This window comes from Rhipicephalus sanguineus, chromosome 11, assembly GCF_013339695.2.
Source record: "Rhipicephalus sanguineus isolate Rsan-2018 chromosome 11, BIME_Rsan_1.4, whole genome shotgun sequence".
NCBI classification, from domain to species: Eukaryota; Metazoa; Arthropoda; class Arachnida; order Ixodida; family Ixodidae; genus Rhipicephalus; species Rhipicephalus sanguineus.
In genome coordinates this window covers 57,445,950-57,590,128 of record NC_051186.1, presented here as the reverse complement: position 1 = coordinate 57,590,128, position 144,179 = coordinate 57,445,950, and the positions used below count along the sequence as shown (strand labels likewise).

General features: G+C 48.3%; 1 protein-coding gene and 2 non-coding genes across 3 annotated transcripts; all 3 read left to right on the top strand.

The window, feature by feature from the left end:
• Positions 1-3,898: 3,898 nt before the first annotated feature.
• On the top strand, positions 3,899-3,971 carry Trnar-acg (transfer RNA arginine (anticodon ACG)). The gene has a single exon. It is a non-coding gene; the product is annotated as a tRNA-Arg (tRNA).
• Positions 3,972-12,638: 8,667 nt separating this feature from the next.
• Positions 12,639-12,711, top strand: Trnar-acg (transfer RNA arginine (anticodon ACG)). The gene has a single exon. It is a non-coding gene; the product is annotated as a tRNA-Arg (tRNA).
• Positions 12,712-33,601: 20,890 nt separating this feature from the next.
• LOC119373720 (open rectifier potassium channel protein 1) lies at positions 33,602-141,353 on the top strand. Its single transcript, XM_037643781.2, has 7 exons — positions 33,602-36,264; positions 81,599-81,749; positions 96,176-96,352; positions 103,733-104,065; positions 132,549-132,778; positions 133,805-134,245; positions 134,932-141,353. The coding sequence occupies exons 1-7, from the start codon at positions 36,250-36,252 to the stop codon at positions 135,133-135,135; spliced, it is 1,551 nt and encodes a 516-aa protein (XP_037499709.1). The 5' UTR covers positions 33,602-36,249; the 3' UTR covers positions 135,136-141,353.
• Positions 141,354-144,179: the final 2,826 nt, after the last annotated feature.

Here is a 144,179-nt window from a genome sequence, read left to right as displayed (position 1 = left end):
CCGTTGCGTCGCACGCTGCTTAGTTAACTTTTCGTGTTTCTCTTCGTTATTCTCCCAGTTTTCTGCCTCGTATGATAGTACTAGCATTGAGTATACAATGTCCGTTCTAGCGCACCTTGACAGTAGACAAATGTCTGTTGAAACAATTCTTGCATGTCGTCAACAGAAGACATCGCAGCTGAAGCCGACGAAGGCACTGCTGAGGTTTTTAAGAGAGACGAACTTGGGCAAGCGGCTGTGACAGAAATGTCGCGTACCACGCAAGAGTGACCGACTGACTGTGTGTGTGCTGTGTTATGTATACTGTCTTTCTCTCCATCTTTAAATCTCCCCCACCCTGTTCCCACCTGTAGGGTAGCAAACCGGTTTCCCTAAGCTGGTTAACCTCCCTGCCTTTCCTTCTCTACTATTTCTTCTCTTGAATGTTAGTACCTGCACTTAAAACACTTCTCCCTGAAATTATTTAAAACCCCGCCCTTCATTGGCGTATGGGGGAAGGGGCTGGTAGGGGGGAGGGGTGCAGGACTCCTAAATTTTAAGATTTTGCATGTGTATGTATACACACACATATACGTATATACGCATACACGAATATAAAGAGTGATTAAACCCACCGCCTACCCGCAACCCATCCCCCACCTCCGAAAAAAATTTGTAACTACACCCGTGCACCCCCCCCCCCCATTTTTTCTAGCGACCACCTTGAGTAAATTGCCGAATATTTCTGTTAGTATAGATTTTATTTGTTAGCACAACTCAATGAGAGATTCACTAATTACTTGCGTAACTGCCTAAGGTCGCGTGTCAAATTGTACATTGCACACAGATGTATCCTGCCCAAGTGCAACTCGCTACGTCTTTCGTAGAGTATACGTGAGATGAACGTGACTCTATAAAGCCTATGTATATCGTAACCCGCTATAGACAAGCGGTGAATAGATGGCTATACCACGCAGCAAAACATTAACACTTTTTGACTACTCTCATATGTGGACAGCGCAATCACAAAACTGCTATTGCAGGTTTTGTGTCCTAACCAATGGGAGATCAACCTGGGCCAACTAGTCACTTGTTCATGGAATGCACTTCGACTGCGGAACAATATCTTCAGCCGTATCCTGCTCCTACACATACATACACCCTTCATCGGCTACTGCCCTGACCTTAATTGCACTGTGCCAACATAATCACCAGCTGCGTGCACTGGCATATATTCAACATTTATCCTTCTCTCATCACCAGACCAGTGACGATGCGATGCAGACGTTGCTGTGTACGGAAGGCGTGGTGGGTTCGGATCCTGGATGACGGGTGATGTCATAACGTTGTCGGAACGTGACCCACCGCCGATGGAGTCGGTGTGAGCTCCCGCGTATATAGGCTGTCCTGCAATGTGGCGAAGGATAGCTCAGGGACAGAGCCCGAGGGGTGTTCGCTAGAATGCCAGCCATTCGAGCCGAAAAATGGACGATGGTTGTTTCGACTACACTCGATCGGTGTAGTCTCAACTCGGATCGGACACAACCGGGGTCGTTGCTCCCCTGCACGGTGCACCTGCAGGGGTCCAACCTCCACACCACTCCTGCTCTCAGGGGGAATTTTAGGGGCGAAACTCCTTAAGGCGGCACCCGTTCGTCCCTCGTAGTCGTAGTCGTAGTGCGTAACCAGTCTTACGCTTTGACCTCCAAGGTGGTGCCGGTGGGAGATTTTTCCTGTGCGTTGTTGAATAATAAAAAATTCGCAGCGGTAGCTAAAAGCCGACTTCTGTCTCTTATTCTTATTAGCAGCCATTCTTTACCTCCAAGGTAGTGCCTGGTGAGATTTCTCCTGTGCGTGATTAAACAATAAAAATTTTGTTCAAAACGCCGTTGATTGATGAAATAAACCAACGAAAGACGCCAGATGTTTTGTAAAAGCAAAACGGAAGAACGCCAGATGTTTCTAAAGCAAAACGAAAAGACGCCAGCTGCTTAACGAAAGACGCCAGATGCTTTCTAAAGCAATGGTTTTCTAAACAATGAAAATTCACAGCGTACATGTAAAATTAAAGTGAGCTGCAAGTCTTCATAACTCATCGAACCTTTAGTATAAACGCGCCCGATCTCACGTCGGTGATGATGTACTGGGCAGAATTCACGGAAGATTCACGGTTTACCGATGATCCTCCGCAGCTTCGCCCACTCATCATCATTCACTCCGTGGATATGCTGTGATTTTTTTATGTTCACAATAAAAGAAGTTGGCGTACGGACACGGCAGTTGGTTGGAACATCTGCGCAATTTTTTCTTGCTTGGAACGGCGAGGGTTGTTGGCGGAGCCTATATTTATTGCTTAGGTTGTAACAAACTGTACAGACGCGTGCCATTGGCGTAGCCAGACGGGGTGTCTGTGTGTTTAGACCTACAGCCCCTCCAAAACATTTACTTTATGTATGTATGTATGTATGTATGTATGTATGTATGTATGTATGTATGTATGTATGTATGTATGTATGTATGTATGTATGTATGTATGTATGTATGTATGTATGTATGTATGTATGTATGTATGTATGTATGTATTATGTATGTATGTACAGTCGCGCTCAATATGACTTGCAACATCGGAGCGCATGACATCACAAAATCCAAGATCCCCCACAGCTTCCAATAGCGCTTATTTTCACAACTACATGCAGTGCTCTCACTCGGCGATGATCCAGAAAGAAAATATAATTTAGTTGTGGGAATAAAAACAAGTGGAAGCCATGGGCACTCTTCGAATTCATGAGGCCACGCGCTCGTGTGTTGCAAGTCATATTTAGCGCGACTGTACATACACGTACATAATACAAGCACGCGCATGAATGTAAAGGAAATTGAAATTTCAAGGCGAAAGCTTTGTTTACTCGATCACATGAGAAATCCGGCGTGATCACGAAACTGTACAGAAAATATCACGTGACCACCCAAGCGCGAGCTGCGCGTTCGCTTCGTCTATATGGCGTGACGCCGACCTGATCTGCTCTCCTGTGTCCGCGTATCTGCACGCCAACTCATTTTATGATGGATCCGCACCAACTAGCTATACTATCTGTCATTTTATGTTCACACTCACCGTTTTGTCTAGGGCTCATATTTACTTTTCAATAGTACATCGTGTTCTTCGTCATTTTAACTGCAATATATTCATGGGCGTCTTCCATACGGTTTAAAGGGGTAGCGACACGGGCATTTTCAGTTTTTTTTTTGCGTTAAATGAAAGGCCCAGCCCTCGAGAGCCTAGAAAATGTACTGCTAAGCGTGAGTGCACCCTGAATAAGTAATCACGGTATGTTTTTTTTAAAGGTAGTTCTGGTTCCTACTGTACCATGACGTCACAACATGGTATCAGCCCAAGGAGGTTTGTATGAGCCCAAGATATTGTGAAGTTTCCATGGCCGCTCCGTACCGTGGCTACGTTGGTGACGCACAAGCGGCCATATTGGAAGTTTTGGTACCTGATGCGTTCCCAACTAGCCAGACGGCTGCGTGAAGTCACTAAAGTTAGTACTGTAGCCCGACGTCAACCTAGTGTCGATGTCAGTAGGTGTGCCTTAGGAAAATTGACTCTAATATCAAAATAAAATATCTTATCGGCATTTTCTGAGCTTCACACTTTCTCAGAGTCGTTTCTGTACTATGGAGATTTGTGTGGCAGATTAAACTCACCTTCGAAAAATGGTGTCAGTGCCCCTTGAATTGAACTAATTGATTGAACTAGCTGCGACGGTCGTTAAGACTGGGGCGAACAGCTGCGCTGCAAGCTTCTTTAAGGAAGAAATGAAAACAAGAAAAAAAATGTCCTTTCATTATCCACTCTACATTGATAGGGACGCGCCTGCTTCAAGGGGGTCTGGCGTGCATCCAAGAAAGAACCGGGCCTGTGGCGCAACGGATAACGCGTCTGACTACGGATCAGAAGATTCCAGGTTCGAATCCTGGCAGGCTCGACCGAAATTTTTGTCCCCGAAACCTTTTTATTCTTTTTAGTTTTACGCACGGTGTAAGAAAAATAATTTAGGTGTGGACACTCTCCGCCCGCCGCGAAGGAGAGCGCGTCCAGATAATGTTCGCCTTTAATGCATGCGCCGGCCGCAGTTTCGTGGGGGGCGCTGCGACATGGGGGCTTAAGAAACCTATTGCGACGAGGCGAACGCGCGTTTTTCTTCTTTTTTTTTTCACTTCATTGCATTTTTTCACGGCGAGTTTTCATACGGCCACGGTGTAAACGGCGCACCCGACGCACATAGCGTCCCTAACAGCGTTGCGTACGTAAAAGCGCGGCGTCTTGCTTAGAGCACGTGAGCAGTCTTACTGCTCGCTGACTTCTCACGTGCGCAACGCCGTTACGGACGCTACGCACGCAGCTCGTCTTCTATAGTACATGCGCCGGCCGCGGTTGCGTGGGAGGCGCTGCGACATGGGGGCCGAAAGGGGCCGAGAGGAGGAAAGAGGCGAACATTATGTGGACGCGCCGTCGGGCGGAGTGTCCACACCTAAATTATTTTTCTTACACCGTGGTTTTACGGAAGCATTCTGGCGGCGCCGCCTTGTATCTGTATCTGTAGTATATCTGTCTTGTATCTCTGCAGGCTGTCGGTGGGGTGTGTATTGTACCTGTGGTGTCGTTGACGTGCCGTAGCTGACGTACTGTCGCTGACGTGGTGTCACTGTCGGTACACCACGTTGACGTGACGTTAGCGACAAACGCCGTTTAAAACTGAAATGCCTACTATGACGTACGGCGCCTTTGACAAAGTATCTGTACGGCAGAGTAAACTCACCTTCGAAAAATGGTACATGCACCCCTAAAGCGGCGTGAGGCCGATTTTCCGACGGAATTCATCGACCGCATGTTTCCTGGCATCTATGCATATGGACCATCATCATCAGCCTGAATGACTTCGCCCACGGCAGGGCAAAGACCTCTCCCATGTTCACCCAATCAACCCGGTCATGTGCTTGATGCAGCCACGTTATATCCGTAGACTTTTATATCTCATCTGCCCACCTAACTTTCTGTCTCCCCCTCACGCGTTTGCCACCTCTTGGAATCTACTCAGTTACCCCTAATGACCTGCGGTTATCTTGCTTACGCGCTGCATGCCCTGCCCATTTCTTCTTCTTGATTTCGACTAAGACGTCCTTAACACCCATTTGTTCCCTGACCCACTCTGCTCGCTTCTTGTCCCTTAAGGTTACACCTATCATTTTCCTTTCCATGGCTCGCTGTATTGTCCTCAGTTTAAGTTGAACCCACTTTGTAAGCCTCCAGGTTTCTGCTCCGTAGGTAAGTACCGGCAAGATGCAACTGTATATACTTTCCTCTTGAGGGATAGCGGTAAACTACCATTCATGATATGAGAATATTTGCCAAATGTGTTCGACCCCATCCTTATTCTTCTACTTATTTCAATCTCATGGTTCGGCTCCGCGGTTACTATACCTGTCCCACGTAGACGTATTCCTCTCCTCGCTACCTATCGCAAAGCCCTGTTCCCGCTGCCGACGAACAGGTTGAGTCGGCTGCGCTTGCACCCAGTTGCGCCAGAGCTTATCTTCAGAGCCGCAAACTTGAGCTTGGGTTCCCTATAGGGCCCTGAAAACCTCCTGTGAGCACGCGGTGAATAGTATTGAGGAGATCGTGTCTCCCTGGCTTACACCCTTCTTTATTGGGATTCTGTCGCTTTCTTTATGGAGGACTATGGTGGCTGTGGAGCCGCTGTATATTTCGTCCAGTATACTTATATATGGTTCGTTGACGCCCTGATTCCGCAGTGCCTGTATTACTGCCAATATCTCGATAGAATCAAATGCCTTCTCGTAATCTATGATGGCTATACATCGGGGTTGGTTACATTCCCCGCAGTTCTTTATCGCCTGATTGATAGTGTGAAGGTGTTATGTGTGAATGTGAATGTGTGAATGTTGACAGATTGTGTTAGAAAATTGGCCACCCTGTATACGAAATTTCTCTTAACGGCGAGGGTACCAGAATCTTGGAAGAATGCTATTATCACCTTAATTCATAAGAGAGGGGACGTCAAGGACTTGAAAAATTACAGTCCGATCAGCTTACTGTCCGTTGTCTACAAGCTGTTTAGAAAAACAGTAGCTAATAGAATTAAGACAACATTCAATTAAGACAATATTCAATCAACCAAAGGACCAAGCAGGATTTTGTACAGGCTATTCGACAATATATGGACCGAGTGAGGTTAAAACTGCGCGAAAAAAAGCGAGGACAGGCGGAAGTCTTAACCTCACTCGTATATGGACGCGTTCGAAGCGCTTTTTATTTTTGTCGTCGCCGTCGCCGTCATGTTCCGTATAAGAGTCAACTGGGAAGGAAAAACCATCAGGGAAGGAAGGAGATCCGTCGATGTTGCAGGAGCTACCGTGCTGGTAGGAGCTGGAACGGTTGTGAACTCCGGGCTGAGGCCTAGCATACATCGGCTGAATCGGTGTATACCTGGAGTCGCGACCATGCAGCCGACTGCGAATAGAAGGAAGAAAAAGAAGAAGATGGTTTTCGCCTTCAAGTCGTCTGAGGCCAATGCATAAGGGAACGCGTGACTTTTGTTACGCTTTCGAAGATTTCGATGTCCGCGCTCTCTAGCGAGGGCACGACGCGGCGAATAAACAACGATGGCAAAGTCACGACCGCCGAGCGGGGTAGTGATTCTTAATAATAATTAAACAGGAAGGGAAGAAAAATGACAGCCCCGCAACTGTCTATCTCGGGGATGACACCTCAGCAGTAGCTCTCAGGGGGAAGGGGTGAGGAGGGGTTAAAAGAATAACAGGAAAGAGTAGGGAGGAATCCGGTCAGCGGAGTTTAGGGACGGGGCAACGATCGGCTAGAGGCACGAGGACATCACGGAAAAGCAAACCTTAATCGGTGAGAAGTGCTCGGCTTGGCGGACGAAGCAACCGTCACGGCACGACGATCGGCGAGAGGCGGAGAAGACTCGGCATCGCGGACGACGCAACCGTTGCTCATGAAATCCACGGAGCGAATCCCGCCGAGCGTGGCTTCTTCGGTTGTGTTACAAAGCTGAGAGGAGAGAGGAGGACCCCAAGGGGTTCGCGATTAGTGTTTTTTACCCCCCCCCCCCTCCTCCCAGGCACCCTCTCTGTTTCTGTTTTCTTCAGAGCTTTCTTCCTCGATGGCAAATAAACAGTCTTCGAACTCGTGACCGCAGCTCCCGTTCCACTCTTGTCTGCTTTCGCACGTTGCTTACTACCACGCTTCTGTGCGCGCGCTCTTGTTATCATTCATTCGCGATTCATTTTCATACACACACGCACGCACACACACTGAGTACGGAAAGAAGAAAAATGGAAAAAGAGGTAGGACAGCGGGACCAGTCGTGTATAGAATACTAATTATACATTTTAATTCTAATAGGTTAGTAATCAAATTAGATTACTTTTTACTTGTGTATAGTTGTGTTACATGTGTGTGATTAACCTCAGGCTTTGAAGCTTATTCATATATTGCAATGCGCTAGACAAGCAGTAACAAGGACGACTTTACCACGCAGTAGAAATGACACCATTTGACGACTGCCTTATGCGGAGTTATAACGAGGGTGCAATCGCAAAACTCCTAATGTGCGTTTTGTTCCCTGACCAATTGGAGGCCAACCTAGGCCATCGAGTCATCCGTTCGTCGAGTGTACCTCGACAGCGGAACTACGCCTTCAGCCGTGTCCCATAAAAGTATACCCGTTCGACTGGCTACTACCCTGACCTTATTTGCATTCTGCGCCAACATAGTTACCCGCTGTATGCACAAGTATATATGTCACTTTTATCTATCTACTATCACCAGACCAGTGACGATGCCGTCAGGACTGCCCTTCGTGGCACGGACCTATTCGTTGTTGAGTATGGAAGGCGTTGTGGGTTCCAATACTGGAAGATGGTTGCGTCGTACCGTGTTCCGAACGTGACCCACCGCCGATGGAGTCGGTGTGAGCGCCCACGCTGTCCTGCGAAGTGGCGGTTGATGGTCCGGGGCCAGAGGAGCGATCCCGTGCCTGCTCGAGGGCTGCTCGCTCGAATGCCAGCCACTCGAGCCGGTAAAGTGTCCGCCAGTTGTGTCGACTGCAGCAACGATCGATGTAGTCTGAACCCTGGTGGGACACAACCGGGGTCGTTGCACCCCTGCAGAAAGCGTCGCGTCAGCACTTGCTTCCCCGCGATGAGCTCTGTGACGGGACCTGCAGGGGGCCAGCCTCCACACCACTCCTGCTTTTAAGCGGGAATTCTTATGCTCACGCGCGCAGTTTTTGTCTCGGGTTCAGAATTGGTTTTCAACAATGCATTGTTTTTTGTGCTCTTTTGACTTCAAGGACTATATTGTGACGGAATTCATTAATGAATTCCGTCACAATATCGGCTGCACCCTGTCATAGCGGAAAAACGGTTAATTAACCGTTTTTCTCAACCCTGCTAGTATGTCGGCTAGGTGTTGCATAATGTGACCTTGTGTTGGATGATGTTTATTGCCGGCAAATATCGGATAGTATTCGCTTTCTGCTGTTATAACAGCGACATCGTCTTCATTCAATTTCGGTCGAAATTTCAACTTCGGTCAGGTGGTCGAAATTTCCGGAGTCCTCCACTACGGAGTCCTTCGTAATCACACCATTGTTTTGGGGCGTAAAACCACAACAATTATCAATCAATCAATCAATCAATCAATCAATCAATCAATCAATCAATCAATCAATCAATCAATCAATCAATCAATCAATCAATCAATCAATCAATCAATTACTTTCAGAGCATTTCCTGCGCAGACAGAGACTAAATGCTATAACACCTTTACGGCGCCCCGCCACCGTTCAATTTATATAGCACTCGTAATAACGTACACAATAGGGTGCACATTATATGAAATTGTGGTTTACGCTCAATGCGCGGATACCGTGATTTGCGCTGTATAGGCCCATGGCGTCAGCGAGCTTCGGTGTTCGTCACACGCTCTTCATTTGAAGAGACCATCTGGACGTAGGGACTGGCTAACTCTATCGCAACGGTGTTTCGAATACTCACTGTCATCATCATCATCGTCAGCCTATTTATTACCCGCTGCAGGACGAAGCCATCTTCTAATCAATAATCTCCGATTTGTCCTGTCCTGCGCTATAGTCGGAAACAACTATAGAAGTGCGCGGCGTTTCCTCCTCAAAGGCGGATGCACACAATCCTGCACCAATTGGCGCGAACTCCAGACTGACGTCACGAGCCGGACGGATGGTGACCCCGCCTTCGGGGAATATTGCCGAGTGCCCGAGCGGGACTATTTCTTTAGTCGCTGAGGCGATCGGCTGCCGCGCTTCGGTCGTGTGGGTGGGGTCTCTCCGGCCTTATTAATTTTGTATCCGACTATAGCTGATTTCATCTTATGCCTCCAAACTGTTTTATTTCGTTGCCCCACCTAACCCTTTAACGTCATCGGCTGCGTTTCGGGTCTCTTGGTATCCATCGCATGTGTCGCTCTAACTGACCATCGGTCATCAGTCCTTCGCATTACGTGGCTTACTTAGGTCCACTTTCCTTTTCTTAACGCTAAATAAGATATTGGCTGCCTCCGTTTCTTCTCTGGTCCAGTCTGCAGTGGTCCTGTTTTCTTCGTGTTACGCCCGTCATTTTCCGTTGCGTCGTACGCTGCTTAGTTCTTAACTTCTTGCGTTTCTCTTCGTTATTCTCCCAGTTTTCTGCCCCGTATGTTAATAACTAGCAATTTGAATGTTAGTACCTGAACATTAAATACTTTTCCCTCACCTCATTTAAAGCCCCGCCCTTCATTGGCGTATGGGGGAAGGGGCTGGTAGGGGGGAGGGGTGCAGGCCCCCGAAATTTTAAAATTTTGCATGTTTATGTATACACACACATATACGTATATACACACGCACGAATATAAAGAGTGATTAAACCCACCGCCTACCCGCAACCCATCCCCCACCTCCGAAAAAAATTTGTAACTACACCACTGTACCCCCCCCCCCTTTTTTTTTCCTAGCGACCACCTTGAGTAAATTGCCGAATATTTCTGTTAGTACAGATTTTATTCGTTAGCACAACTAAATAAGCGGTTCACTAATTGCTTGCGTAACTGCCTAAGGTCGCGTGTCAAATTGTACTACATTGCACACAGATGTATCCTGCCCAAGTGCAGCTCGCTACGTCTTTCGTAGAGTATACGTGAGATGAACGTGACTCTGTAAAGCCTATGTATATGGTAACCCGCTATAGACAAGCGGTGAATAGATGGCTATACCACGCAGCAAAACATTGACTCCTTTGGACTATTATATGCGGAGTAACAACGACAGCGCAATTACGAAAATGCTATTGCACGTCTTGTGTCCTAACCAATGGGAGATCAACATGGGCCAACTAGTCCCTTGTTCATGGAATGCACTTCGACTGCGGAATAATATCTTCAGCCGTAGCCTGCTCCTACAAATACATACACCCTTCATCGGCTACTGCCCTGACCCTAATTGCACTGTGCCAACATAACCACCAGCTGCATGCACTGGCATATATTCAACATTTATCCTTCTCTCATCACCAGACCAGTGACGATGCGATGCAGACGTTGCTGTGTACGGAAGGCGTGGTGGGTTCGGATCCTGGATGACGGGTGACGTCATACCGTTGTCGGAACGTGACCCACCGCCGATGGAGTCGGTGTGAGCTCCCGCGTATAGGCTGTCCTGCAATGTGGCGAAGGATAGCTCAGGGACAGAGCCCGAGGGGTGTTCGCTAGAATGCCAGCCATTCGAGCCGAAAAAAGGACGATGGTTGTTTCGACTACACTCGAATGGTGTAGTCTCAACTAGGATCGGACACAACCGGGGTCGTTGCTCCTCTGCACGGTGCACCTGCAGGGGTCCAACCTCCACACCACTCCTGCACTCAGGGGGAATTTTTATGTTCACAATAAAAGAAGTTGGCGTACGGACACGGCAGTTGGTTGGAACATCTGCGAAATTTTTTCTTGCTTGGAACGGCGAGGGTTGTTGGCGGAGCCTATATTTATTGCTTAGGTTGTAACAAACTGTACAGACGCGTGCCATTGGCGTAGCCAGACGGGGTGCCTGTGTGTTCAGACCTACAGCCCCTCCAAAATATTTAATGTATGTATGTATGTATGTATGTATGTATGTATGTATGTATGTATGTATGTATGTATGTATGTATGTATGTATGTATGTATGTATGTATGTATGTATGTATGTATGTATGTATGTATGTATGTACAGTCGCGCTCAATATGACTTGCAACATCGGAGCGCATGACATCACAAAATCCAAGATCCCCCACAGCTTCCAATAGCGCTTATTTTCACAACTAAATGCAGTGCTCTCACTCGGCGATGATCCAGAAAGAAAATATAATTTAGTTGTGGGAATAAAAACAAGTGGAAGCCATGGGCACTCTTTGAACTCATGAGGCCACGCGTTCGTGTGTTGCAAGTCATATTTAGCGCGACTGTACATACACGTACATAATACAAGCACGCGCATGAATGTAAAGGAAATCGAAATTTCAAGGCGAAAGCTTTGTTTACTCGATCACATGAGAAATCCGGTGTGATCACGAAACTGTGCAGAAAATATCACGTGACCTCCCAAGCGCGAGCTGCGCGTTCGCTTCGTCTATATGGCGTGACGCCGACCTGATCTGCTCTCTTGTGTCCGCGTATCTGCACGCCAACTCATTTTATGATGGATCCGCACCAACTAGCTATACTATCTGTCATTTTATGTTCACACTCACCGTTTTGTCTAGGGCTCATATTTACTTTTCAATAGTACATCGTGTTCTTCGTCATTTTGACTGCAATATATTCATGGGCGTCTTCCATACGGTTTAAAGGGGTAGCGACACGGGCATTTTCAGTTTTTTTTTTTTTTGCGTTAAATGAAAGGCCCAGCCCTCGAGAGCCTAGAAAATGTACTGCTAAGCGTGAGTGCACCCTGAATAAGTAATCACGGTATGTTTTTTTTTTTTTTTTAAAGGTAGTTCTGGTTCCTACTGTACCCTGACGTCACAACATGGTATCAGCCCAAGGAGGTTTGTATGAGCCCAAGATATTGTGAAGTTTCCACGGCCGCTCCGCACCGTGGCTACGTTGGTGACGCACAAGCGGCCATATTGGAAGTTTTGGTACCTGACGCGATCCCAACTAGCCATACGGCTGCGTGAAGTCACTAAAGTTAGTACTGTAGCCCGACGTCAACCTAGTGTCGATGTATGTAGGTGAGCCATGGAAAAATTGGCTCTAATATCAAAATAAAATATCTTATCGGCATTTTCTGAGCTTCACCCTTGCTCAGAGTCGTTTCTGTACTATGGAGACTTGTATGGCAGAGTAAACTCACCTTCGAAAAATGGTGTCAGTGCCCCTTGAATTGCACTGATTGATTAAACTAGCTGCGATGGTCGTTAAGTATGGTATGAATAACTGCGCCGCAAGCTTCTTCAAGGAAGAAATTCAAACAAGAAAAAGAAATCTTCTTTCATTATCCACTCCACATCGATAGGGACGCACCGGCTTCAAGGGCGTTTGGCGTGCATCCAAAAACCAACCGGGCCTGTGGCGCAACGGATAACGCGTCTGACTACGGATCAGAAGATTCCAGGTTCGAATCCTGGCAGGCTCGACCGAAGTTTTTGTTCCAAAAACATTTATTTATTTATTTATTTATTTATTTATTTATTTATTTATTTATTTATTTATTTATTTATTTCAGTTTTACGGAAGCATGCTGGCGCCGAAACCTTGTATCTGTATCTGTCGTGTATCTGTCATGTAATAATAATAATATCTGGGGTTTAACGTCCCAAAACCACAATATGATTATGAGAGACGCCGTAGTCGAGGGCTCCGGAAATTTAGACAATCAAATGCCTTCTCGTAATCTATGACGGCTCTATATATAGGGGTTGGTTACATTCCCCGCAGTTCTCTATCACCTGATTGATAGTGTGAAGGTGTTTTGTGTGAATGTGAATGTGTGAATGTTGACAGGTTGTGTTAGAAAATTGGCCACCCTGTATACGAAATTTCTCTTAACGGCGAGCGTACCAGAATCTTGGAAGAATGCTATTCCCACCTTAATTCATAAGAGAGGGGACGTCAAGGACTTGAAAAATTACGGTCCGATCAGCTTACTGTCCGTTGTCTACAAGCTGTTTAGAAAGACAGTATAACTAATAGAATTAAGACAACATTAGTATTCAATCAACCAAAGGACCAAGCAGGATTTCGTACAGGCTATTCGACAATATATGGACCGATTGAGGTTAAAACTGCGCGAAAAAAAGCGAGGACAGGCGGAAGTCTTAACCTCACTCGTATATGGACGCGTTCGAAGCGCTTTTTATTTTTGTCGTCGCCGTCGCCGTCATGTTCCGTATAAGAGTCAACTGGGAAGGAAAAACCATCAGGGAAGGAAGGAGATCCGTCGATGTTGCAGGAGCTACCGTGCTGGTAGGAGCTGGAACGGTTGTGAACTCCGGGCTGAGGCCTAGCATACATCGGCTGAATCGGTGTACACCTGCACTCTAAGCCAAAAATGGAAAAAACGAGAGTAACTGCCGGTTTTAGTCCTAAAGACCAACTGTTACTCCTCAAAAAGACCAACTGGAACAAGATGGCTGACATGCTCAAGTTGGGGGAGTAAGCGTTTAGGGTTAGGTTGGAAGGGAGCAACAGAAAGACGAACGGCAACAGTTTCTCTCGGCGCGCAACCGCTGCTCTCCTGCAGGACGCACCCTGTATCGGTCGATGCATGGGCCCGATTTTCTTGCGGGCTGGCATAAGGAAACTAGTTTTTGTAAACTGAACAGAGAGATACGCACGCTAATAGGGACATTTGGCTTGTACGTAAACTTTTTAATGTTACCGTGTTACCGCAACACATGTTTTAGAAAGGTTTTACCTCCCCGTACGTAAACGGATACCTTTACGTTTGAATAAACCATGAAACGTTGATGATAACGGCATTTAAATTATATTTAATTTATATAAGATTGTATAACCGCTGCAGAAATATCTCGAGGGGTTTTTAGCGAAGAATACCGGGTTATGCGACGATGGTGTCGCCATCTTGTGACGCTTCGTGCAACCATAGCCGTGGACACGTTTGTTTTCGCCTAGTGTTTTAGAGGAAAAAAATGATTGAAAAGGTAACTCATTCGTAATAATGCCGCGGCAAGGCATTTATACCAGAAGTGGAACGCACGACGTTTCTGAAATAACAATTTTTTGCTTGCCTGCTTCATCTTGTTCCCGCTAGATGGCGTCACCTGTCCAGCCTGTCGGGGTATTTATGTCAAGGCTTCTCACGTTTTTACCGTTTTTACCGCTTCGGTATTCTAATTCTAGGTCACTCTGGTGACTCTAGCCGCTGAAACAAAGTGATCGCAATTACCACTCGCACTTCGGCTTATTTTTACTCGGCGGCTGGAGCCTCGGCAAAGCGGGTATCGCGAGTAGCCGCGAACGAATGTGGATTTTCAAGATATGTCCGTAAACGTAAAGCCAATCCGGAGAGTAGTTCACGTTCCGTAAAGGCCCGCGTATGCGCAGATTCGTTCCGGCAACTCGTAACACGGTAACGTAAAGCTAAAAGCCCCTAATACAAGCTAAAAGCGCCTAATAAAAGGCATGGTTGCACTAGAACGCCAGCACCTGAAGCTGTTGTCGTCGCAAGTCAAATGGCGTGTTTGCGTATAACATTTGGCATAAATATGTAGCCTGAGAGTGGGGCAATAAAATGCGAAGCTTCGCGAGACTCCGTGTATACTTCTCGACAAACGAGCGGTTGAGAGAAGTACACAGTTGATAGACTTTACATTTGCGGTTTCATGCTGACAACGAGACTGACAGCGAGCTAACGCCGCTGCTTCCCCTACCCCCTCATCTCTACCTTGTCACTGGGTGATTTTGGCGGGAGGACAGTTATCGCAATCGGGTCCGGTAGTTTGAATTTGTGTTTAATCTCAGAGCAAACGGACGTTATCAGCTCGGGCGGTGTTGTCTTTTCAAAGAAGAGGCGACTATTCCGCAAAAATTAATATTATTAATATTGATATTAATAATAACAATGATAATAAAGAAGAAGAAAACACACCTCCGGGCAAAAAAGAAAAAAACTGGCCTTTTAGCTAGCGCAAAGGGAGCACGGCAAAGCCTGTGTTTTCGCGAGAGACTCATTGCCTTGACGTTTTCAGATGTATACATTGTTACCTTCTATTCTCTTTCGAACATCACCACTGGTTCTGCACGCCTATACTCATTTCACTAACATGTCAGAACGCGCAACGATCCGTCGGTACCTACATAACCCCGTTTCCTTTCAAAGGGCGCCGTAGCGTTTGGTGGCGCAGTGGTTAGCGTGCGCGCATGGTGATTAAGTGGTCGCGAGTTCGAATCCTGTGTGTTTGTTGCAAATTTTCTGAAATTTCTTTCTGAACGAGATGTCTGTGTATCATTTGTACATCCAAACAAATATGTGTATAAACCTCAATGTGCTCTAGAAGTCAATCAAAAATGAATTTTTTTTTTTCGGCCCAAGAAGAAACTAAGGAGTAACGGGAAGGAGCATCCGTTGCTCCCTTGAGGAGCATCAGAAAGGAGTAACAGTTGGTCCTCAAGAAGAGCAACGGTTCGTCCCCTTGCCGTTGCTCCTTTTAGGAGAGTAATGGGAGTGGCAAAGCACTTGCTCCCTCAAAGGAGGAACCCCTATACCCCCGTTGCTCTCTTTTGGCTTAGAATGTGGAGTCGCGACCATGCAGCCGACTGCGAATAGAAGGAAGAAAAAGAAGAAGATGGTTTTCGCCTTCAAGTCGTCTGAGGCCAATGCATAAGGGAACGCGTGACTTTTATTACGCTTTCGAAGATCTCGATGTCCGCGCTCTCTAGCGAGGGCACGACGCGGCGAATAAACAGCGATGGCAAAGTCACGACCGCCGAGCGGGGTAGTGATTCTTAATAATAATTAAACAGGAAGGGAAGAAAAATGAGAGCCCCGCAACTGTCTATCTCGGGGATGACACCTCAGCAGTAGCTCTCAGGGGGAAGGGGTGAGGAGGGGTTAAAGGAATAACAGGAAGGAGTAGGGAGGAATCCGGTCAGCGGAGTTTAGGGACGGGGCAACGATCGGCTAGAGGCACGAGGACATCACGGAAAAGCAAACCTTAATCGGTGAGAAGTGATCGGCTTGGCGGACGAAGCAACCGTCACGGCACGACGATCGGCGAGAGGCGGAGAAGACTCGGCATCGCGGACGACGCAACCGTTGCTCATGAAATCCACGGAGCGAATCCCGCCGAGCGTGGCTTCTTCGGTTGTGTTACAAAGCTGACAGGAGAGAGGAGGACCCCAAGGGGTTCGCGATTAGTGTTTTTTAACCCCCCCCCTCCTCCCAGGCACCCTCTCTGTTTCTGTTATCTTCAGCGCTTTCTTCCTCGATGGCAAATAAACAGTCTTCGAACTCGTGACCGCAGCTCCCGTTCCACTCTTGTCTGCTTTCGCACGTTGCTTACTACCACGCTTCTGTGCGCGCGCTCTTACGTTATCATTCATTCGCGATTCATTTTCATACACACACGCACGCACGCACACTGAGTACGGAAAGAAGAAAAATGGGAAAAGAGGTAGGACAGCGGGACCAGTCGTGTATAGAATACTAATTATGCATTTTAATTCTAATAGGTTAGTAATCAAATTAGATTACTTTTTACTTGTGTAGTTGTGTTACATGTGTGTGATTAACCTCAGGCTTTGAAGCTTATTCATATATTGCAATGCGCTAGACAAGCAGTAACAAGGACGACTTTACCACGCAGTAGAAATGACACCATTTGACGACTGCCATATGCGGAGTTATAACGAGGGTGCAATCGCAAAAACTCCTAATGTGCGTTTTGTTCCCTGACCAATTGGAGGCCAACCTGGGCCATCAAGTCATCCGTTCGTCGAGTGTACCTCGACAGCGGAACTACGCCTTCAGCCGTGTCCCATAAAAGTATACCCGTTCGACTGGCTACTACCCTGACCTTATTTGCATTCTGCGCCAACATAGTTACCCGCTGTATGCACAAGTATATATGTCACTTTTATCTATCTACTATCACCAGACCAGTGACGATGCCGTCAGGACTGCCCTTCGTGGCACGGACCTATTCGTTGTTGAGTATGGAAGGCGTTGTGGGTTCCAATACTGGAAGATGGTTGCGTCGTACCGTGTTCCGAACGTGACCCACCGCCGATGGAGTCGGTGTGAGCGCCCACGCTGTCCTGCGAAGTGGCGGTTGATGGTCCGGGGCCAGAGGAGCGATCCCGTGCCTGCTCGAGGGCTGCTCGCTCGAATGCCAGCCACTCGAGCCGGTAAAGTGTCCGCCAGTTGTGTCGACTGCAGCAACGATCGATGCAGTCCGAACCCTGGTGGGACACAACCGGGGTCGTTGCACCCCTGCAGAAAGCGTCGCGTCAGCACTTGCTTCCCCGCGATGAGCTCTGTGACGGGACCTGCAGGGGGCCAGCCTCCACACCACTCCTGCTTTTAAGCGGGAATTCTTATGCTCACGCGCGCAGTTTTTGTCTCGGGTTCAGAATTGGTTTTCAACAATGCCTTTTCTGCCCTTAATTTTAATGACAATATTATCACGCGCGTTTTCCATCCACCTTAAGAGGGTGTAACCGATTTTCCAACCGAATTCACCTGCAGTATCCTTCTTCGCACACATCTACAACCCTCCAATGCTGGCTAGGTGTTGCAGATTGTCTGCTTGTGTTCGCTGGACGATGTCTGATGCCGGCCAATGTCGGCAGTAGACATTAGCCAACATTAGACAGTTCTGAGGGGGTGACGGCACCCCCAGAATTTTCTCCTGCTCCCCCTTTGCCCCCCCCCCCCCCCACCCTTCAAAAGGAAACAGACAAAATACCCCTCCCCCCACTCCGCCGCCGTCAGCCATTAAAAAAAAAATCCTGGCGGCGCCCCAGCGCACAGATACGGAAAGTGATAGCGGTGCACGTGATTCACTAGCGTTCGTATTATCATCGTTACTTGTATTGAACTTGGCAACATTTCTGGTACGGCGCGACTCGAATGTGCTCCGGAAATACGGCGAGAAGTCAGAGTGCCGGAATAGAACGCTCGCTGCGGATTCACGCGAACTTGAATTGAGCACCGTGACCTGTGAATAACGCTCTAAAAGTGCTCTCGCAAGGTCACGACGCGGCGAATAAATAGCAAATGACAACGAGACGGCCGCCGAGCTTGACTTTACTTCTTCTTCGGTCGTGGTTCAAAGAGCAGAGAAGGCAGAGGAGCAGCAGAAGAGATTCGCGCTTCGAGTTTGTTTTGGTCTCTGCAGCGTTACCCCTCCCCCTCCCCCCCCCGAATTTCTTTTAAGTCTATGTTCTTTTTTTCTTCGGGTCTTTTTTTCTTGATCGCAAATAAACACGCCTCCGACTCCGCGCGTTCGCTAGTTCTTGCTTACGTATTTTGTTTAGCGCCACGCGTCTGCGCGAGTGCTCTTACGTCATCGTGGTGCCGAACTTAGAGAGGGCTATTCATTTAGAAAGTCTGGCCGGCGGATTCGAACGCGTTTTCCAGGCCAGTTGAAAACTGGCTGGAACGCACGCACGCACGCACGCACGCACACACACACACACCTCTCTCCTCTCTTGTCCATACACACATACTCTCTCCCCTGTTTCTCTCTCTCACACACAAACAACACACATATGTTATGTGAGTTCTTGTGAGTTCTTTGTGCTATGTAAATACTTGTAATGTGTGTACTTTGTGCTATGTGAGTACTGATTGCCGTGGAATTTGTTCCCTTTCGTTGTTTTGCATATTATACTAGTTTCGTTGCTTCGCAGAATATTACCTCATGTATTTCTTTTTTTCTTTCTTCTTTATCTTTTTTTTTTCTCTTCCTAATGTGCAACCCTATTCAATACTTCGGGCTTGTGCTGTGTTGCTGCGGTGTGTATTTATGTCCCACTTTTGTCTAAGGCTTTCGTAGAAGGCCGGCAGTATGTAACAAAATAAAATAAATATACTTCAAGATAGTGAGTTGTTGGGACAGTTGGTTCAGCATCTTGCGTATGGGAGAGCAGATGAGGTTGAGAAGGAAGCGTCTTTCCTGTCCTGTGAATTTTCTTGTGAACCGCTTTTGCGCTCCCTTCACGGTAGACGCACACACGTTCTCTCTCTCTCTCTCTCTAACGCACACTCCGAAAAGAAGAAAAGTAGGAAAGGGTAAGCAAGCGGGGCCCATAGTGTCGATTCCGGAATCCCGCTTAAAAAGGGCAGCCGACGAGAGACGCACGCGAGGAGTGTGTTGCTTTTAAATAGTTATACACCCGAATGGTACGCGACCTCGTTTTTATTCTGAGGAGCCGGCTTGCGAAGTGACGCACACTTTAGTGAAATCACAAACACTTCTCCACGCTCAAAAAGAGTTGTATTGACGAGGAGCTCGCCACCACAGAGCGTGCCTACATCCGTCAGGCCAGAACAAACCCCCTCCCTCGAAAGATAAGCGCGCGAGCACGCGGCGCCGTCTGCACACGGTGAAGTTATTTGCGAGTGCTCGACCCAGCACGGGGAGTAAATTATTTGTAGACAAATGAAACGTAGCGGAGATAGTGCGTTCACCCGCCGCGGTTCTCCCTGCTCGAAGTCACGCACTCCGGTGGAACCAGCGGACGGACGGTACCTTTTCTCGCAAACATTATGTGTCGGGCGTCAGTTTACGCCTCTTCAGCTGTGCGTCTCTGCAATGCGCGATGAGGCCCTCAGGGTCGACAACCTGCGGCCCCCAACAACAAAGGGTCGCGCAGGGTTCCCCATCAGTGGGGGGCGAAGGTTCATCGCAGCGTCCCCCCACCTTGTACGTCAATGTACGAGGCAGATTTTGCGCCCCACCCCTCTTAGGTGAGTAGGGGGGGGGGGTCAATGTATGGGGCATATTTTGCGCCCCCCTCTTAGGTTACTAGCCACCCCCCCCCCCCCTGTGCGCACGCCTTTGCCCAGCAGGACGTCAAACACCCCAACCCCTTATCTGAACGCAGACATGGAAACTTTGACCGAAAATTGGTCTTTCACTTGTAACCTATCTTTGATTCCAACCTCGCGACATGCGGGCTGAAAATAAACATGATTTCAGTCCAGTTTTGTACATCACTGTCAATTCGCAAAATTTTATCTCCTTGCCTGCGAAGCCCCCCTACCCCCATCAATTTGCCATCCGGCCCTCTGCCGTGTCGGCTTCATGCAACTTGGCACTCCACCTCTGCAGGTTGCCGACCTCTGCCATAGATGACAGATGCCTCATCAAACACGAAAAGGAACTGTCGGCATCGGCGGCGGCGTCGACACGACTGATGCAATAAATCGTCGTATGACGTCGTCATGACTTCGCAGATCGCCAAAGTTAGTGAAGTCATCACGAAGTCACTATGACGTCACATAACGTGACGTCGCATGATGACGTCGTCACATAACATCACCGCTTCGTCAAAGGTGGGGCCGATCACCGAGGAAGTGCATAAAGCTTGAAATGCCTCCGATCTTGGAGGCAGTGCAACAGCGTGTTAGGTGCACAAAGGATCAATACATCGACTGTGAAGAACAAGAAGATGGCTTTCGCCTTCGAGTCGTCTTAGGCGAATGCGTAAGGGATCTTGGGAACTTTTCGCAGGAACACCGTGTGGAGAAAATTAATCCGGATTCCTTCACTACGCGCGGCGTGCTTCCACATGCAGTGAAAGAGCGCAGTGGCGGAACTTCCGGTGCCCGTCCAATGCGGGAGCGTCGCGTGACCTCGACAGAGGAGTCGCGTATGATGTCACATCACCGCCGTTCGCAGTAAAATTTGAATGACCTGGAAACGCTCTGCCCGGCGTTGCAACAGTATCGCTATTCTGCCAGTGACATTCAGCGTCATCCAGTATCATTCAGCGTTATTGGTTGGCCCGCATGGGTCGCTGGGTGTGAGGCAGTAACTTACGCTGTGCCACATCGCGGTCCTCACTATTCTGCCAGGCTCACTGCTGCCAGAGCCACCGTCGACAGCGCGACGTGCCTCTCCACCAGTGACGTCGTGAGTGACGTTTCTGGTCTGGTAACATGACTTTGGCGACCGGGAGTACCGCTATTGTGCTGGACGTAGCCAGAATTTTTTTTTCGCGAAGGTAGGGGGGGGGGGAACTACCGGAAGGCACACGGACACACATATGGAAGCGCTTTAGCAATTCCTCCGTCTGTGTGTCCGTGTGCCTTCCTGTAGTCCATTCTCACAAGCGATACCCTTTTTTTTTTTTTTTTCAGAGTGCATTTTCCAACTCGCCCAATAAACATCACTCTTAAGAGTATGCAAAGTTGAAAATTTCCGGCAGGGGGGGGGGGTTGAAACACCGTCCCCTTCCCTGTCTAGGCCAATTAATGCTCTTTAGGATAAACACGCTACGGCTTGTCTTATAATCTTTTCACAGTTTTGAACCCAAAACACCGTAATTTAGTTTTTTTAACGTGACATAAAGTCTACACCTTGAGAATTTGTTAAGCAAATCCAAGTATAGTCTGAGGAAGGAGTCTTCGTTTATTTCTCCCTTCAGAGTGCGGGCCGTTGCGTCAAACCCAGGTGTATTAGCCCCGCGACCGTCGCACGCTCTCGTCCATGTATACCGCTATACTAGTCCAAGTATGCGCTGACACGAAGCTTGCAGTTCCCTCAGCCTGCAGCGCCACTTTTTTTTTACTTTTCTTTTTGAAGTCAAACAATTTCTCCTCCTGAGTCAGCGTCTCTTGCTCCGCACACTTTCACTACGGCTGACATTTCACATTTAAGTGGACGCAATGTATACACGAAGCTGAATGTGCGAGTCTGAACGTCGGCGCACCCGTTTCACATGTTCTCGAGCGGGGGAGTTGAAGGAACGTTGGTATAAGTACGTCATCCTGCTTAGTAAACTTGGCTCGAGTGCCGACGGAAAAAAAAATCAAGGCTGTACGACAAAGAGCAATTGCAAACTCACCGTAGAAGACAACGGCGCCGTATATGGAATGCGCCATATATAACTGAATCCAGCGCGCGTAAACAATGTGCGAACAATATTTCTCTTTCTTATCTAGAGACTGACGTCACAGGTGGGAAAAGATAAACAAACTCACAGGGACCCTTATGCGTTCGCCTAAGACGACTCGAAAGCCAGAGCCATCTCCTGCTTTTTTCTTAGTCGATGTATTGATCCTCCCCCGCCCCCCTCTGAAAGCGTCCTGCATCTAAGGTGACTTTGCAGTGCCTCCAGGACCGGAGGCACTGCAAGCTTTCCGCACTTCACCTGGTTTTTGCACTGCCTCCGTGATCGGCCCACCTTTGACCAAGTGACGATGTCATGTGATGACGTCATCATGATGCCGTGGTGACGTCACAAGTTTTGCTATCTGCGACGTCACGTTGCCTTTACATGGTGACGTCATCACGTGATGACATTTTGCATCGCTCGTGTTGACGCCGAGGGTCAATTTTCGTGTTTCATGAGGCATCTAAGGCTTTCGCCTTAATCATGTGCACTCATCATCTCAGAGTGCCTTCTTTCGACTCCAAGGAAGCAAGCACTATTGAATATGGCCCCAACATTGGGGCCATATTTTTTATTGGGGCAATATTTTTTATAAACGCGCGAGCGGCCCGAGAGTCGGGCAACAATGGCGCACTCGCGAGCCGTGACGTAACAAACTGCTTGCTTTGCGAGCGTCCGCATTCAGGCCAACGATTTTGTTTCGGAGTCAGCTGCGCGTGCAATCGAGCTATTTCAACTTTCTTCAGCTTGTCATGTAAATTCAACAATTTGCGGTGGCTGAAACTTTCGTAGAAGACGACGGCCCCGCTCCGTGCTACACATGACGTCACGCACGCCATGGCAAAATGGCGGTCGCCGGTGGTGGGCGGAGTTTCTGACCGGTGACTTCTAGAGCTTGTCTTGTACGGAAGTATTCTTGTAAGATGCATTTTTCGTATATGTACAGGCACAACAGACCCTCTACTTCTATTTTTCGCTGAAAACCGCAATTTGTCGGCTGAACGTGGCATGGCCCCTTTAAGACGAACGGCTCACCACAACAGGAAAACGCGACATCACGAGACGAGCCGCCAAGGCTTAGCTATAAAACCCAAGGTCGCTTTGCTTCGTTGCATTTTTCGCAGACTCAGCCGGATGTAACCGTTACGCAATGAAAACGAATTACTCGGAACCACTAGCTTTCTAGATTACGCCCGCATACTTATGTGGCCTTAGCGACAGCTCATGGTACCGAAAAAGAAAAAAGAAGAAAGAACAACACAAGTCGATACGTGTGTGTTATGACACCGTGGGTGTAGTTAAACTCTTCGCTTCGCTGATATATCCGCGAAATGCTTCAAGGTCGGGATAATTGGCTTGGATGTCTATATATACCCTTGATTCCTTACTGATTAATTGGTTATTAGTGGTTGTTAAGGCAATGGGTTGTTAAGGCAGTGGGGCAAGGCAATGGGTTTTTTTTTTTCAAGTCCTTTAAGTACAATCAACAGCTAATAACAGGCGATACAGTCACCCTCTGCAGATTCCACACGTGGTGATGGCGCGTGTGGACCACTTACGACGCAATTTGTGAACGTATGTTCTCAAGCAAAAGTTTCAAGATCACGACAGCAGCATTACTTTTTTCTAATGTGGATTGACAACGTGCAATCACTTTGATACATGATTAAATGGTTGTTAAATAAGCGGAAGTCACTCGGATTTTCGCATGTGAGCTGAACTTATCTTTGACACTGTTGTTTGCACTATACTCAGCATTTAACTGTTTTCTATGGATTGCGTTCGTCTCTTTCTGTATGCGACACCATTGTATCTGTTCTTCATATCTTGTGTCTCTCCTGCATGGACCGAAAAGGTTTGCAGTATATTGAAAATAAATAAATAAATAAATAAACAAATAAATAACAGATTAAGCACATAACTTCATGGCCGACAGTCGAACACCGATCTCAGAGGCACTTAATAATTTCCTGGAGTCGCCATCTACGATAGCGTTGACTGCGCTGTCATTTTCAACCAAACTTTCACCTAATGATATCGATTGTATAGCTTCATGATAATCGAGGCTCACTTTAATTATTGTTCAGCCGTTGGCAAGTATATGATACGCCTTCCATTAAACTGAATACAACTACCGATTGGTTGAAGAAGCAAAAACCGCAGTGGTGTTCTGGTTCTCGACTGATGACCCGCAGGCCGCGGGATCGAGTCCCGGCAGCGGTGGCCGTATTTCGATGGAGGCGAAATGCCAGAGGTACGCGTGTTTAGATTTATGTGCGCGTTAAAGAACCCCAGGTCCTCGAAATTTCCAGTGCCCTCCACTATAATGATAATAATAATTGTTGGGGTTTAACGTCCCAGAGCCACTATTTGATTATGAGAGACGCCGTAGTGGAGGGTTCCGGAAATTTCGACCACCTCGGGTTCTTTAACGAGCACCTAAATCTAAGTACACGGGCCTCAAGCATTTCCGCCTCCATCGAAAATACGGCCGCTGCGGTCGGGATTCGATCCCGCGGCCTGCGGGTCATCAGTCGAGAACCATAACCACTAGACCACCCTGGCGGGTGTGCCCTCCACTATGGCGTCTCTCATAATCATATCGTGGTTTTGGAACGTAAAATCCCAACAATTATCATTATTAATAGGCCTCCCATTAACCTTCATACGAGTACCGACTGGTTCAAAAAGCCAAAAAAGAAGGAAAAAAAAAACGAACGTGCTAAAGAAATTAACGAAGAACTTAACAAGAAGGAAGTTTAAGAAGAACTTCACACCGAAGAATTTAACAAAAGAAAAAAAAAAAGAAAACGACTGCGCACACATTGGAAAATAAGATACAAGAAACGCTGACGCGTTAGCATTCGCAAACCATAGTGCAACGTATTAGCTTTTAGTAAGATTTGAAATGCACGGTAGCCATAGAAGCGCAAGATAAAGAAGGGAAAGCGAACGTTCACTGTGACAAAAAAGAATTTCAAAAAAAGACGTTTGTAATAACTTGCTGTACAAACGGACAGCTGCGGTATTGCGTTCCATTCTGATGACGTCAGCGGCGTATCCGTGAAGCCGTCTAGGTCTCGCGTTTTGTAACACGAAGCGCCATGTTTTAGCGCTGCACGCATTCCTGTGCGGAATGTCGACTCAGGCAGCGATCAAGTAGGCTTTGAATAAAAAAATAAAGTAAAACGTCTCACCGTAAGAGCAGCTGCAGCTTCGATACGAAATCGTTATTGTACGTACTCTGTTGTTTTTATGTTTTTTTTTCTAACTTAGTTTTCTAATTAGTATTACATGACGACGCACAGTTGCTGTTTATGTTAGCTTTCCTTGTATATTCTCAGTGTTAGTGTGAATCTATTTCTTTCTCAAATTTTTGTGACATTACATATAGATTACAGTATAGATTAATAAAGTTATTTCGATAAGTGCACTGCAGTATAGTTTTATGCACCCATAAACGTTGGTTATCAATATTTCTCAATGTCTCTTGTCGATGTGTAGTTTTTCTGTGTAGTTAACTCAGGCCTGTAGCCAGGGGCTGTGGGGGGGGGGTTAGCCCCCCTCCCCGGAAATTTCGGTGAAGTAGGTGTTTTTACCAAAAATAAATAATAAAAATAGGTGTTTTTCTCGAAAAGTCAAGGTTTTCAGCAAGTACCCCCCTCCCCTCCCCCCCCCCCCCCCCGAAAAATATTCCTGGCTACAGGCCTGAGTCAACTATATGTACACGTTTCTCCTGTTCTTTCTGTATATCTGCGGAAACTTTGTAATTTGCGTCCAGTGAACATGTACAGAGGGTCCCGGTACAATCTCCTGATCTTGGGCCCATCTTTCGCGTATCCTTTTCGTTGCGATCGTGCTTCGAAAAATAAATGAGTGTTTGGTTTGATTTGATTCGATGGAGGTTAAGCAAAACGAGCACATAAATACTCATCATGTCCTTCGTGTATTTGTTTGTCAACGAGTAGCACTTCCCATCTTACGCTCTGTTTTGACTTCCGGTTTCCACTTCACTTCCGGTTACAGCCTTGCTAAGGAAGTCTTCCGAAACGAGTTCGGTCAGAAATGACCGGCGGGATCATGGACATCATATATATATATATATATATATATATATATATATATATATATATATATATATATATATATATATATATATATATATATATATATATATATATATATATATATATATATATATATATATATATATATATCAGGTGTCTCAAACACGCGACCCACGGACCTCTCGCGAGCGGCCGGCGGCATCACAAGCAAGAAATTTGTTTTGTGGTGTTTCCACGTGGAACTCGCGTTATTTTATCGCCTATTGCGATGAATAACGCTTTCCTCGGGTAAGCTGCAGAGGTGGAACTGGTCTCAACCATTGCTTTCCTGAGGCACCCCGTGCCGTCATCGTGTGTTGAAACATAACCACGAAACAAAATCTATATTTCAGAATAAACGTCCAAGTTTTTGTCATTCTGGAGATTTCTGTCGATATGTTTATCGAATCCACATGTCAAACCTCCTTCAGAAATGACACATATATTAGATATGGGAAAGGCGTTCTTTCAAATGGCAACATTAGGTGACATTTTGTTCAACCTCCTCCCCGTTACAACCTTCTTCACCCTCACTTGCACTGTCCCGGGCCTTGCGAGACTAATGTTCGAGACTGCGGCCTGCCAGCTTATGTGAGTTTGAGATCTCTGATATATATCGTCACGGAAGGTGGCTGGTAATTGCCGAGGAATACACGACGCGGCGTGTTTGTGTACTCTAAAGAACGAAGCTGGGAAACTTCCGGTCACCGTCTCATGCGGGATAGTCACGTGACCTGACCGGCAACGTCGCGCATGACGTCATAGCACCGCCGTAATTTTTGAATGAATGGCGAAGGCTCTGTCTGGCGTTTTCATAACTATCACTATTTTACCGGTGTCACTGATTAACCCGTGTCGCTTAGAGGTCAGTGACCTATGTCGTGCCGCTTCGTAATTCTCACTGTATTGATTAAAGCTTGTGTGCTGGGGCTAGTTGGAATAACATAACAGTGCGTTTCGTCTGTGCGGTTTCGTCCCTCGAACTGTTCCTACTTTTCAACGCTACCTTTGAAGTGTATATAAAAATCTCACACTATTTTGCCAGCATCGCTGCTGCCGGAACCAGTGTCAACAGCAGCCGTGCAGCAAACGTCATGCTGACGCATCTCACGATGAAGATTTGTTGCATCAGTCGTGTTGACGCCGCCGACGCCGACGGCAACTTTTTCGAGCTTGATGAGGCATCTAAGGATTTGGCCTTTATAAATGACTGGCCCGCGAATTAGCTTGGCCGTACGTATACCAGCTAACTGAATGCGTTGCGTATGCAGCAGTTTTTTTTTCTTCCCCCCACCCCCGCATAAATATCATTCGCAGCGATAAGATATGAGCAGGTGTATCGCTACGCCTGCGGAGCGCCATATATCGCGTGGTTTCGTCACATTTTCATAAATGACATTTCGCACGAAATGCACGACGACTCACATGGAGTACACGCGACGCGAACGAACTGTCGCAGAAATCAAGCGGTTTTCCAAACTATGCTCAGCCAATGAAGTGTGACGAACCGATAGCGATGAGTGTATCTCCGAGCTGTACAAAGGCTAACGAATTCCGCTTTGATTCGCGTTGACGCGCATGTGACGACGCCGTTCGACAGGCGCGCTTAGTTCTTCGCAAGACATACCTGACCATCACGTGATCAGTTGATGCGACGAATTGTTCTTGTACTGATCACTTTTATAAGCCTCTTTTATCCTTGATCCATGAAGTTGTTTTGTCAGTGCACTGGCTTTTTGGTGAGTGACTTTTGTTGGCGATTTTTTAAAGTTCCGTTGCATTTTTCATCACTTTTTTCCTGTTCTCCTTTGTCAAGATTACAAGATAATTGGCACGTTTCGTAGCCGAACTTCCCGCATGCGTTTTATGTCAAGTAACAAAAAAAAAAAACAACACTGCAGGAGACTTCGCGTGCGTCGTTGGAAAATATATCGCAGCGGTCTTGCTTTCAAAAGTTGTAAAAGTGATTGAAGCCGTTAAAGTCGCTGCGAAATTCCCAATTCACGTGCAGATTATAGGAAAGGGGAGATAACAGTGAGGAACAGTCGAAAATCTCGTGATAGCTAGGTGGTGCCCTGACCCGCCACGGTAGCTTAGTGGTTGAAGAGTTGCTTGCGCTAGATGGTGAGTTGCGCGGGTTCGACTTCTATGAGGGCGAAATTCAAGAGCACCCGTGTGCTTATATTTCGGTACACGTAAAGGCCCCACAACTACGGAAGGCCTCATAATCATGTTGTGGTTTTGGCAAGAAAAACCCCGGAATCATATTTTTAACGGTGGTGTCTTGATAGCAACCTCAAATATTACTCGAAGATAAGGTTGGAAAAAAAAAGAAGAAAAAGGTCGAGCGCCGAGGCAATCAATCAATCAATCAATCAATCAATCAATCAATCAATCAATCAATCAATCAATCAATCAATCAATCAATCAATCAATCAATCAATCAATCGCGCGAGTGACTTTTGTTTTCTTTGAAAATGATGAGGACTAAAGGCTTGAACAGCTTGATGCATGCTTATAACGTTTACCACTTATAAGTTGGGTTATAAATGCTTTAACCGCTTATAACTTGGCGATACAGCAAGATGACGGCGCTAAAACTGCACAAACCGAAAAGCATTGCGTGACACCGAGTATAATGTATACAAATATGGCAACGAGTTCGCTGGTGAAACGTAGGACTGACGTGAACACGAAGTGGCAAGAGCATGAACGGCAGAGTTCAATATTTCGTTGATGCGTCGGATCCGTTTGCTTACGTTTTATAGGCATGACTAGGCTTGTTTGCGTCGGTGCGTACGGATGAGTCACCGTCAAGACTGACGTGTCGGAGACGGCTTTGTTCGCAGTCAGCCGAGCTCACCACCCGATCATATATTCAACACACGGGAGCAGTGACGCAGTATACATCGCTGGCGTCTATATATATATATACACTGGTCCCTGTGTCACCTAAGTTATACTATACAAAAGTTTATTTCAAATATCGCATGCACCAAGAAACGATAAGAAAAAACGTAAGTGCTGCGCGAGGGAGCTTTCAGATGAAATTTAGGACAATAAACCGGGTGAAGAGAGGTTGAAAAGGGCATTGGAGTAGCCAGAGGGGTGGGGGTTTGGGGTGCTCAAGACCCCACTCCCTCCCAAGGTTTTACATTCTGTGTGTATGTGTATATATATTTACGCAACATGTAAGCAGACGGACGAACATACATATAAATAAGGGTCAAGGTGTGCCGATCCCGGAGGTAGTACAATGCGAGGTGAGGTGCAGAAAGGTTGCGAAGCTTCCGATCTCGGAGCCAGTGCAAAACCACATTAGGTGCAGGAAGCTTTCGAGACGGGGGGGCAAGGGTCGACTGAGAAGGAAAACATGATGGCTCACATTTAATCACAAGTTTAGCAACACAGTCAACGAGAGTGCCACTCTCAGGCGCACTTAAGTCTTGCATTAGGGTCGTTTTACTTTTTTATCATTTTTATTATTTTCTTTAATTTACTACTCTCGATTTCTGTACGTGCTCGTGAAAATTAACAAAATTTCATTTTACAATACACGGCGCACGAAATGGTATGAGAGACAACCGGACACACCCCTTCGTGTATTGACCAATTGTATGCCCTTTTTTTCGTTCGTTCATCGGCTCCTATCGTTGGATACCGGTGACAACCATCAGTGCATCGAGAAGACACGAGCTCCGTCTAAACAGAGTCAACGGACACGTCCTCGTAAACCTTTAGGATCCGAAACAGTGGCCCGGCAACGATTTATACACCCCCTGTGTATATATACACACACCTATATAACCACATATATATACGCCTATATATACACCCATATATACACCGGTGCGTGCTTTACGCCAAACGCGGTACGGGGGTTGTTAGCGGCAGTTCTATATGTGCGTCTGCACAAAGCGTGGGACTGCGAGGCGCCATTATTGTGACGGGTTCGCCAGTGTAAACGGGAAACGGGCCAGTCGGCGTGGGCTTACGTTTGGAAGGAGATAGAAAGAGAGAGAGAGAGAAATTAAGGAAAGGCGGGGATGTAAACCAAAATTGAAACGTCTGGTACTTAGGGGCTTACGACTTGGGTTCAACTTAAATTGAGAAGGACGCAGCGAATTGAAACTCATGATTACTGAATTGGACAAGGAAAGCAGAACGGTAGGCCTGAAAATTCGTATGCAGAAAACTAAGGTAATGTGCCACAGTCTCGAAAGAGAACAGCGCTTTGCGGTAGGTAGCGAGGCGCTGGAAGTGGTAAATTAATACGTCTACATGGGACAGGTTGTGACCGCGGAGCCGAACCATCAGACCAGGGCCGTAACTAAAGGGGGGGGAGGGGGTTCTGACACCCCCCGAAATTTTTTCAAGCTTTAACTTTTGACACTAAAATATTTGCAAGCCTTCACAGCGACCATCAGTTGATAAAGTTAGCCGTTCTCCGAACACCCTCCGAAAAAAATTCCTCGGTACGGCCCTGCATCAGACTGAAGTGACTAGAAGAATAAGAATGGGGTGGAGCATATTTGGCAGGCATTCTCAAATCATGAATGATAGTTTACCGCTATCACTCAAGAGGAAGGTGTATAACAGCCACATCTTACCGACACGTATGCCTACGGAGCAGAAACCTGGAGACTTAAAAAGAGGGTGCAACTTAAACTGAGGACGACTCAGCGAGCAATGGAAGGGAAAATGATAGGTGTTACCCTAAGGGACAAAAACAGAGCTGAGTGGGTCAGGGACCTAACGGGTGTTAAGGACATCTTAGTCGAAATCAAGAAGAAGAAACGGGCATGGGCAGGGCATATGTAGCGCGTATGCAAGATAACCGCAGGTCATTAAGAGTAACTGACTGGATTCCAAGAGAAGGCAAGCACACGAGGGGGAGACAGAAATTTAGGTGGTCAGATGAGATTTAAGGAGTTTGTGGGGATTGTGACGTCTTTCTAGCACAGAGGCCAATGACATCGAAGCGAAGCACCCGCAGTGATGAACATGAAGCGTTGACGTCATCCGTGACGTCAACGCTTCGTGGCAAACTAATACGTAGTAAGCATTGACGCCATTGCGGCAGCCATCTTAGGTTATTAGCACGTAGAGAAGCTTCGTTAGCGACGTAACGATCGATGGCTCCTCCCTCTTGTATGATACAAGTGCGTCAATTTATTATGCGCTCTATAAGAAACGTTAACGCCCTTAGGGGGATTAATTTGTCCTCAAACTATACTCGTCATTTATATGCCCCCCCCCCCTCTCTTTTTTAATACTTTTAACGTCATGGAACCCTGCTGACAGGTCACGTGTTGTCGGCATGACATAGCATGCTTTACAGTAAAATAACGGACTTACAATACTCCACTACTTCGAGGTATAGAGAGAATTGACTTTGAACGCGATAGCGTTGAAGAGATATTTTCGCAGAAATTCCGGCGTCGGCGTCATTGATTGTGAGTGAAAAATCATCTTGTCCGTGAGCGAAACATCGAAAAAGATGCAAATAAAATAAATAATAAAAATCTTCAGTTCGAGAGAGAACCGAACACACACATCCTGCCTGGCAAGCAGGTGTTATACCACAGACCCACGCCATTGCTTGAAAATGCTTCGGAGAAAAACACTCTATGCATGTCATGTAGTGGGAAGAGCTTCCTTAACGCACGTAATATATTGCGTGGCAGAAGCGTAGTATGGCGCGAGGCGTCAAAACATGTGAACTGCGCAACGAGTGGGTGTTTTAAAGGCCCACCCATTGGAATGCGCTCAGACGTATTTAACCATCGTCATCAGCAAAAGCATCAACAAAGTGAGCTGCGGTAGGTTCGTGTGTTGCGCCTTAAGGGCGCGTAATGGGCCTTTCGCTGATTCGCAAAGCGAGGAATCATGGCGTAGTGGGCACTTCGTAACTGTGCTCGCAGTAGGCATTGTAGGATAGTTTGAAACGGCCAATGTTACGCGCACAGACGTTCGCTTCCCCTCGGCACGGGTGAGGCATCCACTGAGAACCGAAGCCAATCAGCAATCGAGAAGGCGATGCGAATTGGGGCCGATTACGCTATCGCCTTCTACTCTTCAAGACGAAGCTCAAGCGTACTCCAAGTTATTTTGTGTCGGACAAGATACGCCGCCCCAATGGCGTAATCTCCGCAAAGAAACTAATACGTTTCTAGTCACGACAGTTCCCCTTGTAAAGGAGCGGACGCGTTAACGTTAACTGCACAATTTATGGACGAAGCAACAAAACTGCAACGGGGCAAAAGACTTTAGCGACGGACTTTCGAACTGCCGAGGTTCCAAGCTCCGGGAAAAACCACATACTTGAAGCCAGAACAAAGCGTGAACAGAGGAGGGTGCATGCGAACGCGGCTTTCCAAAACGTGAGTATAGAAAGCTCCTGCGAGCATGTGCATATGGGCGCCGCTACCTTGCACTGTTAGACGAGGGTTTTATTTATTTTTTATATATATCATGACGTGACTTGATAAGGTCAGGAAACGTTCAGTGAACCAACCCAACCGGTTTCATGTGTATATTGTCTAACTTAGCACTGATCATTTAGTTGTTAAAGGTACAAAACGGCAAGGTTAAATCGCTCAATATGGGTCCACCGACACCCATCCGTAAAATAGTATACACTTGAGGCGTGTGCGCATGGCGAAAACCGTGAGGCCAAAGCGATGGATGGCCGGATGGATGGATGAAAAACTTTATTTTGGTCTCCTAGGGCGCGCATATGCGCGCAGCGGACCGCTCCCCGATGGCGGCGAAGATCCCAGTACGTCCATCACATATCAAACGGGAAAATATTATTTTGTGCTTTTACGTGCCAAATTCAGGATTTGATCAAGATGCACGCTGTAGTGGTTGGTTCTGGATTAATGTTAAACACCTGGGGCTACTTACCGTGAACGTAAATGTATACGTACACCCTTGCAAATCTTTAACATCTCGCGATCGTTGACCCCTGGACATAGCAGCGCCTAATATAGGCGAGAAGTTACGAGACTACCTACATGATGTGCAAGAGCAGATCATCTGCTACGCTGTTTGCTTAGAAACGCATACACAATAGCAGCCGTATCAGTGCGATCACGTGTTCAGAAAGCCGATGTGACGCCGACCGTCGTATCACTGATCTCGTTGCTTCGCACCGATATTAGAAACTACCGTTTCGTGAAACCGACGCTCGTGCGATGTTATAAAAAAATTACAAGGATGTGTGCACATGCGCTCGCTTCGCGTGCAGCGAGCATACCGCCCGAACAAAGCGATGGCGGCCAAAATCGTCGTGCGCCTATCGTGCGCGCCGAGGAAAGAAGCAGCGATCGTCACACCTCGATTAAATCGACAGCCCGTACAAGCGCGTGGCGTCGCTGAAGAAGCGAACGGCGCCGCGGCGTCAGCGCGAGCACGCACACAAGTGGCGAGGTGCTCACTTGGCGGCTCAAGCTGCTACCGCGAGTGCGGAGCAACTGCCCTCGCACGCCCCCCTGGAAAAAGAACAAGACTCTCTCTCCCCTCAAGCACTTTCTCCCATCGCCGTCACCTCCTCTACGTCGGGGCAGCGCACCTTTTCTTCTGGGCTCGCACAGCTGGGCTGGCAGCGACTCAGAACTGCCGCCGCACACGCCGGGAGCAGTCAGCGGGTACAGCGCAAAGGGGAGCGGCCGCCGCCGGTGAGGGAGTGAGAGAGAGAGGATCAGCTAAAAATAATGACCGCGTGGGACCGGGTCCGGACCCCCGGTTCGCACCCTCCTCGCGCCACCCGAGGACCAGAGAGGCCCGAACCGACGACGGAGACGGCATCACCAGCAGCGGCCGCAGCGCCGCACGGGCGCCGGTACCCATGCGACCACCGATGACGCTCGGCCCTGAGGAACCGCTGTCCAGGACCTTCCGGAATGCCTCGTCGCCGGAGGTCCCCGGCTGTGGCACGTGAAGTGAGGTGCGCCCGTGGATGATCTGTCGCGTGTCCATGTTGTCCGCGATACAGTTAATGAGACTTGAAGCTTGAAGACGTTGTCGACACCGGTGCTGCCAGAACAGCCTTAGACGTCCCAATTGGATTACTCGCTCGTCGCGCCGATCTTGTAACGCATGCGCGTTGTGATACCTCACAGCTTGTGTTTATTCGAGACACTTTCTCTTGCCCCATTCCTCAGGATATTCGGTGCCCATTTCGATGAAGGCCTTCTGCAAGCGTCACGGTGAAAAATTGTGAAACTGTCGATATCTTTCATCTAAGTGCCATAGGTCGATTATCCTCTCCCGCCCAGCAGATCCTTTGCTTTTTGCGGCGCTCGCGGCAATCGCGTTTGGATTCACCAATAGACGACTTGAAGCTGTTTTCGGCTGTCGTTGTACTGGATGCAGGCTTCGCGCCGACGCTTCTCGTCATCGGGCGTTAAGTTTCGTTTTCAGTGCCTGCTACTTCCAGGCAATCAGTACGGAGTGATGTACTACAGTGCTGATGCAAGATTCCTGGACTGATTTCTCAGAAAACCTGTCTCATCTGTCGGCATTCGCGTCGAAAGATTCTCGCCCACGTAAGCCGAAGAACGGCAGGAAGAGCCGAATACACTTGTGCGATACAAATATGTGTAACAAAACAAAGAAACGCGTTCTGGAATTAAGCATGAAGAAGTTAGAACAGGTGTAGTGTTTGCAAAGTACGACGGACGCCATCGCCGCGGCGGTTCGCCTTCAGCTCCCGGCGACACCGTACTCGCGCAGGACTTGGATCTTCCGCACGGCTTGATGTGATGATCGATTAAGCTACCCGCAAACATTTCGTGCTTTCAGTTATAGTGTGCTGGTTCCGGGATTTGCGATTCTCGCGTGTCGAGTCGTTTAAAGCCTCCGGCGTCCAACGCGAAAGAGGTTCCAAGTTCGTTCTTGAGGTCCGGCAGTTGCAATAGATCGTCCAGGAGCGGCTATCTTGTGACGTCTTCAAAACAAGGGGGGCGTGTGTCCCATTTCCGTCGATGTGGCTTTCAAAGCGGCGCTAGATGAACTATACCTGCACGCTCTTCGTTAAGAACAAGTAGGTCGACGACCCTTCGTCGGAAGTAGACGGGATTCACCGCAGCGAAGCCAACGTCAGCAGACTACTGGCATCGCACGACCTACAATGAGTTCTGGGTACGGACCAGTGACCAGAGTCGCCCAGACTTCGATGACGCCTCGGCGCTCCTGCAACAAGCTCCGGTGCGCAGCCTGCAAAGAGAGCAGCTGTTGCTCGGAGCAAATGTGAGCTGCAGCTGCAGCAGCGTGCAGCTTATAGCTGATCGAGCTATTGCTTGGAGACCGCGTTTCGTGGCCCTGAGTGGGCGAACACAGCTGTGTGATCGCTGTGTAAGGGAGTTTTTAGAACGTCGCCGAGTGCAGACAGAAACAGATTTGTACATACGAGTAGGAAGTCCGACTCCTGCACGAAACAACGCTAGGGCGCACGGACTTTCGTCTTCAACGTGAGAAGCAGCGCCTGACGTCAGAGAGGGGTGTGTGTGTGTGTGTGTGCGTGTCTGTGGTTCGCGCTCGCTCCTGAGAGTGTGTGGTTTCGCGGCGGCGTGTCTTTTATCTTTGTGCTCACGGTTTAGTGACGTGTCTGCTGACGGCGACGGCGAATCCTGGTGACGCGAAGAGTGAAATATTCGTCGGACGCGAGGAAGAAAGAATACGGTAAGAAAAGAAGGCGCGACAGACAGACTTGAGAAGCGGACGAGTCGGACCCAGCCTGCCAGTTGCGTGGGCAATTTGTGTACGGAAGCCAAGTTGTCGGTGGTGTCTATCAAGCAGCACCTTGTATGTGTATACCGAACCCCTGAAGGCCGGGAAGGATTACGCTATGTGGCCGTAGTTTCGTCTGCGGCGTCGGCGACCTAGCCGGATTCCAGTGCGCTTCGCCCTCGTATCAACTACCTGCATCAACTACCTGGCCGTTTCGCCGAATCTGCGTCCCCCTACCGGAAGCAATCATGATTCCCAGAACGGTAAGCCACATATCGTTTTTCGCCAAAACTTCAAGGATTTCATTACCCGCCGCGGTGGTTTACTGGCTATGGTGCTTGCTGACCCGGAGGTCGCGGGATCGAATTCCGGCCGCCGCGGTCGCATTTCAGTGGAGGCAAAATGCTAGCTACAGGCGCGTACGCTTAGATTTAGGTGCACGTTAAAAGAACCCCGGGTTGTCGAAATTTCCGGAGCCCACCACTAACGGCGTCTCTCATAATAGTATCGTGGTTTTGGGACGTCAAATGCTAACAATTACTATTATAATCAAGGATTTCATTTCACGCACCGTTCCTGGGGCTTGCGCAGGAAAACGAGTAAAAGAAAACTAAACTTGGAACCCGATATAGCATTCCAGGAACAGACGACTGAAGATTTGTAATCGTATACGATTAGCTGAATGATGCGTGAGCGGTTGGTTAAGGCTGAGGCGGTTGAGTGCTTCTACGTACCGTCCTGTTTGCCTATCGTAAATCAAATTCATTGCAGCTGTGGAAGGGGGGAGATGCGCCGCGTGGATCTCGGGATGAGAGAGGGGCGCCAGCGTCAGCGTGTTTTGTGCCACAGGCATAAATACAAATGCAACGTTGAAATAGCAACCATGAAATGCGCTATTGCGCATCCAGGTCTGTCTCCCGCGTTTGTAACAGCGACTCAATTAATTTTGCAGAACTCCAGTTTGGAACAAGTCTGTATGCTTACGAGCACACCGGGAAGTAATTAGAGGCCGCATTTTGATTAACAAATCGGCACATAATTATGCGGTGTTCGGGCATTCTGGTCGATGTGACATTATCAAGATGAACTTTCAGGTTTATAAGAAACACTATTCGGAGCGCTGTTCTAAAACAGCCACTAATTAATTTCTTTAATACCAATCTATCTATTGTCTACACTCTTACCTTACGTTAGAAACGTTCGCTGGATCTCGACACAAGTGTTGAGAGGAAACAATGGACTGTTGGATAGCAACGCGGGGATTGGCTGTTCAGCCGGAGTTTTTACATCTGCGTGTCCCTCGCACGCAGCGTTCATCATAAGCTCCTGTGTGAACGAAGAAAACAACCCAGATTATAATACAAAGTACGAAGAAAAAGCATTTACAACATAAACACTGCAGGCTATAATGCCGATATTTCATCCGGTAATTGCCATTCGGATGAACCTGGCGTGTATAGTGGAAAGAACAATGACGTGGGATTCGAAAAACCTTTCACTCTTTCTTTCTGATCTCTGCCCCAAATGGAAACGGATGCGGGCGAATACCGCGCTAATGAAATGCATCGTTAGCACTGTCCCTTCTCGCACCCTTTGATACGACGCGCGTCATTCGGTGATGCGAGAACCTCGTCGCCCGCACGTGAATGACGTTTATGCAAATGAAAGCTTTCGGAGCAGCATCGCTCTATCGCGAGTTTCATCTCACAGTCGAGTGAGCACGTGCACAGTGTGCTGTTCTCGTAAGGCGCAGCTCTTTACGACTCTACTACGTGCTCTAATACTGATGTGCTCCTTACTATAAGAAGAACAATGTTATAGGCACTACGGATTGCGCCGGCACCGGGAGTGGTTATATGCACGACGACACTGCATGGCAGGGGCGTAGCCAGAAATTTTTTTCGGGGGAGGGGAAGGGGGTTCAACCATACTTTATGTATGTTCGTGCGTGCGTTTGTATGTGCGCGTGTATATATACGCAAGCAACACTGCAAAATTTGCAGGAACGGACTTGAACGAGCTGTCAACTAACGTTTCCGTTTGAAGGGAAGCCTTTCCTATATCTCACATATAGGTCATTTCTGAAGGCTGTCTGGAGTCAGGATTCGATAAACTTCGATACCGATCTGCAGAATGATTGAAATGTGGGCGCCGATCCTAAAACGTAGAGCTTTTGTTCCACAGTTATGCTTCAACACACCGTGATCACACGACTTGTCTCACGAAAAAGAATGCTTGAGACCAGTCATGTTTGTCTAGCTCATGGGCATACTTATTAAGGAAAAAAAAGTGGGACGAAGACAGTCATATGTGCGGGCCGGACCGCTAGCGAACGGTCCTCGGGCCGCGTGTTTGAGACCCCCGGTATATATATCCTTGTGACGTCGACGTGATCCTCGCGGCGCTGTTATTTCCCTGACGGTCCACGGCTCTTCTCTGTCACCGAGTCGTCGTCCTTATGAATGAACGAATGTTTCATTACCTTATACGTCTCACGCGAACGTGACGTTGATCGAAAAGCCTGCGTGAGAGAAATGAAGCAAAAGTACCACGTGACCGCGCAAGCTGCGCGTTCGCTTCATCTTTGCGGCGTTCGCGTGGCTAAAGAGAATATGAAAAGCGGCGTTCGCGTGGTACAAAATGCACGGTAAAATAGCTACACCAGATGGCTTTCACGCTCGATTACGCGAATGTACAAAGGATCCCTGTGTACAGACTGGTAAAGAATTGATTCCAGATAAAGAAACTACAAAAAGGTATACCGTTATAACGCTACACTCTGAGAACTGTGACTCTTCTTTTATACATGTGAGAATCACACCATGTGCACTCTCTTTAGAGAGGCACGCTGACTCTCTTTAGAGAGTTAAAATGACTCTCTTTAGGAGAGTCAACCATCCAAAAAGAGAGTCAGTGTGACTCTCTAAAGAGAGTGCTACATATGTGACTCTCACATGCATAAAAGAAGAGTCAAAGGACACCCTTTTTTTTTCTTAGAGTGTGCTTTTTTGTAGTTTCTTTATGTGAAATGCATTATTTACCTGTCTGTACGCAGGGTTCTTTATACATTCGCATAATCGAGCGTGAAAGCCACCTGGTGTGCAGTAGATTGGGGGCGTGAGGAAACGAGTTCGAGAATATGCGTTACGCAGGGGCGGCATGCCATGACGTAATCGTCGTTAGCCTCGTATTCGTTATTTTGCTACTGCTGCAACTGTGTATGTGAACGTATAGGGGCTGTATAGCTCGAATTCTACACGCAGCTGTTGTATGGGCGAGTGTACGATTGCGTGAATGACACAACCGCCGCGGTAGCACGGTGAACGGCTACGTCACGTGGCGCAGCTGATCGAGAGGTCGCGGGTTCGCACCGGATGCACTACGATGACAGCGGAATGCAAAAGCGCTTGCAAAAGCGATGATGCAAAAGCGCTTGTGTACGGTGATTTGTGCGCACGTCGTCAAATTTAAACCCGGAACTGACAACTATACGGCGTCCCACATAACAAACTGTGCTGTTTGGGGATGCTTATCGAAACTTTTATAACAATTATAATAATATTGTTACCATAGGTAAAATAGCGCAAAGGAAACACGGACGAGTAGACACAGGACTAGCGCTTTAGTCCTGTGTATACGTTGTCGTATTCACATTGCGCTGTCTTACCTATGAATACGCACCAATTGGCTCGCGTTCAGACGCTATTAAATATTCTTACGTAGCAGAAGCACTCGTTGAAGGCGCTTCGTTCGTGATTACATCAGAATGGCTGATTGGGCGAGTGTGTGATTCGTGATACTTGAAATACGAGCGCGTAACTTAAACAGGCACTTATGAATACATAGACAAGCGCATTCTGCGCTTGTCCCTGTCTTCCTAAGTCCCTGTGTAGTTACGCGCTGTTAGTTCAAGCATCATGATTACCAAGACGATGATACCGACGAGAGAGACTCGAGCCAGCTGTTCGTCTTGCTCAGTGCTGCATGCATACGCAGTTTGAAAAACACATGTGTGTAGTCCTTCCTGTGTCTGTCTTTCCCCGTAACAATATTACGGTATTATCAAACACAGGCATTTATACGCATTCTTGTGTATGCAGAGGCGACGCCAGAGAGCCCCCCCCCCCCTCATCAAAATTTCGCCTGCCCCCCTTTTAACCCCCAAACATAGTCAAAACACAACGCATAAGTTTCCCGCCTCACACGCCCACGGTGGTCTAGTGGTTACGGTGCTCGACTGATGACCCGAAGGTCGCGGTATAGAATCCCGGCGGCCGCCGCATTTCGATGGAGCCGAAATACTAGAGGCCCATGTGCTTAGGTTTAGGTATACGTTAAAAAAAACACCAGATTGTTGAAATTTCGGCACCCGTCCGCTACGGCGTCCCTCATATTCATATCGTGGTTTTGGGACGTAAAACCCCAACAGTTATTATTATACATCAGGTACGACGCTGTGGAAGCTGCTCAAGAAGTTCGTTCAGCGAAATGTATTAGTCCGCGTATCTCGCACGTGGATTTCGTCGTTGCAAACGTGGCCTCCGCGATCGGCTCCGGCTGCGCTTTATCGGAACTAATCGCGGAGGCCACGATACGAAAAGCAGAGAGATGCTAAGCGATCCAGAAGGACCTATTGACAAGCGTGTGAAAAACGGGGCTTGCGTATTTCCAAGGCAAAAAGCATCTTCATTTATTACTCAGTCTAAAAACGAAAAAAAAAAATCTTATTACGGGTGCTACAGCCAAATGAATCTAACAGACCATTAGGCCAGGAAATGCATCGAAAACGTTGTTGCCTTTAACTGTATTGTAGTAATTCTGACGTAAATTGAAATGAATTGAAATCGACCAAAAACCCGGCGGAAGAAAAATCCCACCACCGACGAAAAGGGTAATTTTTCGTCCCCTTCAATTAATTTCAATTTACGTCACAATTACAATTAAGGACAACAATTAACATCCTCTGTGCTTTCCCTGGCCTAATTGTCCGTTCGATTCATTTGGCTCTGTCTAACATATAAACTAGCCCCTCGGAAAAGAAAAAAGAAATCCCCTTCTTTCAATAATTGCGGGTGGTAAAATAATTGCACTGTTTCTTGGTGAGAACGCATATATACTGCAAGAAGTCCCGCTATCTCTCATAGCGTTGCACTTGATGCATGAAACATATTATAAATATCGCCTGTACCGCGGAGCCCTCGATTCGCGGTTACCATGGTTACGACAACGTGTAAGCACAGGTGCGCGCAGTGGGGGATCCGACGGCGCGCAGGAATTCTGTGCTTAGTTTGACGTGCTTCACCGCGCTTTCTTTGTATGTACACTGCGTGCACAGAAGACTGCAGGGAGTATGGAATGGAATTGTTGAAATAGCATCGCCGCCGGGAAATTTCCCCGCCGCCAGAGTACGATTTACAATAACGCAAGCGTTGTACGCGGGTGAATCGGTTGCCGACTGTCGACTAAATGCAGCGGATCAGAGCTCTGCATAATGGCCTCGCTGCAACAATTTTTCGAAGATGCTTGTGTTGACTGGCCCGTGAAGCTGGTGATGTTTCAAAAAACCCACCGACGCGGAAAGAAACACGTCACGTGCACACACAAAAACCCTCCACACCCACAGGTGTCGCGCACGAAAGAAATAATCGATAAAACAAAAAGACTATAGTCTTCTGCCGGCCGTTACTGCACCGTTTCAGCGCAGCCTAAGAAACACTAGCATTTTCAGCGCAGCCTAACAAACACTAGGGTCTTTAGAATTAAGTATCTGTGTATTTTCTAGTAAAGGAATACACAACGTAATACTTACGTACTGATGTTGCGCCTCATATATGCGTGATATTTGCTTTTTGATCGACAATGTTCACAAGTATGAAAGACGCTAGCAGTTCAAGATGGCTAGGCGTTCAGCAAGTGCTTAAACGTTGGCCGGGTGGTTGGATCGTGTGGCAGACAGACAGAAAGACCGACAGACCAAAATTTCTTCGTTGAAGTATCCAAAGAAAGACTATCGTCTTTAAAAATATTTTCCTTCCGGGGCTGGGGTTTGAACCCAGTTCCCCTGGTCAGAAGGCGAGTGCCTTGACCATCAGGCTACGCGCCCGTGATTTCCCAATGTGAACTGAACCGAAGCAGACGAATGCGTTCCACCCACGATGCAAAGGACAATCGGGAAGCAGTGCAGTTGCCATGGGCGCTTCAATGAAATATTTCGGGTTGGTGGAGTAAGAGCGATCTGCTGGAGAACGCGTGAGGTGCATATCAGGAATCACACATTTCAGTAAAATTCCGACTTCGAGAAAATTGTTTCTAACCCGCGTTCCCGTGATCGTGCAGTGGTCCTTTCATTGGGCCGTTGCTGACGAAAGCTGGAAAGAACACGAAAGACGCCATGCCGATTCAGGCCGAAAACAGCGTTCTGGGGATGGGCGCTACCTTCTTTGTCTCTTCTTTGCTCGTCCTCGTTGTATGCGCTGTGAAACCTTTGGATTGCGCTACCTAGAAAGAAAGAGAAAGAAAGAAAGAAAGAAAGAAAGAAAGAAAGAAAGAAAGAAAGAAAGAAAGAAAGAAAGAAAGAAAGAAAGAAAGAAAGAAAGAAAGAAAGAAAGAAAGAAAGAAAAGCCCTCATTTACACAGTAGGGGAAGGGCTTCTTAATGTTTTTGTTTGTTTAGCACTGAGGCGTGCTGTTTTAATGTTCTGCGTGTGCCTCTTAATCATTAATTATACCCGCATAAGTTCAGGCGCACATGTGTAAACTCGTGCATGGTGTTGCTGAGAAGTGTACCTGTGCATGTTTTAACAATGCCGGTAACCAGCTCACCCAGGTTTCAGAAGTAACATAACGATGTGCCCTTATCTTTAAAGAAATTTTTTCGTTGACGGCTCATCACATTTTCCGAGGTATTTATTCCGTGTAAACAGCGACTGACGATTAGCTGCGTTTTACAATGATTTAAGGAATGGAAAAACAACGCAACTGCGAAGTGAACTATATGCGCTCACGAACGCCAGAATGAGGGCAAACGGCGAAAGAAGGAAAGAGACCGAAAGAAAGAAAACACGTCCTGATATCCTTGATTCTGCCGTCATCCGTAACCTACGACGTCATCTTGAAAAAAAAAAGGGGGACACGCAAACAACGACAACCTGCTGTATAAGAAAAACAAACAAACAAGTTGTGCGGTGCGTGAAATGCTGAAAATAGAGATGCACACGTATAGCAAACAAAACAGCTCGTTTACTGACGTTGCCGCCGGTGGACCAGCCTTCATCAGAGTCTGATGAAGGCCGGTCCACCGGCCCAAGTGCCAGTAAACCAATTGTTTTGATTGTTAATTGTATGCATGTTTATATGTTGAAATATTTCTTTGTGTTCAGCGCTGTCGTGTATATTATGTTCGTAAAGTAAAATTCAGTGAGAAATATCTTCAGTGAAATGAGAAACGATACCGTGGGGTGAAACAATAACCCTTCGTTATTTCTAGTAATAAATCAAATAAGTACCTTTTCTTTACTGCAGATAAGTTAGATAGATAGATAGATAGATAGATAGATAGATAGATAGATAGATAGATAGATAGATAGATAGATAGATAGATAGATAGATAGATAGATAGATAGATAGATAGATAGATAGATAGATAGATTAGATAGATAGATAGATAGATAGATAGATAGATAGATAGATAGATAGATAGATAGATAGATAGATAGATAGATAGATAGATAGATAGATAGATAGATAGATAGATAGATAGATAGATAGATAGATAGATAGATAGATAGATAGATAGATAGATAGATAGACAAGACAGATAAATAGATAGACAGATAAATAGATAGATAGATAAATAGATAGATAGATAGATAGATATATAGATAGATAGATAGACAAGACAGATAAATAGATAGATAGATAAATAGATAGATAGATAGATAGATAGATAGATAGATAGATAGATAGATAGATAGATAGATAGATAGATAGATAGATAGATAGATAGATAGATAGATAGATAGATGGATAGATGGATAGATGGATAGATGAGATAGATAGATAGATAGATAGATAGATAGTATGCACGTCATCTACTCATGCAAGCTTCATTCTGTGCTGTTTACGTGAACTGCACCAGGCAGCACAAAGTAGTATGCCACCACCGGTACACTACTATGTCCTCTTCTTTTTGTTGTTCTTTCTGCAGTAACAAGAATGCAAAACATCCTGTTTAGTGCAGCTGTTGTAAACTACATCCACTCACTATTACGTGACGTCTACGCCACCATTCATGGTTATGGCGGCGGGCGTACGAACATCCCGTCCAATGAAGGTCGCATATACGCGCTATGCAGCGCACGAGGTATATAGAGAGGGCGTTCTACGATAAGTCGCCAAATTCATTCAAAAGTCTACTCACTCAGACTTATCCGTAGGTTTGACTCTGAGTGAGCTCAGCTGAGTAGAGTACTGGTGAGTTCAAGTCCGAATGAGGGCGGATGAGTAGACTTTCGGTGAGTCTGAGCGCGGGTGAGGCCGTGCTGACGGCTGCGCTGAGTATGAGTCCGAACGAGGACCGGCCGTGTAAAGATCCGGTGAGTGAGCGAATTCACTTTATTTTGTCGGCATAGAAAAAATGGTTGATGCCTATTTCATGAAAATAACACGAATGTGAAATATGTCTTCGTACAAGCAGTTGCAGCTCTGCTAAATGCTAGGAATGGCAGGTGCCCAAGTTTATGCACTGTTACAAAAAAAAAATGCAACAGATACAACGCACTCTGTTAGAATCACTGTTTAGGCGGTTTCCACGACCGTTCCTGACAGAACTTGTCTCAGAGGCCTTCCTTTGCTGCCCCTGTAACCGGAAGGGGATTAAGAGACCGGAAGTGGAAAGCCGAAGTGAATAAAAAAACGTCTCACACGGATGCATGAAAACTAGTGCACTCTTTAGTGGCGCCATTTCCGTGACGGAAATTACGTGCGCAAAAGAGCACGCCACAACTTCCGTGATGCAAATAACGTCTGTCAAATTTTCGTTCGATCCCGACGTAAAGCGCTTCTTTTTCGCATTAACAAAATGTACCCATAATTCCGTGGCTCTGACTGCGACGCGACACTTCGCGCAGCATACACCGTACAAGGGCAAAAAAAAAAAAAGGATCGATCATGGGAACGTTCGCTGATGCTTGCGGGATTGCACCGCTAATCAAAGGCGTTCGCACAGGCGTATTGTCCTCAAGGAGCACAAAAGTGGCTTGTGGACTGACGAGCTATGGGGACCGTGTTCTGGATAATGTGCACGCCCAGCGGTCGTTCGTCCAGCCGTGGCAATGCGTTAGGAAGTATTTCAATTTCTGAATCATATTGAAGACACTGACAGACTGACGGTCGCGACGTTCTTTTCGGTACCGCAGACCTCGCACAGAGGACTTTCTGTCGCTTCGTTTCTAGGCGGGGCACAGTGGGGGCAGAAGTGGCGCCCCCCCCCCTCACCCTAGTCACCGAATGTGGCCGTCTAGTCTGCCCCGCACCGAATTATTAACCTCTGATGATGGAATTAACGATAGCAAAGTTTTCCGAGAACGAGGCATCCGTTTAACTTGATTATTGTTTCACTTTAGCGTTCCTTTAAAGACGAGCGATGCTTCACGTCGAAGAACTGTACGAATGCAAGTCGAAAATTCAGGCGCGGCCCGTAGAAAGCGAGCCGGGCGCTGTTGCCGCAAGCGCGGGCGCCCAGGTTTTCTAACGCAAGGGCCCGGACCTGTGAGCCAGCTGTCAAAGAGAAATGGATTTGCGTCTGGAATTCCGAAGACGCGCTAGGAGCGCGCAGCGAAAGGTCGCAGCGAGAGGAAGGGAGATGAATGACGGTCGTCCACACCACCATTTTGCTTGCGACGTCACGGCGTTGTTTTGCACTCCGGTGGGAAAAGTGCGCCGCCGCAAGTTGCACTGCTCTTCGTATAACGAGCTCTCGCAGGTGTTGTTTACTCTCGATTCCTTTTTCAAAGAGCGACGACCTTCGAGGACTTATAAAGCAGAATGAGAAATTCAGGTATAGAACGAGCTCGGCTTGTGTCTTCTGTGTATACGTATCAGAGCATCACTGGACTGACGTTCGTTGAAGATAATGTTGCCGTTCTAACTGAGGATATCCTGCGTGTTTCGCTATCCTAAAAAAAAAGCGCAGTAGCAAAGAGTACAAACTCTTGGGCTTACTTATTTAGGTACATTCATTGAAGCCATAACGCTGAAACCTAACAGGACAGCGCACGTCCTACCCTTAAGCTTCCTTCAGCCCCGTGTTTTCAGCGTTATGACTTCAACGCAGTAGCAAAACTGCCGGTCCCGGTTACGGTTGGAAGAGTCACGTGACCTGGGCATAAACGTCAAAGATGTCGTCGTCGACTCTAGCTCTGACAGCAGTGATGCCGGCAAAATATTGAGAACCTCGAAATGGCATGGCGTGTGCTACTGGCTCTCCACTAATGCGGGCGAACCATTGATACTGGCAAAATAACGATATTTATGTAATGTCAGAACTCACTCAAGCAGCGACATAAACATTCTCATCAATCCGTTTACCAACAGCGCTCTGTCTCGTGTACTTTCGAGCGGCCATGGGGGCGTTGCTGCGATTTGTTCGAGAAACCGGACTGAACGGCAAGTTATGACTGGTGTCAGACAATGTTGGTGTGTTGCTTTTAGAAAGTGTCATTGTCATGACTTTGCAGTGTCTTCACAGACTCTCTTCTCCTCTTTCATTCTTTCGCATCCCCGTTACCCTCCCCCAGTACAGGGTAACCAACCGAAGTTCTTCCTGGTTAACCTCCCTGTCTTTTCTTTACCCCTCTCCCTCCTCTCTCTCTCTCTCTCTCTCTCTTGTGTCATTTCTCGTGTTTGCGCTCTTTCTTGCCTTAAAGCAAGCATGAACGTACACCAACTCACCCAACAAAAAAGTTCCCTTACGCCCACCAAGAATCCGCTCACGCTGATTCAGAAATCACTGAAGTGAGTAATCGGCCCCCTTCTCAAGCTACAACTGCATCAATTTCGTGCGCAATCTCGTCGGCTTGTAGCGCCTCTCGCGGATCAGAAGAGCACAGTACGCGAGCTTCGCTCGCGCCTGTTTTGTATGGCCGCGCATGCATGTGCAGCTCGGAAATTTCATCAGAGGTCAACGACCTCACCCTGTCGACTTCGTATTTAAGTCTGTCTAGCGCGGACACGTACGACGAAATCGCGGATACCGATTCTAGCATCTTCCTAAACCTGACCATCATCGTCGTCATAATGATTGGATTAGTTTGAAATGAACTTTATATGTCCAACGATTATGGCTGCTGGTGCCTGGGGCTAGGCTAATAATAGTCATCATATTTTACATAGATTGCGGGAACACACGGCATCTGTGGTGTAGTTCTTTAGCGTTCTCTGTTTTCCACTTGCTATTTCAACGTACGTAGAACCACTGAAGCGAGCTTCTCCGCACAATGGTTCTGATTGCAGAGAAGCTAGCTTCGGTGAATTTGTGCTTGTGTGGTTAACAAGTAAGAAAGAATAGTAAAAAGAAGACATAAAAGACTCGTTTCCTTCTTACAACATTAACAAAAAAAGAAATTACAGCAGAAATCGAGTAGTTTCGGTATTGTGAATTCGAATGGCGTTACGGCGACTCCTCGGTGAAAACGCGCCAAGTTTCTCGATCGCGCTGTTTTGCACGCGGGACATTCCTAAGGGCGTTCACGTCAGCCTGCCGAGGCATGCGCCTGTGGCATTGTTAAAGCGCCGGGCTTTGGTACTTCAGGCCCAGCGTTCAAATCCCATCGTCGGAACGAGACTTCACTTTTTAACGCAATAGCGGTTAAGAGCTCGTTTTGCAGAAATTCCGGTGACGGCATCGATATCGGCATCGGCGTCTTTAGTTGTAGGAAAAAAATTCGAAATAGGTGCAAATAAATGAATAATAACAAAACTTTGGTTTGAGTGGGAATCGAACCCAGACCTTCTACGTTGCAAGCAGGTGCTCTACCACAGAGCCACGCCATTGCTTGGAAATGCTGCCGAAAAATGCACCCTTTTCTGCGTGGCCCACCTGTCTGTCACCCTTCACCTCTATAGCTGCGGACACGCTTTTAGCAGGAGGCAGTGCGCCGGTGAGTTGCTTCAGCCTCCTCCACGTCACGCGTTTTATTAGGGCCAGTGGGAAAAGAGAGAAAGAGGAGGGGGCGGGGGCAGACCGACCGGCGCTCGGTCGCGGAGCACGAGAACAATTAGCCAGCGGCTGCTGCTTCTGCTGTGAGGCCTCGCGCGAGCCTATCTTTAGCAGTGGCACGAGAATATAAAAGCACGGCGATGCGGTAACCGGTGGCGGGCCACGGCCACAGGCGCGTTTAGTAACGCCGATCCGCATTAGCGCAACCTTGGAACCGTCTCCGCAGCATGTGCGAAGGAACAATCTCCAGGGGGTGCACAGTGGCGCACGCTCGAGTTGTGCCTTTTGTTCTCGTGATGTGTGTGAGTGCGACTGGTAAGAAGCATATACCTGGTTTACTGCACACTTGCGCTCCGAGCCCACCGTGGTAGCTTTGCGGGCTGTGCTTGGGCTTACGCTGCTAAGCTCGAAGGTCCTCCACTGAGGCGCGCCTCCATAATAATATCGTGCTTTTGACTCGTATACAGCGCCAATCTACAAGTCTCCTTGCGCTGCGCAGAAGCTGTCCGAAACGTCCACCTCTGTGGTACAGTGGTTACTGTGCTCGGCTGCTTACGCGAAGGTCGCGGGTTCGATCCGAGCGGCGGCGGTCGCATTTCGATGGTGGCGAAATGCTAGGGGCTCCCGTACTGTGCTATGTTCGTATACACGTTAAAGAACGCCAGGTGGTCGAAATTTCCGGAGCCGTCCAATGCGGCGTGCCTCATAATCCTATTGTGGTTTTGGCACGTGAAACCCCAGGTATTGCTATTGAAGGTATCTGAAATGGAAGCTGCAGTTCGAGGACGCGAGCAGTGACATTTCAGCTTAAAGCTATTTAATATGTCTTACGTTTCTCTATAGTGCAGGCAGTAACAGCTGCCGAAGCAGGAGAAGCTTCACGCATACAATGTTCAAAAACATCAACAGTAGTTCTCTCTACAGTAGCACTGCATGGGCAAAGAGTTCCATTCAACTGCCAGTTCAAGAGATTAAGGGTACTGAAAAAGCTTCGTTATGGCGAAGCTTTCTCAACACCCTTTATTTTCAATGCCCTTTAACGAAGTGCTTTGTTATCACGAAGTGCGGGCGTGAAAGTGCGACGGTAGCAAATGCGGTTTACGATTTAAAGCGACGTTGTCCTGGTACAGCAACAACAAAAAAAACGAGATAGATCGAGAGAGAAAAAGAACGATAGTCAAGCACGGTTGTGTACAACAGCGTTTGCAGTTGGTACAGCGTGGTTGTGACCGATTACGTATAGATATACGATCTGATAAGATAAAGCGAATGGTTGCCGCCACTGAATGTGCCCCAGCATCGTAGTGCACGCATTAAGGGATGTGCACCGTCACCCGCGTCCCGTTTTGTGTGGCTGCCCAAGAAACCGATCGAATGTGACAGGTACGCGTGATAGACATGGAGAATACTCGTTTCCAGGTGCCTCTTCTGAAACAATATTGATAGAGACGAGTGTGGTGAGATGGCGAAAACAAATTTATGTATGTTTTAAAATTTATTTGCACACGGGGGAGTTGATTACTGTTAGGGCAAAGTGTAAGGAACTCATCAAAATCAGCGACCCCGTATAATAACGAAACGCAGGTGTTGAAAGGATATTTCTTTCGGCGTCTCCCTGTTCTATTATATGCACACTCATGCGCATCTTTCATCTTTGTTTACTTATTTACACAATACCTGACAGGCCGCTCGTTCGAAGGAGGCATCTAATGAAGCTGTACATTCCGCACAGTACAAAATACCACAGCATGTCCAATCCAAAAACGTCGGCACGTATATAGAGAACAAATAAAGATATATTTTACGAAGACGGCAAGGACCAACCACAGCTGAAAAGAAGCGAGGCAAATGTCATGACGTAGAAGATAGCCGTGAAGAAATAGTGCTTGAAAAACAGTACAGAATCGCGCAGCGGCGCCGTTACCTTCGTTATCTATTTCTTTTTGTGTGTGAGGAGGAGCAGCCCGGTGTCACTGGCAGTCACCGACATTCTGCTAATTACATTATATTCAAGAATAAGAAACAACAAAAGCGAGTGCCTGGAACGCCGGAGGTCGATGTACCTATATCCAAACAGGTTGAAAATGTCACAGTCCTTTCAGGCAACGGTAAGGAGGTGCACAGGCGAAAGCCTATGCTCACAGGCTTTCGCTTGGCTTTCGCCTTTCATAGACGTTCATTTAATCACCTTGACGTTTTCGGTTGATTGCATTGTTCCTCACCTCCCCTCCCTCCCTCCCTACTGAAGCTTTCGTCAGCTCACTCGGGTTTGCACTAGCTTCGGGATAAGACCTCCTTCAGTCAAGCAACGATGTCGTGTGATTATACCGTCAGATGATGTCATGATATGATGACATTGCGGTGTATTAGCAGGGTTGAAGATTGTGCTAGTTGGTTCAACGTTATTAAGACTGCATCGCAAATAAAACAAGCACCAGAAAGAGTGGGCACACAGCGTTGTGTTCGTGCTCACTCTTTCTTGTGCTCGTTTTTGGTGATTTGTGACGTCGTGGTGTGGTCGCATTGTGACGTCACTGATTAGTGAAGTAATTTTTCGCGCCGTACGCGTTGTCAACACTGGATTCATAAGGCTTTCACCTTATAATATACTCACAAAAGCAAAAAAAAAAAAATCAGTTTCACCGCAAGGGCGATGCAGTCAGTACGATAGCAACAAATTGTAATGTTATACAAGGTAAGGCTGGCAGCTAACTCTTTTGGATCCAGTCTCGCGTAATTCTACAAAACGCTAGTGTAAGATAATACGGCCGGTCCATGGGAGAGAAGCAGATTTCGCACAGTCTCTTCGCGTTGTGGGCCCAGCACGTAGAAAGGTATACGAACCGTCCGCTGATGCCTGCCGAGATAGCGCGCGCACCAGCGATCGCGGCTGCGCCCCCCCCCCCTCCCGTTGGTCCCTTCATGCTTGTTCAAAATGGCGCGTCGTTTCCTCTCTGCTTGAGCAGCATTCGACGGCGGGCGATGTTATCGCATGCGCCCTCCGAGCGACGGAGATGGGCCGGCTCGTTTCATCTCTGCTTCAGCCGCGTTCGTCGCCTCCGCTCGCGCGCTTTTACCCGCGGGTAGAACATACGATGCGCGGGGGGATGCTATGGATTTGGACTTTATACGGAACATGACGGCGACGGCAAAAACCTGTCGAAAGTGTCCATATAATTGTAATCGCAATAATAATGTGCGAAATCCGCGCTAGTTGAACAATTTCATCCCCTCAACACATCGTGGTATTGTGGTGCGCCAAGACGTGAGAGACAGCGAGAGAGAGAGAGAGAAGGGTAGAGAGGTTGACCAGGTTTGCTACCCTACACGGGGTGAAGGGAGCAAAATAATAGAGAAAGGAAAAATGAAAGAGAGGCAAGCAATACGCTCGCACGCAAAGCAACGCTCACCGCGCATACCAGTAAGCTTACAAAACGGTCGCGGGATCGAATTCTGGCCACGGCGGCGCCGCGTTTGCTAGAGGTCCGTGTACTTAGATTTAGGTGCACATAAAGATCACCAGATGGTCAGAATTTCCGCAGCCATCCATCACGGCTTCCCTCAAAATCATATCGTCGTTTTGGGACGTTAAACCCCACCAATTATTATTATTATTATTATTATTATTATTATTATTATTGTTATTATTATTATATTATTTATTATATTATCATTATTATTATTATTATTATTATCTATTATTATTATTATATATTATTATTATTATTATTATTATTATTATTATTATTATTATTATTATTATTATTATTATTATTATTATTATTATATGCGAGCTGTTACAGAGTACGGTTCAACTGCGACTGTCTCAGATGAAGTAGGCTGCAATCTGTGATGTGTAATGAAGGCATGCAAGGTCTGGTTCCAATGTGGTCATACGCATTGCTCCAAAGCACGCACTGGTAGCGGGATGCTTCCTCAGCAACATCGATCCCACGCCGCCTCCCCCGCCTCGCTCTCTCTCTGTAATCTATCTGTATTCCATTATGTTAATTTGATATGACAGCTAACTTTACTGCTGCACAGCTGCAGTTTCCAGACGTTCGATGCGTGCGTCACAGTGTTTACCAGAATTCGAGCGAGGTTGAATTGGACGACAGAACTTTCGTCACAATACTATTTCCGTCTTCCCATTAGATATGTTTTATTGTCACATCATTAGCAAGTCATCTCCCGCCCCCATCCCAATACCATTATCTCTCTATTCAACTATACTAATTTGATATGATGATAACTATAACTGATGCTTCGCAGATGCATTGGCCAGACGTGCGATAAGTGCGTCAAGCGGTGTTTACTGGAATGCCAGCGAGGTCGAAATGGACGACAGCGCATACGTCGCGACACTGCCACAGTCCGAACACGACCGACATAGCTTCCTTATTTATTTCAGCCAAATGATTGCTCTTAAATGGTCACGTAGTCAGCTGCCTTCCGATATACAATTTTGGATATGAGCGATCGGCTGTTATAATGGATGGGTTCGGCGCGAAGAAGGAAAGGTGTCTACGGTTAAACTTCGCTCCCCCTAATCGAGAAGCCTGCGCGCGCCTAGATGCCCGAGCCGTGCTCCCAACTATCTATAGGCTGCACCAATAGCGTCTTTCCCTCTCTTCAACCTCTCACCCTCCTCATCTAGCCCAGGGAGGTAGGTTGGCTCCAAGGAAGAATGGACAAGGAGGAGAGATAGAGAATTGCGCGACACCATTGAAGCCATAACGTACTACATCGGCCCAATACGGGATCTCCACCTTAGGGCACGCGGTAGGTTTTAGTGCTCCTGCTCCGCGGGCAATGTTACCGACCAGAACTTCCGGTGTACCCGCCGCTGTGGTACAGTGGTTGCGGTGCTCGGCCGTTGACCCGAAGATGGCGGGTTCGATGCTGGCCGCGGCGGTCGCGTTTTCGATGGAGGCGAAAATGCTTACACTACGGCGTACCTCGTAATAATATGACATCTCAATCGTAATCATAGGACATCATAATCGTGTAACATCTGCCCAAGGCACAGCCCGACGATGATGCATCGAGTGCCAGACACACCATTGCCTGCGCAGAAGACGGCGGCACGGATGGTCGGACGCGCCGTGGTCTTCGACCCACATCTGCGAACAGAAACACGCCCACATCTCGCCATCCCTACACGCGTATGCACATTGTTCTCGAGGCCTCTTAGATGCGACGGTGCTCCCCGCCGAGTGCAGATAGACAGCGTAGTGACTGAAGAAGCGCGCGTGCTCTGTAACCTTCTGCTCTGGGACCATTCGGATGATTGACGGCGCGCAGCCAAGCCAAACACGCGATGAATAATTCATCGATTGCAATCACCGTCGTGATATCAAACAGTGTCGTGGAACGGTGCCGTATAGGCGAGCGAAATGGCTGCAGTGAAACGCGTCAGGCAACGCAGCGCAAAACGATGCGCAATGTAGGGGCAGTGTAGCATAATCCAGAGCAATGCAGCTCGATTCAGAGCAAGAGCAACGCGACCTCAAAAAACCGTATACATGCAGTCAGGGGCGTCGCCGAAAATTTTTTCGAGGGGGGGGGGGGGGGGGGGGGAGTTAGACGACATTTATGCGTGCTTGCACAGGCGTGCACACAAGGGGGTCAAGGGGGGCATCTAGGGGGGAGGGGTGGCAAATATGCCTCATACGTTTACTCAGTGGGACCTCTGTCCCGTCATGGTTTAAAGAGCAGGCTTATGACCACGCAGGTTTTTGATGGTAATGGCGGCCGAAGGCCTCTGATGTTGCATTCCAACAAGTGTTTACTTCCCATCTTTACTAAGCCGGAGGCAGGTTATTTTGAGAAGCACGTCTTCATTTTCTTTCTTCATCATTTGTGAAGCACGTTGTCCTTTGGGATCGACAAACGGGGAGGGGGGGACGCAGCGATGAAACTCTGCCCCCCCCCCTTAATGGTAAACCCTGCGCACGCCTATGTGTGTTTGTATGCATGCGCATATATATTCACATGCAAAATGTGAAAATTTCGTGGAAGGGGGAGGTATTAAACCCTCCGACCCCTCCGCCCCCCCCCCCCCCCCGGCTACGTCACTGTATGAAGTTACATAACTGTTCACGAGAGGCCGTATAGGCACCTTACACTCAGTTTTACCAAACACGCGTTCTGCACGATTTCCCAGCGCATGCAGCTGACAATAACAGTGCTCACGCGCATTTACGGTACGCTGCCGCGAGTTGGCTTGGCGAAACTAAAGAACCTGCAGGGCCGGTACTTTGTAAGGATGCCTTTTCCGATGCTAATGCCTTTTCATGCCCTTCACGCTTGGCCAGTGGTCAGAGAGACGGTCTGCCCGCGTTATCAGCGGGGTTCAGCAGGCCGTGAGCGGCGGATGATAAGACTAGCGTAGAAGAAATCATAACGCATCTATACAATATACCGGCCCAGGGCCACCTCCCGAGTCGTATAAAGGTGCCCTCACGCGAAACGAAAACGCTCGGTCTGCAAGCTTGCATTGGAAAAGGAATAGGGTAGCATCAGACTGCCGCTCTTTGAATGAATGAATTTTATTTCTCCTGTTTACAACAAAAAGGAAGCAGAAGCTAAAGACAATGTGGACTGCCAAATGCTTCTGCTCCTACAACAATTAGGAACGCAGGCCGTACGTAGCGCACAAATTATACAAACATATCCTGCATACGGGATTCGACTGAAGAGTCACGAAAAGACGAAAAGAAAAAGAACACGTCTACAGGAAATGTAAAAGAAACCTTCAGAAGACTATTAAGGAACGTCTTGCGTAAAGGCACAACTAAAACCTGGAATCGAAACAAAAGAATCGGCAATATATACTGTAGTTCTAGACAGACAAACTCAATACATATTGCATATAATGAGAAACTTTTTTCTACTACGTTTTCCAATCGTCAGTGTCTTGGAAAGCGAAGCCCTTCGCTTTCTTCACGCTCGCAGTATCAGCCTAACACGCAGAATACTGGGAGGCGGCGTATTGGCGGAGAATGTTTCACCAGCTGCACTGCAGTAGATTTTACGTGCACGCACGCTTTGACGTGAAAGTCACGTGTTGAGCCGACACTTTTTTTGCTTTAGCTTCAATTGTGTTTGGTTCTGCAATGCGCTCTCCTAATACTTCCCTCCTCCTTGGTCGGATTCCCGGCGGCTAAGAAAGAAAGAAAGAAAGAAAGAAAGAAAGAAAGAAAGAAAGAAAGAAAGAAAGAAAGAAAGAAAGAAAGAAAGAAAGAAAGAAAGAAAGAAAGAAAGAAAGAAAGAAAGAAGGAAGGAAGGAAGGAAAGAAACACCTGAACTTGAATACCACTACACGCGTCTTTGCATTGAGACCGACCTGACCATTCGTGCACAGTTCGATATTCAAAACATACGCACGGTTCACGCGTATGTTCAGCCTATATCGCTTTTATTTGCCGAAGACGTCGGGAGACGGAGGCCTACATCCGCGGCTGCCTCTAAGGTATTCAGCCGATATACTAACGCGTACGCATATGTGGGCTGCCCTACGGGTTAATACCGTCAACATGTTTTCTCGGGCCACATGCGCGATATGCTTGTGAACAATAAGCAATCTCGCGTGTAAAATATATTCCGCCGAAGGACGCATAAGGCGCAAGAATTTCGAGGCCTCATTCCGTTGTACTGTGCTGATGACGCATGAACGTGCGGGCCATTACTTGTAGCTTTTGAGCGTGCTATTCTTAGCTTTTGAGCGTGCTATTCTTTTGAGCGTCCTATCGGGAGAATGGGGGGAAGGGAAACTTGGCGTGTGTGTACATGATGTACTTTCTTTCTTTCCTTCTTTCTCATTGTGCAATGTTCCCTCCTAACTTATTTCTTCCTCCATGCCGGGAATCGCACATTCATCCACGTGCTTAGCAGAGCGACCCTTCAGTTGCTACAGGCAACACCCGGCGCGGTGTGTAATATTTGTAGTACTCGACTGCTGACCCGAAGGTCGCGGGATCGAATCCCTGCCGCTGTGGCCGCATTTCGATGGAGGCGATATGCTAGGGGCCCGTGCACTTAGATTTAGGTGCAAGTTAAGGAACACCAAATCGTCAAAATTTCCGGCGCCCTCCACCACGGTGTTCCTAATAATCATGTCGTGGTTTTGGGCACGTAAAACACCGACAATTATTATTACCCTTGCATGCCAGAAGCGGAACGATGATCGAAATCCACCGTTCCCACGGTAATGGTGCTAGGGCAGCGTCCGAGGTTGCCCTAGTGGCTGTTATCGGAAGTAAAAAGTGCGGCGGTAGTGATGCTGGCAAAATATTGCGTACCACGAAGCGGCACGGAGACTGATCCAGTGACGCGGCCCAGTCACTGAGAGTGCAGCAAAATAGCGATGCTGATGATGCAACGCCAGGCAGAAGCTTTCCCTTTCATTGAAACCTTAAGGCGGTGGTTTGACGCACACTGTGACGTTCTGCTCAGGTCACATGACTCTACCGGATGCGACGGCAACCAGAAGTCCCGTTACTGCGCACGCATCCGGTTTACTGCGTTACCCATCGCAGCTTGTTGCGATATTCTAAGGGATATCGCAACAGGCTGCGACGGGTCCTTCTTTCTTCCACTCTCTCTCTCTCTCTCCGCACAAACGGCAAATGGAGGAATGCCGCAAGTGGCCGACACAACAAAGACAGCTGCCCTGACGCCGGCTGTTATACTCGTGACCCAATTGTCTCCGACAGTATAGGGCAAAGCGCGTTTGGAAGCAAGGCGTGACGTAAAGACGTGACGCAATTAACGTCTGTGTATACTTTGTTGAAACGAATGCCGTGGTCCCTGCTTTAAATGTGCGCGTGGAGTCGACTCGGCCATCGAAAGAAAAGGACGGTCGGTCCTTACGTAGGAGTCGGGCGTAACACGAAAGTGAAACGTGCCTCCATAGAAGTGGTTGCAGCTCTGCTGGACGTTGAGAAGCACACGAGAGCAGAAATTCGCACAGCTTGCATTGCGGAAAATTCGGCAGTATGTTACACTTTCTGTAACACTTGTCACGTGCCACGGTGGTCTAGCGGTTACGGTGCTCGAGTGTTGTCCCGAAGGTCGCGGGATCGAATCCCGGCCGCGGCGGCCGCATTTCCGGCGAAATCCTACCGGCTCGTGTAGTTAGATTTAGGTGCACGTTAAAGAACACCAGGTGGTCGAAATTTCCGGAGCCTTCCACTGCGGCGTCGCTCATAATCATATCGTGGTTTTGGGGCGTTAAACTACAACAATTAAAAATGAATTACTGTAACACTTGAAGGCGAAGTACAATCAGGGACCATACTTCTTGGGAGACGTAACGAGCCGCAGTGCGAGAGACGCGCATTAAACTATAACTTGACATTCCCTGTCGATAGCACCCACCACACACACATAAACACACACTCATGTTTCTTGCAAGTCACGTGGTGTTACGCAACCTTCAGTATAGGCCCACATCTAACCAAGCGATGCTTCCATGCTGTGACGTCGTGATCTGAGGTCCTTTTGGCGATCTGTAACGTTATGATGGCGACACATGATGACGTCACAACGAGTCGTTCGCTCAGAGAAGTCACCTTGGCGTTTTGCGCCACTGCTTGCACCCGCCGCGTTACTGATGGCAACAGATCCAACACTGCCTTTTGGCATCTGTTCGCGCAGCGAAGCTCCATCGCAATTTTGTCTTTCACACAAAACGCTGAGATGCACACAACGCGAATTGCATTCCTGGGCCTCTTCCATCGCATTTTTTGTAACGCTGTGTGATGTTCACAATATCGGCGATCATTTGCGACCGAACTTGTCTAAGAGGCGTTCCTTAGTTTGGTCGAAACGGCAAGAGAAAGCCGGGAGCGAATTAATAGATTGGAAGCGGAAACCAACAGTGAAATAGGAGACATATCGCAAGGGCGCTAAACGCTGGCTCGCTTTCTATGGTCAGCGTCATTTCCGTGACGGAAAGAACGTCACCAAAATTAGCGGTGAAAAACACTATCGTATTCGTTAGGGCTGCCACGGTGTCCTAATGGTTAAGGTGCTCGGCTGTTGACCCCAAAATATGTGGGTTCGATCCCAGCCGCGGCAGTCGCATTTCAGTGGAGTTGGAATGGTAGAGGTTCGTGTACTTAGATTTACGTACACTTTAATGAACACCAGGTGGTCGAAATTATCCGGTGCCCTCCACTACAGCGTCTCCCGTAGTCTGAGCTGCTCTGGGACTTAAACCTTGTATGCCGAAAAACCACCTTTTGTATTTGTTAAGGAAATCTACCCATTCCCTACCGGTTGGTTGTAGTATATTCTGTACGTGGTAAGAGGTACAAAAAATGAGGGAAAAGAACAACAACAAAAAAAATACGAAAGAGGAAACTATCGCCCAAGAGCCGTGTGAGGCATCGTCGAGGACAGTTTGTCTAAGTGTCACACATTCATTCACGGATGCAACGTGCCAGACGCAGACACACACAAAGCGTCGTACATGATCAGAGTGCAACTCTCGGTTGTAAAGCCGTATCGCTTCGCAGGTAGCGTATAGCATCGCCTTTAAATGCCGCTCGCGCCGACGTCGTTCGAGGCCGCTGCCCGGAAATGTCGGTTTGAGAGTAAACCATTGTCGACTCATCACGGGGCCCTGTATGTATACGTCAACGAGCATCGAAAAGGCCGTAGCCTTCGCTCGTGAAGCAGACAAATTCAGCGAGACGCGTGCTACTGCGTGGTAGACGGCTGTTCCGGGGGTACCTAAAGGGGTACCGGGTTTTTATCCTTGTACTTCCGGGAACAACAGAGGTCGGCAGACAAAAAAAAAAGGCGTTCTCGTGCCATAGAGGGCACTGGAGAGATTGCAGAGAGCGTCTCGGCGCCCCTCCTTATAGACAGACGTACATTTTGCGGAAAAGTGTCGCCGACGCCATGATCGCCATAGTCGTCATCATCATCAACATTTACAGCACATAAGCATCACCGTCGTCGTCACTATTTTGCATGCCCACTACAGGACAAGATCCTCACTATACTCTGTTCCAGAAGTTCCGTGCAGCAGAGCCAAAGGCTACACGACCCTCGAGCGCAGGTTGTTGCGAAGCGAGATGTAGTTCCCCATATACGTAGCCCGTTGTTTGTCCTCATGACTTTTGCAAGCGGTCTCGTCGGAGGATTTTTACTTGAAGGCTTCTCTGCGTGTTGTAGCTGTGATTTGTATGACGATTTTGTCGCATTTTCTGTATAAAACAATTTTTGTGGCTCCATGATACTGAAGAAAAAGTTCTTGCTTGTACGTGTTATAACATGCAAATGACGAAAGAAATAACGCTGTTGTGGCTCGTATGTGTTATGTTTTTACTTATAAAGTACGAAGGAATGGTACGACACTGTCTAAACTTTTATGAGTAGTCCGCACAGCCCGAGCGTCCACAGCGCCGCGGAGGACAGTCTTGGGTTGTGATTAGTCCGCGGTGGCAGATTTAGTCACTCCTTAGTCAAAATGGCGGCGCCTGGTTCACCTGTGCGATATCGTTCCCGGATCAGCTTTTACGACAAGGGAGCGAAGCGGCACTTCGCATGCCCATAGGCATGCGTATACGAAATCTGATGACGCGTGGTGCATATTCACTTTGGCTAGTGCGGCGCTTTCCACCGAAACATGAGCCACTGAACTCTATCCCTCAAATGTCTACGTGCAAGTATCTCGAAGACGCACGCTTTTACGGTGCCGAGGAGAATATTTAACCGCTTTTACAATTACAGCTCATCTCACTGCGCAGTTGCACTGTGTCCCGAGACGCTCTTGCCGCTTTCGCTGCAGCGCTCGCCGCTAGCAGACGACAGGGCGCGGAAGGATACACTTAGATGTGCTAGCCCTCCTGATTGGTTGAGAAGGCCTGTAGCTTCCACAGTGCTGCACGGAACTTCTGGAACAGAGTATACATGAGGACACAACCAAATGAAATCTGCAGACAATTAAACCTGGTAAAATATAGGGAACATTAATTGTTGCCTTTAACTGTTGTGTAGTAATAATGACTTAAAAGGAAACGAATGAAAGTGGAGGAAGGATTCGAAGGTTGTGGGTTGGTGCCCCGCCAACGGAAAGGGTGACTTTTTCGTCCAATTTAATTCTTTTCAACGACGTCGTATATTACTACACTACAGTTAAGACAACTATTATTGCCCCCTATGCTTTCTTTGGCTTGATTGTCTGTTGGATTCATTTCGTGGTGCCTAACAAAGAAACGAGTACCTTGAAAAAAATCCCCCTTCTTTCGTTCACTACATGCATGCTGGCAACCGATCTATAGATTACCAGAAGTGCATTACCACAGTCTGTGTCACATCGGTATGCTGGGAACACTTCCGAACTCGAGAACGTGCCACTCCCGTTATATACTTTAGGTTACGTTCGACCCGGCTTGGACTGTGTTCGAGCGGACACAAAGGCCGCATTGAAGACACACCACACCGCGCACGAGGTTCACGTAACAAACGATCGTGGAATGCAGGGACCTTGGTAGTGCATCGCACAAGCAGGGAGTCACCGCTGCGGCAGGAATGACTTGAACGGCGTTGACCATAAAACTGAGTGGCACCCATAACTCAGAACGCGTGAAAGCAAGCGATCATATGTATACAATCGAAGGGAGGGGCAGAGGTGGAGAGGAAACGGCGAGAATTGTTCGCCGGTAAAGTTTACGACTTTCTTCCAGTCCATCGAGCACGGATGCCCAGGTGTTCGCCGATCGCACGCACGAGGCCGTACGAACTCGTAAATAATCCGGGGATCGCAATAGCGCGGCTTTCGCCCTTCTTTTGTACCGAGTCCGGTCTATGGACATTGTGCGATAGAGAGCATATCCGTGTTTTCTCGTTCGCTTGCGTTCGATCGTACCGCATTACTTTCTTTGTAACTCGACATTGTGTCGTTATAAACTGCTGAAACCATTGGACCCTCACTACGGCAAGTGGGCACGTCACTTTAACTGCGCCAGTATAGTGACGGGGTACCAGTTATCCTCAGCAGTAACAGCATCAGACGGTTCTTTGTGCCACACAATCAGCCAGCACTGATTCAGCAGCTCCAGGAAAACGTCACACAGACTCTTACGCATTTGTTTAAGACGAACGCGAAAGCCATCTTCTTCTATTCTCAATCGATTGTATTGCCTCTTCACCCCTCCCTCCCCTCCCTCACAGCCGAAAACTTTTTACATCCCACGTGGTTTTACACTGCCTCCGGCATAGGCGTGCGCAGGATTCCCCATCAGGGGGGGGGGGTCGAAGGTTCATCGCAGCGCCCCCCCCCCCCTCTTAGGTGACTAGAAGGGTCAATGTACGGGGCAGATTTTGCGCCCCCCCCTGCCCCCCTGTGCGCACGCCTATGGCCTCCGGGATCAGAGGCGTGGAACCTTTCTGCACGTCACGTGATTGTGCGGTGCCTGAGCGATCGGCCCACCTTTGACCAAGTGACGAGGTCACCTGACGTTACAGTGACATCATGATGACGTCACAAATTTTGAGTATGTGACGTCGTGATGACGTCATATGGTGACGTCATTACATCATTTTTTTTTTGCATCGCTCGTGTTGCCAACGCTGACGGTTACTTTTCGCGTTTGATGAGACATGTAAGGCCTTATATCCTTATTGTACACAATCGTGTACTGACGTTTCGAGTTGTAATCGGTGGACTTCTTACAACTGTTTAAAGAGCAGCCGAACGTCACTGCCGCACCATAATCCTCGTTTTAAACGTGACAGCTTAGATGCAGTTCGAGCAACGAATCATTCGACAGATGCTGCGATCGAGTTGCAGGTGCTCTGACGCGCCGGTCGTGACGTAAGCAGGCAGGCGAGTCTCGAAATCGGGTCACTACATATGCGGCCGCTCGTTGCTCGCAGGTCATAAATTGCGCGCGCTTTCTCGGAATCGCACGTGCTGATTTCGGCCGTTCTTGTTGCTCCCGTTCTCCTCGTATACGTGCGTCGGTTGTTTCTTATTCTTCTTTTATTCTTTCTCGTAGGGCTCCTGTCCATCCCATTCCTTCAAAGCGCCTTTGCCGCCCCGGGCTTCCCCGAATTCGTTCCACCTGTTGGTATACTTGGAAGTCACGGGTACGCACTGACTGCTGTGTGCTAAAAGATTTCCCGTAACTCATTTGCCGTCACGCGAAATGAGAAGAAAGCATCGCGAAATAAAATAATTATGTGGAAAACTGCGCGTAAACCGTAGACGAAGAAATAAAATAAAAATGGAAGAAAGCCTTACGCGTATGGGCGCTCTACTTAGGCGTCATTTTCTGTTTCTCAACCTCCTCGATTCCTCTCGGAAAAAATGTCAAATAAGTTATGCGCAATCCCTTGAATACACGAAACACAGACGATAAATTAAATGAACTGAGAAAAAAAATTCGTCCTGGTTTGAGGATCGAACCCTAGACTAATGCCTTTCCGGGGAGTGGGTCCCGGGTTCTACTGGCGGCAACTGGCGAGCTTGAACTCCTTCTGCGAAATCCGCACGCAAGTCCTCGTAGCTTTGTGCTACGAAGGATGCGTAGCACAAAGCTACGAGGAGTATTCCTCTCTCTGTGCTTCTGTTAAGCTACAGCATCCAACGTATTTAGGATAGCATTACACCCGCGGAAGAGAGTCGTACGGTTTGAATCAAGCTTGCATAGAGTGGTCGAGCGGCGGGCTGCGGACGTCGACTCACTCTCCTGTACCTCGAGGTATAGTTACAAGTTCCAATTACCTTTATATAATAGATATAAAGCTGAAAGCGATGGGACCATGCCTGGCGTACGTCACTGCGGCGTCTGCCTCTGCATATTTCTTTTGCGAAAGGCAGCGGCCGAACCGCCTGATTTCGCCAATCTAGAGGACCAACGTGATTAAGACTGTTCTTATGTCGCAACGGGGAAGCCGCCTGCCACTTAACGGCCAATTCTACACCAGTGCTCCAAGCGCACTTTGCATATTCCTGACAATGACCATTGCCTGTCGAGGTTTTTGACCCTTCCTCCCTCGTATATATAGGAAGGGTGCATCGTCTCGACCCCAGTTATCGTCTGCTGGCGCAAACAGCGTATAGGGGCCGCGAGTTTGCTGACGTCACAACTGATGGCGATCGAACAATGGTGGCCATGGCGTGCGATGGGGACAGGCCGGTTGCTATCGAGGCCGTCCGTTCCTCCTGACCAGCACGCCAAAGATGGCTACCCCCTGCAAGCGATAAAAGTTCTGGTCTATAGTCGCTGTAATCCTCCCGTCGCGGATCTCTCTTCGCGCTCGACGCTTTTCAAACCGAAAAAAAAAAACGAAATCACCGAAAAGCGATATCCGTCAACAACAAGGCACTTGGCCAATTGCGAAACGAACCGCCAATCTCGGGAGTTGCCACCTGGTCAGCCTTTTCTGGCAGGCTGTAAAGAGCTGGGGCTTCCTGAAGGCGAGGAAATGCCGACGAGGCCCGGGCCCTTCCACACGTTCACCCCTTCCCTACTCTTGGAGACGGCGCCCGCCGTTCGGTTTATACACAATTCGAGAAGGCGGCGTCGGCAGTAGCGGGCTAGGAGCTGAAGCAGCAAAAAGCAAGCCCACTGCATGGGAAGTCGTCTATCGTGTCTTCTAGGAAGCCACCACACGGCGCCGTAAAATATATAGTCACGAGCGGCTTCACTCACCGCGAAGTTTATACCGCTCGAAGCCTCTGCGCTCGGCGAGAAGGAAATGAAAAAAGAGCGCATCAAAAGACAAGAGACGGAAGGTCAACGCGCAACCGCACGCACGGGCTCCTGACCGTGAACTGGATCGTTGAACCCCGGCCGACTCGACGCGAGGCTAAACAGGCATTAAAAAGGGAAGGGGTTACGCCGGGTGTGTGTTTAATAACGGACCGTCCGTCGGGCGGCGCTGCGCCCAATGAATCCCGCAGCAGGCTCTGCACAGCGGTCGCCCAGAGAGGTGTGTGTGTGTGTGTGTGTGTGTGTGTGTGTGTGTGTGTGTGTGTGTGTGTGTGTGTGTGTGTGTGTGTGTGTGTGTGTGTGTGTGTGTGTGTGTGTGTGTGTGTGTGTGTGTGTGTGTGTGTGTGTGTGTGTGTGTGTGTGTGTGTGTGTGTGTGTGTGTGTGTGTGTGTGTGTTGTATATAGAAGCGCGAGTCTGCGGCCGCAGCCAGCAAAAACAGAGAGACGGCGGCGGGGTTTATGGAGCGCCCGAAAACCATTCCTCGATTTGCGTCGAGTTTCGCTTCCGTCGCTCTCTGCGTTTTTTTTTTTTTTCTTTCTTTCTTCCGGGACGTCGCTACGGCGGCATCTCGGTCTTCCTCTCTTCTCCCGCCTCTAAGGAGCGTCGGCCTTCGGTGGATAATAAGCGCTTCGTTATCCTATATAGCACCACAGCCGAGCAAAACAACCCTCCTCCTCCGCCGCCATCGCGCATCATTCCGCGGCTGTTGGTGGAGGAGGGTGCACGCTGTTTATTTCTCCGGTGCTCCCTCTCGCCAACTTGTGCTCCCTGCCGCAATTCCACCACTTTGTCGCAAGAAGAACAGTGCAGCGCCGTTTAAGCTAAGAGCCGTCGACTAATCGAGCGTCCGTAGTTCGCGAGGCTGCACGCTAACGATTGTTTGCGGCACAAAGCGGGCAATAGAACTAGGGGGAGAAAAGAAATACGGAACCTGACGGCGACACCGACGGCGACGCTAAGAATGCGCCTCGAGTGTGCGTATCAATGAAACTTTTACGAGAGCCAACTCGAGACTTTGCGTTCGTACATATCTAGATAGCACGTACCCACACATTGTATAACGAGGGATTAAAGGATCTGGAATGTCAGAGAGAGGTAAGGACGAAAGATAAAGTGGAAGGCTGGGACGTTAGCCAGGAAATTGGCTGGTTGGATATACGCAAGGCTGGGGGATCGATGATAGCAAAAGAGGACAAGTAGCAAAACAAGAGCATTACGAAGATGAGCTGGTGCACAGACAGCAGACTGCAGTCAAAGGCCCGAGCAGAAACCAGCGACCGAATTCACAAAACCTCACCTCCGTAAGTGCGTTTTCCCATTGGACGGCCGGCTTCGCTAATGATATGTCCCGCATCGTGATTGGCTCAAATATTCTCTTACGAAAAAATTTTTAGCGTAAAACGTTTTTGCGAATACGGGCCCAGTACGAAAGCGCTTTCACTGCCACACGTATGATGATGGTTCGACGACATCGATTAATTCCGGCGCTTCAGTAGTTATCGCAAGAAAAGGGCTAACCTAACGTTTCAAGACTTCACCGGGTCACTACCTCAGAGTAAGGTTAAGCTGACGTTGCTTCAGTGTCCAAGTACTTGTGTAGCTGCCTCGTTTTTCGGTTAATACCGTTCGATAAAGTTTGCCCCACGTAGCTGCCGCCACAATTCATCGTGGCAATCGCATCATTTTTCACCTCGGCAAGTTGGCGCAAATAAACTGAAATAACCGTTGCGTATGCGGTAGATTGCGGTCGGTGTGGATTGCCCGCGCCACTCATCATACTAAGTGGAGTGCAGTGCTACTGCATTAGAAATGGTCCGGCGTAATATGCACGCACTGTATGGTCGGTACCGCGAAAAAAATATAATCGAGTGATATTTCGAATACTACTGCGATTTCTCTATTACGAAGGTCAGAAAGTTAATGGATTTGGGTTTCACTGTAACAGCTATATAGCAGCCGAACCCGGCGGTAATACGCACTGAACTGGTCAGAATGAGTGAATAACAGAATTGTAATTACAAAAATGTGCGGACTGCCATCCTTCTCGAACTATGGGTCTGATGCGCCCCGCCACGGTGGTCTAGTGGTTATGGCGCTCGACTGCTGACCCGAAGGTCGCGGGATCGAATGCCGGCCGCGGCGGCTGCATTTTCGATGGAGGCGAAAATGTTTGAGGACCGTGTACTTAGATTTAGGTGCACGTTAAAGAACCCCAGGCGGTCGAAATTTCCGGAGCCCTCCACTACGGCGTCTCTCATAATCATATCGCGGTTTTGGGACGTTAAACCCCGGATATTAATATTATATGGGTCTGATGCCACAGGCGGTTCCTTATATCAGAAACAAATAAAAAATATCACGTAAGAAAACAGGACGCCGTTCCCGCGATCCGAAGTGAGAAACTGGCTGTCACCAAGTGCGTGCAAGACGCACTCAGCTATGCAGTTGGGCGCACGGCAGAAGTGCGTGGGTGTCTCGGTTTCGCACCGGTCGCGTATAGACTATAACTCTTCCGCGCTTCTCGCATTCGCGTCCCAAGTTGTGGGGCTCGCGTTGGTGGATCTTCCCGCCTTTCTTTATATAGCCCCTCTCAGTATAACAAACCGGATATGCGTCCCGCTAATCTCCCTGAATTTTTCTTCTCGTGTCTCTGCACAGCGTGCGTCGAGAACAAAATGTCACGCGATATCCCTTATGCATTCGCCTAAGACGACTCGAAGGCGAAGGCCATCTTCGTTTTCTCCTTCTCAGGAACTTGTATTGATCACCCCCTCCCCTCCCTCCGAAGGCTTTCTCCACCCAATGTGGCATTGCACTGCCTCCGGGATCGGAGGCATTGTATGCTTTCTGCACGTTCTCGTGGTTTTGCAGTGCCTCCGGGATCGGCGCGCCTTTGACCAAGCGACGACGTCATGCGATGACGTCATCTTGTGAAGGTATGATGACGTCACCAGTTTTGACGATCTCTGACGTCACGATGAATACATACGGTAACGTCATCACGTAATGACGATTTTTTAGTGTCACTCGTGTCGATGCCGCCAAGGCCGATGGTCAATTTTCGCGTTTGATGAGGCAACTAAGGCTTTCGCCTTAAAATTCAGGTTACAGTTGTTGTGGTGCCATTGGAAGGAACTAAGAAAACAACAGTTCGGGCCACTGAAGCTGATCCTTTTTTTACCTATGCACTCACTTTTGAATTTGGCTTGCACTACTGCGTGCATAAAGATTGAGAGGAATAAAGCTCCGCGCAACCGGCCTCAGGCCTGGCCGACCACCCGATCTTGATCGCTGGATCCACGGGCTATTGGTCTTCCACTCATTTGCTTCGTGCAGCAATCAAATTTGTTCGTGTATTTCGGACACCAGAGAGAGAGTGGGGGGGGGGGGGGGGAGGAGAGAAGGTCTTTTATTAATGTGCGGAATTGTCAGCCAGAATATATTCCATCCTATAAGCTTACTTGCCGTCCTATAAGAGATGGGAGGTAGGGAAAAGAAAGGTCCTGTCCCAGCTACCACGGGCCTTCGTCACCTAGGACAGCTATTACAAGATATGTGCTTTAAAAAAATATTTCTTTTTATATTAATTTTCTAACACATGCTTCTTTTGTTCTTTGACACCCTTTTCAACTATGCCTAAGGGCACGCTTTCGATAAAAAAAAATCTGACGAGGAAGAAATTGTGCTTCTTAGGGACGGCAGGGATCTCTGAGCCTTGCGTAACGCTGCACGCAATTTCCTGCATCGCTTAGTGGGCGAAGGGTGAGGAGGTAGAGTCGCGCTCGCTCGCTCCCGCACGTTCGCCGAGTCGAGCCCCTCGGCGGAGACGGCATGTCTCGGCAGGCCAAGGTGGAGGACCTATTAGTCACACCGGAAGGGTCGTCGCCGCTTTTTTACCGCTACTACGCCGGCTCGAGCTGAGCCGATGACCGTCGCTTGACCGGTGACTAAGCGTGCTCGGTGGGCGCGAGAGCAATGATGGGTCTGTCCGGCCTCCATTTTGCTTTGTTGAAAAGAGGTCAGGTCAGGGCGGGTCAGTCTATTTCCTTAAAGGCCCCTCTTTTAGGGATAACATAATGAAACGAACATACACTGAAGCTAACGGGAAGATATACGGGTCATTACTTGCATGCTTTAACAATAGTATACCAATTACGACATAAATGGAAATAACGATTGTTGGGGTTTAACCTCCCAAAACCATGATATGATTACGAGGAACGCCGTAGTGGATGGCTCCGAAAATTTCGACCACATGGGGTTCTTTAACGTGCACCTAAATCTAAGTACACGGTCCTCAGGCATTTTCGCCTCCATCGAAAATGCGGTCGCCGATGCCGTGGTTTGATCCCGCGACCTTCGGGTTAGCAGTCGAGCGCTATAACCACTAGACCACCATGACGGGTGATAAAATTAATTAAGGTTGCGCGTGAAAGAGTGATCATTGGGAGGGGTCCTCGTCCTTCAACAGACATTTAAAGGGGCCCTGCAACACCTTTCTTAGTTATATTGGAATAGTCTCATTATTGACGTATGACTCTTCACGAGTCATATGCCACAAAAATTTTTCGAATCCGTCAAGTCTAAGTGGTATTACCAAATTATAGAGATCACGTTCCGCAGCTTTCTCCCTCAAATCAACGCCGCGAGCGCGCGGAGAGCTAGGCAGCGAGTCGAGGGGGGAGCGCAGACGAGCGAGGCTCCGCCCAAGAGCGCCGGCGGAAATTTTTTCTTCATTTTTTTCTCTCTGGCGTCTCGGCGCAACCACGTGGTCTGTGGCACCACTTCCGGTCGGCCCGCGCGGTCGTCGTCGAGCGGCGGAGCCCACCGAGTATCGCGCGTGCTTGAAAACTGCGCGTCGGCTTGGTAATGTTGGGTGTGCACCTCGAACGCCGTAGTGTTTTCATCGCTTTGCCAACCATGGAAGCAAACCTGCGCGCTCGTTTGGAACGAATGACAGCTGAGATCGGTTTCGGCCCATACTCCGATACACCGCCTCGTAAGACGGCACTGGCAGACGACGCCGAAGCGCCGCCATTACCGGACGCCAGCATTGCTATCGGAGACATGCTGCACGGCTGCCTCGGTCGGTCGTGAGAACGTGCCGACGATGCAGTTCCCAGCTGACGCGGCAACACTCGAACGGCTGCCACTCTCAACGGCAACCGGCGATGGTAAAAAGCACAGAAATATTCACGTTTTCGGCACTGCGCATGGCGAAGAAAACGGAACCACGCAACTACGAGCAGACGAGCTGTCGGTGAGACCGGAAGTGCTAATATTAATGTTTGTTCGGTGTTTTTAACGCGATAACAGAATATAAACATACATATTATCTACTTATCGAACTCAAAATTAACAACGAAAGTAATAATGAGGGTGTTATCGTGATTATAACATCAGCCAATGGTGGAACTGCCGACAATCGCGTCATATTTTGCGGACTAATACATCATTTGTCGAGAGAAGAGGGAGCGATTTTCAGCTGACTTTGAGAATTTATTGTAAATTCCTGGCCGTGCGCATCGCTATAATATTTGGCTCGCGTGTTCTCGGGAGCCTCGACTACCGATCGGCAGCGCTTTTTGAGCATGCTCGAAAAGTGTTGCAGGGCCCCTTTAAGCCAAGGAAAGCATATGGGGACAATATTTGTGCTTTTTAAGTGCAGCGTAATTATTGTAACCTCAACTGATATGAATTAAAGTGGACGAAAACGCAGCCTTTCTTGTCGGTGGGTTCCGCACACGCAACCTTCGAGTTACGTGTCCGATGCTCTACCAATTGTGCTACGACAGAGGGCGCTCTCTCATCCACCCTGTTGGGTATCTCTGTGCATTTAATCCCTGGGAGTGTTAGTTAGCGCCACCCTTAGCCAAGACGTCGAGTGTGTAACACTATTTTTGCCAGAGCGGGTGACGTGGCACGTGATCTTGGCTTATGTGTCTGTTGGTTTCATTGGAGAATGTTACAATACACACACTGCATATATCGGTGCATATGTGAAACGCTTCGCCGCGGGAATACGCGGACGTTTCCTCCGGTACGACGCTGCTACACGTCGTTCGACAAGCGGGTTGTCCCACACAGCGCGGGGTTTCCTATAGCGCGACGACGGTGACGGAGCAGCTTAGCGCCGACTCACGACGGTCGTTTTCGGGAGCACTATTCCGGGCCTGCGCCCTCCCCATCCAGCCTCCATCTAGCGCCCAACCCTCTCCCCCAAGACCGTCTGCTTCCCCCTCCCCCCCCCCCCCCCCCCCCATCCGGCATACAAACCGTCTCCTGGCTAGGACCGCAGCCAGCAAGAAGCAACAGCAGCAGATCCCGCTGAGAGCGGCAAAAGCAGCGAGCCGTGGGCTTCTGCTGCAAGAACTGAGGCATTTCCTCTCACCTGAACAAAGATTCGAGAAACAAGGAGGAAAAAGATGTGGTTATAAAGCAAAAAGAATGGGGAGGGGAGAGGGGGGGAGGGGGGCGCGTGGAAGCTGTCTCACATATTGGTGGACACCTCAACGTTGGTGTTTTGGGGAAGGCAATGGGGTAAGCACAGCGAAGGCAAGGAGAAAGGAATTCTAACCTGGGACGCGTTGGAGTGGTAGACGCTTGACAGTCGTCGTTCATTTTTCGGCGGGCAAGAGAGAGAGGGGAGGAGGAGTGGCGAGAGAGTGGAGGAGCACTACTCCTCGCTGTATAATCGTCGCCCTAACTTTTGTGATACTGTGACGTCACAGCGTGGTCGAGCCAACGGAAGAACAGGCGTTCCAAACCGATGAACTCGATTTGTATACTACATCTTTTGGAAACTACCTGACAATAGCTCGCGCGTGTGTAACTTCGGCCGCCAATTCCACCGTGTGTTCCAGATCACAGCGAAGTGTAGATTTGTAAACGAAGGTAGTAGACACGACTGTTGAAAGTAAAGCGCGAATCAATGAGCGTGTTTATGGTAGCGCCGCGTCCGTCGATTAATAAAAGAGGATCGTCTGCGTGCCCTTACTGAAGGTTGTATTTTGAAGACTGAAAAATCTGACGCCATCTTGTGATGTTCATATTAGCCTGTTCTGTTTAGCCATCCGCGCATGGCGTGTGGCTTCTCATTATAGACCATGCAGAGAGAGAGAGAGAGAGCTAGAGGGGGGGGGGGGGGGGGGAGTGAGATAGGGGAATGAAATAAAGCAGGGAGTTTAACTAGGTCGTACTATTTGGTTTGCTACCCTGCACTGAGGGTGGGGAAGGCGAGGATTGAAGATAAAGGGAGAAGAGAGTACAGTTATCTGTGGGTCCAAACCGCTACGTGGTTCAAACACGCGCACCAATCGAACATACACTGAATGTGTGCTCGTGCAACCATGTTTTCTGCCGGAAGGCACCAACGCTTGATCTTCCGTACGGGCAGTCGATGAGGCCATGAACCTTTGAATTTTCGAGGCGCGAAATGGCCGTAGTTTGTGGGGCGTTTTGGCTCTACTGTAGGTATGCCAGCACTGCACTGAAGGTGTCCTGTACATAAATTGTACATTCTATGGACTTTGGTGTTCTGGTTGTTCGCGATAACCGCAGTACATTACATGACTCGTCGGTTGGCAGCCGGAACCTCGTAGCACGTGCGATGCACGTCAGTGTAACAGCGTCCATATAGACACGAGTCGTCTTCCTTCCTTCCTTCCGAGTTGTCAAAACGAAAAGCAACAAGAGAAATGGTCGCTGAAGCCTGAAAAAAATTCGAACGAATGTACCAATCCCTCGTGACTGCGCGAAACATACCAGGGACACGCGTACATGTATACAGACAGGACAGGCACGTGTCCTGTCTGTATGCGTCCCTTGTTTGATCTTTCGCCCGGCCGTGATGCGTGAGTGTTCGAATGACCAACTAGCCCGCTTACTGGAATGCACCACCCCGCGTCAATACCGCCGAGTGCGACAGTCGTCAAAAGCGCACATAGCAACTTATGTTTGGCTACGCTGTATATACGTTCGGGCCGGACAAGACGGTAAGCACATCGAGGCTGCTTTTTATACGGCAGCAATGTGATGAATAGAACAACGCTAAAGCGCGGGATTGCATCTCCTCGATATATATGTAAACGATTTCAGGCGCGGGGCGGTTTCCGCCTGCGGACCGTTGCAGTCACGCATTCCACTCGACGTGTACTCATCAGTTCTTTCTTCGTACAAGGTTGCGAAAATGCAGCAACTGCGCCCTTGCCGCTATCGAGGCATTGGCACACATCTCCGCAGACACGTGTCGACGAAACCGTTTGCAAGCGAGGTCGCAGTGATGCCAGGTAAATACGAGAGGTGATGGGGGAAGGGGAGGGGGCAAGACCCAGATCTGCTCCGCTGATGAGATCAGTGTCGAGGAACGAGGACTCACGTAGATACACGCACACGGTATAGGGCTGCGGCCAAGGTTCAGGCTCGTAGGTCTTACATTACGCTGTCGCCACAGAGATGCGCGGGCGATGTAGAGCGTGTGATCCAAAAGCGACGTAAATAAATGAGCCCGGGGGGCCGGAACCCCGTGTTGGCGACTAGGGCGCTGAGACGGTTAGTGGATCACGCAGGAGCATACGTACGTATACGTGTTGAGAGGAATTCAGGACGTCACGAGATGGACGGGAGACAGGTGTGAATTTGTGGAATCCGCCGCACGACTCGTATCCACCACGGTGAATGGGGACGGAAGAGAGCAGGCCAGCCGAATCTAGCTCCGCTGAAGAGAAAAACCGATTTTTCTCGCATTAGTAAGTTACTCTTTCACAATACAGGAATAATCACGCTTACCGCGAGAAGACGCTTGGTAATTGAGAAAACTGGCAAAAAAAAAAAAGAAATGAGGGTGGCGACGCCACCTTAACGTTCCGGCACCAATCGCCATGACGTCATACACTTTGACGGCGTCTACTAAGACCTACGTCGTTCCTAATTGTTAATAATGAAGTACATTGACCTCTGATGGGGCCAACGTCGCCAAAGTACGAAAAATACACTTTGAAATCCGTGACGTCACGCGCGGAGATTTTGGCGCGATATTTAAAACTAAGAACATCACCTCGAAGTTATGATGGTGCAGTTAACGACATTAGAGTTTTCAGAGTAAAATTCGTGAATCTAAACCGATTCATTGTTTCACTTTAATGTCCCTTTTAAGTAAGCCGACCAAGAAGAGTGTACAACTGGGCGTCTTGGTGACTCATGCATCAGAATTAATAAAAGCGCAAGCAAGAACGAGGACAGAGAGAGAGAGAGAGAGGAGGAGGATAAAAGAAAAGATAGGGAGGTCAAACAAGGCTGAGCCAGGTTGGCTACCCGACACTAGGGAAGAGGGAAAAGAGCAGTCGTCATACGCAGTTGTTCCTTCTGTCCCCTCTGGTGTTCTCGCACTGTCACTAATACTTAGGCTGACCAGTTTTTGTACAAAATATTCCACTTAGTGAAACCTACGTGGTACGCTCCGTAAGTTACGCTCCGTAAGCTACTACACATGTCCTGGATGAAACATTAGGAAACAAAACTGTGGCGAGCCACAACCACGATTGGCCACCTCTGCGCTTGCGGCTCAATCGATGCTCAAAGTCTACCGAAACGTCTGCGACTTAAGCGTGTGCTGAGGGTTCGGCCTCCTCTAGCACGAAAGTTGCTTTCTTCTCGTGTTTTAATTTCCGTTCGGGTTTCGTTGTTGGTGCTGCGGGAGCTGGTGCGCGGAAGATGAATATATTTCACAGGTACATCGTACATTTCACAGTTCATATATTTCACAGATACACATGTTTCACAATACGCCGACCGAGAAGAAAAAGAAGATGGCTCTCGTCGTCGAGTCGTCTCAGGCTCCGTGAGCTTTTATCTTACCCGGCTCTCAAGGAGGGAGACAACTTTTGCGGAGGTCGTCCTATACGTTGTCGAAATTGTGGTTCTGCCGTATTCATGCACCACGCAAGGCCGGGTAAAGACCGGTGTGCCCTAACGTAATGTCATCCTTGTCATTCATCTTGTGTACGGCACGCAGTGAGCTTAAAAAGATATATGGCATAAAAATTACACCACGTGTTTCCAGTCCTGTACGGCATGACGTACATGTACATGCTGAGTTGGGGCATCTCTCAAAATGCAGTTCTACCTGTCCTCAGGCTATCGCCAAGAAGGATTCGCGTGCCACATTGTTCGCTTCGAAAAATGATTTGTGACGTTCGCAACCTGCGAAACGTTTCGCAATCGGCGCTTTGCATGCGTCAGCTGACCTACGAAGGACAAGCCGCCTGAGATGTAGAGCACAGTCTGGACCTTAGCGAGACGTGGCAATAAAACGAGTTGTTGGCCCAGGGCCTGCTATTCACGGCGTCAAAGAGCTCGGGGCTCGCTACGCGTGATTGATGACGCCACGACTGTCTCCCGCCTTCGCTGCCTGTTTTATGTGGCGCGTGTTCGCGGCGGCATGAAATTGACGTCACTGATACGTCGCAAGGAAGGACAAATGGTGCCGCCGACGATCTGTATTGCATAGACTAGTAAGAATTTACGAGTACTGTTATTAAGGCGAAAGCCTTAGATGCCTCATCAAGTGCGCAAAATGACCGTCGGCGTCGGCGGCGTCAACACGAGGGATGCAAAAAAAACATCGCCATGTTATGACGTCGCGGTTCGACAAAATTTGTGACGTCGTCACGACGTCACATCACGCGACGTCGTCGCTTATCAAAGGTGGGCCGATCACGGAGGCATTGCAAAACCACGTGAGGTGCTGAAAGCTGCCAATTCCTCCGATCTCGGAGGCAGTGCGAAACCGCTTTGGCTGCGGAAAGCTTTTGAGTGGTATCAATACAATCGACTGATCATAAAAAAAAAGAAGGCGACTTGCATTCAAGTCATCTTAGGCAAATGCACAAAGGACCACGTGACTTTCATTCACTTCTTTATTTGATCACATCGAACAACATATTGTCATATATCTATAGGAAGTGACTCTCGAAAATGTCACATTGAGGGATCCTTTCTTTGTGTGTCACAAACGTCGCGCCGTTTCTCTTTAGCTGTTCCATTTCAGCCCCGTGGCTCAGGATCACTCACCCGGGGCAGGGTTATGGAAATACCGGTGCAGCCACTCAGGAGCCGCCTGTATACGCACACGAAGAAACAAGCGCAGACGGAAGCGGGCCCGGATGAAAACGCAGTGGTCAGCGAACGGAAAGGTGTGGGAGTGCAGTAGCGACAACAAAATAGCGAGACCGTACGCAGTTACCGGAAACTCGGCGAGGCGCCCGCGATACAACAATAGCGCCGATGACGGAGGCACTTCACCGGGTGTGCATCAAACTGAAGTGGAGCGGCGCCGACGCCCGCGACAAGGAGAACCGGTAGCGCACATCCAAGCTCTCGGCGAAAGGGCTAAGCATATCCACGTGCTCTCCGAGAGCACTGCGCGTATGCAGACGTTTCGAAAGGAAGACACGGGGTGCGACCCTCTCGCGGGCTCATAATCAATCATATACACTGCTAATAAAGTACGCTAATAGCTAAAAAAAAATCGCCAGGCCTGCGCCGAACACGCAGCACAGTCACAGCGAAAACTGGAAGAGCGGCCTTTCTAGAGGCCGTTGTAAACTCTCTTAACTAATGCAAGTACACTTGCAAGGTAGTACCCACTGCGCCATAAATCATCATCAATTTTTGTGATGTGTGGAAGCACCCCACTGTATACCATTATTCGTCACTGCAGAGAAGCGTGGTACCCGTTACACATCTGTAACGCATTATGTGCACTTTTGTGCTGTGGCTGATGACGATTGAGAATTATGGCTGATTCCTTTGTAATGCAGAAGAACGTGTTGTTGGGCGAGTTGGTGCTTGCTGAATGACATAATGCAGCGCTAAAAACACACACACCACAAAGTAAGGAACACAAACCGACGGGACAGGCGCTACTCACAACTTTAATGAAACTACAAGATTGTGGCACATATATACACATCCCAATGCGCAAACGCAACGTCACAAACCATAGGGGGCGTATCATATCAAAGATTTGAAAAAATTGTGTTCCGCATTGTACAGGAAGACTGACGTCTGACTGACGCAATCATCATTCTTCTCTTTGATGTGGGATGTGTATATATGTGCCACAATCTTGTAGTTTCATTAAAGTTGTGAGTAGCGCCTGTCCCGTCGGTTTGTGTTCCTTACTTTGTGGTGTGTGTGTTTTTAGCGCTGCATTATGTCATTCACCTTTGTAATGCGTTGGACGCATTCAACGACCGACTTGTTGTGCGATTCGCACTGTGTGACCGCCTGATTGTTATTTTACTCTTCTACTACGCTATATCACGTTAACGCGATTCCTTGCCCGACATGACGCCTGTACAGGGTCTTTGTGCGAAGGTGTTTCGAGCCCCGGCGTGGCTCTGTGGTAGAATACTCGACTGCCTCGCAGGGGGCCCGGGTTCGAATCCTGTCCGATCCTGGGTATTTGTTTTTTCTATCCCGTTATTTTTTTTTATTTCAGGCGATAGTGGTTACGGACACCGGCGACGGACAGTTACGGCGCCAAGATCGGCTCTTGTTGTGATCTCATAACAGCCACGGCCGCTTACATAATTAATTATGCAGCTGCCGTGTAACAGCTTTCGCTGTAAAAAGTGCGCTGTTAGAAATAGAGCACGGGCAGTAGGAGCGACAGAGAAGGAAAAAGAAAATTACTTTTTAAATGCGAGGGTGTACCTTCGCGTACATAACAGTCACGCATAACAGTCAGGTCCCTCTAGTAACCTGATTGTTATGAGTGAAAAATACAAATGGTATTACCAAAGATAAGGGGCATCCTTGTTCAGAACAATGTCGAGCAATGTGCGAGTACTAGTTGCCTTCTAATGAGCGTCTATGTTCTGAAAAGTTTTTATTCAGGCTACCTTATTACTGCGACACTATTATGCGTGATCCTTCTCTGGACATGTGGGAGGCCGCATTGGTCAGCTCAGAACGAGTCCTCCAGACCATGCAGGGTCTTGGGAGTCGCCGTCAACCATGGAATCGATGGCCATTTAACGCGGAATCGTCTCCACGGACTTTTTCACTAAATGAGGTCTTCTGCGTACATCCATACATAGACGCTGAGGCGACGGGACGGTAACACGCGCGAAATATTTACATCCGCACCACGAACACCACTTCTCGGAACCAAACGCGTGGCCACGGTTTCCGCGCTCGCTCGCCCGGAACCGAAAGGGTTGCAACCCTCTCGCCTGTTACTATAGGGAAAAAGCGAAGGGCCCGTTGCATAAGCATCTTCAACATGTCCCCGAAGGTGCCATCAAGAACATCGCTCTAAATAGAGAAGGCAACGACTATATACACGCATGGAGATAAGACGGCACGTCCTTAATATACAGCTCCTGCTGTCTTTCCTGTCTGGCCATTTTCTGACAGGAACCAGCGTTGCGGCGGCGGCGGCGACAGAATAAAGAGGGCGCAAGGAAACGAGCGGACGCAAGGTTCGGGGAGGCCCCCCGCTGAGTAGTGACGTCAGTGGTGACGTGAATTATCATCTCCTCCTCTCCCTCATCCGCCTCCCCTTTCCTTTTCTTCTTTTCTCTCAGGCGGCGTCGGCTGGCCTCTTTATTTTGACTTCTCGAAGATTAAAGAGTGAAGCGTGGAGAGCGGGGGGGTGCATGTTTTTGTTTCGTTCTACAAGACCCCCATGATGCGTCCTTCGCATCTCTTCGTGTTGGCTTAGAGAAGAAGTGCGGGATCGAGTTTTAAGCTCTTCCCGTTCGCCGTCACCGCTTGTTGCCGCTCTTTTTTGCTGATGGAAGTGGGAAAACGAGGAGTGACTCGAATTACACAAAGCGTGCATCAAGATGATTTGTTTGTTTGCACCGAACGCCGACTCCCGTGTGTGTGCGTGCGTGTGAGCGGCGTATGGCATGGAGAGGAGTTGGTGTTGCGTGCCGCGCGCGTGCGTGATAAGAGGAAAACAAACGGTCCTCGCTTTTGTTGGTATAGCGTTCGCGTTGACTCTGCGCGTGTCGATGACCCCGGTTGGTAGAACGGACCGGACCTGGGGCAGCCGATGTTGAGTGGACACTGAAAAGCGGCGCTCCTTGCGACAGGTCTATCAAATCAACGGATGGCGCTGGATGTCACCATGATGCTTCAGCAGTGACGGTAATACCGTACGGCATGTACCGAAACACCGTGGCTTTTTTTAAAAAACAGCACGCAGCTTTTTAAAAACCTTTTCTTGGCCGCGCGCGCTACTTATTGAGCATGGTAACTTTAAGAGATAATCAAACTTTATGAGAGGTCTTGAAGACTAAAAAAAGCTACATGCCGACGACGACGGTTCGGTATTACCGTACTTACCGTACGGTATTACCGTCACTACTAAAACGCACTAACGTTGGCAGGCATCAGAATCGAAAACACTAAGCCCCCACTGTGCAATCATACAGTGTCAAGAACTACTACAAGAGCAGTTACAGGTTTCCCCAAGAGCACTGGACTGGACACTAAACAGTAGCGAAACCGCTATGTTACACGGCTATTGCGCATGCGCATCACCTCTTCCATCATTTATGATGATGGGAATAGCTCATCAATATTTTTACCCCTTTCCTGTATTCCCTGCGCTGAGTAGCAGACCAAATCGTACTAGCTCAAACCGACCTCTCCGCCTTCTAATAATCTCTCCCTCTCGTGCTCTCTCAAGTTCGGTGTTACTAGAAAAAAATTTTTTTTTTTTTTAATATTGAAGAAGGCTAGTGAGTGCATTGGTTCGCTCTTATACTACGCACTCCCTGTCGTGGCCAGGGATCGAACCCGCGACCTCGCGCTACACCATCCACCCCGAGGAATTCCCGGTTTCTTATTAAAAAACTGAACCATTACAAGGTCGCACCCCTGCTCTCCTGTATGTCTTTCGCTCCTCAACACATAGATCTAGGCGTTACCCATCGTCGTCTTGATTCCCAGACAAGTGGGAACCGGGAAAAGGCAAGCCAGGGATGTGACAGTAGTGAGCGCATAGAAAGCGGCAGCCACCAGCGAGCAATGAGGTTATATTTATGAACTGGGTTGGGTCGGCGAAGCCCATGGCGCTATAGCGACTCGTATATCGGGCCCCGCATCTCAACCCCGGGCCCGGGATGTCGCAAACCGCAGCCCTGGCCTCCGCTAGTGCATTTATACGAAGAGATAGGGCCCCGTGTAATGCGACTGCCTGTCCCTGTGTCTATACGGGACACGGTTTCGCGGAACACGCGTGTGAAATGATAACTTTTGCAGGAATTCCGGGCGACAGAGCACGAGAACAAATGAACGAAAGAGACACTAGTATTCATGCTGCTGGATATTGTGGACCGTTTCTGTACTGGAAAAAGAGAGGGGATGGCCAAATACAGCATTAGGTGAGAGCAGTTTGCTTGAAGAACACCACCCCGAAGAAGGTGCATATCTGTAGGCGCATTGTAAGGTATAGATTGTAATCCCATGGGAGAGTAAAAACTAAACTCGGGGCATCACTTCGTGCCATGGGTCCTGCGAACGGAGCGAAGAGGCTGTGAACCATAGTGTCCTTTGTCAATTCAAATCCAAATTTTATTCAAAATTTTGTCTACATTATGCATAGCTATAGCTGATGAATACTTACGCATTCCTAGACAACTTTTTTAATGACGTCAATCATGCAATAGTCCTGAAATATGGAGGCAATTCCATTGCCTCTGGCTGTAGCTTATTCATCCGTTCTCATAACAATCTACTCTGTGTGAAAGCATGACCTTTTCTTTATGGAAGCAAAGGTAAACGAAGTATTTTGTCTTGTAATGAAGATTATGTATACACCGGCGCAGTGTACAGCGGAGGCTCAGCTGGCGAACTGTGCTCGGTGCATTGTACAACCAGCCATCAGCCAACCAAACAGCCACAAGCCCCCCTTTTCACTTGATTTATTAGTGTAAAATACAAAATAGAAAAAAAGGAGGACAAAGTCTTGCGTTTGGTGGGTTCAAGTTTGAATCTTCCCGTAACAAAGTTCGCGAATGTCTGGGACACAAGAAGTACGAGGCACACACACGATATAGACGTACGATGTAGTCCAGTCAGTATGTATACTCATCACGAATGTCAACGTCCTTAAAGAAGCGTTGAAGTGGTTTCGTCGCTTTGTGATGGACATGTGATGCCCTTATGGTAATCAAGAAAGAAAGTTCGACCCAAATGCAGTAAACGGGGCTCCCATAGCGTACGTCCTTCCTTCATTCAATTGAGCTTCCGCATTGCTCGCCATGCAACGATATAAGTTGCATTCTAGATTCTCGGTTTCGGAGTCATTACTGAAATAAATGTTTTCTACGGCACGCAAGGAACATAATCTCCATAGCTGTGCCGTCGCCCTCGAAGAAATAATCAAATGGTGGCGAGATGAGTAATTATACTTTAGGCGTTCATTCGCTTCTCGGAAGTACCGAGATCGCTTAGATGCGCGATGTCTGTCGCGATAACTCTGCGTAGCGGATGCTGGCAGCGAGTTCTAGGACAGCCTCTCTAGGAACTGGCGGTGGAGCATCTTCTCGACTTCTGTGAAAGACGCCGCGTTGTTTGCGACCGACTCGGGCCGTTAACTTTGGACAACGGGTTTCACTGTGCGCGCATTGTAGAAACGTGAGAGTTCCGGTGTGAACTGCGTCAGCCGTGCAAGTATGAAGGGGACATGCACGAAGGTTACGTTTATCGGCGTGCAAGCGTTCCCAATGCTACAGGTTCCTCAAATGCGTGCGATAGGCGCGCGCCCTAGTGAACGGTGACTCGTAGGGATAAAGGACGTGAGGGAGCTTTTTTCACTTGTCGCCTACCTTACCCACTAGAACGGTGCCAGTGCGGAATGACAGTCGGCGTGACGCAGAGAAAGATAAAGGAGCGACAGACATGCTAGGCAAAGAAATTCTCCGGTTGGCTACCCTGTGCATGGGAAGAGGAAAGGGTGTGGAAATGGAGGCGTGAGATAACTGCACGGCGTGGACGACCACTTCCTGAGATTAAAATCACAATATACGTTGTTGGTACAGTCGCTCTTGTGTGTGCTTTGAATGGGTTGCGCAATAACCCGGTGTATGCTATTTTCATTGAGACCAATATGTTTCGTCACCAATTAACTCAATTCTGTACATTCGGGCTCAGCTATGAAATTGTTAGGGATGGGACTTGTGACACGAAAACAAACGAAATATACATTGAATAATAGCAAGAAAGAGCCATGAAACGACAGCCGACGGCAAGTTTTTGAAGCACGTTAGCTTATTTATTTTGTCGCGGTTCCCGCCCTCTGAAACTGACCAGCGAGGAGGGAGAACACTTTTCCCATCCCGAACAGCCAAATGACGAAGTGGTCGCGCTGTGTGTGTTCACTACATGTCGCCAAGGCGCGTTCCAGCAACAGGAAACAGGGAACATACACATCTATTCAGGATGCAGCTGGACGACGTAGCTGGAAAAGGAAAACGCGTGGACTCCGAAACTTCGATTGACTCTGACTTATTCAGTGCCCGCGAAAGCAGTAGCACTCGATCAGTGCCTAACGCGCAACCCGCTAACGCTGACAGTGCGTGCTACGATCGACCCTGTTTGTATGATGACGTTGTCTATGTGACGCAGGCGGTGACGATGAGCAAGCGCGAGGTGCTCGCCCTGCTGGTGGTGTTCATCGTGTACGTGGTCATCGGAGGCGCCGTCTTCATGGCCGTCGAGGGTCCACGGGAAGAGGAACTGCGCAGCGAGATCGCGCAGCTAAGGCACGAGTTCCATGGTACGTATACACGCCGATCCTTTTGCATTCACCATTGCATACGGGCATACACGCCTGAAACAGCATTCACTCGCTATGTACATGAGAGGTCGCTGCGATGACGCAAGCCTGAAAGCTTTTCCTTTCTGAACATAAGCAGATATACTGCGGCTATATCGCCTGCAAAGACAAACTTTCCCTCATCGCGCTAAGGAACTTAGTAAAGCAGAGGAGGCCAGTCTGCGCGGGTTCCAAACCACGTCGTGCGCAGCACGGCCGTGCTGGCCAAAATAGGTACAGAACAATTTAGCGCAATGTGTAAATTCTGTGACAGCAGCGCTGACCTGTTTCGCATGGTTTGGTCCTGCCAGTCTCATAGAAAGCATCGCTCAAATTACGCAGACGACGTTGGGGGGGACTTTGTCCAGCCCAGCTCTCGAGGATCAGCGGAGCCTCGTGGAGCAGGCGCGGATTGCAGCTCGGTCCAACGGATCGAGTCCCCGAATAGGGACCCGCACGATCCACTCTAGCAATAACTGCAGTAGACGATGCAATTTCCGCAATGAATGTTTTATTCATTCATTTATTTATTCCTTTCTGAAGACTTGAAACTAAGAGACCTGAGAGCCCTGAGCTTTTTTTTTTTTTGCGTTCAGAAGGGAAAATGAAACAAAAAGCGGTATTTAGACCTAACGGTGAGTGCGGCAATGCTCACTTCAACGGAGCAGGAAACGTCGGAGCCGACCGACCCGCGCTTGCCGCGGGGCGATGAAACGCTAAAACGGCTTCGCTTAGCTTGGCTTGACGCGTCCTTCCACGTCGTGACGTCAATGGCCCACGCAGTCGTCGTCTTCTGGGTCGCCTTGTTCCACGGCGGAAGCGAATGGCACGCCGAGACCTCGGAGAGCACGTATAGGCGAGGAAGAAGAAGAAGAAGAGGAGGGACAAGGCGTCCTCTTCCGTCAACGCCCGTTTTTCCGGAGGTGTTGGTTCACGGTCGGTGACAGACGCGCGTGACACCGCGAGCGACGGTGCGAACCCGGCACCAGGCTTTCTGGGAGAATCGCGCCACGCGTTGAACGCTATCGACGCGCGCAATGACAACGGGCACTGCAGTTGGCAAACATATATGGATTCATAATGGCGCGTGAACACGAGACACAGGACGGGCGAGAGAACAAAGATTCTTGTCTGTCCTATGTCTCGTACGTGTTCGCTCTCAGTACCATTATGAATGACCTGTTCCAACTTGCGCAACTTGCAACCTTGTTGAAACATAGGGATGCTCTGCGGGGAAAACTTACACGTGGGTATAGAAGTTGATATGCAGTCGAAGCTCCTTACAACGAAGTAGGATCTGGACCAAAAGTTAGTTCGTTATATCCGATATTCGTTGTAAGAGCAGAGATAAAGAATCGGCTCTTAACAAGTCGGCATTCTGGCTTGCGCAAGAAATTTGAATACGAAAGCGCATTATTCGAGGATTGAAAGCCACTATGAACGAGGCAGTCCTTATACCTGTCTCGTTGTTTCTGGAAACAAGAGCGTCGCTCGGTGCTCGAGCCACGCAAAAAAAGTAAGCGTACAAGTGGTACGTGCGCAGACCTAACAATGTGAACAAAGGCGTTCCCCGAAATTTCAGTCGTCTCCAACGAGTGCAGCGGTATAGTTTTGTAGGCCAGGCTTTAGAATAAGCTACTATAGGTGACAACGAGCGGGCTCCAATATATAACTTCTAAAGCGTATACATGAGCAGGGGCGTAGCCACGGGGGGGGGGGGGGGTTCAAACCCCCCGGAATTTTTCAGTTTTGCTTGCGTACACATACACGCGCACATACAAACGCACGCACGAACATACATGAAGTATGGTTGAACCCCTCCGAAAAAAAATTTCCTCGCGTCCTCGCGAGAAAAAAAAAAGTCCTCGCGTTAAGAAAACGCGAGGATTATATTCGGGATAACAAGATAAACGACGCGAGCGACGAAGGAGCATGAATGAAACAGAGTGACGTAGAAGTATGTAAATGAGAAGCGACAGAGGGGCGAGAAGGAGTGCTCCTGGAAGGATGCAAAGTGAAACTAGAGGTGACAGGAATAGACGAAAGACCGACTTGGCTGTGTGACTGCGAACAACAAGGCAACGCTGAACGGAACGAGAAAGACAATGCGCGGGCTCGAGAAAGAAGTAAGAAGCGAAGCGGTCGCGCGTGCGCCTGCTTTAAGGGTACTTAGCTTCTCTCGGTGAATACACGCACCTACAAATACCACGCACGCGCAAGGAGGGACACATGCGGTATATATACACACGCGTACGAGGCCGCTATTTACGAAGCGGTGGACTGCTATTTCCGAACTCGGCTGCTGCCTTTTTCCCCCGAGCCTCTGCACCCAACATGCCGAAAAAAAAAGTTGAAATAATAATAATAAAAAAACCTTATCCTATCCTTCCCCAGACTTCGCGCGTTTGCAGGCGTCCCGTCCGGCTGCTTACGCCTTCTCGCTGCAAGAGCACGCCGCTCAGAAAGTTGCCTCTGTTGGAGGTGTTGGGACGGACACGGATTGCGATTACACCACACCGACGACGCTGTTCTGAGTTGGAAACAAAAATTCTCAGTGTCCCTTATATATTCGCCTAAGACGACTCGAACGCCAAAGCCATCTGGTGTGGCTATTTTATGCGTGCACTTCTTATCACGCGAACGCCGCTTTTTAAAGTTTGCTTTACAGCGGAGTTGTTAAGCTTTTCGTTATGCCGCGTGGCGTGACCTGATAACTATCATCGGCATGAACCAACACGCGCTCTCTTCGTTCTCTTCTTCCTCATAGTCCTCTTCTGCTTCTTTACAAAAACTCATAATTAAGAAACCGAGCTTCTTTACAAACACCCATAACTAAGCGTCACGAAATGCTTCCTTCGTTTGCCTGTTTTAGATGCAAAGCATCTTATGGCGGAGTTCAACCCAGTGGTGGTGTGCGGCGTGACCACCCTTACTGCGCATGCGCAAACCCTCTTCACACACCCCCTATCCACTCCTCCGCTCCTCTTCCCTCTCCTCTCCCCCTCTCCCTTCCCCCTCACCCATCTCCCCTTTCCCCTCCCCTCAACCGTCCCCTCTCCACTTTCCCTCTCCCCTCTGCACTCCCACTCCTCCTCTGAAACGCGGGCTCGACATACCGAAACGCTGCTTCGCATCACCTCATGGTCCCCTTTAGCGGGAGATGGTGATTTTTTTTCACTGGCCGGTCGCACTCACTGATGACACGTCTATGATCACAATTATGCTTCAACCTCCTCATACAAAAGACCATCGAGGATAGCATGACTTTGCGCATGTGGACGCACAGATTGTAGCCGATTTGTCCGCCTTCGTTGACGCGATACGCGATAAGGCTAATTGGCCTTTCGCGTAATCCGAGGAGGTGAGTACACGGCCCCTTATGCCCATATCCGCGGTATACATCAATGTCGAATCCGACTGGTCGACATTCGCAGCGAACGGCAAATCGTGCCGGGGTGCAGCCGATTGCCTGCGTCAGCAAAATTATTTTCTAATGCTGATTGCACGGCTTCGTCGCTATAATTGTTATCGAAAAGCAAAGCGCAGAACCTGCAGTAATAGTCTGAATTTTGACATTTTGGTTCACCAGTGTACCGCTACCGCGCGCTGCCTAATACAACCAGCATGTGCACGTGCAAGACGAATTACTTAGCGCGATTTGCTTCTAATTTGCATACGTAGTAACGATAACACTTGTCGTCAACCCCACAGTTTTGAGTTAGCGGTCGTCAAAGTGAGTACGTCAAGCCAATTAAGGGATGATGGCACAGCGGGAATGCTCGCCCTTTTGACGCAAGCAAATAGAATTAAAAAAAAAAACAAATAATGCTGTCCGACGTGACAAGAGAGGGATGGATTTCAGACCTTTTCCATATCGTAACGGTCACATTCCTCTGATGTTGCAAGGATTCCTTTCAACGGAAGTTCAGCAACGAAACTAGAGTTTGAACACTGGCATCTCCTTTGAGATTGTGCATGTGTAACAGGAACGACACAGAAGAATAGACAAACATTCTACTTTCATAGGTATTATTATAAAAGTAAAGAATAAATAATTGAAAAAGAGGTTGGGGTTACGTTCTAGTGTCACTATTTCAATTCTTCCGTTCCCGTTAACTAGTCTGCTGTCTGGTCTGATTGCGCAAGTGCACAATTATTGCAGCCTGTCCTTCATCTGATTTCTTTTCTTTTAATTTTTTTATCATTACATAATATGTCAAAATATTTCTGAAAAGTTCATTACTCCAATTCTTGGCCTAACAATAAAAATTGTTGGCGTTTTCGTCCCAACGCCACGAATTCTTGGCCTATCCCCCAGTGTTAGTACGAGTACTATAAGAAGGATATCACCATCGTCATCATTGTGGGCTCATGTTTCTTCACTTTTCCGTGCCCTCCTTGTCACCGATGTGCACTGCCGCCCGTGATGTTTACGCAATAGCTTTTCCTAACCTAAAGGCGAACGCGAATGAGAATTTCCGATGGGCTCATTCTTCAGTAGTGGGTTCTGTCTGCGCACTTCTTTCTTTTCAATGCCCCGGAAAGCTCCGTGAGCTCGCATGAGTCGCGAGAAAAACTGCGCCTCGGGTGCAAGCGGACATCTTCGACTGTTGCGTCACTCCTGGTGCTGAGGCAGTCGAACTATTCCTACACCGCGGACTCAACCGTGAGGTGTCGGGGACTTTTCCGCTCTCTTTCTCTCTCTCTTTCTCTCCTTGCTCCGAAGTTGAGCCTCCCCCCCCCCCCCCCGTTCCGCATTCTTTGAGACGTTCGCTCGCAGCTCATCCGTCGCAGTCACTGCGATCCTTCCTTCCTTTCAGACAAACACGACCGACAGTGACGAAGGGTATCCTCTTTCGTCGCGAGCACGTTGCGCGCCTTTCATCCCATCGAAGAACCTCGTGAGAACACGACAATGCACAGATGTATGCATTCGCGTGATCTTGCTCTCTCGTGTTTTCTGTCCATGTTTCCTGCCCTCACTCTAACTCCCTGTAGGCAAACGGGCAATCACCTGCTTAACCTCTCTGCATCTTCTCTTCTTCTCTGTCTGTATCTTTCTTTCTTTCCTTTTTTGTTTTTTTTTGTTGTAAAAAATGTCAATAAATGAATTTACAAGTTGCAGAGATACGAGCTCGAGTTACGGCACGATTGCCTCTGTCGAAGTCGCGCAATAATATGAGTCACTGTGGAGGGGCCGAGACTTGACTTGTCGGCCTTGCTTGGGCCTCAAATCATGGCATGCAGTTTTTTCGTATTTTTCTTCGCAACATCGTTATAATTACGAACATGTTACTTGCTTGCGGTCGCAAGAAATTTCAATTTTTTTTTATTTGCTTCGTATGCGAGTCCTGTCGTGAACTTTGGTCATCACGGTGACGAAGAGAGTGACGTATAAGACATTTGTTATAAGTACATTACTTATATAAGCAGTCCATACCGGCTGATGACTCATTGTTTTTGAACACTGTCCTTCAGTTGCACACGATACTATACCACACCATGCTACATATGACAAGTCACTACTGCGAAGGAGGGTTATGCAAGGTTCGCGAAAGGGAGAGAGCGTGATCCACTCATTTCTAGGATAAAGCTACAGAGGAAATCCGTGGTGTTTTATTATTAGTATTTCTTTCTTTTTTCTTTCTTTTCTTTCTTTTTTCCTACAAGTGGGTTGCTGTGGCGGTTTCTCCCGCTGGCTGTTCGCTTTCAGTAACAATTTTGCTTTGTTCGTTGCTTACTCTCGTTATAACGTTTGCCTTGTTACCATGTTCCACGAATTGCTTTACCATTTCACTGTATTAACCACCACCAATGATTCTTTCTGTGCCAAAAATAGTGTTCTCTTTGATGTACCCTTCCTATGTAATGCCCCGAGTGGACCTTTAGGGTACCTGAATAAGTAAATAAAAATAAATATGTATATACTTCCTCGGTGTGCACACAGCTGCCACTAGACGGTCTGGGAATGCCTAGTGACCGCTTCCCTTTTCGAGGCGGATTCCCTGCCTTGGCTTCTCGACGGCGCCTCAGCTAGACAGGCGTGCGTGCCTCGGGTTGAACGGCCGCGCGACCGACTGACGGGCGTCTCGGGGTTACCGATGCGTGCATGCTTCACTTTTTGGCACGGCCCGCGCCGTTGGACTCCCGAGACGGGGGAAGACTGGCGGCGCACAGACAGCCAGCAGCAAGCCGTGGGCGCAAACTACACAAAGCGTCTCACTTTATTCACGCTCGCGTTGGAAAGAAATGAAGAACTGCTTGGGATCGAGAGCGTTCGACACCGGCCGATTCGTACGTTACAGTATATTTTGCTTAGAGCTTGCTTCTCGAAAGAGCAATCAATACTCGAGCACTCTCGAGCTAAGTCCCTCCCTCCCCCCTCCCCCTCTTTCCCTCCCTCCCTCCCTCCCTCCCTCACTCACTCACTCACTCACTCACTCACTCACTCACTCACTCACTCACTCACTCACTCACTCACTCACTCACTCACTCACTCACTCGCCGCGGTGGTCTAGCGGTTATGGTACTTGTCTGGTGACCCGAAGGTCGCTGGATGGAATCTCGGCCGCGGTGGCCCACGTTTTCGATGCCGGCGAAAATGCTTGAGGCCCGTGTACTTGTATTTAGGTGAACGCTAAAGAACCCCAGGTGGTCGAAATTTCTGGAGCCTTCCACTACGGCGTCTCTCATAATCATATCGTCGTTAGGGGACACAGAGACTCAAAATTATGATATTATTTCTTACTCGCTCACTCGTACACTCACCCAATCAATCAATCAATCAATCAATCAATCAATCAATCAATCAATCAATCAATCAATCAATCAATCAATCAATCAATCAATCAATCAATCAATCAGCTTCTAAACACGCACTTCGTTTCATACCCGGCTGGTGAACGTTGCGGAATATATACGCAAGATAATGCGGACACAAGTCACTATAAATAATTTGGGAGTGCTTCATAAGCGAGTCACATTTTTTTTGTTTTTACCCTTTCGGTTGCGAATGCGAGGCAGTAAGAGATGACACTCTATCCTTCGCACGTAATAACGTAAAGAATTTGGGCCAGTATCGCTTCTCTTCTGGGCTATATTACGAGTGATTCACCGATTGGAATCGCGGCCTTGACGCTTCTCGAAGGAATTCCTTCGGGATGCGACCGGAAAAGCACACCTGCCACTCGCGAGAGACAAGAGAAAAAAAAAAAGCGCAATCTCCTGTAAACAAACAAGCATTCATCTCTCCCCATGTTCTGTGCGAGCCTTCACACGGCATGCATGCACCAAAGAGGCGGGCGAGCCTCAAGCTCAGCCGAGCATGCATAGCCCCCCCCCCCCCCCCCCCCCGTCTTCCATCCATTTATGTGTTTAACATTGCCTTCTCTCGCTTTGCGAGCCTCCGGCTATTTCGAGTCGTCCGAGCCGTAAAAGAAAGAATTTATTAGCCGACGCCGGTCCGGGAATAGACCTCCGCTTCTTCGTCCGCAAACCTCACAAAACGTTTGCGTTCGCTGTTGACACTGCTGCCTGTACGCGAGAGAAGTGCCCCGCCCAATATATTTTCGTAGCAGCAGCTGCTGCGGTTTTACAGGCAGGCATCGCGTGTATTCGCCGCCCCGGAGCCGAACGCACAATGGCCGAGGGTTGTTCTTCTCCCGCAAAAGCTCCCACGGCCGGACAACTTCGAGACCGAGAGCTTAGGAAAACGGTGCAGCGAGGGGAACGAGGTATCACATCGCATCACTTTATTTTCCGTAAGGAGCCCTCGAGGTGTTATTACGTAAGGGGTGGGTTAACAACTAAAAATGCGTCTTAACTAACCCCGGACTAGTGCGCCGCATAAGGACTGCTTAAAGTTCTTTATTACTGCATAATAGTGCCATAATTATCGCAGTCAGCATTGTCGTTGCCAGCAGCAGCCGCTGCGAACTGCGGTGCAACACAAAGACTTCTTCGAAGAGATTTAAGATCACCGCTGTCCGACACCGTGAAATGCCAGCTTTATGTATATCTACGCTGTCAGTCGTACTTTTCTGTCGTTATCGACCACATTTAGCAGTCCCAAGTCTTCTGCGTTCTGAAAATCGCGGTATACTGACTGGCGGATTCAACAATAGCGTCATCAAGGCATGAAGATGGCTTTTCATTATGATGATGGTCACGACGATGATGATGAGGAGGAGGAGGAGGAGAGGTTTCCAAAACCAGCCTGCCATCATCCGAGTGCGAAACCATCCAAGTTCCACTAATCAAGTGCGGTGGGGTCAGGAGCTGCAAAAAAAAAAAAAAATCGTATACAGGAAACACAAATGGTTACGGAGGTTTAGCCTACGCGCGTTCCTTTCAGTCTGTTCTGTTGCTTTCTTATAATCCACCTCGGCAACGAAGTACGGAAAGGAATATAGACATGTTACATTATCGTTGGATTATCTAGCGACTCTATTTCAGCTACTTTCCCTGCGTGCGCTTCGTCAGTGGCCTTGGCAGCTCCTCTACAAACTAGGGATGGTCAATTAAAATTTTTCATCGATTAATCGTTAATCGTTAATCGATTTAGCCTTTAATCGATTAACTACTTTCTGTGGAATGTTTTAATCGATTAATCGATTAATCGACATTTCTTGTGGGTGCTTTAAAACCTATATCTCTTTGTTTGAGAGTCATAGTTCGTGTTTGATATGGACCTAAATATTTTTATCAGACGCGCTGACGATCGAAAATTCCCACTTTCGAAAGTGTCGACGACGGGCCCCTTGTGTCCAGTGTGCGAAAATTCCCACTTTCGCACACTGGACACAAGGGGCTTGTCGTCGTTCGTTGACGTCGTGGTTTCAATCATCTGTGGCCATCATCCCCGGACTATTCGGCAGCAGGTCGTATTTTCTCGAAGCCTGCCTACTCGAGCTCATCGAAACCGGAGGCGCGTTCGGGGACAACACTGGTTTTTCGTTATGTAGACGATTACTTGATTTTTTGTAGTGGTGAGGGCTTTGAAAACGGGGTAACCTCAGTGAGCGAAAAATTTGAATTAAATGGAGGAGGGCTGAACTTTACTAAATAGTTGCCTCAGAATAATGGAATAAAATTTCTAGGCATTTCCTTAACGTTTCAGAAGAACCACGTGTGCTGGCAGTATGCTCCTAGATCTTCAAAACCGCTGTTAAATTTTTCGTCGAAGCACTCGAAGGTTGTAAAAAACGGTATCGCCATCACCAAGTCGTGTGAGCACAAAATGAGTGATAGCTTTAACGCACAGTTTTCGCGTCTTTTAGATGTAGGTTATCCCCGTGATGCAGTGGCCACTGTCGCTGAGCGTTTAAAGAAGTCCATTATGCTAAGTCCGCGCATGGCTGCAGAAAGCAATAGGAAGAAACCGTCGTAGCTATACCGTACATCCATTGCGTATCTCACAGGCTAAAGAATGTAGGAAGTAGATACGTCGTTGTTTCACGGCTGCCAATAATCTACGTAAGATATGTGCCGCTGTGCAGAGAAAGAATGAGCGAGTAATAGACAAGAAGCGAACCGATATTTGTTTTATAAAACACACAAACAAATTCACTGATTGCCGTACAAGTGTGGTGTATAAGGTTCCTTTCAGCTACGGCCGCTTCTACGTAGGACAGACGGGCCGCTGCATTAACCATAGATTATTAGAACATAAAAAATCACTAACCGGAGGCTCACCTTCTAATCTGTTGTTAATTTGTCGAGAGTGTATAAATGCATGCCAAAATACCATTAATGCGCAGTGTGTACCGGCATAGAAATGAAGAAACGCGCCTGAGGATTGAGGCATGGCATATAGAGAATAGTGGAAGCGCATGCGTGAGCCAACCGTCGATTAACTTGCATAAAGATGAAATCAAATGCCTTAACAGTTATGTTTCGCGTAGGCTCCCAAGCGTACCGGATTGATAGGTTCGCCTATTGCATGAGCATGCGCGGATAAGTTTTCGTGCCTTCATTCTTTTCCGCCGTTGTGCATCTATTCAGTTGTTTAGTCGGCGTTTGTGGTGTCCTGACTTCTTTCTTGTGCCCGTGTTTGCACGCCCTGTCTTTTTAGGATGAATACTTACCAACTAGCTCAGGGCTCTCTGTCATTCTTTCTCGATTTGTCGGTTAGATATTGTGGAAGCCCTACATAATACTATAATTGCGGACTGACGCGATTTTTTCCTTGGGGTCGCCCATGCAGAGATTACACAGAAACATACTGGCCTCAAACAGACCATCGGTACAGGCAACTGCGGGAAATAGAGTGACATGAGTTTCTGCCTCCCGGCTAGAACAAACAGCAGCAGCGCCAGTATACTCCGCAGGTTTCATCTGATCGTTGCCTTAACACGGCGCCACTCGCACCTTTTCACTCGTGCGTACAGCCTGAACTCTGAGCGCTATCTAGTGTATCAGGCATTACAACATAAATTTCGCGACTGTCCTTCTTTCCTGTCACAGCAGAAGACGGGGGCCTCTACCTGAAAGCTGTATTCCTCCCTAAATATGCGACCATACAGTATTACTAAATGCTACAAGGTCACTTCTTCAATAGTAATGCACTGGATGCTAGACGTTCGGTAAACCGACGCGTAAAGTTGAGGATTACACAAAGGGTCTATAAGACCCTTTTCACAGTTCGCGAGTGCGTATTCCTGCGCTACATTCGCTAACTTTCGTGCTTCAAGTGGAGACGAGGTTGTACGTGCTGTCTATTATGCCTGTTCGTGTCAAGGGAGCCGAGTCTATATTTTCCGCGCCCCAGCGCAAGCAAACCGTGCTTGAACACTCTGTTTGAAAAAGTGACTAGCTGTCATTAATTGGCCTAACTGCATCGCAGGAAAGCTAGCTGAATAATTATGAAAATGGTATATACCGAATAAGACGGACAGTTGGGCTAGTTGGTATACAGCATAATAAACGATGGTTGCTAGCGTCCTTGTCGTCTTTACGCTAGCAAACGTGTCTTATTATGTATATACGGATTACCTAATCCTCTCCCTACCATCGTACTTAATCACTCTTTTTCCCCCGTTGCGTTTTCCCCGGTGCAGAGCAGGAGGCAGGAGCGTAGCTCAGGTCACCCTCTCTGCCATATAATATATTTTCTCTCTCTCTTTCATTGATAAAGACTATTTTATTTGCTAAAAAGTAAATCAGAACGGCACTAAGAACCAGTCAGGAAATAAGCAGCGCATATTACAATGCCGCACTTACACAAGAAACGAGTAAAATCTGAGGGTTTAATAAAATACGAAGAAAGTTGCGATTGACACTACAGGCGACGAAAACTACTCGTTTATCAAATGTAAGGAGAGATGCGTTTATGCGGCAACACGATGAAACAGCGCGGCAAAAAACGAACACGAACAAAATAAGCAACAAGACGATGCGCTGGCACGTATGAGGCAGTAAGTAGCAGCAGTAGACTGTGAGCCGGAGAGAAGCGGGAAAGTTCATTTCTGCCTCGATGGGGTGGAGCCGCCTCCTTCCCGGGCTTGAAGCATTGGGGAGTGCTTAGAGTTCAGGGCGAGTTCATATCTTTCTCTATGGGGTATGGCGGCCGCCAGCTCCGGGCTCGTTCTGCTAGCGCAGAAATATGCGCTGTAGTGAAAGCGGTGAAAGCAGTCAAACAGAGGCGATGTGCACGGCATCGGCGCCTCAGGATAACGCGCCTCGCACTCATGCGCTCCGGCCAAGGGGGGAGGTTTGGGGCGGGAGTGGGGGGGAGCCGTAATCGATTAATCGAATAGTTTAATCGATTAATCGAAAGCCGGAAATCGATGACGATTAATCGATTAATTGTGGACCTTTAATCAATTAATCGTTCATCGATTTTACCATCCCTACTACAAACGTGATTGCCGGCCGGTCGTGAGTTGTGGATGATAAGATATAGAATCGAGAGGAAGTAATCGTTGCATTATAGACCCTTCTGCGCCTATGAATTTGAGTAGGAGCATAAACACCGTATTTCCAGGTGCTCAGTCTCCTCCCGCGAACTAAGCCATGCGGAAGGCTAAATATGGAAGATAGGAGAGAGTGAATTGCAATCGCGCTGTAGCTGCGGAGGCTTACAATATGGGTAGAAAGAAGTCGCACGTTCCCTTGCGCATTCTTCTAAGACGACTTGAAGGCGAAAGCCATCTTCTCCCTTTTCTTCTCGGTCGATTTTATTGACTTCCCCCCACCCCAAAGCTTTCTGCACCTCAAGTGGCGGGCACTTCCTTCGGGATCGACCCAACGTTGACCAAGCGATGATGTCGTGATCGCGTCATCGCGTGACGTCATGTTACGTGACGTCATAACGACGCCACAATTTTCGGCGATTCCTGACGTCATGATGACGTCATCTATGATAACGTGATATACCTTTCGGACCATTTCGTGTTGGCGCTGACGGTCACTTTTCCCGTTTCATGAGGCTCCTAAAGCTTTCCCCTTATAATGACTTAAAGGTAACGCTAAAGCTTCGCGAATGATAGCCGATGAGCCAGTGTAGGAGAAGTCACCGCAGTTTTTACGTGACAACAAGCGCTGCTGGCCTACAAATAATGGCTCTCAGGGGACTTTTTTTGCGGTGGACTCGCATAAACTTTCTGAACGGTCAAACTTGCCGAACAATGGGCTTAACGTGACCGTAAACAACATACTAATGCATACTTGAGCAGGTAGCGCAAAAAAACAATCTTACAAACTCGCCCAGATCTCAGTTCTTGTAATACTAATGCATCTCGCGAGCCTTCACAGAAGAAAACAGAGTAGCCGTGCGACTGCGCAATATGAGTTGTCTTGCACGGTCGCCTTCAGGCAGTACTGCATCTAGTAGATCCCTCGATCGGTGAAAACTCGACCGCTCCGCATTCTGCTCGACTGCACAGATCTGGTGAGCTTAGGCTTGGTCGGCGCGGGGCCCGCGGATTGTTATAGCCGAAGGCGTTGCTGTGTCTGGCAATTGTGTGTTTTGATAGGCGACTGGAAGTGTAAAGAGGAGGCATAACCCGAAAAAAAAGCCGTATTTCTTCTTCGGACGGCAATGAATGTCTGACGATGGTGCTTCGGCGATCGCTCACACAACCAAACACACACACAGGCGCAGGCCGAACGCGCCAGCAGCGGCTGCAGCCCCAGTTCAAGCTTTGTGCGGGCGCCTCCAGCGGCGCGGTCTACGCGAGACGCAAAGTAAAAACGATAGACGGTGCCCGCGAGGGCACGGAGGATCCATTGACGTCATCGGAACGAGGCCAGTCGGGTTTCTTTCCATGCCTCTCTGTTTCTCGTAAAGAGACGAACGAGAACAAGGGACCGCTTTATCCCGGCGACCTCGAATCTTCGAGGCCCGTACATCTTGCGTTTAAGTACGCCACGGCGGGGACCCGTTGAACTTGAGTATATATGCGCTGTGGTGTTACCGCGGGATGAGTTACAAGGTTGCTCTTTTTCCGGCAACGAAATTACGTGCTCCCGCTGCTCTGACCCGAAGACCGATTGTGTGGGTGAAGGCTCCTCCGCGTGTTGGTCTTCGCAAGCACGACGCTTTTCATTGATCTGTGTATGCATTAGGGCGATAGACCTCTCTAGAGGCACGTGATTCTGGGTCGACGCATGGAAGGGCGCTGCGCGCAACAAACGCGCTCTTCACGCGTGTAACTTCTGGAGCGACCTCACTTCCAAGCTTTTGGACACGCTCCCGTGCATTGTGACGTAGGGTGCCGGAAACGCAGTGCTACTGTAACATTTGAACGTAAACAAACTCTGCCGCTAACTCTAAACACTTCGAGGTGTTCGCTGAGTAAACATACGCATCGTGCTTAGATTTAGGTGCACTTAAGAACCCTAGGTAATCGAAGCCCTCCATTATACGCCATGCCTCATAATCATATAGTAGTGGTTTTGGCATACGAAAGCCCAGAGGTTATTATTATTGAGTGAACATGTATGAGTTAAGCTTCATTTTTAAACATACTTTCAGAACCATACTCAGCGGTGCCAAAGGCCCTTTACGTTCATTTTTCTCGTGGTAAAAAGCTAATCTTTAATTATTTATAATATAAGCATTTCAGACTATAAGCATAACAGTGGAATATGCAAGGGTGCTCACTCGTGCTAGTTCTTGATTGTCGATGACAAATGGCGATATCGGTCACGAGGACTGAGCCAAATGGTGTATTTCCGCGAGTGGAACAGAAATACATGCCAAAATCAAACCCAGCGAAAGGGAAGTGGGCGGGGAATTTACCGTAATAAATAATATATTCGACAGTAGTGTCAGAGACGGGGAACTGGCACGTGTGTCCCCGCGTGTCACCTGTGACGCGCTGTTAATTAAACGTTCCTTTAACACGCCGGTGATGTTGTTTCTCTGTGTGCGTGCGTACGTGCAGAGAGGCTGGCGTCGCTGAACCTGAGCGAGCTGAACAGCTCGGACATCAAGGCGATCGTGGCGCGGCTGGCGGACGCACGCAGCAAGAATCTCATGGACGAGCACGGACAGGACACGCACACCAACTGGAACTTCTACAACTCCTTCTTCTTCGCCATCACCGTCGTCACGACCATCGGTGAGACATGCTGACTCTTTTTCCTGAAAGACCATATGTCGAAAGAAACCATATTTGTTGAAAGAAAATGGCAGGGAAGTGAACTATATCAGAAAGTCTCGTTTGTTATCCTACAGTGGAATACGGCGTACGGGATGCGAGGAGAGGTAACACTTAAATAGAGACTGCATGCACAGACATCGACGCACGTTAACGCCAGTCGAAAATAAAGCTTTTGTAAACTCTGTTTGCGTCGCACAACTTTAGTAACCGCGCGTTCTTATTGCTCTGTCCTGACGGCTGACAGGTCAGGGCAGATCAGGCTTCATGGTGTAGGTAAAACAGAGCGAGCATATGAGCCCCGCCGGCCGGAAGAAAATCTTGGTACCGTACACTGAGATGCCGACTAACATGTCCTTAACACCCGCTTGTTCCCCGGCCCACTCTGCTCTCTTCTGAACAAAAAATCAAGAAGCAATGGGCAGGGCATGTAGCGCGTAGGCAACATAAGCGCTGGTCAATAAGAGTAACTGACTGGATTCCAAGAGAAGGCAGGCGCGTGACGGGGAGGCAGAAAGGTTATGTGGACAGATAAGATTAAGAAGTTTGCGGAGGTAACGTGTCCGGAGCAAGCACAGGACCAGGTTGTTTGGTGAAACGTGGAAGAGGCCTTTTACCTGCAGTGGGCGTAGTCAGGCTGACGATGACGATTATGATGACCGAGATGCCGAGAGGCGTTGAACTTTCGTATCCATTTCTTTTAGGGGCGAAGCTCCTCAGGGTGTGGGCCTGTCCCTCCTTTGCAGTATGTAGTATGTAGCCACGCATAGTGGGATGTATCCACTCCATGTGATAAAGATGACGATGACCACTTATGACCATGAAGAATAAGCGCGTTCCAGTATAGTGGAATGTACCCACTACACGTGATAACGATGACGCTGATGACCATGAAGTATAAGCGCGTTCCCTGACGATGACGACTGATGACCATGAAGAATAAGCGCGTTCCAGTATAGTGGAATGTACCCAACTACACGTGATAACGATGACGCTGATGACCATGAAGTATAAGCGTGTTGCAGACCACACATTCTCTTTCTGCCATGGATGAAAACAATCGTGAAGGCGCTCTCGCCCTCGAAAGGTAAAACGGCAACGCCGACAATAAACGTTCCCCTGAGCTTAACGTCATATATGAGGACCCCCGCGTTTGTGTGTCAGGTCTTTGTATGCTGATCGAGTGGGCAAAATTTACGGGAATTGGCGGTTTACCAGATTACCTCCGCAGCTTCGCCCACTCATCATCATTCACTTCGTGGATATGGCGTGATTTTTTTAATGTTATTCGAACCGTTCGCGGAGGGTCTCGCAAAGGTTACTCGCACGAGGTTTTTTTGCGAAAGGAAATACCTGCACGTTAACTTCCTGCGTGGGTTCGGCGCCTGGGACACCTTACAGCCGAGAAGTTCAGGGTTCACAGAACCTTATTTACAGCCCGCTGCGACAGGTAGCCTGAGCGATGATATGTTTACCGAGCAGATGGCGTAATTATGGTATGACGATACATCTTCGGTTGCACTCGTGTCAACGGGGTATGGCGCCAACGACGCAAGTTGTTTTTCGGGGGTCTTAGCGACGGGCTTTCTATACGTGGACGTAAAATCGTGCTCTGTGTCTCGGTGCTATACTCCATAGCGGATACGTGGAGTGTGACTGGAGTCCTTAGAGGACCATACACTGAAAATGAATCCACGCCAACTTGCCCAAGCGTCAACCCTTGCAAACTGAAACTCTATGCATGCCTTTTACCCGGCAGACATTTGCTCAAGCTCTATTCTTTGCCGTCTGATATGGAGCTTTTTATGCTACGCATTTATTTATTCATAAACTTAAATGCGAACAAAGGCCAGAGAACAAACGTTTGACCAGCTGTACGGTTACTAAGGTAGAAGAAAAAAAAGTAGCAAAACGGGTTCAGCAAGTAACACGTATGCGTCCAAACAGTGCTCTGAAACGTCACTATGATAATTATTTTAATAAAACGAACGCGTAGACCTATCTGAGGCAGCCTTATTGAAATAACTGTCCCTACCACAAAGCCAGAACGGATGTTTGAACCAGCGGCCTCTTTCATTGCAGAAACAGTTGCAGTGTCGCCGTAGTCACAGTCACTGGACTGACGTGGCCAGCTAATAATGAACTGCACGTTGACTTCTTTCGAGACACGTGTGGGGTTTAGAGTGCGGTCAACCGTGTTGCGACACTTTATACGCACTACCATAAACAAACACACGAATTGCTATAGGGCAACCCCACCCCCACTCTCGAAAAGAATGAGAACAACGTGTGACCTTTCGGCATGGCTGGTAGAGGACTTGTTTGCTAAGCGCTGTTTTCGTCAACAGAAGCAAAAAAGTTCACTGACTGCAGCGCCGTACCCGCTATGTATGACAGTAAAGGATTGTGTTTACTTTCGTGCCTTCCTATATCTTCTACAGCATCCAGTGAAGCCCGGGGGGGGGGGGGGGGGGTAATACAGGAAAGGCAGGGAAGTTAAATATCAGGCCAATGACGCTTGTCGTGCACTCTTACGTGCGCATGGTGCCATGTTAGGTAAGGTTGAAGACTGGGCTTGCGGGTGTAGACAAACTTTATACGGGACACGCAGGAAAGCGCTCTGTTGTTTGTGAATCTTTCCTGTGTGTGTCCCGTCGAATTCTTGCGCTATCCAAGTGCAGGTATGACATGGTAGCAATTTGCTGACACATGAAGCGGGAGCCTGCCACGCACTAGAATTTACAAAGCGTATGCTTCACTGGTGTAAAGCTATACAGGTTTGTCGGAAGGAAGAACAATTCGTTATGGTCAGAGATCAAACCCAGGGTCAACAAGGGACCAAGGCAAGGTTCAGGATGCGTGCGGGCTGTAAACTGCTTGTAGATCGTGGTTAGGTCAGTTTGCAGAGCAGTTTTGGCCAGCTGCGAAAGCTTTCATGAAATAGACTAACCAAATCAAGGGTGGATTTTGCAACTTCAGGTTAAGTTCACATGTGACTTCTTCTAACGCAGCAGTTTGAAAACAAGCTTTTGCGAAGCAATACGTGTCTTATAGCACATACGGGTGGTCATGTGAGAGCACTTAGGCCGCGTTTGAAAGCGGTGAATTACACTGCTTTAGAGCTCCACAACGAGAACAAGCAGACCTTCAGGTCATGTTCCTCCTTTCTTATCATGTATTGGCCCGCTTATTTCAGCAGTAATGCTCAGTTGCGCTTTTACATCAATTTCTCAGAGCCTCCGAACCGCTGTGAAACAACCACCCGAATGTACCATTGTTTAGGTCTGGACAGGGAAAGCCATTTAATGAAGGCTTCCCACACACAAATGTTACTATTCCGAGCTTTTATGTGTGTATACTAGACATCCGTCTTTCCTGCGACACCTTGTTTCTCCGAAATACCCCCCCCCCTCCTCCCGTCTTGCGCTTCATGTCCATAAACTCGGCCACGTATACGGCAGGCTCGCTCTGTGCTTCAGACCTCAGGCGGCATACAACGAGACGAGCCCGTACCCGGGGCTGGAACCATGTCAACTCGTGCAAATCTTTCGCAACGCATCCCAACGACAGGTGTGTCGAAAGTGCTGTTGGGGCCGCTTGCGTAATGCAGCGTCCGCGCATGCAGAGTATGACACAGAGGCTCACGCCAGCAGCCGCTCCACTTTTTCGAAGTAGCGGAGTCAGCGCGTTCCGGTGTTGTCTGCAAAGAGCTCGCTTGTTCTGCAGCTTTCCCGCGTATATAGTTCACGGAAGGCAACTTCGGGCGTACACCCGGTGACATACAGACGAGAGGCGCCATGCAAGAAACTGGAATTCGCTGAGTATTTAGTCTCGCCGTGCATGGCGCTCATAGACGATATTACCTTCGACACATGGGCGCCGCCAGCTCGCGCTGTTGAACGAATGTTTTCTTATTCTGAACAGCGCAGCTGTTTATGCGCGACTTACCCCTGTATAGAGTTCGCCAAAAACTATGATGATGATGATGATGATGATGTTCCTTGGATGATGGCACCTACCCACTCAGGGGGATCGGCCAAGAGTCGGGCGGATCATAAAGTCTGAAAATTTTAAGAGCTAATAGACGTTACTGTATCAATTAGAATGAAGCTTTTTTTTTTCTTTTTTTTTATTTGTTTTTTTTTGTTTTTTGTTTTTTTTAATGAATTCCAGTTTTTGATTGGACCGTGTTACATAACCTCCCAAATGGCCAAATTGTTAATGTCATTATGACAATTTAAAAATGATTAGCGGTTGATGTGTCGAATAAGACGATTTGATTCGCATATGAATTTCTCGATAGCACTGTATATATTCCCGTCCGAGTGCCCCAGCACAGAAGCCCCAAAGGATAACAGTATAGTTGAAGTAACTGGCAGATCAAGGTGCCGCATTACAATTTCGATGGTTCGTTTTCTGAGAGAGGAAAAACGTCGGCATTCCAGCAAGAAATGTTCGATTGTTTCTGCCTCATTGCAAAAGGAACATGTAGGAGAGATCGCCAGACCAGCTCTGTGCATGTATAAATTAAGAGTTGGGATCCTACAGCGCAATCTTGTCATTGCTACTTCTATCTGCCTTGTTTTACACCATTTTCTGCTCCAAGGGAACTCAAGGTGTTGAAAATCTGGTGATGAAGCGAGACTAGGAGTAAGCAATGATAAAGCGCGCGCTCTAAATCTGGCCGCAGCGACGAACGTCGTAACTGGAAGTAGATCAAGGACTGGGCCTGCAAGGGAAGCCTTTGCCAAAGTGTCCGCAACTTCATTCAATACTATTCCTTTATGCCCCGGAACCCAAACTAACCGCAGGTTTCGCAAATGCTGTGGACCAAGTGTGCGCAATAATCTTAGAGTATGTGATTCAGCTGGGGTTGTTAAAGCAGAACACAATGATAATGAATCGGTTACTATAGCCACTGAAGTTATGGAGACGGGAAGTTTACGCAGGGCCAAAATGACAGCTAAGAATTCAGCCAAAAATATTGGTGTATGATCAGGCAGTCTTACAGAAAAGGACCAGTCTAGTTGTGTGGAAAAAATTCCAACACCGGCCTTTTCCTCACACTGCGAAGCATCAGTTGCTATCACAACAGTCGTGCTAATCTGATTTAAGTGATCTTGAAAGAGTCCATTGAGTACATTCCAAGGAAGTAACTTTGCGTTGTTAGGGAATATATCATCATATGTTATCGCCAATGAACTCAATCTATTATTCATTACCATTACATCTTTAAGGTTTATCTTTAATGGGTCCAATTGCCGCTGTGTAAGAATCACCTGTGGGGTGTGGAACCGAGGCCACGAAACATTAAAAAACAGTTCTGGCTGGCTTATAAATACATATTGGTCTCGTCTTATCGGCGATTCATAGAGCCTTAAGAATGTTTGAACTGTTAATATTTTGAATCGAGTGTTCAAAGATGGGATTCGGGATTCCTTATATAGAACTGCATTTGCTACAAATTTTGGTAACCCAAGGCACCAGCGAAGTGCTTGGCGTTCAAGCAAAACTAGCGGATTTAACTTCCACGCTGGTGCGCCGGAGAATAAGGCACATCCAAACTCCAGTATAGGGCGTATATACATACGGTAGATCATTATCAATGTGTCTCTGCGCATGCCCCATCGATGATTGCTAATCCTTCTGAGTATTCCCATCGCACGTGATGCTTTAGTCGCCGTATGTTCAATATGCATACGCCAGTTAAGCTTTCCATCATAAATAATTCCGAGGTACTTGACTGTTTGCACTTGGGGAATGTCTGCTTGATGGAATGAAAGGGATATATTTATGTTGTCTAGCGGAGAGAATGACAGAACTGCACACTTCTGTACATTAATGGTCAAACGAATACTGTCGAGCCAATATTCCAAGGCGGACAAGTATCCTTGTAAAAGGTCGTACAGTGACTGAATGTCATCCGCCGAGGCAAAGAATGCTATATCATCAGCATAAACATACGTGTTTACGTTTCGATGACAAGGAATGGAGCTAAGCAATATATTAAACAATAGAGGTGACAACACTGCTCCTTGAGGAACACCGCGTGTTTGTCTGAATTTACCCGTTGAAATACCACTCTGTACGCAGTAAAACTCCCTGTCCAGCAAGAATTCAGTCGTCCACGCAATAAAATAGTCAGGCAAGCCAATCTCTTTCATCCTTTCAAGTAAAATCGGGTACTCTACGCTATCGTACGCTTTAGAGATATCTAAAGTAACTAGTGCTGCGTACTGTTTCTGACGCCGTGCCAGCTGGATTCTACTCTCCAGATCAACGTGTGCACACCATATTGACATCCCTGGTCTCATCGTCATGCCGGCGTGCGCTTTCGTCATCATCTTCTTCGCTCCCCGAACATGTGCGCCCGGCGCGCGTTCTCCCACTGCGTCTATTTGTCCGGCGTGGGGTGCAATAACTCGGATGGACGAGAGAACGAGTACAGAGAGAGAGAGGGAGGGAAATAAAGAGATAGAAATAAATAAAAAGAAAGAAATAGAAGGAAAGAGAAATAAATAAATAAATATAGAGATAGAAAGAAGGAAAAAGAAGGAGGAGGGAAACGTGACGTAAAAATCGCGTAACACCGGTCACGTGGCGTGTTCCCGCCGAAATTACGTGACTCTAGTCACGTGACATGTTCCCGCCAAATCACGTAACCCTATAGTCACGCGACATGTTCCCGCAAGAATCTCGTAACACTACAGTCACGTGACATATGCTCCCGCAAAAGAAATCTCGTAACCTTTGTCACGTGACATGTTCCGGCCAAAGCCACGTCGTTTAAGCGGCGCAGGGACACGGGCTTCGCAGGGCAGCCTCTTGGGAGGGCAACACTAGCTCCGCTGTTGGTTCCATGTACACCTTGCACCGCTAGTGCAAGCTGCGCCAGTTTTGTGTAAATCTTCGATGTGAAGTGATAAGGTCACGTAACGTAGAATGCCCCAACCCAACCGTATTCATGCATATGCGTCTACCGTAGCACTGTTCGTTTAGTTGTTGAAGATTAAAAACAGAAAAGTTGACTATATTTAATAAAGTTCCACCATCCATCCAATAGCCCAATATGGTAGCAATGAAATCCGTAAAATAGTTTATATACATGGATGCTCGAATCCTAGTACCTGGAAATACTACAAAGGGTTCGAAAGAGATCAGCTCCGTTTTTGCGCACGGACCCCCTACTGAGACGTCGATGCTGCTACCGCTGGTGTTATCGCGTGTATGAAACGGAGTAGGAAAGCCGATGTATGAAACGGAGTATAGCGAGCCTCAGACGTCACGAACACACCACCGCAACTTCAAATGTAAAACCAATGTAACGAATCGATTTCGCAGGCTACGGTCACCTGGCCCCGTCGACGGCTTGGGGCCGCGTCTTCTGCGTGCTGTACGCCGTGGTGGGCGTTCCCATGACGGGCATCCTGCTGGCGGGAATCGGGGACCACTTCGCCCGGGGCATGGTGCGGGGCCTCAAGAGGGCCCGGGGACACCGGGCGCCCCGTCTCGCTCTCGCCGCCAACCTCTGCACATTCCTGCTGCCCTGGCTGCTCGTGTTCCTGCTCCTTCCGGCCGCCGTGTTTATGTTCACCGAGGACTGGTCCTACCTGGAGGGACTCTACTACTGCTTCATCACGCTCGCCACCATAGGTTTCGGCGACTACGTGGCCGGTGCGTACATAGCCTCGTTTCGAAATTTCCGATGGACAACTTGCCGTGAATGAGCCTTTAGCATCATCTTCATTTCAAAGGTTGGTTGATACGCATATTGTCCAACTGCACAATCTTGAAGAGCGACAGCATAGGACGAGGCGCTATACGAAGTTCCCTGTCTCGTAGATTTTTTTTTTATTTCGTCCTGAGTTCGGGCTGTTCAAACTTGCGCCGCTTGAGAAAGAAAAGTTAATCGCCTGTAAGTTTCTGATGCGCTTACAACAGGCAGTTGAAGTTACTGGAGGAAATGCATGATACATGAACGTACGTTGTTCCAGTCTATTCGAATATGCCGGTATGTCCAATCTCCATCGAATATACCACGTGGATATTGCATGTAAAAACCTGTATACTCCGATGCATCGTACGAGATCGCTGAATTCGGTGTTACGGGGCCCATATCGGCTTATTCAATAGAGATACGAGGTGAAGTCTGCAACAGTTACACTAACCCCTTATATTCACGAAAGACCGAGTATAGAATATATCAGCTCTTGCAGGTGTACACAGATGCATCTTTCAACAAGTTACGTCAAGCGATTCAAGAGGCTGTTATGTGTCTACAGTGGCGACCTAGATTAGAACTGCGGCGCCAGACCTTTTATGTCCGTTCGTTCTAGTTCTGCGTACCATGTGCTGCTCATGTCTCCATCATTGACCCATTACAAATCGTCGCCTACATCTAAATAGCGGCCATGTCGAGCTGCTGGCAGAAATAACTTCTCTCTCTTTCTCTTGCACTTACTAATAGAGACCTCAATATTCTGTGACTTTTTTTTTGCCACACCACGGCTAGAGTACTCGCGGTGACACAAGCGATACTCGATCACTCATTTCGAAGCGGTGCCACATTTTTTCTCGGAACCGAACCACCATTTATCCTGTCCCAGGTCCCCGAGAGCGTCTTGCATGGCTTCACTGTTGACTCGACTGAGGTCTGTGCCTGTGGGCTACTGCTAAGAAAAGATGAAAGAGACTTGTTCTTCGAGGCAACACCCCGAACCTTTCACGTAAACACGACCACGACGAGCACCCGGTGTGTTCGACAGTCCGGCTTGGCGGGTGACATCAACCGCGACGGCCGCGTCGGAGGCAGCGGCAGCCACCGATTGATGATGTCCTTTGGATGAAGCGCTATCCGATAAAACAACACACACACACGCAGATGAATACACACGAACGACCGGGGCACTTCTTGGATCTTTGGACATCACACCGGCTGTGTCCGGTTTTTGCCTGTGCGAAGGAAGGGGTGTTTTTTTGCGCGTGGGGCGAGTGCATACAGACACGGTGCATGCTCGTCGGTCGCTGAGCGAAAGAAGCGCGTCCCTGGCTCAATTCCAGAGGGTCCAGAATAGGCGACCGCTCGCGATTACGTGTCCCCGCAGTGCTTGCGAGAAGGAGGAGGAGGAAGGGAGGCGGCACCCCATTGGCAACACGAATGCCGAGCGGCGTCCTTTGAGCTTCGTTGCCGCACTGTCTGCGCGAGCGAGCGTCCATTTCGTTCAGGAGGACGTTCAGGAGGAGTACCATAGTAGACTCGCACGATGCTCTCAACGCTGCTCTCCTTTCGAGACCTTAGCCCCCAAAAAGAGAGATCTCGACTGCTATATGGTCCTCGCTTTTGTGACGATCTTAGAGTAGCATCTCTCTTAGATTTGAGCACATAACGTGTAACGGGTGGTATACCGGTGAAAGTTCGGAACAAGGTGAAGAGAGGAGAAAGAATACGCAAGAATAGTAAATTGCGCTCGCTGGTACCAATACGTCATGCAAAATACCACATTAACACACGTAATAAGAAAGACGAGAAATCGTTGCGCAGGAAATGTCACTGGAGCCAACGACAAGTGGACTTGTCGTCGAGAGGCCAGCAGCAGGGTTTCCGTTCTGCTGCCCTGACGAAGACAATTCCATCTGTGGAAACGTTAGCTTCATGGACATTACGTGCTCGACGATATCTCATCTTTCAAACCTCGATCTTCCCCTGCACTTTGGTGCTCGGTTGATGACCCCAATGACCCGGGTTCGGTACCGGACGCGGCGGTCGCACTTTCGATGGAGGTCAAATGCTAGAGGCCCATGTATATACTTTGAAATTTCAGTGCTCGTTGAAGAAACCCAGTACACGTAAAAGAAATTACCCGGAGCATTACACTGCGGCGTTTCTCATAGCCTGAGTAGATTTGGGACGATAAACCTCATTAACCATCCAACAAATGTAAAAGATTTTCATCACATCTGGTCCCCAAACGTCTCACTGTCTGTAACCTTCCAACGCCAAAGAAACGGTGACATCGGAAACAAAGCTCCCGGTTTTCTTAGATTGACGAGCGAGCTGCCCGATGGTTCTTTCACGCAGCCTTGGGAATACGTCCAAGGTGTAGTGAGGTGGGGAGTTTGTTTTAAGAATAGACAATCGCTGCCCGTAGATATACACGCGATCGCCACATCAGCTGACGCCTCGCTAAACCAGCAGTCTGCGTCGTCCTGCGTATATGCCAAGAACAACCGCCTCGCTTGCAACTGTCCAAACACGGATTAAATTATGTGACCGAGCCCTTGCGTAATGTTTAGCAGTCGTTCTGGTCTGTACACATGACAAGGCGACGTGTGTACACCCCTGGCAAGCATTTCACTTTGTGTATATATAGTTTCGCTTTCTCCATCCATGACTGTGGTAAGCAGTGTGTTGCCAAAGAGTAAAATGCAACGACAAGACAAAATTTGGTGGGATCCATAAGACTGTGTCTCAGTTGGCTTGTTCCTTTTTTATTATTATTTCTGTCCGAGCCCGCCTTTCTTCCTTTTTACCTGATTTGTCTCTCTTTTTTTTCTCAGCGCCATTCTTCTTTTCTCCACTTTTTCCGTCTGAAGGAGCAAGGCCATGATATTTCATTTCCTTTCCCCTTTTAGCGCCTTGGAAGTCAAAAAGGAAGTGCGCAGAAAGATGGAACAATTAAGGAATACAATAACGAAAGAAACTTTATGCGTCCGCGATGGGGTGCATGCTCGTTAAACCTTTCCCTCGTTTTGATACCCAACGGTGGCAACTTCCTGTGCAACTTCTCCCGTTTCTCTGCGGGGGCTGTTAATCGACAGGCATTGTTTCACAAAGACCTTGCTTTATTGCTTTTAAAAGAAACGTGGCCTTGTGCACGGGGATGCAAAAATGCCCGAATCATGTATTACTGCCACTTTTCTCTCCATCCTTAACGTGCACAGGTTTCAACTAAATGCCAAAATCAACAAAATTTCCCTTTCGGTAAATTAGTTATGAGTGAGTATACAGTATAGGCCACTAAAACTGTCTCGACAAGGCCGCAAGGCTCTTGATGGCATAGTTTCCTTGTTAACAGACTTCAAACAGCCCCCGGCAGATCACGCATGCAGCTCGTGGTAGACGCTATGAGGTAGGTCCAGGCGAGATGGCTCCGAGATGTCTGATCGTCCCTTCGTCTCAAAGGGCAAACGAGAAGCCCCGCTTTCTAGGCCACGCCTTTGCAATACGTCACTTCCGGTGAGCGGTAATGGCGGCGTTTTCTTCAGGGAGCCATGAGAAGGAGAATCAGAAACATGCAAACGACGGCTACCGATTCTTAAGTTCACCGCGCATTGTATTTTTGCACCATTAAGCAACAGTGCGCGTTCGGTGTTTCTCAGTGCTTTCTTATGGCACATTCGGCCGGGCGCCACCGCGCTCTCTCTGACTCATTGCAACAATGCGGAGCCCGCTCTTGATCCGAGCACGAGAACGCGTGTCCGAGCCCTTCGTACAGCCGCTCGCCAGAGCAATCGGAGGCCGCGAAAGGATACACGCCACCGCATCTTCTATTGCAAACAGGCGAGCACGATCAGATGTCGGTCGCGCTCCGAATTCAAAGTGAGAGCGCCTCATAGTGCTCCTAGTAGTTGGAGCGTGGTGCTCTGAAGGAACCAGCCGAGCCGAGCGTATTCAGAGCGCTCGATTTCGACAAGCCGAACGAGACGCGCGTCGCCAGAGCGCTCTGGAGATCTCAAAAACGACCATTCGAATGCGCCATTAGGTCACGCGAACTGCATCACATAGTTTCCCACAATATTTACTAGAGGGAGCTGTGGCGCTGCGATTGTTCAGCCACCGTGGGAATGGTGGGGAGTACATGGATTTGCCTAGTCTAAGTGCTTGCGGCTTGGAACGCACTTGTGGCTTTGTTTACTGTTGTGTTTTGTCTTTTGTTGCGGACAAAAGAACGAGTCGTTGTTAACCTCGTGAGCTGATATGAATTGGTCAGCCTAAAATGGTCAAGGTGGGGAAGTGGGACTGCTGAAGTATTGCTTAACTTCGTCTTGCGAAAGGCGGCTGCAGGTCACGAAGCTTAGGCTAAATCCATGTACTATAGTACATGGATTTCGCCTAAGCTTCGTTCTTTCGGTTTTGCAGCATAGGGTTTCATAACAGTACACTAGAGGAAAATCTGGCGTTAGTGTCTATGGGAGCTGCAGCGCATCGCATGGCGCTTCAGCCAGCATATGAATGATTCTCTAGTGTACTGTTATAAAACCCTATGCTGCATCACGTTGCAACGGGGGTCGACGTACTCTGTGTTCATCGTCAACCGGAATACGCTTTAAAAGGCCCGCCACCAAGGGCCCAGTTACAGTGCGCCAGCCTTTCTGGCTGGCGCACTGGAAAACAGTCGCGTTACTCATCACCTTCTTTTGACAGTGCCTGCCGCAGACGTTTACTCCCTTTATATTCTTTATTACTTTCTTCAGTTTGGGCTTCCTTGAACTAGACGCCGTCGCCACTGGCATCCGTGACCGTCGTCAGCTGCTCAGCCAGCTAGGAGGCAAATTTATGGGCACGCTCGATATACCTTTCCCCTGAGGCGACCGCTCTGCACTCGACGCCCTGTCAAAATCCATTAACGTGGCATGCATCACCGGTTTATAACAGCCGGTAAATTGGCTCCGGCTTCCGAGCGGGCCTTCTGTAGCATATAAAGTGACAGCTTGTTTGCGGCATCATCACGTGGCGAGCGTCGCCCAATCGCAATGAGTCTTTGGAGCGAGCGCGTGACATGAGATGCGGAAGCCAGCGGACGCCGCTGTTTTGAAGGTGACCGTTAAGTTCGGCTTCATCATCCCCCCCCCCCCCCACCCCCACCCCTCGTGACTTTTCGTTTTCAGACCGTTGTCGACAGGGAAAACGGGACGCGTCTGAAGAAAGGACACTAAAGGGGGAAAATATTTTGCCTGGATTAATAAATTACAGTTCAACATTACCATGACGTTGACTCATACCGAGAAACGAAAGACAAGGGTTGACGCCACGTTGAAGTTCACGAGCCAGACCGGCGTTACGTCACGGATATGACCTTGTTTGCTAGGTCGTATGCAACATCTTCGTGCGTGAAAAGAGACTACGTTGTGTTCTGAAAGAACACAGCAGTGAACTTAGCCATGTTTCAGGCGGTCTTACTTTGCCGCAACGGTGGAAATAGGAAGATATGTTCCCCAAGATTTGTTAAAGCACAATGACGTCACGGGTCGAGGGACCAGCGTTGTTGGAAAAGAGACCAAAAAAAAAAAAGGAACTTCGGTTCTTAACGATCGACTCTTAGTCCAAGCCATGGCTATCGGAGCTCGAGCCCCCAGTCTTGACGATAAGTGTAACTGTTTGGGCCTGTTGACTTGCTTGGTGTTGGCTACCAGAGGTGGACATATAGTTCAGGGCTCAACTCTTCCTCTGGGGCGGTCCCCTTCTACCAGATGTGAGTACAGGGTATTCGAGTGAACGCCTCAGAACTCTCTATTCCTGGTTCAAGGGGCGCCTTCTTAAACGTTGTTGGGCACTTGCTTTCTCTTAAGGAAAGTACTGGCTAGAAGAATGAGACGGTCGTTGTTGCGGGATCCAAATACTGCGAGTTTGTCGTGAGTGTCCACGGTATTACCTTAAAAGCGACTGCCGCCGCACGATATGCTCCTCTTCTCGCAACACTTGTCGCCTGCCAGCGGCACGACACAGGACTAGGAGACACACACCTTTGCCAAGTGAGACATCAGCCACGGTAAACGTGTGCATACGCAAACAAGGTCGTTCCTTCGGTGACTGCGGCCTCGGGCAACGTGGCACTGTGACAGCGGGAACAGGCATGAGCTATCAGCTAAGCGAGAGCTGCAAATACGAGTAGCTCTGTTCCTGTTTCTGTCAGTCGAGGCCGTGGCTGACTCATCCGAAAAGTGAGACGGCTTCAGACTTGTCGTGTCGTTGTGCTCCACCCCGTGCCCGACCGTCGCTTTTATAAGAGCCCGGCTTCCGATTAGGTGCGACTAAAATTACACCACCGGAAGTGCGTCAGCACTCCCCTCGCTAGCTTATACAGCTGCGAGGCACTATGGCAGACACGTTCTTTCTTTTCGAGACAGTCGGTGTGCCGTTCTTCCGACTCTCTTTTACTTCCGCGATATATTTCGATCGCGACACAAGACGAGGTACGCGGTGCGCTTAAAGAGCGGGACGCGCCCCTGTTTTTTTATTCGCACGACTCGTATCCGGTTTGGTCCCAGGGACGACATCTTGAGGCCGACGGGAGCTGTCGGACGGAATAGCGGGGTTGCGACGAGCACCAATCAGCAAGCGGCGCGTATAAACGGCAATGACGGTGCCAAAACAGTGCTAGCTTCACTGTCAATCTCTCCATCCATCGTGGTGTGTCAGCGGCTATGACGTCGCGCTTGTTAGCACGAGGGCGCGGATTCGATTCCCGACCGCTGCATGCCGCCGCATTTCAATAGGGGCGGAATGCAAAACAAAAAGGAAAAGGAAAATACGCTCATAAACATAGATTTAGGTGGGCCTTATAAAGAACACAGTCTGGTTAAAATTAATCGCGATGACCCTCATGATGACGTGCCTCACAACTACATCGTTCTGGCGCGTTAGGGGAACGATGTGGTACCAGCAATCATAGGTGTGTGCGGGGTTCTCTATTAGGCGAGGGGAAGCAAAGTTTAATCTTCGCGCGCCTCCTCTCCCCCACTTCTCCCCGCACACCAACTGGAGGAGTCCAAAAGAAAACGGGCTTCTCGACAGAGGCAAAAATTAAAACGAAACAATGGCATACATCTCACAAGGCCTGCCTTTGGTCCCCGGCTATCCGGTGGCGGGGGGGTAAATCGTTTTTGGAATGGGACATCAGGAGTCCTAGTCTGCCAGCATTGTCGAAAATTTTCGTATCCATAACCCTGCACATTATACAATGACGGGGCAAGCCCGAATGAGTAAAGATATGGGGTTGCCTTTGCGCTCTCCTTATATGATGACTAGGAGTGTTGGGGGGGTGGGGGGGAGGCTCTTTACCTGTGCCAACACCTTTGCCAGGAATTACAGGCTTTCAGAATCGCTTCCTCCTTTTCACAACTCGGACCTGAGTGTAGCAAATACCCCGAAGGGCGCCGTAATGCAGGAATGTTTGTTTAAACTCTTATTACGAAACGAACATTAATCATCGTTCAAATTGCGCGCTGGCCCCATTAAGTGTGCTCACATTTCTTTCCGTCACCAGCGAATCGAATCGAAAACATACAGCGAGCGCCCGCCCATCTAAAAGCCGTTGCTTCATCGTACTACACTAAACGTGTTGTTCGAAGGAACCCGGCTATTAACTTAAACTGCACGATGCGCCTGGTATGCGCGCCTTTCTAACTCTATACGCGTTTGCAAGACCACTTAGAGCCTCCTTACAACAGGCCCGAGGCCGATCCGGAGCCAGGCAAAGTTGTCTTGGATTCGTGCCAGAGACGAGACGATAATGTAAGGCGACGTCGGAGACTAACGTTAAATGCGGGGAAGCGAACACGAAAAGAAATGAGAAAGCAGCTATACAGTCTGTGCAGAGAAAGTCCAAGGACGAGACGTGCCGACTTGCGTGTCTCGTAACCATGCATAGCAGTGTAAATGTAAGAAAGATCACTTGCCGGTCGCACCCCGCGGCGGCTGCATTTTCGATGGAGGCGAAAATGCTTGAGGCCCGTGTACTTAGATTTAGGTGCACGTTAAAGAACCCCAGGTGGTCGAAATTTCAGGATCCTTCCACTACGGCGTCTCTCATAATCATATCGTGGTTTTGGGACGTTAAACCCCAGATAATAATAATAATAATAATAATATTATTATTATTATTATTATTATTATTATTATTATTATTATTATTATTATTATTATTATTATTATTATTATTATTATTATTATTGTTATTATTATTATTATTATTATTATTATTATTATTATTATTATTATTATTATTATTATTATTATTATTATTATTATTATTATTATTATTGCCGTCGCACCGAGATACCAAGCTATATCATGTCCGCTGCGCGAACTACGATGTATTCACTTACAAGGAGGCATTTTACTGTGCTGGAAGCTATGTTTATTTTTATGTCTCATGTAGTATCCACTGTTCGTTTACAATCCCAAGTAGCATTCGAAGACTAATGTCCCTAGATGAAAAATCTAGAGACATTATCGAAGGCGACGGAGGACTAGGTCGAGGGGAGGGAGAGAGAGAAAGAAAGAAACTGAGTTTGAAGAGGAAGAAGTGCTATTTTCTAAAATATTGGGGAAAATAGGGCTAGTTCTTATGCATAATCACTGCCCCCCCCCCCCCCTCAGTCACCCTTATATTTCTCCAACGACCTTATTTTGTGTATTTCTGTAATGCTACCGGGGCTTGTTGTCATGTATCAGTCCTGTAATTTGTGCCCACTGAACTGTGACTCCGAACGTACACCTGTGAGCTGAATGGCACGCTGCAGAAGTTTAAAACAAGTGACAAAAAATAAAAAGAAATGAAAGGGCGTGGCAAGTATCATTTTCAGGATTTTTTACGCAACGCGGACTTGCTTTTACGGCACAATGTTTGGTGTCTATGCGTATATGTGCGCGGCAGGACGTATGTTGTGTACGAACTGAAACTGCATGTTGTAGTAACTCTTGTCAAGCGTTCAATTAGGATAGCTGTGTCGTGGCACTGTAGCCTAGCCCGGCTTGTAGATATAGGAGACTGGAGCATTCCTAGTCCAAGCCTGGACGTGCCCATATCTTCCTCCATCACTCTGTACTGTTATTGCACTAGAGAAGAAAATGTCGCGTGGTATTTTACAGGAGGATATTGGGACACAACGCACAAAGTTTGTTAAAGTTATTTGTTTCGCTAGCTAAATATTCAACTTTAGGAATACAGGCCCCGAGTTCACAGCTTGCTTGCCTGCTTGCCTAACCTGTTTATATTTTTCGTTGGATACGTTCATCCCTTGGTATACTGACCGTGTGGACGAGAAGACGAGGGGGTATACGTTGTAAGGATTCGCAGTTAGTCCAAATGGAGAGCTAACTCGACTGGAGAGATAGAGATAGATGTAATGCGGAAAGGCAGGGATGTTGACCAGAAGATAAATATCTGGTTTGCTACCCTGCGAAGGGGTAAGGGGAGACAGAAAAGTAGTACAGGTGTCACACGGTCGCTCCTAATCGCGATCGGGCCTGATCCAGATCGAATTTCTTGATCGTGAATGGTTCCTGTACGCAAGCCGCAGGAGGGAGCCAATCAGTGTTGAGAAATTTATTCCCGATCGGGCTTAATCGCAATCAGCAATGCACAGTGTGACAGCGATATAAGATAAGAATCAGAGATGGAAGGAGATAAGGAGAAACACATAAACACGGGAATGTCGTAATCGTTCAACCTAACTCGACTAAGTACTCAAGTGAAGATACAAAGCATGAGTTCAGCGCCGGATGAAAGAGACTTCAAGAGCGATGTAGTGGGTAGACCTTGGGTCTTTTTTCGAGACCTCTCCATCACGTGGAAGGATAAACGGGCTCTTATTTTTCCACTCAACGCCGGCGCTTTTAGCGAGCGACACCTTAAAACATGTGTTTCGCTTCCGCGCACCGCATGATCGTAGCAGCAAGCGGTGCCAAAAGACGTTGACACCAGAAAAGAGACTGGCGCGATGTGCTACGAAGGCACCATGAGTGAACTGAAGGACTCGGTCCGTCGACACCTTCCCGGAGGCGTCCCGCGATCAGTCAGCCTCACGAGAAGTGTGAACTGAACGTTCGTGTACTGCTGCGTTATAAGACGCGGAGGTTGCAAAACCTTTTCCCCTACTGTGTGTTTCTCGTGGCCGTTCATCATTCTTGGCTTTTTCCCGTTCTGTCCCTCCGACTGCTGTTGAGGCGCAGCAGTAAGGGCCAGATGGTATTATTCGGGGAACCGGTACTGGAAAAATGGGAGTCGAACGCCACCAATGTCGTGGGGAACGTGGGGTATCCGATCTTTCCGCGTTCCAGTCAATGCGTTCGTGAGAGGTGTGATTACATCCCGTAAGATCAGTCATGATACAACACGATCATAGTTGGTGACTGCGCAGTGCGAGTGCACCGAACTCTCAGACAATGCCAGGTGAGAGCTGTTGTTGTTTTCGTAAATGCGATGTAATGTCTTAGTTTCATAACCTCGCGGCGCTGCTCCCATGTTTTGCGGGATGGCAGCCTGCTCGAAGGTGTAGCGCACCCTGAAATAGCGCACCAGTTACACGGGATCGTTAACAACCAAGTCACGGGTTGTCATGTTATGTCTTTTCATTCGCAACAGAAATAAATTGCTACCTTAAAGGTTGTTAAGCAACGAGCAACTTCATTTTGATCCTTTCTTGTGCCCGTAATCCGTGTTAGCCTTGCATATTTATTCATTAAAAATAACGAAGAGCGATCTGTCCATACGCCCAAGGACACCGCCGCTGGCAGATGACGCATCGAAAAATAAGATTTCATCTCTAAGTTTTCAGAAACCGGATTCAATAATACCGAGACTCATGCAGGTTTCGCAATAACTCGAAAGATATCGTTTAGTGGTTTCAAGCAGCCTCGCTTTCTCGGATTATGCAAGCAAGGCGCTTGGGATATATTGATCAATGTCGCGCCAATTTAAATTGCGCACAGCTCGCGGCTATAGGACCCATCACTTAGTTGTCCAAGGTCGCTGCGCGCACAACTATGCTCCTTTTCACATTCACCTCCACAATCCGCGCAACTTTCACGGGCATTTGTTTGTGTATGTGTGTGTGTGTGTGTGCGTATATATATATATATATATATATATATATATATATATATATATATATATATATATATATATATATATATATATATACTTGCAGCAAACTGCACAGCTCGCGTTAGTTTTACTACCTTGAAAGAAAAAAAAGGCAATTGAAAGGTTGCACATGTTCTGAAAGACATCAGCTATTTTGTTTGTCTTTTGTGAATTTATTCATTTCTCTCACTTTCTTTCTTTCTTTCTTTCTTTCTTTCTTTCTTTCTTTATCAGCTACAAAGTCCGTGCTCGTTCTGTGCTGATGCGACCACGCGCCGCGCATACTCATCAGCGGAGAATAGCGAATGCAAACAAGCCCATCACTCGCGAGCATGAGACACATGCTCCTTCCGCGATTGCAGCCATCTGGTCTCGTCCCTCGTGATGTCTGACGACATTCCGTCGCTGTATAGCTTCAACACACACACACACTGACTGTGCATGCTAATGAAGCAGTAAATCGAACGCTTATACCAAGTATACGGGCTTAATTCTCGCGCGCTGGCACTACGCCCACAGAGAGCGGAGGTTTTTACCCAACGCTCTCAAGGGCGAGCCGCTTAAAAGTCGCGAGTGGCATTCCGTCGTTGCTTCGCCAATGATTTTGCTGCTGCAGCTGTTCCTATCCGCGACAGCTTGTTGCCAAACTCTTCACTCCCAACTTCGCAATGGTCGCGCCGTCTCTAGGCAGGTACAAGTTACGTATACGGGCGTTCGTATGCTTTCAAACGTATAGCTCTCCACGAAGCATAAAAAGTTCCGGCGGCGACCCTGAACCGAGCAATCGGGTGTGCAACTAAAACGGCACGCGGAATTGCGAGTTTGCGCAATGACTGCATCTGTGTAGGCGAAAGCTGAGCCTACGTTTTCCCGCTTTGCGCTTGCGGTGTTGTACCATTTCAAAATTACTTCGGCGGCCATTCCCGAGGGTGACGATTTTCACGCGGCACACCAATTACCCCAACAGTGTTTGCATCCACAGGCGTGTAGGACAGGGTTAGGTGGGAGGAGGGGGGGGGGGGGCAGGGTATCTCTTTCAAGCTATCCGTCCTTTTTCCTGGCTATTTGTTTATGCGTGCGAGGTTTAATTCGCGCCCTGGAAGCGCTAGCCAGCGCCATCTCACGGCAACCCAAGCGGATCAACATCCTTCGTATCCAAGTGTCACGTATGGTATAGCAGAGTTTAGGAAGCACACAAAACTAAGGGGCCGATAAGTTTTCGTGCGTGCTACCTCGATGCATCGGATGTAGCATTCATCAGCTGTATATAGAATAGGACTGAGACCGCCGTTCTAAGATGGTGGAGGTCCTATAGCTCCTGGACGCACGCTGAATCCGCAAAACAAGCGTTCCCGGAACGTCCTCTAACTATCGTGCATATTTAGCTTGTATAAGTTTTTTTTTCTGCCAGTGCGCAAGAGGTCGCTGGTTCGACCACCTGCAGACGCCTTGCGGCGGTGGATGAACGCTGCAGTGCTGCATGCCGTACACGTTCAAAATCAAGCATCCCTTCACATAACGCAGCGGGGGTCAAAATAAATCAGCCGCACATCTACCGCTTACAGCGCCCCTTATTGTCCGCGTAATGGTTTGTGACGTTTAATATAGCCATTCATTCAACTGTAAAATAGGCGGTGCTTATCGCTTTCACACTTTAGTCGCGTCGCGCCTGGCAGTCCGAACCTCGGTGCAGCAGAATAACGTGACTTCGTAGTTACAAGCGCTCAGGTACTGCACTGCTGACGAAACACACCTCTTAATTGCCCAAGGCAGCATGAGACAACGCACTTCAATCTCAAAGGCATGCTCCGTTCACTACCGAGATACTCATCGAAAGAGCTCGAAAGAAAGATCGCAGCGACTCGTTTAAGGCGCGTCTTGTTAAGTTATTATTCTCTCGTTAGGCGACCGGGTGTGCTTTAACTGTTGGCGTTGTTACCGATCCTCCATTGTGCACCCGCCTGTCGTGTTATCAGGTGCGCCATCAGCGTGCTCAATCAACGTGCTCAATCAGCGTGCTCGAAACCGTCCTATACACCACTCGCTCGACGCGGTCGAGAAGCTCTGATTGCACGCGGGCTCCCTTTGTGCGCCGCCATCAACGTATTACCGGGCGATTCTGTGGCATGCGGGATCCCGCCAAGCCGGACGGCACCCGTGGGCGCGCATGGCAGGCGTCCAGCTTATTTTCTCAGCAGCCGATCTTGTCTCCGCTCTCTCCTCGCCTCTTTGTCACCGGTCTCTGAGACGGTATTGTCTTCCAGAGTGCCAGAGAAATGTGCGTCTCATCGTGCGTGTGTCGCAGTCGGCCTCAGCCGGCGCCGCCGTCTTGTTTGCGACAGGTCGGGGAGGGTTCTCTTCTTAAATGCGGGCGGCGCAGCCTCCGCACGGTACCGGAATTATCCGGGTATGCGCCCAGGTGTTATCGCAAAGGGCACCGGGTTGACCCTCCCTTGTGTTTGCCAGCTGGCGAGCCGTGAATGCACGTGCGTTCTGTTTCTCGATGCATTTATAGATCGCGGAGCCTGGTATGCTTGAGCCGCGTTGACGTTCCGGTGGCAGCGTGGCTTTGTTGTTTCGAAGGCCGGGGAACAAAAATGTCGCGCGGTCCCTCATGCAATTGCCTAAGACGACTGGAAGGCGAAATCCATCTTCTTCGTTTTATTCTCTGTCGATTGTATTGACCCATCCCCCGAAAGCTTTCTCCACCCAACGTGGTTTTTCACCGCCTCCGGGATCGGGGGAATCGGAAGCCTTTCTGCACCTCGCGTGGTTTTGCAGCGCCTCTGGGATCGGCCCACCTTTTGACAAAGTGTCGATGTCGTGTGGTGGCGTCGCATATTTTGGCGACCTGCGACATCGTGATGACGTCATATGGATGATGTCGTCGCACGATGATTTTTTGCACCACGAGCCGCCGACGCCGGCGGTCACTTTTCCCGCTTGATGAGGCATCTATAAGGCTTTCGCCTTAAGAGAAAGCAAGGCCGTTTACCGACGTCCAAGGGCTTGAAGCAAAATAAACAGGAAGTCGCAGCAGTAGAAGTGCCAGATGCATTCGAGGAGTCGGTGGTGTTGCGGGTATCTGTGAATGATAAGCACGCGCAGGACTCCTGTGAATCTAAATGGTCGAGCGATCGCCGCGGGATTGGATTGCAAGGAAGTGCGTGGCACGCCGTTTCTGTCTGCTTTAGATGCCGTAGGTGATCGTCGCTTCAACGCAGTTTGCATGAAAGAGCCCCTAACCAGGCCGAAGTCAATGACGGGAGAATGGTTTCTTTCTCGCCTTCAGTACCCTTCCTACAGGCATCTCATTTCTTCATAAAACACGTGGACAACATCAGGAGTATGCGTTGAGCCTATCAAATTTCCCGCTTTTCGACTACACGCGGTTTTCTTCGCTTGCGCAGTCGAAAACGCACAAAAGGAAGTGTAATCAGCTGATCGCGCACGATAGTCATGCGAGACAAGGGAGAATGGGCATGCGACTGCGTGGCAAAGCAGGGTATATAGGACACAATTCACAGCTGATATCCCTCGTATATGGGCCAATCGAGAGCTATGTTTCCTCATGACGTCACGTGAACGTATTTCTGGCGTCACCAATGGTTCCGAAAAGACGGGAAATGACAGAACAGAAAAAAGCACTCGTTCTTGGCATTTTCAAAGGTTGTTTAGGGGCCCTCGAAAGGTCGGTGTTTTATTTGCACAGAATTTGGGGTCGTTTATGATATCGATGTTCAAAAATGTAAGGTCGAGGAAAAGTAACGTCGATATGGTTTTTATTAATTTTATTTCATTGTTACTTAATTTTGCTCTGCACAATGCAATGCGGCAAGGCTGCCTTTCGAACGCTTTTACCTCACCGCCGCAACACTCAGTAACCGCCGAATGCAGCTTCCGAAGCGGCGCGTCTATGGCGTCGCAAACCCCAGAGGGGCGGCACAAGTGCAAGGGATACAGATTTGTTGGGAACAAGAGTCACTTTCGACGAACATTTTCGCAGCTGGCAACTGCTCTTCTTAGTTGGTCTTCACTGCACAACGTGTCACGATGCAGGGAAGAAACACCTCCAGAGCAACACTGAGAGACACCGAGTTCCCCAGCGTCAAGAACTTCGGCAAAACGGCATATATACAGCCGACATCCGTAGTTTATCTTAACGTGGCCGTGAATGAACTACCCCTCGGGCTTGGTGAAAAGACACATCCTGCGGAAAGCAAACACTGTTATATAAAAATCTCAGCCAACCTTTTCAGTCGTGCGCGCCAGAGAGAGTTCAGGAGCGGAGCTCGAAGTTGCCATTTGCTCAGGCGCCCTTTCATACAGAGGCCTGTACTCACTCCCTTCAGAGCTGCCGGCGCCCGCTGTTTGACGTCGAACAGCAGATAGCATGCTATTGGCCAATAGCCGGCATAAATCAAGAGCGGCTTTTGGATCAGATGCGCTTCTGCTCCCCGGGTGCTGCCATGTGCCGGCGCCGCGCTCCATACAGTCTGCTAACATTACACAGTATAGCCACACTCGCGCACAGAAATCCCAATGGGAGAGAGCGATCGCGCTTCATCACGCGTGCTGCAGGTCATCACGCGCGCCGACGTAACTTCTTTCCCCCGTGCCATCCCTCCCTGTGTAGCTGCCAGTGCGCTCGTTGGGATGAGAGAAGAAAGAAGGTGCTTAATTCTTGCGATAAATCCTATAATTCCGCTCGTTCTCGACGGATTCGATTCGTGAAGCAATAAACTGCGATACTGAGATCATTCGATTATTAGTTGGAAAAATGGTTCAGGACTCCTTTATTACACTGCGAACGCCGTTTCAAATACCACCTAGTTACCAACGGACACATTCAAGTTATCTTCCTTTTCCTAGTTCACGGCCATGGCTCTTAGAAAAACAGACTCGTTTTCAGCATTAGGAGGGAGCTGTCCGTCAGAGGCAAAGCGCGTATAGGCCTGCCGCGAAAAGACACGCCAAGGGAGAGATGGGCCGCGTCGGACGATACGACTGCCTGCTGGACACGTTCCAATTCGTATGCTGGGCCGTCGCGGTCTCCGGGCACCACGACGTGCGCGTCTCGCAGTCGGCAGCTGCTGGAAGACTCGGCGCACTGCTGCCTCACAGAGCGCGTCGCCAGCCACGCGCCATCGGTTGCGAAACGGAGCCTGCGCCGTGCCGCACAGACGCTACACGTCGCGTAGATAGGTAGACAGTATGAGGAGGGGGGGGGGGGGGGGGGCGTGCGCGCGTCGCCACGTGCAGTACTGTACCCTTGTAGGTGAACTTGGAAGTGTCGTACTCAGGTGTACCGCCACGTGTAGCATTAGCGAGTTCTAGTACTGCGTGCATACCTCCGTAACGGCATTGCGTAAGTAAGAACGCAGTACTAAAACTCCCTAATGTGCCCTTGTAGGTGAACTCGGTAGTATCGTTCTTATTAGGCAGCTTTGGAATGGCGTACGCAAACATAGCGCTCGTTGCGGTCGCCCGCTATTTCCGTCACTTAACGGGCACCCGCAAGTGGAGAGCACACGACGCGTGCGCAGTGGCGCCCAACGCTAGCGCAAAGCTTTGCGTACGCGACTCTAAAGCTCCCTAGTAATGCGAAAGCCTTAGATGTCACATCAAACGCGGAAATTGAGCGTCGGTTGTCCGTCGTCCCGCGGCGTCGGCGTCAATACGAGTGACGCAAAAGATCATCATCACATGATGGCGTCGCCGTATGACGTCGTCTTCATGTCACATAGAGCTAAAATTTGTGACGTCACCATGACGTCACTACGGCGTCACCCGATGGCGTCATCACATGACATTGTCGCTTAGTCAAAAATGGGCCGATCACGGATGCAGTGCAAAGCGAGGTGAGTTGCAGAAAGCTTGCATTGCCTCCGATCATGGAGGCAGCGCAAAAACACGTTAGGTGCAGAAAGCTTTCGGAAGAGGGTGAGTATATCGACTGAGAAGAAAAAGAAGAATATGGCTTTCGCCTTCGATTCATCTTAGGCGAATGCCATGCTCTGGCCGAGGAGTAGATGGATCAGAAGGATACGGCTAGACTATTGTCATTCAGTGACATTAACCAGTGCTATAGAAAGTCGAGGTGTGTATATCCGGATGCCTTCTAGCCCAAAACTGCACTTGTCTCAGGGCGTTCAGTGGAGGCACCTTAAAACGAGAGCTTACACTATCCCTGTACAATTTAACCGCATGTTTCCGGAAAAACCATCCTGCCCGCCTCGTGCACCCGTCTACGCCCACGGATTAACAAGAGGCGTGGTGCAGAGCCGCAGTGACTAACTCTGATCTCCAGGACCAACCCTGGGCGATCCAGCAAGACCGGGAAGCTACCGAGACACGGGGTCTCTCTAGTGCCCCCAGCGCGGTCTATACCTATAGGCCATCAGTTTGTGCGTTATTCAACAAAGTTATCTCGCTCACTCACTTGGCACATAACTCAATCATTGGTTTGCTTCACTTTTTGAGCGCACAAAAGTACAGGGACGAAAAACGACGCGCACACAGCGCTGACTTCCAACATATGCCTTTATTTTCTACAGTGGCACGTATATATATATATATATATATATATATATATATATATATATATATATATATATATATATATATATATATATATATATATATATATATATATATATATTATATATATATATATATATATACAACAGAAAGCAACGCACGCAGGCGCATTGTACAGGAAGACTTCATGTAAAACCACAAATAAGTATGCGTGATAAGCAGTCAAACAAACCGATACGGGATTTTTTTTCCCACTTTTCAAGATCAAGAGGTCATTCCTGAATGTCACTACCGTCGAGTCACCCTGTGGGCCAGGGTGACTCGACGGTAGTGACGTTAAAAAAAAATATCCGGTATCGGTTTGTTCGACTGCTTATCACGCATACTCATTTGTGGAAGTTTACATGAAGTTTTCCTGTACAATGCGCCTGCGCGCGTTGCTCTTTGTTGTTAATATATACGTGCCACTGTAGAAAATAATGCATATGTTGGAAGTCAGAGCTGTGTCCGCGTCGTTTTTCGTCCCTGTCCTTTTGTGCGCTCAAAAAGTGAAACATGAATTACCAACATGCCCAAGCATACGCTCTTTCATTGGTTTGCGATTGAATGATTACAATTTTGCTGCTTCAACAGTGTACAGCCAACGTAACGCAAAAAGAGCGACAAGGACTGGCGATGCGGCAGTTGAGAGAGCTGGTATCTTTCGTTGTTCACAGACATTCAGTGCCGGGAAAAACATTATATTCCGGATCGAACGTGACGACGGCGCTAATCGAAAGGCGTATTATATATCCCGTAGCACTCGACTACGCTTTCTTAGTCGTCTACGCTTTGAATTTCCATCGACAGTGGCGCTGCCTCTTGAATGTTTGGCCTCCTTGCGATTGGTCCATCAAGCATGCAGTGAGGGTCTGTTTCCCTCGTACGTTGGACACGCTTCTGTTTCCACAGATCGAACTTAAATTATCCTAAACGACCTCTAACAACACGAAGAACGAGTGCGTTATTCTGTCCTGACATGTCCCGTCTTTTGGCACAGTTCGCGACGCCAGCAGTCTCTTCACGTGACGTCATGAGGAAATAAGCTCTCAATTGGTCCATACATGAGGGATGTCAGTTGTGTATCGTCTCCCACCCTGCTTGTCGTGCAGTCGCGCGCCATTCTGCCTCGTCTCGCATGACTATATCGTGCGCGATCAACTGATTCCACTTCGTTCGGTGTGTCTTTCGAATGAAAGCGCAGATAACAGCCTGCGGCAGAAAAGTGCGAAATCCTGATACGCTCAACGCTTAGTGCCGACATTGTCCGAGGTTTTTTTCTGATGAAATAAGTGGCGAGTAGAAAGCACCAATATGAAAGGCAGTGAATGTGAGGAAGAAACCACTCTCTCGTCTTTGAACTCGGAGTGCTTTAGGGGCAAGCACGTCTTGGCACTCAAGTTTCAACTTCAGTCTTTATGGAAGCATTAATTTTATTCAGGTACTCGTGGTACAAGGTTGGTAACACTGTACACTGTCATACCACGGTATATAGGCCACACTATATCGTCACGTTCCATTATGACTGCCTTTCCGAGGCAGTCGAGGGTGCGTAGCGGCGTTTTGGACTAGTTAGTGCCGACAAGATGTCGAATTCGACAATATGACCGAATTCGACACTGCCAACGCTTGCGGTGGGTCAGAAGCTTTAGAAAATACGCGTTGAAGCTTATCTCCGCTCTCAAAGCCCCAGATCATACTTGCGTTTTTCTATATAACGTTTCCTGTACTTCTGTACAGTCGGCGTATTATGTTCATTAATTTATAATGCTGCATGAGAGAGAGAGAGATAAAAGCGAAGGAAAGGCAGGGAGGTTAACCAGGTTGTACCCGGTTTGCTACCCTACACAGGGGGAGGGGGAAGGGGAGAAAAAAGAATAGAGAGAGCAAGGAGGAAAAAGGGGACAGGTAATACGCGCACACACATCAGTGTTCGCGGCACACACACAGACAGTCACAACCGAGAAGTATTTGACATCGGTTCCTCTGCGAGATGTTAAAAAAGGCTTGCAAGCACTGGCTCCAAGGAATCCAGAACTTGCAGAGCGCATTGAGCTGACGGAGTTGTCATTCCTTTGAGGAGAGTGCGCATCGTGGTCATGAGGGACCTCAACACAGCGAGGACTTGTAGGTTCTTGTCGTGGCAATCTGTGGACGATGAAGCACACTGCGGGGCATTCTGCGTCGGCTCTTTATGAGTGCGCAGTGGTGGCAGTGAGGGCCACGCGACATCCGCCGCCGCTTTCAAAGCTTCTGCGTCTTTCCGGCTCTCCAACTGTGATGCATTGGGCGGTGGTGGTGGCGGCAGTGGTGGTAGCTGTCGCTTAAGGGAAGTCTGACGATCTGTCGGAGTAGGAGATCGCGTTGTACGTCCAGACTGGGTAGCAGCAGTCTGAGACCTTCGTCGCCGACGCGAGCGTCGTTGTCTATTTCTCACCACATGAGCAGCCTCTTTGTGCGTCGAGCCGTCCCGTACCATCTGTTTCATGACGCTCCATTCTTTTTTCACTAATGGACAGTCCCTTGATGAGGCTTCGTGCGATCCATGGCAGTTGGTACATTTCAGGGCAGTTGCTCGGCAGGATTCCGCACTGTGTGGCTCTGCACAGCGGGGGCAAATCGCCACGTTCCTGCAAACTCCGCTCACATGACCCATTTTTTGACATGAGAACCTAAATGCCCATAGTGTCCTGCATAGCAGCCCTCTGCGTTATTACAGCTCTGGCATGCAGTACTGGAAGCAGTTTACTGGGATAACTGGAATACTGAACTTTGACGCATTTCCAGCGCTTAAGCGAAATAGGAAAAAAAAGAAGAAGAAAACATGCAGACACGGAAAGAAAACGGGAGAAGGGGCCTTAATTAACTCCTCACGCTGTACCCGCTTAAATAAAAACATTAAGTTTGCTCAACCTTCTTGTACTCGTAGCTCGCACAATCTTATCGTTTGACACTTAAATCTAGAACTGATGTGTACAAATGTGCAACATGACTGAAGCCACTGTGCACGAAAGGTTTTAGTGCTACTGCTCCACGGGAAAAAGCTTTGTCACCAAAGCCGAACAAGTGCACATCGAGTGAAGTCTACTGCGAGCCAGCATCCTCTATAACTACCTTACTGCAACAATTGAACGTTGGAGTGCATTGCCCGGAATTGTTCGCGCTCTGCCAGTAACCGACCTTCTGTCTGCAATTGACATGCGATGTCTCCACCACTCCTGCCGTAGCCCATAACGGGCTGCGGTGTGTAGAAATAAAAACAAAACAAGAGAAACAGTCAGAACACGTGACATGCAGCTCCGCTCTCAACATAGCCATGTACGAAGTCTGGAAAAAGAACCAAAAAAAAAGAAAAAATGTGCGTGCCCGCTGCAGTGAACGACGGCGTACCACTCAGCTCCCTGCGATTGGCGGGCGAACCAAAAGTGGCGCGACCTGCTTTCAGTCAGTTCGACGACCATGCCGACAACTCTGCAACCGCAATGAGAGGGCTTCCAAAGCGTCGCCGTGAGTCAGCGTGTTGTGTAGCAAAACGCGAAGCACTCCTCCTCCTCCTCAGCTTCAACCACTTACGACCTTGCCTCGTGTTGTGCGTGCATGCACACACATATACACACACACACAAACAGAGTGAGAGGGAAGGCCGGCCAGCCGTCGAAGCCAAGCGGCGGAAGACAGAAGGGCCGCGCCAAGTCGCACCTTTCCGCGCCCTGGCCGATGGAAGCGTCAAAACATCGCCAGTACCTGTCCCGAGCTAGAAAGAGCGCCTCCTCCTGCTCCCCGCAGCCAGCACTTGACTCTTTCGTCATCCGCGCATCTTTCGAAAAAGAAGGGCCCGTCGATAATGGTTCGCGAAGGCAGCACCGTGAGCGAGACTTGGCACTCGGCTGCAATCGGCCCGCGGGGGCCCCGACGATGGCGAACTCTGGCGGAATTATGTGCACGGCGGCGCATCGACATCGCGAGGAGGGTTTCCAGTCAAACGCACTGAAAAGGACACATGAAGAAAGACGACACATTGTTCTACTAGCAACTAGTTGCTAGTCCAGCGATGTGTCGTCTTTCTTTCTATGTCCTAAAGACGACGCGTTGCGGGACTAGCAACTAGTTGCTAGTCCTGCCCAGCAGTGTGTCGTCTTTCTTCCTGTGTCCTAAAGAGGACACATTACTGGGCTAGCAACTAGTTGCTAGTCCTGCGCAGTGGTGTGTGTGTCGTCTTTCTTCCTGTGTCCTTGTCAGTGCGTTTGGCTGTGATTATAAAGTAATGGTATTTACTAACTTTAAGCTAGTAAGCACTTGCCACAACATTTACTACCTATGTAGTGACATATGTAGTGACGATAGTTACCACTCGGCACCTGATGTAACAAGTTGCTCTGTTGTGTCCGACTGCATAACTGAAACAAGGTTACCGTGTTAGCTTATTTTCATTGCTTCCTATTCTTGGTTCAAAATCCGTTTTCTAAATAGATTCTTTGTATAACCTCATATCCCGAGGTTCATCACCGCGTGGGTTATTACCTCTGTCCAAAATCCCATCTGATAGTCCGACCGCTTCTTCGTCCTCACGCGCTATCTTCGTCCTCTTCTTCCTCTTATTCATCTTCTCTCCCTGAACATGTGCGCCGATTTGTCCGGCGTGGGATGCAATAACTCTGATGGGCGACAGAACGAGTACAGAGAGAGAGAGAGAGAGAGAGAGAGAAAGAAAGGAATAGAAAGAAAGAAATTCTTAGCGAAAAAAAAATTCTTGGCGGGGTGGTAAACCCGCGTACCCACGATCTGAAGGCGAGACTCGTAACCACTTGACTATCCAGGCACACTAGCAGAGTATGACATAGCCTTGTATTGTATAGTATAGTATAGCAAAGGGGTGGGAAAGGGAAGTGAGGAGGGAAAGGAGGAGCGGAGAGAGCAAATCATAGCATAGAGCGAAAGAGAAAGGGAAGAAAAACAGAAAGAGAAAGAAGGAAAGACAGAGAGATAATCAAAGAAAGAGGGAGAAATATATATAGAGAGAGACAGATAGAAAGAGGAAGCGAGAAATAGAAACAGAAAGAGAGAAAGAAAGAAGGAGCGAGAAATAGAAAGAAATAGATGGAGAGAGAGAAAAAGAAATAGAAATAAACAGAGACAATGAAGACATAGAAAAAATAGAGAGAAGAGATAAGAAGAAAGAAAGAAAGAAAGATCATAATTATCATTGTGGTGTGTACGTGTGTGTTTCTTTAGCACCTGAAGAAGTTATAACAGAACCACCCGATTGCGTTACGTACAGCGCTATATTTATACGATATATAAAGAATTCCGTCCTCGCTCGCGCTTCCCTGCCTCGAAAAATGCTGCACGGATTTAACGAGGCGATTATCGGAGCTCGGTACGTCCGCACCTCGCTCGTTTTGAAGGAGCGCCGCTCTTTCGCATCTGCGAAGAAGAAGAAGCGGCGGCATCGTGACGGCTGAGTATTACGGGCAGCCTCCATGACAGGGCCTGTCAGGCACGAACGTTGTAGCGCTTTGCCGTCTATATCTGCAGTCTGCCACGGAGGGAGGTTGACTTGACTGCGGTTAAGGTTTCGAAATCTTCGGAAGGGCACTTTAGAAAGTTCCTGACAGGAGGTGCGGCTGCATAGAAGAGGAGCAGCAGCAGCCCGAGTTTTGAAACAAGCGTAGCAGCGGACAAAGGGTGCCCCGCAATTCGCGGTACAGGTAGTCGCCATAGCTCGGGGAGAAGGGGAGAGGAGGTCAACGCACGATTCAAACCACGTGAAGTTTTGCTGACGTGGCACTTTTTGCGAATGCTCGCGGCGAGGCATCATGCGGCGAATCTTTATTGGAACAACGCGCGTCTTGTTTCGCCTAATTCGAGCTTGATAAGACAACCGACAGTCAGAGCTCCCGTGAATCAGCAAATACCGAAAGAGACAATTCGATGCCGCTTTGGCTCCTTATGGAATTCGCCCCATCAGCCTTTTCATTACTTTTCATTTCATTACTGCAGAAGGAATGCGAGTTCCTGTCACTCTGGCGGTAGATTCTTGGCCGTTATGTAGGCCAATTTCTGCTTTTGCTTTTTCTTGTTTTGGGTTTTGACTTCATGGGTTTACGTGATTAGCGCATGCGCCGTGGTTCTTCTGGGAGGTGCTGTCAGCTAATAAAGCACAGTTGCTAGTCCAGTCCTTGTGTGTGTCACTTCTTCCCCTTGTCCGGCGTCTTTTTGACTGGTTTTTGCCTCAGCGTCATGTACCAACTGACCCAGACTTCGACCTTATTCCATCAGCCTTGTGTCACAAGAAGACCCAGTACGTCGCACCGAGTCAACCCAATACTGTACAGAGTACACGATCGGCTTATATGCTCCTGCATGGTTGTTTAAAGTAAGGGGTGCTCCTTACCCATCATGTACTGTGTGCGGCGAAGTTGGCGATACAGAGCACTACATTCGGTCCTGCAAACGCTTTTGCTCAGAAAGGAAGTGACAAACGGACCAATATGAAGAAAAGAGGGTTTCCCCACGGATGCTGTAGAGAGATTGTGTTTTCGGAAGGTGTGCGGATGATTGGCCAGGGAGTGGCTGCTATTTTTCTACGTTTTCTGCGATGTATGGTGAGACATATTGCATGGAAAAGGGTAGCTCAGGCGGAGTGAATTGTCGGCCAGGTCTCATAGGCTGACACCGCCTGTAGCAACATCACCCCCACCACCGCATCGACGTTCAAAAGTCACGTCCCACGGCGTAAGCCGTGGGACGTGACTTTTTATATGCGTGCAGCATATGGGAGACGTTAACACTGAATCCTTCTTTACAATGTTGTATCGCAATGGAGCGTTGGCTGTTAGTGCATGAGTGGTACATGTGATCTAAGAGCACGACGGCTGAAAATTGCTAATAGGTTAGCACACACATGAGATGATAACGTACGACGAGCGCACGCCCTGCGTTCGCACCTTTCACGTCTGATTCCCCGTGGTGAACTCAAAAGTGTGAAAGAACTAAACATCATAGTATGTTGATTCCCAAATGGTGCATGATGTTCGCGGCGCTTTATCTCCCGCCATTAACCATATGCGCATCTACCAGCAAACTTGGTTCAGGAGTACGCTGCTGTTTCAGCAAATTGGTGTAGAGTGCTGCGAGTTATAACCATCGTGAAAAGATGACCACAAAGAACTCGTATATACACACAGGACCAGCGCAGTTACTTGTATGCATCACGTGTTTATCGTCTTATTTCGTAATGTCTAACTTGCAATATACCAGGAAACCGTCTACCCATAGCCATTTCCGCTGTCGGGCTATGCCCGACACAAATGTACCGAATACTGGCCGAGTTGGAAATTCATACTCAAACTGAAGGCCGCAAGAAGCGAGGGACCAGAAGATAACTGAAAAGCGAAAATATATAAGCACGACATCGTGACCAGATAGACTATTTGAGGTTCATGCAATGACACAGGAGGTCTCGCAACGCACGTGTCACCAGACTCGTGAATGAGAACGCTTGGTAATTCATCATTGTGGGTAGCGCGAAACATTACTAAGGACAGATACAAAAAAATACAAACCAGAGGTGCTTACTTCAACTGCAAGTCGCGAGCTGTGCATACATACATAGGTTCAAGGAAACGGAAAAACAAACAAACCCAAGTGCCAAGCCAATCATTACTCAACCTTTTGTATCGGGCAACCCATCAAGACAGCGCCTGTGGTTTGTCCTTGAATATGTCCTTAGTTGCATTCCCAACTAGCCCGATTGAACTCTCTGTTAAGCTTCGGCATTCTCCCGCGTAGTCTTTATCCTAGTGCCTCGATAAAACCTCGGTGTCATTTCTGGTCCCTTGTTTCTTGCGCCCTTTCAATTCGAGTAGGCCTATAGGTTGGCAAACCCACTCATGAGTCCACTCACTCACCCACTCACTGAGACACAGATCTAGCCGTGAGTCTGAGTCTGAGTGAGTCTAGTTGAGAAATTTTTCAGTGAGTCTGAGTCCAAGTGAGTCCGGTTGAGGAAAATTTTGGTGAGTCGGAGTCCGTGTGAGCCCTAAGCTCAAAATATATTTGAGTGAGTCTGAGCGAGCTCCACCTTTTTTGCCGACCTATGCTACAGTCCAGATGTCGCAAAGATCAGTGTACTGATCTTTGCGACATCTCTTATACGTAACCTGCCTCACGGTGACGCCTGCCTCTTCTCACATCGCGACAGACCATTGCTCTTGGGAGGTGACACAGATTAATGTCTCAGCCCTCAAGACTAGCGACGGGCGCAATTGTTTTTCGGTCACGGAGCTTTAAGACGTGATGGCAGTAGACGGCTCAGCAGAGCCAGCTGGTAAACAGCCATTAAGGAATCTAAGCCACAGCAAGGTTTATGAGTGGACGAGAGAGAGGAAGAGTATCCAGGAGAGAGAGAGAATGAGATGCTTGAGATAGAGAAAAAGTGGGGAAGAGTAATGCTGCACAGTGTGTCAACTGTCTCCCGTCGGGAGGACACCTGAATCTGTGCGGGAAGCGAAGAGCGAGGATGCGAGAAGCGGAGGAGCAGCTGAGCGAGGAGGTATAGTCGTGTGACCGTGTCGCGCAGCCCCCGTGCTCTGTTTTGTGTTGCGCGCGCATCAGACACAAAGGCCCTTCTGCGCCGCGAGTGGCGACGACCAAAGTGGCGGCGGGACCTCAGAAAATAGCGCCGGCTATTTCCAGAGACGGAGAAGAAGCGCCGCCGCCCCGCTGTGTCCCTCTCTCTTCTCCCCCCCCCCCCCGCCCCCCCCCCCCCGGGCCGCCATCAATCTTTTCTCTCCTTTTTTATCTGCGGCCGACTTGACGCGTAGGAGAGACGCGGCGCGACAAGCGGCACCCCGTGCACCATACTTTGGTGCGTATAACGAGATGCATGGTGCGTCTACGTATCGCGTCCTCCGAAGTGCATGATGGCCATGCACGGCCAAGGGATGCGCCACTTGCGGGTGTCTATGGTTTCCTGGAATGGGGAGACCACCCCAAAGACGATGCCTAAATGAAACCCAAATAAACATGTTTATTCTCTCTCTCTCTCGGTTACGATTCTGTTGCCGAAGCGCTAATTGCATATTAAAGCAACTTAGAATGATTGTATCCGTGACGCAGCAGACTATAGGACCAAGACGGACGAACACACACACGCGGACACAGTAGTCCTGTGTGTACGCGTTCCTCTACGCGTGTCCGTCCTCGCTGCACGATCTTCGTGTTGTAAACAGTGAATAAAGGCGCCAAGGTTTTCAACTATACTAACATTCCTATCAAAAGATGGTAATAATTTTGAGGATCTGGAAGATCCGAGCTATGGGTGCATTGCACTTTGGTTCATTTTCTCGACCTGCAAGACACAGATTACGCTTACAGAGCGGAAACGATGGGATTGTTATGTGACAGTGTGGGGACGGCTCACACGAGATGGGAACGTGGGAATGTAAGAAACTGAAAAACGACGAAGGGGATTTAAGTGGAGGTTTAACTTCCAGGGATGTCTTTATCGTCTACTTTACAGATGACTTCGGTCTCAGAACTCGCTAACGTCTCTGTCTTTCCGCTTGTTCCTTCCTTCCGCCTTCCGTCCTGTGAAACTGAGCTGTGAGCGCTAGTCCTTTTTTTTCTTTTTTCTTTTTTCTGTCAGTCACCGTCTCCTTTCCTAGTTTGCGTTTCTCATCCTACGCAAATGATGAACTGCGCCGTGTGTGTCCTTGTACATTTTCCGTCGCCCTTGTCTTATGCACTGGGACACATGAATTGTCAAGCATCACCCAAGATTATTCGATCGGGAATTGCATTATGGTAATAAGTTCGGACTATATATAACTTCCGCATATACATGAACAGAGAAATTTAGGTGCACGTTAAGGGACCCCTGGTGGTCGAAATTTCCAAGGGCCTACACGACGGCGTCTCATAATCCCATCGCGGTTTTGTGACTTTAAACCCCAACAGTTACTATATTACGCTGTTCTATTCCATTGTCACAATCATAACTGTTATTGCGCAGTAGCACTTTGAGGTAGCTATGCTGGCAGCCAGCATTCATGCCCCCATGGATTGTTTAGCACTTTTGGCTTAGTGGCTGTGGCCGCAGATTTGGCAATACCGGCCATGCTTCAAAGTCGATGTTCTCCGATGTGGTCTTGTTCTCAGAGGTCGACTCTGACGTGCCGGAGTCAAAGCCACAGCAAAATCCACAGCCACTACTATGGTCGCAGCAGACATTGGCCGAGTCAACCACAGCGCTGGTTTCCCAAGGCACGCCCGAGGAGGACCAGGACATTGTCGTGATGCTTCGGTTTCTTATGGACACCATACTCATGCTCTTGAATAAGCTAAACACACCGGTAGCCCGAACTGCCCTGCAACTGTTATAGGTCATTAATCCAGTGTTTATAGCGCTTCAGCAATCACCACGACTCGCCCACTGTCCCCTTAATAAAGGCCGCCATTCCCCAATCGAAGCGCTGAAGTCGTGTAGGTCAGAGCATGTACGGCCGCAGTGGCCGTTTGTACAATTTTGTGCCTGCAGTGCTCGTTTTCTCTCTGTTTCTGTTTCTGTTCCTCATTACCTTATACCCAGCGCAGGGTAGTAAACCTCCCCGCCTTTCCTCTTCATACTTTATCTCTCTCTTGCCTTACGGTTGATCTCGAGACCGAGATATACGTCATAATTTTTTCTTCATCTTGATCAAATGCAGGCAACTTCGACGGGGACTACATCTGGATCTACAAGACGGGCGTGGTGCTGTGGATCATCTTCGGCCTGGGCTACCTGGCCATGATTCTCAACTACATATCGCGCGCCATGCGTTGCAAGCAGATCCGGCGAGTGGAGGACCGGCTGTCGGCCAGCTTCCACAGCACGCAGCACAAGTTCGGCCAGCGCCTGGACGAGATACACAGGCTGCTGCAGGAGTTCGCCTCCAAGGTATACATCCGTGACTCACTTCTGTTCTGTTGTCTCCTGTTCTGTTCAAACTGGATTGCTGTGGAAAAGTTGTGGTTTATATCACCTCGGCTGCTCCATTTCTATAAGTCCTGCAGCTCATAAATGAAAAAAAAAAATGGTTACACGTAAACAAAAGTGAACAAGTAAAGAAAAACATATAGCAAACTGAAACAAATAAAGAAAATGACATAGCATTCCAGGAGGTCGCTTTTCCTGTCCAAGTTCTGCCCACCGTATATGGACTAACACATCAATTCGTATATAGCTACACGTAGCTGTTCATCAAGAGAGCTTATCTATTCCATTGTCCACTAAAAACGACTTTTAGGGAGATGTTCGCCTTCAGACCACGGTCCAGAAAGTGCTTTTCAGACCATGGTCCAAGTAGTTTCGTTGTGAGGAGATGAAGAGGTGCGCCACAATTAAAGGCGAAGGCTTCTCAAGTAGAAAACACCAGTGCGAGCACTAGCAGCCTATCAATTGCAAGCTTGGTCAGCTTGATGTTTAGTCACACCCGCAGCGCCACCCCCCGGTCGAGCCCGAGAGAAAACAAGCTTCGCATTGGATGCGAAAATGAAAATGAAGCGATGACGTGCTTTCCACAACGACCTGCCTTTGGTCCCCTCCGGCTTTTCGGGGGTAAACTTGGGAAGTGAACAGCTCTTAGAATGCAACACAGGGGCCCTTGGCTGTCATTGTCGTCAAAAATCAGCATGCCCACAACCTTGCACCTAAAATAGTGACGGGACAGGTCTGACTGAGTTAAAGGTGAGGGGCAGACTTGGCACCCCCTCAGATCGCTAGGGAACGCCCCCCCCCCCGCCCCTTTCCCTATGCGCACTCCCATGGTGTCGAGGAAATATACGATGAGAGAGGTAGACGGTTACGTGACAGTGCGGTCAGCATTGATTTTCTCTCTTCCCTTCGTACTTCAAGTAAAAACAGAAAAACACAATTACTGTATAGTATCGATACTGAGCCGACCCTTAATTGTGGCCCGTGCAGCAGAAGAGCCACCGCAAGTCCATCTGGCGGGGCAAGTCCGGCGACAAGCGTCTCACGGACAGCGGCGGCGGAGGCGCCGACGACGACGCCAGCGCCGACAGCCTGTGCGGCGGCTCGGACAAGAACCACAACACGCGCGAGGACCAGATCCAGAGGCTGCTCACGCTCGTCGAGACGCTCAAGGAGGAGAGCACGCAGAACCTGTGCCGCACGCGACAGCTCATCGAGACGCACAACCTGCGGCTGCAGCTCGAGGCGCCGTACCACCTGCGCGAGGAACTGCTGCCTCCGCGGGCCGAAGGGGGCCTGCCCAGGGGAGAGGCGGCGCCTTCCAGGAGACACAGCTTGCCCGTGTTGCACACCGACGGGGGACTCCTGGGAAACGGGGCCGGTGGGGCCACGGCCGGTGGCTTCCTCGCCGTCCCCAAGGACTACCTTCGCGTGAGTGTTTGTATGGTACAGCTTTGTAGTGGTGATCTGAGTATCTTCTAGGTAAAGTGGATGCTTAGAGCAATGATAAGTCGTCGAACAAGGAAGTTCGTTGGAGATAACGTTTCGGCAAGGGGACCTGTCTACGTCTGGGCAGCTGCTGCAGTTGCTGCCAACATTAAATCATACCCCTTGGGGATGTAATGAAACACTCATTGACGTAGAGATATTTCTAGGCAAGAAAATTAAGGATAGTAGTGAGCGGTGGGAGGCACAGCTCGCCAGTTCAGACCCGCAGGGGGAGTTGGCACTTTTGGGCCATGTCCGGCGAGCAGTTCAAGCCAGTGGAGGCCTGGACTTTGGGCCCCGCGCATAGTGTTTTACGTCCCTTTTCCCCTTATACTCTTGGATATCCTTCTTGTTTGCTGCCCTTGCGAAGACAAGACCCTTGTCGAAACGTTGGCAAACCTATTACCTCAAAATTAACTCAAATGTTCTTCTGAATGAAGTCATAGTCAGCTGTACCAACTTTCTGGTAGTCTTCTTGCGAAGTGACCCTTTCAGACGTGACTTCGCTGCAGGCAGTGCCGAGAGAAATACAGGCTTAATTGCTATGATGGTCGCGTTTTCAGCCATTACGACATCACTATGTGAAACGTGTTCTCATACGACCGTCTTGTCCGCGCTCATCTCCGCAGGTGAAGAATTCCGGGGGCCACAAGAACCGCAGTCACTTGGAGTTCCCCACAAACTTCTTCGCGCCGCGTGCTTCGATACCACTCTGCAACGGCCGCCTTTCGCACAGAGACTCGTACGATGGTGACGTGTATGACGTCGAAATAGCCGTAACAAAACCCATGGTGACCTTCGACCTGGACAGCTTGGACAGCACCACCATATGACCGGCCGCCAACTCAGACCTACATTTTTTTTTCTCACCATTGAGGGACGCGAACATTGAAGCGACGAGCGACAGACGCCGCATCGTCTTGCGGGAACCGTTTCACCGAAGTGGATCATAGTGTCTTGACGCAGCAAGATTACAGTTTTGACCGGCGAACATCTGTTACACATCACCCTTCCATGTCGATGCCAGCGAAGCCAACAGCAGTAGTAGTTGCCTCACTGAAAGAAAGCAAAAGATATCTGTTAGCTTCGCTCGCACGTGTTTCTAGCGTAGGCAGCATTTTATCTGCTGCAAAGTTCGAGCACCTTTTAGGTATGCCACGTCAGCCGCTACCTCTTGGTATCTGAGAAAGAAAGCATCAAGCACGAATAGCCAAGAACGTCAGCTACATCACTCGTTTGACACCCGTGGTGAACAATCAAGGACGGCGACGTTCGAAAACTCAAAGTATCGCCAACTGCGATCACTGCTTTCGTAAGAAAAAGACATTGATAGACACAGAAGTACCTGTACCCACAGTACATGACATGGTCTGTAGTAGCGGCGACACGAAGCGCAAGGCAACCGTTTTTTGAAAATCTCGTATGTGAAGTTTGAAGTGTTATGACATTGGAGCTGTATCATTTCTCTGAGAAGTGGAGCGATGGGGCTTCGCGCAAGCGTGCAGCCCCACGAGTACGCAGCTACACGAGTCTTAGCACCTCGAGCACGCCGTTCCACGTCAGCTAAGCCAGTTGTGCAACGATGCGTGTGAAACAACTCTGTAAGTTAATATATATATAATATACGCAAGACCTCAGATCTCGTCGACTCAGCTTGACCACGACGTCGCTAGAATAAGACGCTCTAACGAAGAGCATGGTGGGAAGATGGGAGTGCAACAAGCTCCATCTATTACAGATATATGTGCGTTCTAGGTGTAGAGAATGCCGGTGAATGATGTGGTGGCCAAGGTGGTATAAGAGTACACACCGACGGATTGAGAAATGATCGATCTGCCTGTGCGTCAGGAACTCGTAGTTTCGTTCCCCAAGACTTTATGCAAGCGTATTTTCATATTCTCGCGCCTACGAGGGAAGTTACACGTCAAATGTGCCGGATGTACATACTGTTGACCAGTTCGCCTAATTACTAATAAAATGGACGAGTACAGTGGTCTGCGGAAGTGCGTCGCGTGAAGCTGTGCTGTGATCCAGAGCAAACGTGTAGCGTGCAGTGACGAGATCTCCGTGATGATCCACCTGGATGTGCCTATATACTGCGGACCTTTCGGTGTATGTGCTAGAGGCCTTGGTCAGCGCTGACGTAACAGTGAGTCACGCGTAACAACAAACGTAGTACGTGTGCGCGCGGCGGTGCGTCGACGTGTGACGCGAGAACGCAACAAGTGTGTCAGTCCGTGAAGAAGAATGTGGGAATTCGGCGACACGAAACGAAACGTCATTTTTGCGAGAGTGTGGACAACTTCTCTTAGGTTCACTTCCACGTTGGCAGGTGCGCGAAGTGAACTTCTACGTGACATTTCGTGCGCGCGTGTAATGTACATGCTGTGATGTGTGAAACTATCTACAAAGTGGAACTGCCAAGTTTGGCTGAGACGCTTAAGAGTATACACTTCTTGGTTTTCTTTTTTTTTTTTTTTGAGGCTGCGATGCTGCCTATGAACAACATAGAACTTTCAGAGCTTCCCCAGTGCTTCTAAGCGCACGTTTCGCGTAGTTTTTAGTGAACATGTTTAGCGCATGTCCCCGCACGTTTGGTTTAACTAAACCGAACATGCACTTGGGATGTATATATACACAAACATTTGAAGAAGTGCTTTAAACTTGTACCGAACACACGATGACGGGTTAGGATCACAAACCGAACCTTTCAGGTTTCTTCAGGTATAGTCTAGATGCCCCTGTCATCTCACACAATGTTTTAGGGATGTTACATTTATCATAGCGCTGGGGTTGTGGCTTCTTCGACAAATGCTGCAAAGTATTTTGCTATTGATTTGTTAAAAGGATGCCTCCATGTACTCATATATACAAAGGCTTGGGACTGGAGTCGACCGTTTGTCCTCTTTACAGTCACCCGAAGTCTTACAACTACGCCATTTTGTTGCCACTTTAACAATATATAGTGCGGCCCGGCTGTCACTGTGAAGCCTGTAACGCAATCGGCCGTGCAGAAATATGGAGTGTTTTGTATATTCGGAGTGATATCGACTGATCTACTCCTTAGTGACGATGCCTCGACGCACCAGGCACTTATATCGCGGAAATGTTCACGCGTGATGATAGGTTATGTAATAGGAAATTGTTTTTCTAACTATACACGCACAGTACGAACTCTGGTTATAACGCAACGCCGGTCTCGCCTTAACCGTGGATATTGACTGCTTTGATTAGGTGGGCTGAATCGCACCACTTGTGCTGTTTTTCTTATTCTTTTTTATCATGATTCAAGCATTAGAGTGCCCCCTGAGCCGGCACAGAACACACTATACACATGTACATAAACATCGTTTTTGTATGTCTATATACTTCAACACAGTTTATCATTGCCACGGCTACGGTTATAGGACATCTTTTTTGTAGGAGTTTGTATTATACGATACTGTTTTTTGGTAACCGTTGTAAATACTTCGCTTTCCTATAGATCCTTATGGTAAAACACAAAGGCGTAGGACAAAACAATGAGGCGTTTTCGTGTACATAGAGATTTTTTTTTTGCTTTCTTCTCTTGTTGATGCTGATACGAAAGGCAACGCCCGTGTTAATCCGTGTATAGTTTCTGCTTTGTGTGCGTGTGTGTTATGCCGTCTGTAGGATTTGCGAGTGAAAGAAGTTGCCTATTATTGGAGACGGTAAGCCCGGTGCTTGCTGTAACGTTGCCTGAATGCTATCCCGGTGTACTAGATATGATCAGGCTTAATGATTCATGTTTGTATGTCATCGCCGACGCGCATGCCAAAACAGGAGAAACAAACAGAACTTGCTACAGGATCGATGAAAAACGAAACCACACATGGTGCTGACTGTTACGCGGCGGCCAATTCATGGGACATATTTATTTACATTTTTATACGGTGTTACTAAATACTGGACACGAAATATACCGGAAGCGAGATAGCTGTAGAGTTTAAACACAACGGTCCTCACAATTACGCGTAATCAAGGAAGAACAACGTGCTGAATTAAAGAACGGCCGCCGATTCGGAAACAGCAGTGAAGCGAGCTGTGCACTATCAGTCTGAGGAATGCTGTTGATAAACAAAACGCGATGAAAAGTAATGAGGACAACATACATTTATTTGATAGCAAAATTTAACTTTTAACGAGTCTTACGTGTGAACGGCAAGCAACCCAAAAGATAAGAGGTAGAGTTAGACTGAGACTGACAATGGCAAAAGGCAATGGCGGATGAGTCACGAGGTTCGTGAATGATAAGCAAATCTAGCCGTGTAGACGCGTAATCTACTTGTCAGTTAATAGAACGACGGCGTGCTGACGTACGTAGCAGCTACATTTCAATGGTATTATGCGCCTCCCAACTCTCACACACTTAATTGTTGCTATCAGAATTTCTTGTATTACAGGCAGATGTAATATTTAGCTGATAAGCTATGAAAACAAAACTGTTGATAATCTCCAGAGGTGTTGATTCGTCTTCCTGTGGTCCTGGAGGTATGGCTACGGCACAGAATCTTTTAGGAACATTGCTCAATCAACTAGCCAAACTTCGCGTCCAGGGGTTCAGAAATTTGCCCAAATACAGCGCGTGACATATCGATTAGTTTAGCAGCTAGCTAGCAAGACATGGTGGTCTATCAATTAGTTCATAGCCTATCAATTGGATTAGCAGCTAGCTAGCAAGACTTGGCGATAGTACATGGACGTACACAAATAACAGGATAAACGGACGCCTAGTGCTGCGTGTAAGACATTGGTGATGCAAGAAACATTGATATGCAGCCAGCGTTTCGTCAAGCGAAAGTGTCTTCATCACGGAAGTAACATTGCGACATTAACGTCCACGCATAGGAATGTGCGAATGATCAATTATTGAGACCGAATTGAGCACTACTCAAATAGTCCCAGAAGGAAATCAGACCTCCGAATATTCAAATACTTTCCGAATATTCGAGTCGTTTTTACAAATATATGTTACACCGAGTTTTAGCTATGCTTATTTATTAAGGAGTGCTCAACTGCTGCAGTACGTCTTTTAAATCGTTTTATTTATTTTTAGTGTTTAAATTCAATTCGTCGATTACGTTTGTTGTTACCCTGCTTGGTCTTCCTACCGCAGTACGTTTAAAATTAAAATAAATTAGAATTGATGCTTACATATCAGAAGGCGTATTCCCTATTAAAAGCCCGTGTGGTACATTAGTAACAAATTAGTAGGCCGGGGGTTCCGCCGCGGTGGTACTGTGGCTGGGGTGCTCGCCTGCTGACCCGAAGTTCGTGGGTTCGACCCTGGCCGCGGCGGTCGCATTTCGATGGCAGCGAAATTCTAGAAGCCCGTGTACTGTGCGATGTCAGCGCACGTTAAAGAGACGGTCGAAATTTCTGGAGCCCTACACTACGGCGTCCCTCATATGAAATCACATCGTGGTTTCGGAACGTTAAACCTCAACAATTAATTTATTATTATAAAATCCGAATCGATATAAGAAGACTGTTTGATTCGATATTTCGAATTGATGGAATGTTCGCACATCCCTATCCGTGTACATTTGCTGGTCGCCGCTGCTACCTGCAAACGGAAGGAACTGGAAAGGAATTGGGCACTGTTTATTCATCTTGCAGATAACAGCTGCCTACAGCGACACCACGCGACGTCAACCACTTAACCTTTTAAAGCTAACAGGCCATGGATGACAAAGATCCTTTGACGGAAGATAGATCCACCATCAAAATGTGGGCCAGCCCGATTGAGACCCCTTATTCCTATTTATACAACTTCTAGTACACACTGTGTTTCCATCTGTAGTCTCCCATCATTACAATGGACATCTAGTATAAGAGAATGAAGCATGCATTTTTTGTAATTTTAGGTAGCCACATAACCGATTGATGGCCTTAATTTCGATTTCTAAGTTAACTATACAATCTATGATATAAGTATTTCACGCAAAGGAATGCGTGTTGGTTTCATGTGCCAAAGCTTCTCACAGTTTTACAAAGTGCCGACGATGTTCAGTGTTTTTTTTTTTATGTTCTCTAAACACGCCTATACGCCTGAAGTGCAGACAGACTACAAGGTTGCCAGCAATTAAGTGCAAAGTTCAAGCGGGCGCGTCTATAACATGCCGGACATTCGCTGGGCCTGAAATCTTAACTGGGGTAGCAAACGAAAGATTTTGTGTGAAGTGAGTGGTATTGAGGGACATTATCGAATAATTCCACCGCGACATTGTTGAATTTCGCCATCGTGTCCGATATGATTGGGCAAGAGGCAGATTGGGCCTATCTGATTGGCTTAACGATGCCGCCATTATGGAATTGATACAACGTGGCAGAATTAGACGACTTGCTGCTTATACCGACTGCATTTGATTTCCGAGTCATCGATTCAACGCACAGAAAACTCGAAATCGCACTCAGAGCAAAGCTCCATCTGTGCAGCTTATAACTTTCAATCATGGAACAGCGTTTACCCCCTGCATCCACTTGCAGAGACCTAAGCTTTGCATTTGTAGCGATGAAGTGTCTCGGAACACAAGCTTTCTTGTACAGCTTCCGTTGTTCGTGATGTTCAGTTAAGAGCTGTACGAATGCGAGTACTGTTTATTCGGGCACGTGTACATGTAGAACGATGTTTCGTGCCGCCAAGATGAGGCAAAAGGAAACGGACAAAACTGTTTCCTGACTAGGCCTATACATCTCGGTTCATAAAAGCGTGTTTCCCCGGTGCTATGTACAAATAACAAAAAACAACAAGAACGCAACGAATAATCCAGACTTAGAGGAAACGTAGTACCAGCCAACAAAGCCAGGCAACGTGACGCTACAAACGATCTCAGACGAAAAAAAAAAAAGAAAAAGCCTTATTGTTATACGACGGTGTGGTTTGTGCTTGCCAGCGTGTTTGTGTGTGTGCGTCATATGCTATTATACATATAAGCCAGTATATATATATATACATAGCGTTCTGCTTACACTTGTTGTGCCCTTTACCTTTATTTCCCTGTAAATAAAAGATCATTTTAATCCTGTTGCTACTGGACCTGTGTGTTCTTTCGGTTTCAGACCATGCTTCGAGTGAAACAACCGTGTTCGCGGACCGTCAGCCTCTATCGTTTATCACGGGCCATATTTTCCTGTACAAAGTATACTGGAGGGAACTGTGGCGCTGCGGTCGTTTAGCCACCATGGGAATGATGGGTAGTACATGAATTTGCTTAGCCTCCGTGCTTGCGGCTTCGAACGCACTTGTGTTTATCGTTGTGTTTTGGCTTTTGTTTCGGATAAAAGAATGGCTCGCTGTGAACCTCGTGAGCTTCTTTGAATTGGTCAGCCTGAAAGGGTCAAGGTGGTGAAGTGGGAAGGCTGAACTTTTGCTGAACTTCGTTTTGCGACAAAGCGGCTGCAGGGCCACACGGAGCCGTAAGAACGAAACTGAGGCACATCAATGTGCTACCCATCATTCCCATGCTGGCTGAAGCGTAATGCATAGCAACTACCATAGACACTAGCGCCAGATTTCCGTCTAGTGCACTATTATGAAACTATATCAGTGACCATGGCCTCCGAGATGGCGGGCGCGCGGCCACGCCGCGCGCCCGCCATCTCGGAGGCCATGCAGTGACGACGGCGATTCCTTGCCGTGTGCCGCCGTCGAAAAATCCTGACGCACTGAGAAGCTGGCGGCCAGAACCGCAGCCGCTCATTTCGCCACGGTCCGCACGCGCGGCTAACTCGATCGAAGCACGGTTGAGAGTGCTTCAATACGGTAGCGCATGAGCGCAATCACGTGGTTTTATTTCACATTCGTGGGCTTTCTTTGAACGCCGGAGAAAGAAAGATCACCGCGCAGCGTGTGAAGTCGTGAGCAATACGAGCTGGAACACTAAAATTACCTTTTTAAAGGGCACAGCCGCTAAACGCAGTTGGTAAGCGCAAAAGTGTTCATGACACTAAATGCTCGAGCGGAAAGGTATATCCGGCAATTCAATACGTCACATTCATATTGCTACATTACAATTATTCGTTGAACAAAGATGAATTCGGTGTTCAAGCTCATATTGCTCACGACAGTGCATTGCAAATAAAAGTTGGGTTGCTCGTTTTGGAATGGCATCTAGAACGTACAGGAATGCACTGGCCCTAAAGTTACTATTAAAAATATTGCAATTTTGCGTAATTCATCTTAGTTCATTAACCAATTAAGCTAAAGAAAAAAATACCCTAACAAGCGCTACGTAAGCTGCCTAAAATTGTAACAAGATTCAGTGTCACCGATATCAGCTGAAAGATATTGCGGGCAGTGTTCGAGATCGAGACTCCTGAAGGAAGGCTTCGCCGCGCGACTTGCATGCATAGAGGTGAAGATGTAGCCCATACACGCCAGCTTGACTTGGTGATATTAGAAAGTTCGATTTTTTTTTTTCGACATCTGCAGAAGTATCTGCCTCTCCCAAGGAGATGAAGGACATTCCGAATCCAAACAACTAAGGGACGAACTCTGTTCCCGCAGGTAATATTTTAAAGAAATTCTTAAAATAGGGTTTCCGAGGAAGGTCAAAATTTCTTAGGGAATAAGCGGAGGAGTTATGTTAGCATAGATGAAAAAATCCCATGTTTCTGAACAAGCGCTATAACTTTTGTATTGAAGGTTTCTCGCTAGTGTTAATATTTAAAAGGTTCGTTAAACAATCTTCGTTAATTACCGAGCTTTGCTGAATGGCAAAATAATATGACGTGATCCCCAAGGTCATACTTTGCTAATTAGAGATGCGTAACGCCTATGTTTCTTTTTTTTATACTTGGCTCTTGTTATCTCAAAGACCCTGTGTAATATCAAACATTTTACCGCACAATTACCGTAAATAGTCTGTAAATGAAGTTACGCAATACTACTGATCTCAACTGATTTAGCTTTCCAGTCATCCTTTTCATAACTACAACGACCTCGAGCTTTACGCAATATACCTTTCTTCTCAATGGAGCGGCATGTTGTCAATAAAAATGGCTCAAACGTAAAAGCCTAACCCGCAAATGTAAAGCACTGCGCAATAAGGTCTACCAATAAATCATCATACAAAACTTCCCGCCAATGCAAACGCCTCTGCAACGCCGACCAGTGCAGAAGGCGCTAAAGACGTTTGCGCATGCATGGCTTCAGAGATTGCGCGACTTGTAATCGGAGGCCACGGTGGATGCTTCGACGCAAACGTGTCCTCCAAGACTTCGCAACATAGCTCGTCTCGGAGGCCATGCGTGGGAAGGCAGAGCAGGGAGTGGAAACTTAGCGCCACCTTGTAGCGATAGGTTAAATATCTTTCCCTCTACAAATTGTTGCGTGTAATGCTTCGGCTTTCGTGTTAGCGACATTAAAACGACGTGTGCGGAGCTTACTGTGCACATGGAAAGGGCGAAACGTTTTATAGTGCCAGTAATTAAGGAAGTTCAAAGCATAGTTCAAAGTACCGATGACACAAAACTCAAGCTTGAGGAGATTGGAATTCAAAGTAAAGATAATAGCAAGCTTAAGAATCAAACTGTAGTCGGAATGACATCATCCAGTACTGGCATTCGCTTCGAATTTGTGTCAAATAAAAGACTTTCCGTTACTCCTTGTTTATCAGAACGTACGAGAGATGGCGGGAGTGTACTGAAAACTTGGCGCGCTTTCTGTTGCGCAACGTCGTCTGCAAGAGGGAGCGCCGCCGCCAAATTATGTACGCGTAGAGCGCCAACGTCAAAAAAAAAAGCAGTACGAAAATGAGCAGCGATAACAAAAACAACGGGCCGTGGCGAGTGAGCTGTAAGCAAACCACGTGTTGACTCCTGCGTCGTCGAAATCGTTTATTTGTGTGTGGTG

What these genes read in the sequence shown, in the direction of transcription:
- LOC119373720 (XM_037643781.2), top strand. An exon ending in TGCAGGAGTTCGCCTCCAAG is followed by an intron (nt 132,779 to 133,804) that starts GTATACATCCGT and finishes TGGCCCGTGCAG; the next exon opens with CAGAAGAGCCACCGCAAGTC. An exon ending in TCCCCAAGGACTACCTTCGC is followed by an intron (nt 134,246 to 134,931) that starts GTGAGTGTTTGT and finishes TCATCTCCGCAG; the next exon opens with GTGAAGAATTCCGGGGGCCA.